This window comes from Cricetulus griseus, chromosome 7, assembly GCF_003668045.3.
Source record: "Cricetulus griseus strain 17A/GY chromosome 7, alternate assembly CriGri-PICRH-1.0, whole genome shotgun sequence".
In the NCBI taxonomy this organism is placed as follows: Eukaryota; Metazoa; Chordata; class Mammalia; order Rodentia; family Cricetidae; genus Cricetulus; species Cricetulus griseus.
The window spans coordinates 99,715,903-99,859,611 of record NC_048600.1 but is presented as its reverse complement, the minus strand read 5'-3'; the positions used below and the strand labels follow the sequence as shown (position 1 = coordinate 99,859,611).

At 41.2% G+C, this 143,709-nt stretch overlaps 3 protein-coding genes, 2 long non-coding RNA genes, 1 other non-coding gene and 1 further gene across 13 annotated transcripts; 3 read left to right on the top strand and 4 right to left on the bottom strand.

Annotated features, from left to right (window-relative positions):
- The first annotated feature begins 31,547 nt into the window (after positions 1-31,547).
- On the top strand, positions 31,548-31,639 carry Mir21 (microRNA mir-21). Its single transcript, NR_045131.1, has one exon. The product of NR_045131.1 is annotated as a microRNA mir-21 (primary transcript).
- A 4,967-nt stretch (positions 31,640-36,606) lies between these two features.
- LOC113836770 lies at positions 36,607-45,419 on the bottom strand. The gene is made up of 3 exons (XR_004770748.1): positions 43,889-45,419; positions 38,837-38,942; positions 36,607-38,591 (listed from the first exon to the last, which is right to left on the bottom strand). It is a non-coding gene; the product is annotated as an uncharacterized LOC113836770 (long non-coding RNA).
- Positions 45,420-47,694: 2,275 nt separating this feature from the next.
- On the bottom strand, positions 47,695-66,061 carry Tubd1 (tubulin delta 1). 3 transcript variants are annotated; one of them, XM_027426365.2, is made up of 9 exons: positions 65,918-66,061; positions 63,798-64,017; positions 63,382-63,529; positions 61,222-61,438; positions 58,886-59,117; positions 56,733-56,897; positions 52,122-52,262; positions 49,592-49,775; positions 47,695-48,066 (listed from the first exon to the last, which is right to left on the bottom strand). In XM_027426365.2, exons 2-9 carry the CDS (start codon positions 63,967-63,969, stop codon positions 47,958-47,960), a joined length of 1,368 nt encoding a protein of 455 aa, XP_027282166.1. In that variant the 5' UTR covers positions 63,970-64,017; positions 65,918-66,061; the 3' UTR covers positions 47,695-47,957. The 3 variants fall into 3 exon arrangements, with proteins under 3 accessions (XP_027282166.1, XP_027282165.1, XP_027282164.1); XM_027426364.2 differs by lacking the exon at positions 65,918-66,061 and adding an exon at positions 65,755-65,903; XM_027426363.2 differs by lacking the exon at positions 65,918-66,061 and adding an exon at positions 65,648-65,816.
- A 105-nt stretch (positions 66,062-66,166) lies between these two features.
- On the top strand, positions 66,167-106,671 carry Rps6kb1 (ribosomal protein S6 kinase B1). Of its 5 annotated transcripts, none has more exons than XM_027426362.2 (15): positions 66,181-66,417; positions 76,169-76,218; positions 77,513-77,633; positions 78,700-78,768; positions 88,531-88,678; positions 90,861-90,918; positions 92,316-92,416; positions 95,640-95,730; positions 95,888-95,978; positions 97,353-97,460; positions 98,412-98,474; positions 98,634-98,711; positions 102,085-102,192; positions 104,472-104,584; positions 105,730-105,865. In XM_027426362.2, exons 1-15 carry the CDS (start codon positions 66,277-66,279, stop codon positions 105,743-105,745), a joined length of 1,356 nt encoding a protein of 451 aa, XP_027282163.1. In that variant the 5' UTR covers positions 66,181-66,276; the 3' UTR covers positions 105,746-105,865. The 5 variants fall into 5 exon arrangements, 4 of the variants coding, with proteins under 4 accessions (XP_035303482.1, XP_027282163.1, XP_027282160.1 ...); XM_027426359.2 differs by having other exon boundaries at positions 66,182-66,417; positions 105,748-106,671; XM_027426360.2 differs by lacking the exon at positions 66,181-66,417 and adding an exon at positions 67,022-67,042 and having other exon boundaries at positions 105,748-106,671.
- A 6,790-nt stretch (positions 106,672-113,461) lies between these two features.
- Positions 113,462-123,627, bottom strand: Rnft1 (ring finger protein, transmembrane 1). Its single transcript, XM_027426366.2, has 9 exons — positions 123,489-123,627; positions 121,689-122,136; positions 121,433-121,509; positions 119,259-119,359; positions 117,698-117,851; positions 116,709-116,867; positions 115,748-115,813; positions 114,796-114,897; positions 113,462-114,278 (listed from the first exon to the last, which is right to left on the bottom strand). Exons 2-9 carry the CDS (start codon positions 122,083-122,085, stop codon positions 114,144-114,146), a joined length of 1,191 nt encoding a protein of 396 aa, XP_027282167.1. The 5' UTR covers positions 122,086-122,136; positions 123,489-123,627; the 3' UTR covers positions 113,462-114,143.
- Positions 120,184-120,316, bottom strand: LOC113836842. Its single transcript, XR_003487364.1, has one exon.
- A 121-nt stretch (positions 123,628-123,748) lies between the features above and the next one.
- Positions 123,749-136,668, top strand: LOC107977968. The gene is made up of 4 exons (XR_003487242.2): positions 123,749-123,922; positions 125,924-126,021; positions 129,111-129,250; positions 136,445-136,668. It is a non-coding gene; the product is annotated as an uncharacterized LOC107977968 (long non-coding RNA).
- The last annotated feature ends 7,041 nt before the right edge of the window (positions 136,669-143,709 follow it).

Genomic DNA, 143,709 nt, shown 5'->3' with positions numbered 1-143,709 from the left:
AACATCTGAGCCATCTCTCCAGCCTTTCAGGGCCCATTTAAAACATGAAATCTCGGCCTGTGCCAGGCATGGTGGTGCACATCTTTAATCACAAGACAGAGACAAATGGATGTCTGTGAGTTTGAAACCAGCCTGGGTCTACATTGCATAGAGTTATAGGACAATCAGGGTTACATATTGAGATCCTGTCTCAAAAAAACCAATAAAACAAACAAAACAAAAAGGGTATTAAGTTAGAGTAAACTGGGCATGGTAGTAAATGCCTGTAATCCAAACACTTAGAAAAGTGATACATGAGGATCAAGAGTTCAAGACAAGCTTGGGTTGTGTAGTAAGACCCTGTCTAAATAACAGTAATAGTACTTGTGGAGTAATATTTAGTTTAACAAGGGTATTCATAATTATCTCAAACTGACAATAACCTAAGTGTTATACTAGAAGTAGAATAAATTGTGCTATATCCATACAATAGAATAACATCAATTTTAACAAATTGGTTAATCCACATGAACAGCATGGAAGAAGCAAACTAGGTGTAATATTGAGCTAAAGAAACCAGACCTGCAAAAGGACATACTGTAATAATCCTGTTTATATAAAGCTCAAAAATAGGAAGAGCTAAGTCTGCAGCACTAAATGGTAAGGAGGGTGATTATTCTGGTGAAAGGGGTGATTTCTAGGAGTAGTGTACTGTCCCCACTCAGTGGAAGTTAACATTAATGTATTTTTATGAAATCCACCAAAATACATATTTTTAGTTTGCGTTGTGTGTTTGTTGTAACTTAGTTTTAAAAAGAAATTTTCTGTGAGCCAGGCATGGAATCACACACAATGAATCCTATTACTCAGAAGGCAGAGGCAGGCAGATCTCTGCGATTTTTGAGGCCACTGCGGACTTCCTAGATTCAAGACAGGTTACATTGAAAGACCCTGTCTTAAAAAAATGTTTTGTATGTGTGTGGTATAGACGTGTGTGGACAGGTGCATATACATACCCCTGTGTATGTGTTGGGGCTGGACTCTGTCACTCTCAGCCCTATTCCTTTTAGACAGCATCTCTCCCCAAACAGCAATGTTAGTGTCAAAGATTAGCCTTTTGAAGGCTGGTTATAATCAGCCCTGTAGTTTCTCTTCTATTGTCCTAAATCCCTTTTCTTAGAGAGAAGAAACACAGAGCAGCAGTGATCTGGGGTGTTGTAATTTAACGTTTTGTCTCCTTTTCTCTATTCTTGAAGCCTCTGGTGATAGATATGAAGCCCTTTTTTTTTTTTTCCTTTGTTTTCTTGCATCATTGGAGAATGTGTGGCTCACATCTTTAGCTGTTTCAAAAGTGCAATTGGATAGATGCATTGTCACTATGGGTGAGGCTGGGAAATTAAACTTTCCTTATATTTGGCTTATAAGTAAGAAACCCAGAAAATGGTACATAGTACTAATTGTGAATGTATATTACTTATTTAAGTAGAGCCACAGTATGAGCATGCCTCTCATTGTGAAATAGATAAAGGTTGTGGAATGTGAGTACAAAGAAATGAGATTATAAAAAGGAATTTGTTTTTGTTGTACAGATTATTTTTATAAAATGACAAATGACAAAGAAGCAATCAAATTGGACTCTTCACATTGTTCCCATAAATATTACAAGATTATTAAAACAAAATGTTAATTTCCTTTTGTATTTAAATGGAACATTGAATGCCTAATATGCAAGTTTCTTTGATAATCTTCATCTTTTTTGTTTTTAAAATATTATTGGTACATATTTTCATTTGACTTATTTGTCCTACTTGATGTAAAAGACAACAACTTTTGTTGAAAATGTTTAGGAACTGTTTTAAAGCTCTAGGAACTGAGGAGTTTCCTGGTGGTGTTAGATGGCATTTCTGAGTTTTTACAGTGAAATAATTGCTAAATAATATACATAGAGTAAAGGCAAGTTAAAATACATGGACAGTGTTACTCTAAAATCAACATGTCACATTATACAAACAATACTTTCCAGCTAGGGGAGGCACCTGGTACCTCAAAGAACCAAAGTATTTTTTATTTTGTTCCTCAATAACTTCTCATAGATTCTGCTCCAGAGGGAAAACTGAAATCTTCCCTAGTCCCCTTTGTTAGTTATAATCCTTGTGTTGATTTGATTTCTTTTTCAGGGTTTGTGATTAAACAAAAAAAAATATGTTTCCTGCTGGGAGTCCATGTCTATAATCCTGGCTGTTTAGGAAGCTAATGCAGAAGGATCAGGAGTTCCAGACCAGCCTGGGGAGCGTAGAAGGACCCCGTCCCTTACTTCAAAAAAAAAAAAAAAAAAACTTCTTCAAACTTGTATAGTCTTCAATATGCTTTTGTAGAAGGCGTTAGATATGATAGGCCAAAATGAACATATTAAGTATCTATAATGTTTAACCTTTGATTCTTTATGTAAACTCCATCATTACATCACTTTCCCAGTTAACGTTTGTTTGGTTTTTTGTTGTTTTGTTTGTTTGTTTGTTTGTTTTTCAAGACAGGGTTTCTTTATATTACCCTGGCTGCCCTAGAACGTGCTCTGTAGACCAGACTGGCCTCAAACTCACAGAGATCTGCCTGTTTCTGTCTCCCGAGTACGGGGATTAAAGGTGCGTGCCACCACTGCCTAGCTAGTTTAAATTTGTTGATGTTTTCTAAATCACATGGTACAAAAATTAATTTTGTATAATCTTATGAATTGTATTATGTAAGTGCCATGATAAAATTGAATGAACCTAGGTTTCTATTGATATAAAAAGAACATTTGATGTGTGTGTATGATGGAAAATTGCTCAGCCATAGAAAAGGATGTAATTCTAGGTTTTGAGGCAATATGAATGGAACTGGGAGACATTATATGTTAAGTGAAATAATTCAGGGACAGAAGCCAGTCAGTGTTACTGGAGTTTCTTCCCAGCCTGGTCCTGCCTATCTTTCCGTTTAGCCCCCAAAAACCACAGACACTATATTAATTATAAAACTGTTGGCTGATGCCTAGGGCTTCTTATTGGCTAGCTCTGTCTTAATTATTAACCCATTTCTATTAATCTATGTATTTCCATGTGGTCTTATCTTACCAGAGAAGTGTCCACCCTGGTACTCCTTCCTCCACTACACGGCATCTCCTCGAAGTCTCTCTCTGCCTACCTTTCCCAGAATTCTCCTTGTCTCCAAGTCCTGCCTATCTTCCTGCCTCTATTGACCAAACAGTGTTTTATTCATCAACCAATAAGAGAAACATATATATACAGAAGGACATCCCCCATCAAGCCAACAATGGCACATACCTTTAATTCCATTACTCGGGAGGCAGAGGCTGGAGAATCTCTGAGTTCCAGGACAGCCAAGGCTACCCAATAATTCTGTCTCAAATAACAACAAAAATTAAGCAACAGAAAGATAAATACCCCTTATTTTCATGTATACATGAAAATTAAAATGTTGATCTAAGAGAAGGCAGAAGAATAGTGACTACATTATTCTTTTGGGCATGGGGAGTGAGGGATGAAGAGAAAATGGGTAACAGACACAAAGGTACAGTAGGGTAAGAGGAATACCTTTCAGAATTCTGTAGCATGGTAGGATTGATGGTGACAACAAGTATTTCAAAATGGTTAGTTTAGGCCTAGATGTCTTCATTGTCTTGAAAAATTCTGGTTTTCTACAATGCTGTTATTTGGCAATTAAGTCTGTCAGGTGATAAGAGGGAAATAAAAAGATAATGTAAACTAGGGTTTCTAACAGAAGAATTGGCCCATGTGGTTTACAATATTTTGTCCATCTCTAGAACATCCAGAGAGAACCCCAGAGATACAGCGATACATTCTTAAATATGGGGAAAACTTTGTGTGAAACTTTGTGAAGACTTGTTTGTGTGTTTTCCCATGAAACCTGCTACTCCTTGAATGAATCAGTATGAGCCAAATGTGGTGGTATATACAATTTTAGTCCTAGCACTCAGGAGTAGAGACAGGAGGATCATAAATTCAAGGCCAGACTACACTACAAAGCAAGAATCTGTATACAAACAAATACGAATTGATGCTGTCAGACTGGAGAGATGGCTCAGAGGTTAAGAGCACTGACTGTTCTTCCAGAGGTCATGAGTTCAATTCCCAGCAACCACATTGTGGTTCACAACCATCTGTAATGAGATTTGATGCCCTCTTCTGGCATGCAGGCATACATGGAGGCAGAATGTTGTATACATAATAAATAAATAAAATCTTAAAAAATAAAAAAAGAAGAATTGATGCTATCAGATTGTAAGATACCTAATACAAAAGAGAGTTGTCTTTTGCAGCAGCAAGATGCCTCTGCGGCTAAAGACACTTGTCCCCAATCCTAATGACTAAGTTCAATCCCCAGAACCTATGTGGTAGAAGCAAAGAACCATCTCCGTGTGTGTGTGTGTGTGTGTGTGTGTGTGTGTGTGTGTGTGTGTGTGTGTGTGTGTGTGTGTACAATCACAAATAAATGAATATTTTCAAAATCTTTGTTTTTACAGGACTTTGCATCACGAGCGAAACTGGCAGTTCAAAACCTTGTACAGAAAGTTGGATTTTTTGGAATTTTGGCCTGTGCTTCTGTAAGTAGATTATATTTGAAGTTATAAATTTTACTAAATGGTATGGGTATATCTTAATCAATTTGTTTTTTATGTATATGAGTGTTTTGTGTTCTTGTACGTATGTACATGTACCACATTCATGCGTGGTACCTGCAAAGGTCAGAAAAGGGTCAGATCCTATGGAACTGGAATAACAGATGGTTGTGAGCCACACCTCCAGCACCTCAGTTTGTTTCTAAAGAGATACTCCTTAATGAACAAAAATGTTATTTGTGGGATTTGGGTTTTTGGCTTTTTTGTTTGTTTGGTTTTGGGGTTTTTTGTTGTTTGTTTTTGGTTGTGGAATTTTGTTTTGTTTTGGTTGGGGGAAGGGTGTTGATACGGGGTCATATAATGTAGCCCTGGCTGGAACTCACAGAAATCATCCGCCTGCCTCTACCTACTAAAGCTTGTATTAAAGCTGTGCCCAACTACACCCAGCTGCTCTCACTTTTGGTGAGTATAAATTTTGTGAATCATTCATGTTATTAATTGAGCTTATTTGCATTGGATAGATTCACAATCTTATCTATTCAAGTATTTCATCACACAATAATGACTTCAGATCTGAAAGGCTTGATTCAACAAGAACAAAAGAAATAAAATCCATTATTTCTACAAAGAATTAATAATGAAATGAATTAGATAAGTCTTTTTAGAGAGTTTCAAGTATTAGCAGGAAGATTCATATAAAACCTGACAGGTTGGTGGATCTCTGAGTTCCAATATAGCAGGGGCTACACAAAGAAACCCCATCTTTTTTTTTTTTTTTTTTTTTTTTTTTTTTTTCCCCAAGACAGAGTTTCCCTGTGGCTTTGGAGGCTGTCCTGGAACTAGCTCTTGTAGACCAGGCTGATCTCGAACTTACAGAGATCCGCCTGCCTCTGCCTCCCGAGTGCTGGGATTAAAGGCGTGCGCCACCACCGCCCGGCTGAAACCCCATCTTGAGAAACAAAAACAAATAAAAAAAAAAAAAAACTTAAAAAAAAAAACTGACTTCTGACTTCAGACATATTAGTTGTGCCTTGGAAACATGAGGAATTCAGTTGGGATTCTCAGGATCATAAAAAGCCAAGGTAGTGGTATGTGCCTATAATCTCAGCAATGGCAAGATAGGAGATGGAGACAGACAGATCCCTGATACACGTAGATGCTCACACACTCACACTTAACCCAAAATGTCCATGTGTGGAAAATACTGTTGTTGATCCTGGACACACTAGAAGTTTTCATAGTGTACTCCTTTCAGATAGTGTACTCCTCTATCACAATGGTGTAACAAAGGCTGATAAAATTAAAAACCAGACAGCTATAAAATTAAAAACAGCTATAGCCCAGCGCTGAGGAGTGGAGACAGGAGGATCAGAAGTTCAGGGTCTTCCCTGGTGACATAGCAGGCTTGAGGGTTTGAGACCAGCCTAGGATACACAAGGCAGCTTGTGAATTGGTGAGATGGTTGAGTACATGAAGGTACTTGTGGCTGAGCTTAACCCCCAGAATCCAAGTAAAGGTGAAGAGGATAACTGGTGTGCTAAAGTTTTCCTGACACTCACCTGTAAATGTGTGTGCAAACATACACACAGACATTTCTTCAGTAGCCAGTATAGTACCTTGCACATAAATGCTCATTTATTTTTAATGTAATTTTTATCAGCTGTTATCAACTACTACACCTTAGGAGTAAGTAAGTGAAAGGTGGTGATAGCACACACATGCAATCTCAACACTTGGGAGTCTGAGGCAGGAGGATAAGTAAAAGACCACTCTGAGTGAGACCGAGGCCAGTATGGTCTACATAGTAAGTTCCAGAATAGCCAGGGCTACATAGAAAGACTCACAATCAAAAACAAAACAAAACAATAGCAACAAAAAAACAAGGAAGTAAATGTTACCCTTGAGTGTGTACTTGCATGGTAGAGTGTTCACATAGCACAAGCCAACAATTAAAGGATGAGAAGAAGGAGGGATGTGAGAGGTGTTTGCTATCTCAAAGATCCAGAAGACTGAGGAGAGACAGTTGAAATACAGTGTTAAAAATGGGGCGTGTGGATCTCTGTGAGTTTGAAGCCAGCCTGGTCTACAGAGCGAGTTCCATGACAAGCTCCCAAGGTACACAGAGAAACCCTGTCTCGAAAAAACAAACAAACAAACAAACAAACAAAAAACGGGGGTGTTTTGGGAAGCAAAGGAAGGCAAATCTCTGTGAGTTTGAGACTAGCCTAGTCTATATAATGAGTTCCAGGATAGCTGGAGCTATATAGAAAGACCCTGTCTCAGAAAAATTAATAAAATAAATATTTAGAAGTTCAGTCTGGGCTGGTGATACACACTTTTAGCCCTGGCTCTTGAAGCAAACACAGGTGAATATGAATTCAAGGCTAAATTGGTCTATAGAGTGAATTCCAGGACAGACAAAGCTACACAGAGAAACCCTGTCTGGGGATAGGGAGTAGTTACAGTGTTAAGTGAAAAGTACTGTAGATAAGCTGAGGAGCATATTGGATAATAACCTTTTGTTTTGTTTGGTTTTTTTTTTGGGGGGGGGGTTCGAGACAGGGTTTCTCTGTGGCTTTTGGAGGCTGTCTGTCCTGGAACTAGCTCTTGTAGACCAGGCTAGTCTGGAACTCACAGAGATCCACCTGCCTCTGCCTCCCGAGTGCTGGGATCATGCTGGGATTAAAGGCGTGCGCCACCAATGCCCGGCGATAATAATCTTCTTAATGTGAGGCCAAGAGAACAAGCTGAGAGCCATATTGTCTGGGTTCAGATCTTCAAAGGAGAAATGCCTTAATCTGTCTAACCATTTTTCTCTAAAAAATAAGCATGATACATTCATGTAGCTTGTGGAGTTGGGTGTTTTGGTGAAGCAAACCCCTTAGAACAACCTAACTAGCCAGAGCACTCCTTAAAAGTTGTCTCAATATTCCTTTAATTTACTGAGCAAATATATATAGATATAGATATATAGAGATATTCATTGTCACTCATTTGTGCCTGTGTGTTAGAAGTTCACTGTCCATTCTAGGCTTTAAAGATGAGTTTAGCTGTCTAGGAATTTTTTTTTCTAAGATGTGTTTAATTAAGGTTAAAGGGGCACTTATTAGTTATTTGATGTCAATATTTAAACTAAGAAAATTCCTAGGTGAAAGTAACTTTTAAAGCAATCCTGTAGGGTTTTTTGTTTCTTTGTTTGTTTATATTGTGTTGTTTTAATTACATGGGTGTTCTGCCTGCATGCATGTCAGTAACTGGTGCCTACAGGGGCAAGAACAGGGTATTGGATCCACTGGGACTAGTGTGACAGATGGTTGTTAGCCACCATGTGGGTGGGAACTGAAGAGCAGCCTCTGAGCTGTCTCTCCGGTCCTGCAACCAGATAGTTTAATTCTAATTGTCCTCTTGAAGTGAAACGTGGCCTCTGAACACTATAGCAGGAGAAGAGGCTTGCACTAGGAATCTGAATGTAGGGTCCAAGCACCACTGAGGGAGGAACACTTGGCAATCTTTTTTTAGACATCTGGGTGATTCTTTCAGAATTCAAAAGTAAAAATTATATAAATTAAGTGACTTATAAATGGCCCAGCCAACAGTCACAAGGGCACAGTACTTCTGTGGGAGAAAAATAAATGAAAGGCTCAAAACCAGTTATGGTTTCTTCACATTTTTACTTGAAATTGTTTTGACGTGGGAATGTTTAGAAAGGTATTTATTGTGAATCACTTCTTTGTCTAGGACAAAGAATTCAAAACAACTGGATCCATGTGCTTTCATCTTTCCATCCTTGATCTTCTTGTTAAAATATGCCATGTGGCCCTGCACTCAGGCTTTCTTAAAATGAAATGCAAATAATGAATTATTTTTTGAGACAGGATCTTATTTATTTAGCCCACATGCTACAATTACCAGCATGTAGCACCAGCAGCTAATAATGAGTTTTTAAATGTGAAAAAAAAATTATCAATAAATGTAATTATGGATTTAACATAATGTTCACTGAAGCTATGGGCACTTCTAGATCATTGTTTAGGGTAAGAATTTACTTATAATGCCTCCAATAATCTTAAGACTTCATTCATACTTTACCATAGAAAACAGCCACCAACTGAGTAAAAGTCTACTAAAAGGAATTGAATTTCTGCAGATCCATGGATTTATCCATTTCTCATGAGCTAACAACTGTGTATAGGGTGCAGCTTAGTTTGCTGTCATTATAGAATGACAATCTGTGATGAATATGAGACCCAGCTTAGGGACTCATGTTAGAATTCCTACCTAGTCTTCTGAACGAAAGTTTTCCTTGAATTCCGTATGAAATTTTTTTCCCCTTTCTTGATAGATTCCAAATCCCCTGTTTGACCTGGCTGGAATAACATGTGGACACTTCCTCGTACCGTTTTGGACCTTCTTTGGTGCAACCCTGATTGGAAAAGCAATCATTAAAATGCATATCCAGGTAATTATAGCTGAATCACTGCCTAATGACCTTGATGGAACCGAGGCACTTGCTTGTTTGTTTTTCTTCCTCCCCCTCCCCCTCTTCTTTCTCCTTCCTTCTTTATTCTTTGTTCCATGAAACTATCAAAAACTTATAAAATTAGTGTTGCCATGTAAGAAAACGCATATCATTTTTATATACACAGTCGAGAAAACCTGTAGTTTGCTTACTGACCATCACATGAAAGATACCACCTTTCACTGTTTATTTTCTTTCATATACTCTGCACAGCACTTCCTCTCAGCACCAATGTCCTTTACCAAAAACCTGGCAGATGTTAGTGGGGGGAAGAGCAGGTAGCTGAGGAGACAAGGAAATGCTGGTTGTGTAGTTAGAGAAGTGAGACTCTTCTATCCCCCAAAGCCACTCTTAGCATCATCTTTAAGACACACACAAATTTAAAAAAAAAAAAAAAAAAAAAACTAAGAGCCTAAGTGAGAGAGATGGCTTTGTCTTGGACTATGAAGTCTCCCATCTAAGGGCAATTCTCACTGATAAAAATTAACCTAGAAAGAATGTGTTTTTTGATCAGTGTGGTTTGCAGCAACTAAGTATTTACTAAAAGAAAGTTATCCCCAGTGATTCTTCCTCACACCTCCTTGGCTCTGGTTTCTAAAGGGGAGGATATGGGCTGGAGAGATGGCTCAGTAGTTAAGAGCACTGACTGCTCTTACAGCACCCACAAGGTTTCTGATAACCATGTAGAGCTCTAATCCCAGGGGATCTGACATCTTCTGGCCTCTGTGGGCACTGCATGCACATGGTACACGTACATACATGCAGGCAAAACACCCATAGGCAAATAAGTAAATCTTTTAAAAAGAGGTAGGGGTGCCAGGCATGCTGGTCCATTGACTGTGAGTTCACTGACTGTGAGTTATTGTAAAATTTTGATGCTAAGCACCTTTCTATAGCTATGTATGCATAGTTTTTCAGACATTCCATTTCAGAAAATCAAAATTGGTAGATTTTTACGAAGGTTTTCTTCCAAGATACACCAATTCATATTTTCTTTTAATGTTGTACCTCATACTTTAAACTCCTGAGTGGAATTCTGGGATAAAGGAAGTACTCTGAGTGCAATTGTCATATTTAGAGTGGCTATTAAGTAACACATGTCCATCAGAATGCTTACCGTTAGGTGCTGGACAGATTGGCTCAGAGGTTAAGAGCACTGACTGCTCTTCCAGAGGTCCTGAGTTCAATTCCCAGCAACCACATGGTGGCTCACAACCATCCGTTATGAGATCTGGTGCCCTCTTCCGGCCTGCAGGCATACATGCAGTCAGGACATTGTACACATAATAAATTTTTAAAAAATCTTTAAAAAATAAAGAAAGAAAGAATGTTTACAGCTGGAATTTGAACCCAGGTCACACTGGGTATCCTTTCCAGTGTTCTTTCTTTTGCCTTGTCTTAACAAAGTTATTGATATAACTAAGGAAAGTGAATAGTTTACTGCCTGCTTTTTATAAGGACCAGTGGAGTTATGAGGTAGTTTTACAGGTTTCAAAGAGAACAAACTTATGTTTAGAAGGAAAAAGGATTGCCTTAAGACTTGAAATTCAAAACAAGCTCTAGAAGTTGAAGTTTGTTCTCTGCCTACTATGTAGAAACAAAAGAAAGAAAATCCATTTGTGTTTCTGAAAGGCAGAATCGGGGTTCCTTTACTGAATGTGGGATATGTTTACTGTGCTCCATTGTACGCAGTAACATGCTTATAAAGGCATGCCACTTGATGGGCATCCAGATGTAGCTTAGGAGAATAAGCCTTCCTCATTCCTTGAGCAGCCACTATTAATGAGTAATGTAAACATTCTGGCCAGTTCCAAAGTCCAGGGAGACACCCCCACACACATTTCTATGCTCCACTCAACATATCTTCTTATTTGCTTTTCTTTCATCTTCTTTTCTCTCAGCTTTACATTAGACATCCTTCCAATACATTATTTTTATTAATGTCTGCCTGTCAACCTTCCTTGAAAAAGTTCCCATCATCTGCCTAGAGGGGATCCTTACAAGCATTGTCTTGCTACCAAATGATGAAGAAAATTAACATGATTATCTGTGTTCATCTTACTTAACATGACTATTGTTTTGTTGTTGTTGTTGGTTTTGTTTGGTTTGGTTTTTTTGCCTGTCTGCATGCCCCAGAAATATTTCTTCCTTGGATCACTGAGGGTTTTTGTTTTGTTTTGTTTTGTTGGTTTTTTTGGGAGAGGGTTTTTCTGTGTAGCCCAGGCTGTCTTGGAACTCACTCCATAGACCAGGCTGGCCTCGAACTCATAGTGATCTACCTGCCTCTGCCTCCAGAATGCTAGGATTAAAGGTGTGCGCCACCATGGCCTGGCTTTCACTGGGGTTTTCTAATGCTGGTTGTAGCCTCTATGTAGTAGGTACACACTAACAGTTTGATAGCTGGGTCAGTTTAACCTTTTGGCCACTGAGGGCACTTTAAGCTCATGGTCTCTTCTTTGTTCACTCTGGCACCATTAGTTTCCTCTGTTCACAGCCTTTACCCCTCATAGCCCTTTCCCTTGTCTCTTGTATCAACATGAGTGGGAAAGATGTTCAAGAGTCTGTGCCTTGTATTTGTCTGTTAGAATCGGCACTCAGACCTCCATCCTTGAAGACTGAGACGTGTGTTCTTAAATGGCTGACACATTTTATGTCCTACCCAGCACAGTGAATTTTTAAGCTGTTGCATAGAAAAAGGAAATTTTGTTTTGTTTCTCAAGCAATGAAGTTGTGTAATTATTGGGCACTGGCTGATTTTGCATTGTTAAGCAATGATGGAAAGCTTATGGTGTTGAAATCACTGAAAGTCACACCATTATTTCTGTTGATGAGTGAAAGTCTTAAGGCTCCAAATAACAGGGTTTTGGTGTAGACCCCTGTACTAGTGCTTTTCCCTCTAAATTTACTCTAATAGTTGTCTTATTAGGCTAAATGTCCTTCTACCATTTCTATAACCCTGATGTGTTGCTCTTCCTGAACGCTCTGCCTCACAGTTATTGTGAGTAGATAAAAGAAGACTGTTGTTATTTAGTTTATTCCCACCCTTGCCCTTTGGTTACATTGGCTAATCACTTAACAAACAAAACAGCACTAAAGAGCTTGTCAGGAATTTGGAGAAACTCCAGGAATCCAGTTTTATTCATATTTAGTTGAGAATTATTGTGCATCCTTTTAAGCTAAAGTTAAAGAGAAGCTGTTGAATCTCTAATCAATCATACACTTAAATGTGACCTTTCCTTCCCCTCCACTTCCATGTCACATTGTCGACTTCTTTTTACTGTGAGAGGAAGTTTTTATTTCTGTGCTTACCAGCTTTCTACCATTTGTGAAAAGTCAGGAAAACGCTTCAAGATTTTGAAGAAGTATTCTCAGCTTTTTGTTTCCTAAAAACCCTTAATATCGCCTAATGTTATTCATAATAAGTACTTTATGCTCACTACATGTTGAATCAAGCTGAGAATATTTGCTACCATTTAGCCCTAAAGGTATTTTAATGTCAGGTATCCATATCTTTAATTAATTTAATTCAATTAATAGAGTACTTCATATTCATCAGACTAAAAACTTGGAAAGTCTGGTGAAGGCTCTTTAGCCCTAAGCCTGGAAGGTTAGACTTGTTCAAGTTCTGGGAATTTCTATTTTGTTGCAGTAAAACTTTCCTAAAACAGTAGGCAGTCTTCCTAAATTCTGAAGTAGATTTAGGCCAGACTCCTATTGTTAGAGTAATCTAATCAGCTTTGAGTCCATGGTGGGAGCTATATGGGAACCCATGGCTTCTGCATCTCCACTATTTCCTTCCAGTCTCAGGTTTCATGACTCACGTTTTCTCTGAGACACAGTCCTGTATCCTAGTAAAGACCACAGCTGTGCTTAAGGAAAAGCATCTTTAAAATACCAACTACTGTCTGAATTAAATGATCTCTTATTTTAAAAGAAATATTGAAATTACCATTAGGGGCAGCACATCGATTCTTTTTTCTTTTTAGACAATTATACTTTAGAATTTACAGGTAGTTCTTTTAAATGACTATTTTAACTGCCGTTTTCTTTACAGAAAATCTTTGTTATAATAACTTTCAGCAAGCACATCGTAGAACAGATGGTGGCTTTCATTGGGTGAGTAATTCCTTTAAGACTAATATTAATATTGTGCTTTTAGTGAAATAAGTGTCTGTGGAAGAGTAAATTAGGATAAAAAAATTTTAAAACAGCTCTGTTTTTAAGAACAAAAAGTGTTTGCCCTATTGTTAGTTATTGAAAAGACATTCTTACCCAACTGAAGGGAAGAATGAAGCTCGATTTTTTCCGTTTCCTTGGAAACGTAAATGTGTATCTTGATTTAAAAGAGCTATGGGGTTAGAGTCTCTTTGTAGACAAGGCATGTGTGTGTCATTACAATGTAATAGAGCTTTAGCCAACTACACAGTCACATGTTAAGTTAAATATAAATCTTACATAGAGTTTTATTATTTCACTAAAGGGAATGCAATCATATGTTATCATATTCTCAAAATTTTATCAAATAGGAAGCTGCAACTTTACTAACGTAAAATTAGGCCAATTAAAGGCCTATCCAAAGCTTTTATTTGTTTGTTACTTATTTCTTGAAATTTTAACATACAATTCAAATGATAATGTTATAAAATCGTAGGCTACAGTTCAACAAATTATTAATACAATTGTTTATACAATATTTTAACATATAATTCTAAAGAGCTCACAAAATTGTCTGGCTACCGGTCTCAAACAGTAAAGAAATACCATTTTGATTAATTTTCAGCTGGAATATGAACAGAGTCAGGTGCTAGAAATGAAACCAAGAATTGTTGAGTTTTTAGCTTACTTCATATAAAAGCTTACATTTTATACATTTTTTGCAAGAGAGAATTTTCAGTTTGTGGTTGAGTGCTACCATGATGGAAACAAATTAAGTTGGAGTATACTTTGCTTATTCTTTTTTGTTTTAATCTTTTTTTTTTTTTTTTACATTTTATTTATTATGCATACAACATTCTGCTTCCATGTATATCTGCACGCCAGAAGAGGGCACCAGATCTTATAACAGATTTCTGGGAATTGAACTCAGAACCTCTGGAAGAGCAGTTAGTGCTCTTAACCTCTAAGTCATCTCTCCAGCCCATACTTTGCTTATTCTTAATGTAAATCTTCATCTTAAAAGTCACACAACCAAATATTTGTGAAAATCTTTACTATTTAAAATGAACTGTTACTTGATGGTAAATTTCTGTTGGTTTATTATTCTTTAAACCATGTACTGTATAACATAGTTACTCTTATTGATTGTTTTATACTAAAATTGCCTTTATAATATTTTATATCTTATCTCTACTAGAATAATTAAGGAAAAATAACATTCTTGAGACTATACTAAATAGAACCAAGTATTGGTTTATTAATTTCTAAATTTCTGATTATTAATGTGGAATATAACTTATACACGAAATTATAACCTCTCTGGTTTTTGTGCTGCCTGAGTCTGTATAAACAAAGTGCTTCATATGTCACTTTCAAAGCAAAAGAAGGGGAGGTGGGCCTCCTGGTCCAGGCCTGTCATCCCAGTACTGAGGGAGGCTAAGGTCGGATGCAGAGTTTGAGGCCATCCTGAGGTATGTCTTGCATTGGGTAGGGGGAGCTGGATATTCCTGTCTCCTGTTTTTGAAATACAAGGAAAATATTCTCCCATTCTTAGGTGGATTGCTCCACCTTCCTCGAGAAAATTCTGGAAGAATGGACACATCTTTAGCTGTTATACATGCCTCCACATTTAGAATGGCAGTGTGCGTGGCACCCATGTCTTCATTTCTCCTTTCTTCAGACTGAAGATTGGTAGCAGTAATACCTTCAGCTATTTTACACCCTTACCGCCGTCATGTTTCTCCAGCCTTTGCAGTCTCTAGAGCTCATATTACAGAGCTGCCTTTCTCATCAACTCAGACTGTTTCTGTCCTTCCCGATCTGTTACGCCGTACCTCTGTCAGTAACCTTTTCAAATTTTTAATCTGGGCATATACCAACAATATCCTTAATCCTCTACTCTATTTTGCTCAACATTCTCATTGGTTTTCCTTTTGTTCTTAAAACAAAACTAAAACTCCTTAAGAAGGCTTATAGAGTTCTGAGTGTCTGTCTCCTGCCCAAACAGTGTCAGAGATGCTTGTGCTTCTATTCATCTTTGAGCCTGCTCTTCCCTTTGCCTGCCTTAGCATGCCTTAACCTTTGCAATTTTGATGTTTTAGGTCAAATAATTCTTTGTTATGTCCCATGTATTGTTAAGACAGCTAGTGGTGTCCTTGTCCGCTACACATTATATGCTCTTAGCAACACCTAGTCTAACAAGTCATTCCGGGGACTAAAGCAATCGCTCAGCAGAATACCAGCAGCTTGTTGAGGCCCTGGGATCAATCTCTGGAAGTGCAAGTAACAATTATCATCTCATAGGCACTGGTTGCTCGGTTGTGGAGTATAAGACTCACATGTAGAATGTCCCAGATGTGCTCCTGAGCACCACAAAAAGTGTGTGTGTCTTCCACACTTGTCCAAATGTTGTATGGAGGATAAACTGATCCATCTTCCACAGTCAGAATGTCCATTATATTTCAGCTTTGATCCTCAGGAAACTTCCTGTGATTTGGTCAGATATTTCTGAGCTAGGGACCGCTCTGCACAACAACATATACTACATGAACTTACACTTTTATTTTCTGGTAGTTGTATGTAGCTCAGGCGACCTCAAATGTTATGTAGTTGAGGCTGGCCTCAAACTTCTGATCCTCTTGCCTCCACCTCCCAGGTGCTGGCATTATAGACATTCCCCACAAGGCTTAGTTTATGTGGCTCTGAGGATCAAATGGGAGACTATATGTGCTGGGCAAGCACTCTACTAACTCAGCAACCTCCCTAACCCTAATTACCATCTGTTTTCTACCAACCCACAGAAATCCACGTGTCTCGATGAAAGGCATGTGCCCCCATGTCTAGCATCTATGAGCTTCCTAATACCAGAGGGCATGTATTACTCTTCACTGGCCTGAGCACCTGACCCTTTGACTGACACATAGCAGATACTTAGGAATTAGGCACGTGCTATCCAGATAGAGAAGTCAGCAGGTCATTTGCATAGCCCATATTCTTCTATTTGTTTCCTCGGATTTTGGAGTTTCTTTTTTTTGAAGAAGAAGAAGAAGAGCATCTTTATTTTTTGTTTTGTTTTTTGTTTTTTCGCGACAGGGTTTCTCGGTGGCTTTGGAGGCTGTCCTGGAACTAGCTCTTATAGACCAGGCTGGTCTCGAACTCACAGAGATCCGCCTGCCTCTGCCTCCCAAGTGCTGGGATTAAAGGCGTGAGCCACCAATACCTGGCTTCTTTATTTTTTTAAAAGATTTTATTTATCATGTAAACAACATTCTGCTTCCATGTATATCTGCACACCAGAAGAGGGGACCAGATCTCATAACGGATGGTTGTGAGCCACCATGTGGTTGCTGGGAATTGAACTCAGGACCTCTGGAAGAGCAGTCGTGCTCTTAACTTCTGAACCATCTCTCCAGCCCAGATTTTGGAGTTTCTAAGAAGTTCTGCCATTTCTCTATAGTATATAGGAGTTGAAGCACCTTTGCTATTTGGACACCTTAGTTAAAGTGTAGTATATTCTGTTTTTCAAAGTCCCCAATTCCTTTCTTTTAAACTGCACTAGCCTGGTCCCTCAAAGAATCCCAGTGAGGTGCTAGACAGATAGCTCTGCTTATAGCACTTCTAGTGAACCCAAGTTTGGTTTCCAGCACCCACATTGATGGCTCACAACCATGTGCAACTCCAGCTCCAAAGGATCCCAGTCCTCTGGCCTCCAAGGGCAACTTTACTAGTGCATATACCTACATGCAGACACAAATACATACACATCATCAAAATTATACATAAGCCAGGCAGTGGTGGCACATGCCTTTAATCCCAGCACTCAAAAGGCAGGGACAGGTCATATCTTTGAGTTTGGGGCCAGCCTAGTCTACAGAGTGAGTTCCAGGACAGCCAGGGCTACACAGAGAAAACCTGTCCCAAAAAAAAAAAAACAAAGTAATAATATTAATCAAAATAAAACAAAAAATAACAATAAAAGATTCTTTTTCTCTAAAAGATAGAAAGCCTGAGAATGTAGTTTAAGTGTTTGACTAGATTGCACAAAGCCCTGGATTTAGTTCCCAACACCACATGAAACAGGTGTGGTATCACATGCATATCCCAGCACGAAGGAGGTACAGGCAGGAGGGGTGGGAATTTAAGGTCACCTTCAGTTACACAGAGAGTAAGGCCAGAATGGCTGCAAGAGACTGTCTTAAAGAAAGAAAGAAAGAAAGAAAGAAAGAAAGAGAGAGAGAGAGAGAGAGAGAGAGAGAGAGAGAGGGAGGGAGAGAGGAGGGAGGAGAAGGGGGGAGGGAGGGAGGGAAGGAAAGAGAGGATGATTTTCATTCTAATACAGATAGGTATTGTTCGTTTTCAAAATTATTTTCAGACATGATAGAATTCCCTGATATCTTTGTCTTTTTCCCAGAACTAGCTGCAAGAATGACCTCAGCTTCTAGATTAGGTATTAAATCATATAAGTATGGTGCAGGATCGATGGCTCAGTGGTCAAGTAAACATCTTTAAATATCTTTAAATATTGTAAGTTAATTAGATTTGGCCAGGACTGTTACACGGAGAAACCCTGTCTCAAAAATCCACCACCATCAACAGCAACAACAAAAGAATAGCAATCCATAGGGGCTGAAGAGGAGGCTCAATGGTTACAAAAATTGGCTGCTCTTTCAGAGGATCCATCGGGCTTGGTTTCCAGCACACAGCCTGGATGGCTTACAACCACCTGTAACTCCAGCTCCAAGGATTCTGACACTCCTGCCTCCACTGGTGCTCAAACACATGTGGAATTTACTCACAAAGACATATACACATACACATAATTAAAAATAGGGCTGACTCGGGCGTTGGTGGTGCATGCCTTTAATCCCAGCACTCGGGAGGCAGAGGCAGGCGGATCTCTGTGAGTTCGAGGCCAGCCTGGTCTCCAGAGCGAGTGCCAGGATAGGTTCCAAAGCTACACAGAGAAACCCTGTCTCGAAAAAATAAATAAATAAATAAATAAATAAATAAATAAATAAATAAATAAATAAATAAAGTTTCGGGGCTGGAGACATGGCTCAGCGGTTAAGAGCACTGACTGCTCTTCCAGAGGTCCTGAGTTCAATTCCCAGCAACCACATGATGGCTCACAACCATCGGTTATAAGATCTGGTGTGCAGATATACATGGAAGCAGAATGTTGTATACATAATAAATAAATAAAATCTTTAAAAAAAATAGGGCTGACTATAATAAAGTAATTTCAGCCAGGTGCAGTGATATACTCCTTTGATCCCAGTGGTTAGGAAACAGTCACAGGTGAATCTCTATGAGTTCTGGGCCAACCTGGTACATTGTGAGTTCCAGGCCAACCATGATGCAAAGTTGAAAGCTTGGAGGGAGAGGGAGAGGAGAGAGGAAGAAAATGTTCAAGACTTTCTCAGCTACATAGCTAATACCAGACAAACCTGAGCTAATGAGCCCATGCCTTTATTCTTGGTTTAGTGGGATATTTATTTTTGTGCAGTGATGACACACACACAGTTTTGTTTGTTTATTTTTTAAGAGAGGGTTTCTCTGTAGACCAGGTGGCCTCCAACTCAGGAGCCACCTGCCTATGCCTCCCAAGTACTGGGATTAAAGGCAAGCGCCACCATCACCCAACTGAACTGCTATTCTTAATGTAAATATGGAGTAGCCTAGCTAAATATGATACCCTAATTTAAAAAGTGCCTATCTTTCAATTATAATTAACAGATTTATTTCTAGGACAATTCTAGAAAGTAGTTGCCGGAATCACTAGGTTTAAGGGAAAGAGTCCTTATTAATCAGATGTATTGGATCACTTACATATTCTGAAAGATGAGGATGTAGATGACAGCTTTCTGATTTAAGGTTTGTTTAGCAGGTGGATAGAGACAGAATTCCATGGTTGTTTTTAAAGATGTCCTTGTATGTTGTTTTGCACTCTTTGAAGTAAGTCAGAGGAAAGAATCAAAGCACCAGGAAACATGAGAGCTTGAAAGGCATTGTTATATTTCTTGCAGCCTGATTAATATTATGATGACATAAAACTGATTTTTATTTAATTGTAGACTTTCTCCATTGTGAGAACTGAACATATTTCTTAAAGTGCAGAACCAAATGATAAAAATTGTATTTAGAAAATGACATGTTCCAGAATTCTCACCAAGTAGAGGTTAAGAATTCCCAGAAAATAACATTAAGCCTGTGACTCGCAACAAGCCATATGCAGAACATTGGCTTGCTGTCAGCTTGCCAGGGTCTTATTGGAAGACAAAGTCCCCAGTTTTACCACACAAGAGATTTTTCCATAACTCAGTCATTGAACTCTAGGGCTGGGGGATGGGCTTGGCTGGAACAGGGACTTTTCACCAGATACAGAATGTTCCATGCTCTTCTCTGCTGTCTCCTATTTTTGAGTTAGCTTGGTGTTTGACCTCAGAGTCAGGCTTGCCTGTGGCAAGGGAGATCACTTGAACCGGTTAGTAATTAAGTGCTGAAATCGGAATGTTGTTTCTTGTTCCTCCCTCTAAGGAAAGTAGTTAGAATAAGCTGTGTCAGTCTAGACCATGGGAGGAAAACTCAACCCTTTCTTTTTGTTGTTTCTGTTTGGGTTTGTTGTTGTAGTTTAATGTCTTGTTATTGAGAAAGGGTCTCACTGTGTGGCCTGGGCTGGCCTGGAACTTAAGTTCTGCCTGGGATTAAAGGCATGGGCCACTTTGCCTGGCTATCTTTTCAATATAAAATAGAAACTAGTTCATTTCTCTGATTCTCTTTGACACTGATAATTATGAAATAATTTTCTTTAAAGGTTATACAAGTGTGGGCTGGAGAGGTGGCTCAGAGGTTAAGAGCACTAGCTGCTCTTCCAGAGGACCTAAGTTCAATTCCCAGCAACCACATGGTGACTCACAACCATCTATAATGAGATCTGGCACCCATGCCAGGCATACATGCAGATAGAACACTGTATACATAATAAATAAGTAAATAAATCTTTAAAAAAAAAAGGTTATAGAAGTGTGGACCACGGGCACTTATGTCTATGATCTGGGAAAGGATAAATAGAGCTTAGGCACAGCTTGCGGGACCCAGTTCTACACACTGCTTTTAAAGTGACCTCCCTCTGCAGGTGATAAGAGCAGCCCTTCGCATGTCTGTGGTGGTCTCTAGAAACCCTTCAGCATTTCTGTCATAGATACTGGGGTGCAGCATAGACAGACTGCTAATGAGAAGCAGGTGTCGGCATTTCAGTGGAACAGTAACGCTAAAATCCATTATGTTAGATGATGTAGCGTTTCAGAGTAAAGGAAAGGGCAAGCCAAAGGCATTCCTGACATGTTTTACTTACCCTATAAATACTTCTTAGATACATAAACCTAATTCTTTTATTAATATGAGGAACCACTATATGGTTCTGGATGAGGGAAATACTAGCAAAAAAAAAAAAACTAGAGAGAAAATACAAATTACAAGGCAGGAGAAATGGCTCAGTGATTAATAGCACTTGCTGCTTTTCTAGTGGATCCAGCACTCATATTGGGCAAGGCACAGCTGCCTGTAACTATCTTCATGGGATCCAGTGCCCTTTTCTGGCCTTGGTAGGCACCTGTACATACATACATACATTTGGGCGCACACACATACATATTTTTTTAAAAGCACGCTCACACTTTAAGGAAAAAGAAAATACAAATTACAACTGAGTGTGGTGGTGTACACCTTAGGAAAAGAAGAAGAAATTAAAAGCAGCTGTGAAAAAAAGAAACAATAAAAGTATAAAAGCTAGCTGGGCATAGTACTTTAATCCCAACACTCTGGAGGCAAAGGCAGGTAGATCTCTGTGAGTTTGAGGCCAGCCTGGTCTCCATAACAAGTTCCAGAATATCCAGAGCAACATAAAGAGAAAATATCAATGGAAATAGATCAGAATTCTTGCCTGGTGGTTCATCCCTGTAATCTTAGCACTTGGGAAGCTGAGGCAGGAGGATTACCATGATTTCCAGGTCAGCCTGAGCTACAGAATATTACTCTGTCTCCAGTACATACAACCTGATGCATTAATTAGCCTCTGTTCTTTGAAAACTGGGATAAAGGTGTATTTCCAAGGTGTGCTGAGGCAGTACTGGAGAAGGCAGTGTTCTGTCCCTCCGTCTTGGAAGGTAGAAGTTTGCAGTTAAGGGCCAGCCAGTCTCAATCAGCTGTTTGAATAGAGGCAGAGGGTTCTTTTTATCCCATTTCAGCAGCCCACTCCTTAAGTTCCTGCTTGGTCTGCTTTTGTCCCCCATGCTCTGCTCTTGGTTCTGAGGGAAGTGCTCTTCAGTGAGAACAACCCTCAGAGAGGAGCAGTATGGAGAGGTCTCAGTGGTGTTTGGGTCCCTACAGGAAGCAGTCCCAGTCGTTCAAAAGCAAGGACACTTACAAAATCATGTGTTCTAGAAACTCACTGAGGCAGCAGCGGCCAAACTCGGTTTCTGGATGCAGCAGAGTAGTCTGTCTTCCACCAAGCCTGGAAGAAAGCATTGATATCATGTGTGTAAATAATACCACTGGGTACACAGTGAGCTAAGTTGAATACAAAAGAGTTTTAATTATTTCAGAGGGGCACAAATGCAAATGAAATTTAAGATGTTTTTATCCCAAGCCCTGAGGTTGAATCACAGTGAATTTTAGAAGGTGCCAGAAACTGAGTCCAAACAAGCCCATATAAGAAGCCCTAGATTTTTCCGTGTAGTATGTAATTCTCACTCTGGGTTTATTTTATGTTGGAGTACTCTTCCAAAACCCTAGTGTCTAAAGAAACCACAGATCAGGTCCAAAAGGAAATTAAATATACAAGTCACCAATTTCCCCTTACAATATCAACCTCGTAGATTATATTCTGTGTTCAATTAAATGGTAATGGTAATAGCACTTTCATTCCAGGTACTAGATCTTATTTTTACTAGGTTAAAAATGCTGATTTTTCTCTGGGCAGTAGTGTCACTCAGGAGGCAGATCTCTGTGAGTTCAAGGCCAGCGTGGTCTACAGAGTTCCAGGACAGCCAGGGCTACACAGAGAAACCATATCTTGAAAAACAAACAGTGCTGATTTGCAGTCAGTGCCCGTCCACTTTCTTACTCCTGCATTTTTAGGTAGCAATTGAGTCTTCTGATTATTCCCTTTAATACCTAAGTGTAAATATTAATGCAGGCCTAGGAGATAGCCTTGGGCTTCTTCAGAAAGCTTCTTGATAAATTCCCCCACCCTTTCTAAGGAGTCCACCTTCTGAAGAGGGTGTCGGGTAATCTGTCATTGTTGAATCATGCCAGGAGTCTGAGGTCGTTTGAGTCACTATGAATAGAACTCTAGTATTGGTTGGTCCCCAGGGAAACTGGTGGTTAAATACTGTGAGAATCTTTATCAGACAGGAAATGACAACTCATTAAAATACTAACCGTTAAGCCTGTTTAGATCACTCACTGTCTGGAGGAGGGGGGATGTTAACCCTACAGCATTTGACTAGAGTGTACATATTTCTAAAAACAGAATTAGTTACAAGTCTCATACCAAGAAAGAGAATTATCTCCTCTTTGTATAGAAGACAGGTCTGCATATGATGGAAGTAAACTGGGAAGGGGCTTCTATTTTATCTCCAAAGTACATCCCACTGTTCCCCTAAATGCCCAGTTCATTGTCTTGAGAAGACTGCTGGCTTCTGCGGGAAGACAACAATTCTAACCAAGAATGTGAGTGTGTGCTTGTGATCCCAGCGCTCTGCAGACTGAGTCCTCCATATGGAGAGCCTGCCTACCACCCATCACCCCTGCAAAAGAAAAGGGTGATCGCTCTCTACTTGGGGCTCTATTCCTATGCTTCTGGACTGCATCCCAAATGTATCTTAAATGATAGAATTCTCCAGGAAAGTCTGGTACACACTAATAACCTCAGCATTTGAGAGGCCCCGAAGGAGGATGTGAGTTCAAGGCCCACCTGGACTGCATTTTGAGACCCTGTCTCAAAAGCAAAACAAACAAAAAATGCAAGAAAGAATTCTCTGAAGCCAGAGGATAAATTTTATTTACTAATGAAATTTACTAATTGAATCCAGAAAATTCTTAAGACAAAAAGTCTTCTCTCCAGACACAGATTTTTAAGCACAGTTTTGGCTGTCCAGAGTCCTAAAAGACTCTCCATAGCTGTCCATTAGAAAGACAAGAAAATGCTGGACCCCATGGCACAGGTCTGTGATCCCAGCACTCTGGAGGCAGGGCCAGGCATATCTCTGTGAGATCCAATAGGACAGCCAAGGCTATGGAGATGGGGGGAGGGTTGATTTTGTAGAAATAGCTTGCTCTCCTCCTGGGCATTTAACTAATCTGCTAACTAAGCCTTAAGATGGATTTTAGAAGGCAGATGTGGCACATTCTTTTAATCCTAGCACTTGAGATATATAGGCAAGAGGATCACAAGTTCAAGATCATTTTTAGCTAAGTTCCAGGCCAGCCTGAGCTCCATGAAACCATGTATCAAACAAATAAAACAGTGCCAACAAAATGGCTCAGAGTGTAAGAGAACTTGCTGCCAAGTGTGACAGCCCAAGTTCTGTCCCTGAAACCTATTTGTGAGTTTTCGATGACCCCCCTGTTCATACCTTGAGATGATTACTGTCTGATAATCACCAGAGGGTGCTAAATTACTTAGCCTCAGAGTGCTGCACAGAGAGTCAAAAGGTGTAAACACAGACAGGCGGTGGTGCACTCAGGAGGCAGAGGCAGGCGCATCTCTGAGTTGGAGGTGAGCCTGGTCTACAAAGCTATACAGAGAAACCCTGTTTCGAAAAATCAAAAAAAAAAAAAAAAAGAAAGAAAGAAAACATAATTCCCTTATGTCAGCCCCATGTCAGTGTGCATGTTCCTATTGGTACTGAGATCCCGGGAAAAGTGATTAAGAGAGAAGCAAAAGCTTGGGTTCAGTTTAAAGTATAGTTCATTCATGCCCCTGCAGTAGTCAGAGGAGTTTCTACAGATTAACAAACAAAACAGTACATTTTTATTAGTTTGGTTTTGGGGTTTTTTGGTGAGCACAGGTTGAGACAGACAGACTGTCCCTCTTTGTAGCTCTGGCTGACCTGGAGCACGCTATGTAGAGTAGCCTGGCCTCTGCCTCCCAAGTGCTGACAGTAAAGGCATATGCTACAATGCCCAGCATTGCTGTTTGAATTTGATTCATGTATGTTATCGTGTGTGTGTGTGTGTGTGTGTGTGTGTGTGTGTGTGTGTGTGTGTGTGTGTGTGTGTGTGTGTGTGTAAGACAATTTATAGGAGTCGGTTTTCTTTCCACCTTGGATCAGACATGGGCTGTCAGGCTTGTGAAGAAGCACCTTACCCACTGAGCAGCCTTGATGACCAGGACAGCCTCCAAATCCACAGCCTTGAAAACCACCCCCCCCCAAAAAAAAAAAAAGAGAATTTACTAACAAACTGATCAGGGCTCTTACTTTACTCAAATGTTATTTTGAGGGTATTTGTTTGTTGATTTAGTTGCTTTTTATTTTTGTTTGTTTTGCTTGAGATAGGGTCTTACACTGTTGTCCAGGCTGTGCCCATTGTGACCTCAAATTTGCAGCATTTCTCTTGCCTCATCTTGTTAGGTATTGTAATTATAGGTGTGAGCCACTACCTACAGCTGGTGGTTTTTTTTTTGTGTGTGTGTGTGGGTTTTTTTTTCTTTTTTGTTTTTTTTTTCTTTCTTTTCTTTAAAATGATAATTAACTGTTTGCCAAGAAGTTTGTCTTCTGTCTGTACTAACATATACTTAGGTACAAAACCATGGGAAACGTCAAACTCAGTAAGTTTGAGTTCTGAGCTTTAGTTTCATGGGGATTTTCCTTTAAGAGTTTATGATTGCTTTTTGTTTCATAGTTTTGGTTTCCCCCCCCCCCCCCCCCCCCGTTCTAAAAGTCAGCAACAAGAAACATCCTACCATCCAACAAAAAAAAAGGATTATTTGTTGGGGGGGGTATTTATTTTCAGGACAGGGTTTCTCTGTGCAGCCCTCACTGTCCTGAAACTCATGTTGTCGACCAGGCTGGTCTCTAACTCAGAGATCCCTATGTCGCTGCCTCCCAAGTTATCCACGGAATTTTTCTCCCTGTTGTTTAAAAAAAAGTAAATGACACCGCCTTCCTTCTTTTAATGATTTCTTATGAAAACAAATAACTATTTATGAAGTTAATTTAAGTACATTTTAATCTAATAAATAGTACTACAAAATAATTCTAATTGTGTTTGTTCTCTATATCATAAAACTAGTTCTTTGACCTTACTCAGTACCTAATGGCACGTGGAGGACTTCACACACTCTTGAGGGGTGACATAAAAGTTGTTAGCTGTGTGCTCTGAAATTATTGCTTTCAGCATGAAAATTGTAATGAAAACTGTAAATTGACACTGAACTGTAATATAAGTTCACACACATTCTTGTAGGCATCCGTGCCTGCAAGAACACTATTGTGTGTCAGAACAGAGTCTTGCTTCTGGTTGCCTGCTCACACATAACTTGAGGAATGAATTTATGAGCTGTTATAGTTTATCTGAAATGTGTGTTAAGAGTGGCAGCTGTGGCTGAGGATGTGGCTCAGTTAGTAGGGTGTTTTTCCAGCAGCATACAGCTATGAATTCAACCCCAGCCCTGAATCAACTGGGTGTGGTGGCGCAGGCCTATAATCCCAGCGCTCTGGAGGTGGAGGCAGGAGGATCATGAGTTCTTGGCAAGTCTAGGTTATATAACAAGTTCTACCCAGCCTGAGCTGCTTGAGTCCCTGTCTGAAAAAAAGGGGGTGGGGAGTTAAGTGGTTAAAAGCACTTGTTGCAGTAGTGCTCTTTTTTTTTTTTTTTTTTTCAAAAACTCTGGTATAGGAACCCTTTGTGGGGACCTGTGAGATGTCTCAGCAGGTTGAGGTGCCTAACAACCTAAGTTAGATTGATAGGACCCCCATGGTAGAAGGAAAGAACAGAGAGTTTTCCTTTGCTGGCCATAGTGGTGCCTGCCTGGTTAATCCCAGCACTCAGAAAGCAGTAGTCAGGGCTCTGAGTTTCAGGCCATCCAGGGCTCTTAGGAAAGTTTTATCTAACTAAGGAGGGAGAAAGGACTGGTGAGACTGCTCAGTGCTTAGGAGCCCTGTTGGCCATGCTACATGGTGACTCACAACCATCTGTATCCCCAGTTCCAGGGGATCCAACACCCTCTTCTGGTCTCCTTGGCACCTCACACACATGCAAATATATGCATGCAGGTAAAACACTCATTTACAATAAATAAATCTAAACAAGTTATCCTCTGACCTACATGTACATGCACACATACACACAATGGATAAGCAAAAATAAAGTTTTTTAAAGAATGCTCTGTGTGGGGCTGGAGAGATGGCTCAGAAGTTAAGAGCACTGACTGCTCTTATAGAGATCCTGAGTTCAATTCCCAGCAACCACGTGGTGGCTCACAACCTTCTGTAATGAGATCTGGTGCCCTCTTCTGGTGTGCAGATATACATGGAAGCAGAATGTTGTATACATAATATAATTAAAACCATTTAAAAAAATAAAACTATACCTAGATTTCAAATGTGTTATGATTTAGATTTATTCAGATCCCTTATTTGCTCATAATAGTTTGTTTATAGTTTCTAAAATATTTTTATATAAAGAATTTTAAACTTTTTTTGGTTTTGGTTTTTTGAGACAGGGTTTCTCTGTGTAACAGCCCTGGCTGTCCTGGAACTCACTCTGTAGACCAGGCTGGCCTCAAATTCAGAGATCCGCCTGCCTCTACCTCCCGAGGGCTGGGATTAAAGGCATGCACCACCAATGCCTGACTTCTTCAAACTGTGAGGGTATTCTGGAATGGCTTCTGCCAGGCCCTTCCTCGCTGCCTGCAAGAAGAAATTTAAAATCCTATCTTCTTACTGTGTTAATTCTTGTGGCCCTTGGTGGTTTGGGTGCTGGTGTTAAGGCTGAGTGAACTGACCTATGGGGGTTCTCACAGTTTTTGTGCACCTGCTTCATGTAAAGCCAGTGTATCTGTCCACATATTTTGTTAGAATTTTTTGCTATTTAGATCTCTTATTTCTAGTGTAAATAGAGGGACTGTTTGCATTCCTGCTTATATTGTATAAGGAAAGGTTACTTGAACTACTAAAGAAATGCTTCTTTTCTTTAAAAAAAAAAAAGTCTGTCCTGTTTTGTTCTTTCATAGTTAGAACCATTACTGATGCACAATAACACAGCTGTGATCTACCTCACTAGTATAAGACCACTTAGGAATCATTGAGATCTGGTTTACACTTACAGTCTAGCACTTTGGACAGATTGTAGTCCCTAATCCTGGGGCTCATGGTGGGAGGGCTCTCTGGGTCCCAGAGAGAAAGAATGCTGCAGGGAGACAGGGACTGCAACTGCGCTGTCCCTCTGTTTGGTGCTACTGTGGCAGCTGGTGTCTGTTCAGGCCTTAATCTTTTAAGTAGTGTCTGCGGTTCCTCATCCCTCCTTTCTCCTCCAGTTCTTTCAGCATGAATCTTCTACACTGAACAGCATTGTAACATTCTTCCAGCTCTCTTTTCTTTCTTCCGTCTTTTCTTTCTTTCTTTTTTTTTTGTTTTGTTTGTTTGTTTGTTTGTTTGTTTTGTTTTCTGGGTTTTTTGTTGGTTTGAAGCAAGTCTGGCCTCCAACTCACAGAGATCCACCTGCCTCTGCCTCCTGGGTGCTGGGACTGCATGAGTGAAAACTCACCCAGGTGCTCTTTGTTTTGTTTTTATGTGGCATGGACACAAAGCAAGGGCTCCTTTAAATGTTAAGTGATTGATAGGATGAAAGAAAAGGAATGGCCAGCATTTTGGAAGTTGTTACTATCTGGCAAATACAACAGCAAAAGAAGAGTCTTCTTTTATTCTTCTGCTTTTGTAAGCAGCAACTTAATTGTTCCAGAAAAAAAAGATAGAGTTCACTGGAGTAGGCACACTTTGCAGTGTGGGCACTGCACACATGCGCCTTCCATAGGTTTGCTGGCCCTAGGAAAAGAACAGGCAAATAAGACAGATGAGAAGAGAAAGGGTACAGGAAATAAGGATGTTTACTTTTCACAGCTGCCCCACAGTACCGTTTTAAAAAGCCTGTTAGCTACCAAAAGGAAAAAGAAACCCTGGTAGCTTCAGTTGCCAGACCGGTTTTACAACCCTGGCTCCACAAACTGGGGAGCTTGCTTAGTCCAGAGCCTTATCAGAGTGCGCTATCCAGACATCTTGGAACAAGCTGTTTAGTAATGTTCAGGAGTTTCTGTGCAAACATCCATCATAAGCCATGAAATGATTCAAGGTCCGGAGTTCCTTCTTTGTTCCTTTGTTAATCACTGACTTCTGGGGAGGGGGAGGTGCCTCCCGAATGTGCTAATGCATTCTTTTTGGATAAGGATGACGCAGGGATTGTCCTAATAAGGACTTAGATTGAGAAAGCACCTCCCACCCCCCCACAACCCCCCCTGAGAAGATGGGACAGTCAGAGAGAGGGAGGGCAGTTTCTTTTTTAACTAGAGATGACACAAGCATAAGTCATTTCCTTATTAATCGGTTTAAACCAGTTCTTACAGGAACTAGTGGTGATAAATGTGGGACTTCTCAGAAGTCATTCATTTTATTCTTTGTGCCATACCAGTGTGCAGTGTCAGCTGCGCTGGCCTCACTCTCCTGTGATAGCAGTGACTCTGGGCTCACATTCCCAGTTTCTCCCAAATATATTAATGGTGGAGATGCTATACTTTAAGGAGTTGCTTGAAGGAGGAATTTTTATCCGCTAACCAAGTTTCACAGGACTGCTCAGCTTTGATTGTTGTGTTTTGTTCTTTTTATGCAGTCCTGCCTTTTTTTTTTTTTTTTTTTTTTTAAGTCAGAAGGGTAAGTAGATTAACATTTCTCTTGCTTTTCTTCCCAAATGTGTCTTTGCTCGCGCTCTGGTACTGGCTTCCAGTGCTGTCCCCGGCATAGGTCCGTCTCTGCAGAAGCCTTTTCAGGAGTACCTGGAGGCTCAGCGGCAGAAGCTCCACCACCACAGCAAAGTGGGCACCCCGCAGGTGAGGACCCTCTGGCTTCAGCCTCAAATGAGATTCACTTCTCTCCCGATTTCTAGATGGAATGAATGGGGTTGTTTACCAGTCTCTAAGCAGAAGTTGAGGCACTGTGTATTCTCCACTGGGGAATTCGTCTTTGTGTCTATCGGGTGTTTTCAGAAACAAGGATAGGGAAATAGAAGACGGCATTTCTGTTGTGTGCAGTGTTGTCTTGATCTTGAATGAGATCAAGTATATTACATACATTACATACACTTCCAGACTAGATTAAAAGCTAACATTTATACCATCACCAATCGCTAGGTAACATGAACATGAGTATCCTTTTTCATTTCTGCTGTGGGAAAGCCACCATCTGCTTTCTGCTTTTTTTTCTGTTTTAAATAAAACAAGGCTCCTACCACAGCTGAACTTCTAACTTGAATAAACTAAGCCTGGCCATTCTGTCAGCAGTTGTGAGGCAAAGAATAAAAAAGCAGCAGGGATGAGTGAGCAGCAGCCTGAACCAAGAAGCCTGGACTCTTCATGTATCCCTTTGCTGCTGTCAGTAGCCCAAAGTGACTGACATTTATGTTCTAAGAACAGCTCCAACACTGAAACAAAGCTTAAGTTTTCTTCCCCTTCCCAGCAAGAGCTGCAAAGCAGCTGTAGAGAGTAGACCACTATTCCTAGTCTAAGAGAATAGCCACCTCCATCCCTTCCTATGCATTCAGCAGAGTGAACTCCAGTGGCTAAGTGTGAATTTCAGGGTGCCTAGAGACTGTTTTTTTTTTTCATTGTTTGGGTTGTCTAGGCAAGCCTCACCTTCTCGTCGTCGTTTCCCTTGTTGCTTTGTTGATCTGAGGAAAGCCTTTTTCTTGAATTGTTCTGCCTTCTTTCCTGCAGGGAGAAAACTGGTTGTCCTGGATGTTTGAGAAGCTGGTCGTTGTAATGGTGTGTTACTTTATCCTGTCTATCATTAACTCCATGGCACAGAGTTACGCCAAACGAATCCAGCAGCGCTTGAACTCAGAGGAGAAAACTAAATAAGCAGAGAAAGTTTTTATCTGCAGAAGTTAGCATGGAGGGTTCCTGCCTTACACTGGGAGGGCTCTAACCAGGAAGGAAGATCCCCTTTTCCATCCTGTATTATTTTTAAAACACTCTTCCTGAAGCAGTTTAGTCCGTATTTGACACTGGCACACTTTTCCTTTATGTGTTAAGGTAAGGTCTCCACCCTCCGCTCGACCACATGTATTTTGTTAGGGTGGATGTGATATTCTGCTGCAGACTCAACAAAAATTGGCCTTCTGTTACTTTCAAAGGGCCCACATGGTACAATTGGAGAACCCCTGCCACACAAAACGCTCTAAAGTATGTTAAATATGACAGGCTTTTTAGGCTTGTCACAAATGATTGTTTTTTCTAAGTCATCAAATGTATATAAGTTATTATATATTGGATACCAGTCTTGCATGTCTATCATGGAACAATTTAATATGCCTTCCTTTCCCACCCTCAAAAAGGCCATTTTATGATGCATTGCACACCCTCTGGGGAAATTGATCTTTAAATTTTGAGACAGTATAAGGAAAATCTGGTTGGTGTCTCACAAATGAGCACACCATTTTTTATTCTGTATATTTAGAATGAAGTCGTGAAAAACTTTATAAAGACATCTTTGATCATTCCGAAGTTGTGTCTGTTTTCTTTAGTGCTGTGGGTTTTCTTCTTTTTCACTTCTGCCGAGTGAGTGGCAGCCTTGTTACAACCAAATATACTTACAACCTAAGCTGTAATTTATTGCCTCAAAGAGCCACCACCAAGGGTGAGAGAGGTTCGCCTAGCATGGGAATCTCTTGCTTTATATATGAAAAAAAAAAAAAGAACTAGTGATATATAAATCAAAGGACAGTGGCAAGAAACACTTTTTCGTGTTCATGTTAGTCTTAGCAGATGGAAGTTTACTTCTGTTTGTTTCTGTGTTTTATTCTTAATGTGATTTTCCTTTGACATTTTTCTGATTGACCCTGTTCATTTTGTTTTACTTGGTAGGAGAATAAACAACTTTCTTTCCTAGAATTGGCGTTAAGCCTCCGCAGGCCAGAGACGCTTGCTTTGCTTTAAATCCTGCCTGGGCACCTCTTGCTTGCCAACCGTCGTGACATCTGCATGGCTGTACCACCTTGTCGGGTAGCTTATCAGACTGATGTTGACTGTTGAATCTCATGGCAACAGCAGTCGATGGGCTGTCTGACATTTTGGTATCTTTCATCTGACCATCCACATCAAATGTTTTCATTCAAACATAACCCAGCATCATGGTTTACAGTCCTTACATACTGCAGCAGTATCGAGAGGAGACTTCCTAGGAAACTGGGGTAGTGATAATCATAGCTAAATAAATAAAAATTAAAATTATCTTGCCTCATGAATTTTGGAAAGGTTGTTACTTAACTTTGTTTTGTTTTTGGCTGGTTGGTCTTTATTTTTGTTTTGTTTTTATTTTTTGCTTTTTTCTTTTTCAGGAACTAACAGTTTGTTACCTGACCATACTTGAAAAGTAGTGCCCAGATTAACATATGAATTATGCATTAATTTATTTATTTGTTTGTTTGAGATAGGTACTAGTGTGGACTAGGCTAGTCTTAGACTCTCAAGTGCTGAGCTTAGACCAATATAATTTACATAGTCTTAGCTAGCAAACATCAGAATTCCCATGCTAGGTTCCCATTGTTTCATCTCCTTCCTTTACCTTTTATTTTGTGTTTACTTGAAAAAAGAGGGGGTTAAGTATGAATTATACTTATATTAAATCTGGGATTTATTTATATACTTGATTTAGGGTAGAATATTGGAGAAAACTATTTTCTAAGCTAAACGTCTAGGAGACTAATCAAATTCCAAATGAACCCTGTTCATGTGTCTTAGATCCCAGCTGGAATAAACCTCCTGTCCGGTGGTTGCCTGGTTCCATTAACCACTAATATAGATATAGTTACATGCCTCCAAAGATACTACTGCTTAATTCCACCCAGTTGGAGCCCAGAAAACTTGCAAGTGTAATGATTCGATATTCCCGAAACTCAAGAGAGCTTGGACATTCCAACTCCAACTTTACATAAGTCTCATTTTGTTCCTTACCACATCCCAGCTAAATGACACCCCCCCCCAGCAGTTTTTACCTCAAGCTCTACTGTGAGAATGGGAGTCAGGCCTGCTTCCATGGCTTTCTGGAATGTGCATGTATGCATCACGGGGATTGCAGCGCTCTGGAGAAGAATGTTTTCATTGATTTGGATAGTGGGCACCTAATCCAGTGGTTCTCAACCTGTGGCTCATTACCCCTTTGACAAACCTTTATCTCCAAAAATATTTACGTTATAATTCATAACAGAAGCAAAATTACAGTTATGAAGTAGCAACAAAAATAATTTTGTGGTTGGGGGTCACCACAACATGAGGAAATGTATTAAAGGTTGCAGCATTAGGAAGGTTGAGAACCACTGCCCAGTCCCACAGGCTGCTAACAATGTAGAGAAAGTTAAGAATGCATGTTTATGTATACAGTATGGAAGTACATCCTGTAGTAAGTGCTCCCAATCTCAGCCTATGTCCCCAGCATGCTCTGCGGTGTGCAGCATAAAAGACAGAGAACCCTGTTCACCAAATACAAGCACTGCATTAAGCTAAATAAGTCGCCTGCAGTAAATGTCCCTGTAACTCCAGTTTTTGTTTTGCTTGTCTGTTTGAGGCAGGGTTTCTCTGTGTAGTCCTGACTGTCCTAGAACTGCCTGTGTAGACCAGGCTGGCCTCAAACTCAAACATCCCACTTTCCTCACCCTCTCAAGTGCTGGAGCTAAAGGTGTGTGCCACCACACCTGGCCTTAACTCCAGACTTTTAGACTAATATGTGCCTTATCAATAAGATTTTACTATTTTTAATTACATGTATCTCTGCACATGTATTCCAGTATCAGAAGAGGGCAGGCATTACATGCCCTGGACCTGGAATCACAGGTGATTATGAGCCACTCCTTGGGGTGTTAGAAGCTAAACCCCAGGCCTCTACACGAACAGTATATGCTCTTAACTGCTGAGCCATCTTTCCAGGCCTTGTTTTCAGTTTTTAAATCATCAAAGATTATCTTATACATATGCAGAAATGTCATAATGTAGTCACTCCACCAGAAACCTGTTTGCAGGTTCTCTGAGTTAAAACCTAGGCTTCCTATCACTGCTCAGCACACATACACCACTGCTCAGCTGTATCCCTATTTTCACATGCTCTCTTGGAACCTGTATCATCTTGGACATGCTTTTGTAGTAAGTGAAAAAGAATATTTGACCAAACATTTTTTTTACTTTATTTTGAGGGGTGATTTACACATGTCACAGTGAGTCAGTTGTCCTTCCTACCATGTGAGTCTCTGGAGTCAAGCTCGGCTCTTTAGTCTTAGTGCCAGGCACCTCTGCCACAGAGCCTTTCACCAGGCCCAGAAAAAGCACTTTTAAAAGTTTTTGGTTTTTTGAGACAGGATTTCTCTGTGGCTTTGGAGCTGTCCTGGAACTAGCTCTTGTAGACCAGGCTGGTCTTGAACTCACAGAGATCCACCTGCCTCTGCCTCCTGAGTGCTGGGATTAAAGGCGTGCACCACCGCCCAGAATTGGCTTTATCTTTTTTAATAGACACAAAAGGCTATTTATGTTCTTCATAAATAACTTGGTTTAATGTACATGTGCTGGAGATAGTGTAGCATAGGAGACTGGTCTGCTTTGGCCTCTGGAGTATTCAACTTATAGACACAGTACCAGGCTGGACTTGTTACCTTTAATATGCAACTAAGAATTAATATAGTAAGAATTTAGGAATACTTTTTAAAGCCAGCCTCCTCTGGCAGTCTGCTATACTTTATGGCAAATATGGCAAATGATATGCTACACAGAAGTACTGCATCTGAAGATGTCCTTGGTTAACAGGGGCTTGGGTTTCAGTCCCTTCCCTGCAAGGCCAAAGTTCACCTGAGGTAATGTGTTTGCCTTGGAGGTGAGACCTTGAATTGTAGCAAATAACCTACCAAAATGCATTTGCATATTTAAGCTGTTCTGGGAAGAGATCTTACAAAAGCCTGTGATACAGAGCTGCTTATTCAGGCCTTTAGAATTGCATGGTGCTGTGATAGGCAGGTGCCAACTGTTCTTGCTCTTTGACCTCTGGAGTCTCAGAGATTTCTGTGTGGGTGTTAATACTAAATTAAAAGGGAGGTTGTTTTAGATGGCCCTTGCTCTCCGCCAGGATTCACTTCAGGAGACTGACCCAAATCCAGTGAGAGTGAGTCAGTTGCAAGTGGCTGGCTGGATCTGGGAACAGATCCACAGCTAGTGACTCTTGAAACCATTGGACACAGAGTCCTCTCAAAGTAGCATTTTTCACATGCACAGAGTTGATTCCTTGAGTCTGTAGTAGTTGCTCTATCTTTGCCTTGTGCCAGTTTAGGACACAGGAGTCTTTAGAGTACATTTCTGTCCTGATCTCAATTGCTTCGGGAAGGAAGAGAATTTTACAGTACAGGGTTTATGGGGAAATTCCCTTCTCCATCTGAGGCCAGGTGTCCAACCTATTTGTTAACCATTTCCAAATGACTCAAAGGACAGACAGGAAGTGCTTGGACACGTTCCAGCACCATTTCTACAAACCAGCCCTTATTTACATTGGAAAACACATTCCAGAATTCTGAAGGGCTCCAGCCTCCTGGGACCCCTGAGCCACCTATACCAACTGACAGTCGGGATCTTCAGGCATTTCTGACCTCTTGGATGATCTTCTCTCTAAAACCTTCTTAATCCTGGAGGTCTCTGTAACCGTTCTTCCCTCCCTGGCTATCCTAAATGTGGCATTTCCCTGTTGCCATCTGTGCCTTTCGCAGGAGAGAAAATGAGCAATCCTTTCCTTGGGGCATCTTTGGACTGACCCAGCTGAACAGCATTGCTTAATTGTGTTCTAGACTATTTCAGATCAAAAAGGAAAAGTGCCATGGGGTAGTGAGGCCAGTTAGGCCTTTGAGAAAGGGGGCGGTTGTTGCCTTTCCCTGGAGGTCAGACGGTTGTTGCTGTCCTCCAGCTCCTCTCCATGTGTGGAGACCACAGCACAGTTACTCCTCATGCCTGGCCATGTTCCCAAAGAATGGTGCTCTGCTCAACGCAATCACTTTGTTGTTGTTGTTTTGACATAGGGTTTCTTTGTGTACCCTTGGCTATCCTAGATCTCATACTATAGACCAGGCTAGCCTTGAACTCAGAGATCCACCTGCCTCTGCCTCCCAAGTGCTGGGACTAAAAGGTGTTCTCCACTACTGCCTGGCCCAGTCACTTTTCAAGAAGACCAAAAATAAAGTGAGAAAGCCTCTAGCTGCAGCCCTTTTCCACCCAGCTGGAGAGCAAGTCCTAGACCAGTAGCAGAGTCACCCACTCTGTGTGGCCATGCTCTCAATGCTCGCCCATTGCCCCAGCCCCTTGCCCCTTCCAGGCCACTGTGGCACTTCACACTCAGCAGCGCAGCGCTGACAGCTCCCAGGGACCTCTCTGATATGCCCTGAACCAGGAAGCACAGTGAGCTGCTGTAACGGATAATGGTTGTTTGCTCTCTAGTGGACACTGTTCTCAGTGTCATTGCACTTAATCGTTTAATCCCAACTGCAACCCCAGGGGGGTATTAAGAGTGGGAGGTTCAGCACTTGGTGGGTGGTGAGGGCACGGACAAGGAAGTAGACATGCAGGCCTTGGCCCTGCAGCTCTTACGCACTCTGTTATGTAGAAATCAGTGCAAAAGTTCAAGTTGCATCTTGTGATCGCTGAGTTGGTGGAGAAAGGAAGACAGCAGAAAGCCAAGGCCACCGCCTCACAAGTCAGGCAACTTTTCCACCTCCCTGGCCATCCTGTGAGGTCAGGTTCCCAGGGTGCTCTCGGTGGTAACAATGATTACTAAATGATTCATATTTGTATGGGTCTTTTTCTTTTCAACTTTGGGACAAGGTCTCACTTTGTAGCCCTGGCCGGCTGGAAACTCACCAAGATCTGCTTACCTTACCTCTGAGTCCTGGGATTAAAGCTGTACACCTCTCTTCATGTTCAGAGTGCTTTCACATCTTGAGTTGTTTGTTTTAATCTTCCTAACAACTATGGCATGGCACTAACCACACTTTAAAGAAAAAAAAAAAAAAAAAAAGTGTGGGGGCAGAATATGTTCTCAGCGCTTGGGAAGCAGAGGTAGGGGATCTCAAGTTTGAAGCCACCCTGGGCTACATGGTGAGACCTTGTGAAAACAACTTTTTTTAAGATAAAGAATTTAAAAGAGGGAGAAAATTCCTGATTGAGAATGAAGAAATGTTTTCCTCAGACTGGTGTTAGAGCTGAAAAACAGCTATGGGGAAAGAGAAGGCACATTAATGGGAAAACACTCAGCAAGTGATACCAAGAGCAGGAGGATCCAAGCGTGCTGGCACAGCCTGTGCTCCCAGCACTCGGGAGGCGAAGGCAGGAGGACCAGGAGCTGAAGGCCGCCCTAGGCTGGATGAAACCCGACTTGAGAGAAACGAGAACAGAAGGGGACTGGGGCCGGGGTGTAGAAGATGCAGGATCAGCTGATGAACCAACTGGGGATAGTCTACCCAAGTCTTCTATTCCTTACTATAGTCTGTTTTCTTGAAGGTGCTTTGGACCTGTGACACAGTTCATAGTAGCTTGCACAAAGCCATAGATTCAATTTCTAGTGCCACCGACAAAAGAAGAGTACTTAATTTACAAGTCATTTGTCCCTTTCTTGTGTTTGGTCTGTTGCCCCTAGAACATTATCTCTTAAGGATCCATTGTGTGCCTAGCCAACAGCGTGTGTTGAATGCTGTGGTCGGATTAGGAGCTCCTCTCCAGATAGAGGCTGGGGTATGGGGCCGGGCTGGAGTAAAAGAGGCGCCAGAAGTGAGGAAGGCTAGGGAGGCGACTCAGTGCTTGCCACAAAAGCATGAGGCCCTGAGTGGATTCCCCAGCATCCACATCAGCACCCCAGCACAGGGAGGTTGGGGGGGTGGGTGGAGCAGAAACCAGAGGGTCCCCAGAGTGGCCATTAACTAAGAGTTCCATGAGAGTCCTTGCCTCAAAAAGTGTCAATGACAAGGGACATCTGACATCAACCTCTGTTCTCCACATGCATACACCATACAACAGATAGAAAGAGTAGAACATGGCCACTCTCTAGGAAAGAGGTGTGAGGAAGATTCCACTCTGACTTGCGGCTCCCCACCCTGTTCTGCTGGCACACACACTGGAGACGTCACAGTCACAGGACCTTGAGCAAATGCCCTCTGAGCTTTCCCATAAGTGATAGGAGCCTTCGCTTGTGTAGCATTTGCTGAAAAGATGCCACTGTCTGTGACTAAAGCTTTGAGTCACAGGAAATTAAAACTTCCCCTCTCTGCCTGTGTCCCTGGCTCCTCCCTGTGAGGCTGGAGAGTGGTGGAGGTTCCTGGATAGATGGTCTTTCTATATAAGGAGAAAAGTTGGTACCGGGTGTTGCTGTCTTCCTCTGGATGACAGCAGCAGTCAGGAGCCCAGATGTGTTTCCAAGGCAGAGTGAGGGATTTCCCCAACCATCTCTGCCAAACCCGAAGGCAGCCTGGTGACTGGTGCGTCCTGGGAAGTGTGTGGTGAAGGCAGTTTTCCACTTAGCTGCTTCGGTGCTGAGGTTGTTCACATGTTTTGGTAAATGAGTTGTTGCTTATTGAAGTTGGCTGTATACTCATTGAAAATAAGGGGCATGTGACCACAATGACAGCGCTCTGCAGCAGCATCAGCGACCAGCAAGAGAAGTTTAACTTGTGTATGTGTTCTCCTGTGGTGGAGAATGGGTGAGAGCAAATTCCACTCGCAGTTTCCTTTATCATCTTCAAAGACCAGGAGGATTGGGGTGTCACTGTTCTAGGGTTCTCAGGGAATCGGGCATAACTAGCTGTTGATCCTGTGAAGATGTGGACAGGAATTTCTGAAGAGGGATGCTGTGTGGTCCTTTCAGAGCATAGCGGTCAATTCTCAGATGTTCTCCATTTACTTGAGAAGTGAAGGAATCCAGAGATGGAGGTACAGCTCTCCTCTTAAGAGAACCTGCTGCTCTTCCAGAAGATCCAGTGCCCTCTTCCGACCTCTGGACACTGGGCATGCACATGGTACACCTACATGCAAACAAAACACTTGTAAAAAAGACTCCATGAAGGGCTGGGGATGTAGCGTGGGTGGTAGTTTGCCTGGCATGCATGAAGCCCTGGGCTCCTTGTCCTGCACTGCCTGAACTGGGCATGGTGGTGCTGGCCGGGAATCCCAGGACTGAGATGATCACAAACTTAAGGCTGCACCTTGGGAGATGGCTCAGCATTAACACTTGCTGCCCTTCAGAGGCCCCTCATTTGTTTGACCGCACCTGTGTTGGTAGCCTCAGTTCCAGGGCATCCCCTCCCCTCTTCTGGTTTCCACAGGCTCCTGTGCACCCATGGCATACCCTTACGTCCAGCACCTAACCGTAGTCCCTGCAAAAGGAAGTAAAAAGTCCTTTCAGGTATACATTTTCCTAATTAACTCTTTCCACCCTTTGTTACAGTTTCTGAGTCACTAGGCTTCAGTCTCTATTCTTCAAACTGTTTCCATGTGGGTGTTAACATCCTTTAATAAATTATTTGCTTTAGACACAGTGTTGGGTGCCTGACATCTCAGCTACTTGGGAGGCTGAGACAGAAAGAAGCATATCTTGAGCCAGAAGTTCAGAGCAATACAGAGAAAACAAGGATGTCAGGCATGATGGCATAGACATTCAACTCCAACTAGGTGGATCTTTGTGAGTTTGAGGCCAGCCAGGTTTCCATAGCAAGTTCTAGAGCTACACAGTTAAGACTCTGTCTCCAAAACAAACAAAAAGGGAGTGGGGCAAGGCAAGGGGTCAGGGATATAGCTCAATTGTTAAGAGTATTTGCCTAGCAAGCAGGAAGCCTTGGGCTCCCTAACACCACATAGACTAGACAAGGCAGTGCACACCTGTGATCCCAGTTGGTTAAGGGCTTTATGTGTAGGTGTTTTGTCCTCGTGTGTCTGTGCAACGTGTGAGTACCTGATGCCCAAGGAGGCCAGAAAGCATAAGATCCCTTGGGTCTACAGAAGGTTGTAAGCCAACATGTGTGTTCTGGAACTCCAATTCCAGTCCACTGCAAGAGTAGCCAGTAGACTTAAATGCTGAGCCAAAGACTCTGTCTTAAACAAACAAACAAACAAAACACACACACACACACACCTGGGTGTAATGCTGTACCCTTGTCTCCAAACCAAAAAGAAAAAAAAAAAAACAGAGGGGAGGGAGGATGGCTAAGTAGGAAAAGGTGCTTGCTGCAGAAGACTGACTACATAGGTTCAATCCCCATGACCCACATGGTGGAAAGAAAGAACCAACTCCCATAAAATGTCCTCTGACCTCCACACACAAACAGCCCTCTGTGTGGCCCTGGCTGTCCTGGAACTAGCTCTGTAGAACAGGCTGGCCTCTGCCTCCTGAGTGCTGGGATTAGAGGCATATGCCATCACTTCTGGCTGAATTCCTCATGTTTGAAAACCTGACTTCAATTTCATGCTTGTGTGTGTGTGTGTGTGTGTATGTATACATATATGCATGCATAAAATGGCCCCAGAGACATTATTAATTTTTGTTTTAATTTTTTAAAATACATGTGTGTGTTTTGCCTGCATGATGTCTGAGTCCACAGAGGAAGTTTCAGATGCCCTGGGACTGGAGTTACAGAAGGGAATGAGCCACTACTAAGAATGGAAACAGGATCCTTTGGAAGAAGAGCCAGTACGCTTAATCGCTAAACTATCTCTCCAGCTCTACACTTTGTTTTTTAATTATATGTATTACTTATTATTTGTGAAAGCCAAAGAACAGTTTACAGGGTTATTTCTCTCCTTCCACCCTGTGGGTTGGAAATTGAGCTCAGGTCATGAGGCTTGGTGGCAATGACTTTACCTGCTGAATTACATTGCTGGTCTGTTTTGTTTTTTGAGACATGATCTCATGTGTCCCAGCCTGGCCTGGAAGACAGCCAAGGATGACCTTGAACTTCTGATCCTCCTGCCTCTACTTCCAGAGTGCTGGCATTACAGGCATACTGTGCCCATTTTATGTAGTGCTGGGTGTTGGACTAGGACTCCAAGCATGGTGGGCAGGTGCTCTGCTGTCTTAGCCACTGTCCCAGCCCTAGGGTTTGGTTTGGTGCTATTGTTTGACAAAAGGCTTCATGTAGCCCAGGTTGGACTTGAACTTGCTATATAGCTTAAGCTAGTCTTGTATTTCTGTTCCTTCTGCCTGCCTTTCCCAAGTGCTGGGATTACAGACATGCACCACCAACCCAGAGTGATTTTTAATTCTATGTGTGAGGCTGGAGAGAGCTCAGCAGTTGGGAGCACCTGCTGCACAAGCCTGAGGCTTCCCTGTGTCCCTGTCATTTGACAGCTGTGCATTTCTTCTGGAGTTAGAGGCCTGAATTCATCTGTCTGGTAAGCAGTGAGTCGGGCATATGCTTGACAGCACAGAATGTACCAAGTGGTGAGCATCTTCCTGGCAGGGCCCAGGTTAGACTCATTTCTGTACCACCCTCTCAGCAGGCCTTCCTCGCAGGTGTTCAGTGGATGTTTGTTGAATTCAGCTCACATCCTGCTCCTGCAAACTGATCTCATAAGTCCAGCCTAAGCAAGAGACCTCTTTCCAAAAAGTAAACTGTACCTTTTGCTTTATGTCTGTCTTTCTTTTTCTTTTTTCTTTTTTTTTTGTAAACAAGGTTTCTCTGTGTAGTCCTGCCTGTCCTGGAGCTCACTCTGTAGACCAGGCTGGCCTTGAACTCACAGAGAGGTTTACCTCTGCCTCCTGAGTGCTACCATTAAAGGCGTGCACCTGGCTTGTGTTTCTTACTATCTTGTTCCCATGCCCTCTCTCCTAATAAGTATAAGGAAGTTTTGTTCACACTTTTACAATTCCCTGAACTTTGCTCTTGAACTATCTAGAACAACTCAGTCCCACATATCTCATTTAAAATCTAATTTGAAAGCATTTGTCTAACTTTAAATCTTAAGAAAAGCGGTAAAGTTAATATTACTAGCCTAATATCCATAAAATTACAATAATTAAAATATTAATATTTTGGACTGGAGAGATAGCTCAGTGGTTAAGAGCACTGACTGTTCTTCCAGAGGATCTGGGTTCAATCCCAACATCCACATGACAGCTCACAACTGTCTGTAACTCCAGTTCTGGGGAATCCTAAACCCTCACACAGACATACAGGCAGGCAAGCCATCAATGTACATAAAAAAAATCATTAAAAAGTGTTAAAAATATTACTATTTCATATTCTTTTATCCATGTAGTCTTTTTTTTTTTCTTGTAGCATTGGAGGCAAACCCTGGGCCTTGCACACATCAGCCAAGTGCTTGACCACTGGGCAACACTCCCACTACCACATTGTCTCAGAAGTCTGGTGTGTAATTCTACATTCACAAAGATAATGGACAACATGGGTCCAGTATCTTTGAATTTTTTGTACCACTTAAATACTTAGATTCAAGTAGAACAAGAAAGCCAGAGAAACATCTGTTACAATGACTTCACTGGCAAAAGAGGAACTATGACAAAGCAGAATTACTTGCTAAGTGGTACATACATCACTTGAATCTTTTAAATATTTTAAAATAATTTCTTGGTTTTTGTTTTGTAGACAAGGTCTTAACATAGAGCCAGGCTTCCTCTTAATTCCCTGTGTTCCTGCCCCTCCTCTCCCAAGGGCCTCAACACTCAGGCTCTTCTTAAACTATTCTTCTTACCTAGTCATAGGTTTTGCGGTTAGGTAAAGACAGTAATTGAAAAGCCAAGCACAGCCAGGCAGTGGTGCACACCTTTAGTCCCAGCTTTTTCGAGGCAGAGGCAGGCGGATCTCTATGAATTCGAGACCAGCCTGGTCTACAAGAGCTAGTTCCAGGACAGCCTCCAAAGCCACAGAGAAACCCTATCTCGAAAAACCAAAAAAAAAAAAATAAATAAAAAAAATAAAGAAAGAAAGAAAAAGCCAGGCACACTTGGGATCCCAGCACTTGGTAAGCAGAGACAAGTGGATCTCAGTGATTTTGAGGCTAGTCTGAGCTACTTAGTAAGGTGCCGTCTTAAAAACAAACAAAAACCAATTATTTTTGAAATGCTTAAAAGCTGCATGTTGGGGTACATCCCCTCCCCCTCTTTTTTGTTCCCATAGCTTGAATTCCTATTTTCTCCTACCCTGAACAGACAGTTTCCCAGAAACTGGAAGCATTTGCATAGTTTATCTTAGCCCCCTGTGTATGCATTCCTGCTTGTAGAAGTGGAGTTCAGTCTGCTACTCCGGTTGACCTCATATCTTCCAAGACATTTCAGGGTGTAGTAGCAGGAAATTACTAAATAAGAAATACAGGGGTTGGGGATTTAGCTCAGTGGGACAGCACTTGTCTCGAAAGTGCAAGGCCCTGGGTTTGGTCCTCAACTCTAGGAAAAAACAAACAAACAAGAAATACAGACCCTGTCTTTTTCAGTTCACATTCCTACACTCCCCCCCCTATAAAAAATATTTTTGATTGATGAGGGATGAGACGGTGTCTTTTAAGTTAGTTACTCACCGAGAATGACAAGTCGGCTGATAAAACCATATTTGGTAAGAGGATGGCAGCAGAAGAAAGGGTGGACTGCCAAAAGTGGGCTCATGGGGAGGGAACAGTGGAGAGAGACATATGGAGCGTGTTTTAAAACAAAACGTTGGACGAGCATTCGAGTGTGATAAACATGGTGGTCAGAAGAGGAATCGCTGGTATGCATGCTGCAAAGTTGTCCCGAGCCAGAAGAGACATTGCAACATTCAAAGCCCAGGCCAACATTCCCCATTTGCTGTTCTTTTGGAACTACATTCTTTCCCATAAAAAAAAAAAAAAAAAAAAAAAAAAAAAAAAAAAAAAAAAAAAAAGTTGAGCATATACACAGTCAAAAGCAATAATTAGGAAGCCAGAATCGTAGCTTCATACAGCAAAGGAAACCCTGCATTTGTGAGCTCTTCCACCCGACTCTGTGCTGATCCAGCATCCATGACACGTCTGCAGATGCCTACTGAGCACCAAAGACATCGCTGAATGAATGAATGAGCTGGCTGAGCAAGCAGGGCTTTCTAAGGAATGGCTCCAAGTGATGAAATGAAAGACAAGACTTTACATTGGTGGGGGTTTGGGGGGAGCCCAGAGCCGGGAGGGAAGCGGAGAGGGAAAGAGGATGGGTTCTGCAACTTACAGTAAAAGGCTCTGAGGAGACAAAGGGATGGAAAGACCTGAAAGGAAGCCATCTTTGCTCACACCATACCCACTGCCCATAGGGCGCCCCCTCACTCGGGGTTAATAGCATTTCTGTGTGGGCCACCCTCCTAACCTGAGCGTCCTGAAGACTCTAAGTCAGGATTACAGGTGTGGGCCACCATGCTTGGCTTCAAGACTTCATTTCAGATGCGTCCTTATTCCACCCGGGAGCTCCTTCCTGCCTGTTTTCTCGCTGTTTGGTGCATCTCTGGTGCCACCCTAGATTCCAAAGCTTTGACTTAAGCTTCCTCATGGATCGTGTTTGTTTGGTTCTGTTTGGTTGAGGCAGGAGCATCTCAACATATTGCCAGGGTTGACCTCAGTCCTGGGCTCGATTGGTCCCCCTTCCTCAGCCTCCCTCACAGCAGAGGCTATAAGCAAATGCCACCACACGTGGCCTCTAGTGTGAATTTTTGTTAAAATTGCAACTCTTTATTTAAAAAAAAAAGTCATTACAAATTCTTTTGAAAACAATATTTTCCATGTAAATGTTTAAAACAAGCTTGGAGAACTTGAAAAAAATGTTCACACACACGGCTGGGTCCTGAGTGCTTATAGGAATTTCCTTCTAACATGTGCCTGCTTTTGATTACATGGGTTTCAAATAAAATACCTTTGCCCTGTGTGTACCTCATCAACTCCTGTCTCAAATATCAAGTGATTTCAGCTTCTGACTTCTCTCATGCATTCCTTTCAGCAAGATCCCTGAGTCAACTCTCCACCCCCACCCCCAGCTCATGCAACCACAGGTCTTCATTAACACTGGTCTCCTCTGGGAAGTTAAGTCCCTGGATGTGTCCAGAGCTGAAGAATTCTGCCTTGTGAGAATTATGATCTAATTATTTCTCAAGTATATTTGAGTTTTAACAAAATGTAGCCAGTGGGGTGTGCCTTCTAGCAGCTAAGCAGACCACTTTCGGCATTCCTTGGAAATAAGATATAGTCCAGTATTTTACACCATAGCAACAGTAGATAAGAAAAACAGCAAAAAGGTAATTATTTCCATATGGATAGAAAAGCAAGAAAGCAGCAAAGCTGGGAACTGTTGTTTTTCCGTGCACAGTAAGTCACTACTGGTAGATGGGGTAGAAACAGCCAGTGCTCCTATTTTGTACCCATTTAGATTTGTTGATACACCACGTGTGATGTATTTCACTGAGACACAATGTTTCCTTCAAACATATTCACAAATGTTTTGTGTGTGAGGATCTTCAGAGTGCAACCAACATCCCCGTATGTTAGTTTTATCTAGTACTGTATTGCCTTTGTGATAATTTTCTCAAACTAACAAAACATATGGGTGATATTTTTACTGCAGGACTGACAAAAATGGCTCACCTGGTAAAGGTACCTGTCACCAGGCTTTATGACCCGAGGGTGATCCTCTGGACACAGAACCCACTGAATAAAGTCAGTGTCTCCTCTGACGTTCTACGGTCCACAACCCAATCTGACCCAATTCATTCATTCTCAGAGAGTTGAAGAAGTAAAGCAAACAATTAGCACATTTACCTGTTTACTAAAAAAAAACAAAAACAAAAAAAATGCCTGCCAAGTCTTTAATTCCAGCACTCAGGAGGCAGAAGCAGTTGGATCTCTGTGAGTTCAAGGCCAGCCAGGGCTGCACAGTAAGACCCTGTCTCAGAATAAATATTTAATATGTGTGGGTGCGTGCACATCCATGGCACATAGGTTCTCTTCTGTCGTGTAGATCAGTTGTCAGACTAGGCAGCAAGTGCCTTCACCTGCTGAGCCGTCTCTCCAAGCCCTGGCTTTGATTTGGAGACAAGGTCTTGCTGTGTACATAGTCCTGTCTGGCTGGGATTTGATATGTGCTCAAACTGCCATTGACTCCTGAGCCTCTTGCCTCCATCTCACAAGTTGTTAGGATTACAACTGTTTGCAACAGTGTTCAAACTTTTTTTTTGTCCAGGCTCATCTTGAACTCCTGACTGAACAGCTCCTCCTGCCCCAGTCACCTGAGTGCTGGAAGTGTAGGGCACACAGCTGCACCTGGCCCAAGGTTAATTTTTAAATAGCCTTGTAAAGTAGCTCGTTGTATTAGGAATCAATGGTCACACTGTAGCATTTGACAACATCTCCCTCTTGTGGTTCAAAGCATTCATTATCACAGAATTGTACCTCTCAGACTGAAAGCTGAAGCCAGACTGGACAATCATAGCAAGCTCCAGACCATCCTGGGCTACAGAGGCCCTGCCTCAAAAACAAACAAACCAACCAAACCCATGCTGGGGCTGGAGAGATGGCGGGTGGGTTAAGAGTGCTAGTTACTGCATTTGCAGAAAACCTGAGTTCAGTTCCCAGAACCAACACCTGTATCTCCAGCTCCACAGAATATAACGTCTCCTTCTGGCCTCCATGGGTACCTTCTTACATGTGCACAGCCACACGCATGCCTGCGCGCGCGTGCACACACACACACACACACACACACACACACACACACACACACACCTTTTCTTAAAAGCCCACATGCATCCTCACATTTTTCAGCTTCCATCTGAACTGTGAAAGTGTAGATCACATTTAGTAAATCTTTTTGAGTAATGAGGGAAGATTTAGAAACATGGAGACAAACAAAACATTTCCTTTTCTTGGATTCTTTTGTTTTGTTTGTTTGAGATAGGGTTTCTCTGTATGATAGTCCTGGCTGTCCTGGAGCTCACTCTGGAGACCAGGCTGGCCTCAAACTCACAGAGATCCACCTGCTTCTGCCTCCTGAGTGCTGGGATTAAATGTGTGCGCCACCATGGCTGGCCCTTCCATTGGATTCTTAACAGTTATGTGGCTGTCAAGTGTTTGTGGAATTCTTTTAAAGTAAACTCCAAGGCGCACACAGCTTCCTCTGGAGGCTGGAGCAGAGGGTTCTCTTGAGCCCAACAGTATGAGATCCTGGCCTAATGAAATGATGTTCTTTATAGAAACATTGCTTTTTTTCTTATAAATGAATTATCAAATACATGTCTGCAGCAGTTTTTCTTTTGGGCCACTAACCAGCTCCCAAATCATAGCACAGAGACGTATTATTAGTTATGAATAATTATTAGTTATGAATAAGATAATGCTCAGCCTTATCTTATGCTTATCCCACTAGCTCTAATAATTTAACCTTCTTTTCATCTATGTTTTGCCTCAGGGCTGTTTGTCTTTCTTTCATTCTATATGTCTTATTTTTCTGTTTTCTCCCTATCAGAGTGGCTGGCAGCTGCCTGGATGACTGGTCCCAGGGTCCGTCTCCCTTATTCTCTCCTCTCTCTCTCTTTCTCTCTCTCCCTCTCCCTCTCTCTCTTTTCTAGATTCTTCCTCCTACTTATTCTCTCTGCATACCTGTTGTCAGGACAACTTTTTGTTAGATCTATCAGGTTCCTTAGGCAGACAAGGTAAGACAGCAACACATCTTTACATAATTAAACAAATGCAGCATAAACAAGTGTAACACACCTTTACATAGAGTAATATTCCACAACACATGTTTTCCCTGAAAATACAATACACTCGACCTGAAGTGTTTTCTTCATGTCTGTGGACAGAGTACATAAACTAGAATTAGCATTCTATTTTTTCCAATTTGTAAGTATTTTATTCATCACTGAAGAAAACACAGCAAGTTCTGTGTTGGCTTCAATAAGACCAAATGGTTATTCTGCTACAGCCACTACACTCCAAATTGAAGTCAACACAGTCATCACTATAAATTACTTGTTGAAATAATCTATCCAGAAGAAGGAAAATTAGGAAAAAGAATTTAAACAATTCCTCCAAATCACTCATTTATAAATATTGTCATAGTTAAAAATGCTTGAAAGACATGAATTAGTGGAAAAGCAGTTTTCTTTTAGCAACAGGACTCAGCAACAGTTTACCAAATTCAGCATTCTATTTTATTACTTTAACAGATTGAACTTTAGAGCAAGCATTTGTATTTATTTGTCTGTTCTGAGACAGGGTCTCGTAGCCCAGGTTGGCTCAGAACTCTTGATGTAGCCAAGGATGACCTTGACCTCCTGATTCTCCTGTTTCTACTTCCAGGATGCTGGGATCACACGTGACCTCCACTGTGCATGGCTCAATTTTGAAAATATTTTAGTCCGAAAGTCCTGTGAGGTGTTTTTCCTCTTAGTTTAGGGTCCGAGGCTACCGTAACTGGCCACAACTTGTTCTAACAATGTAAAACTGTCCAAAAAGTCTTCTTCCTCCATTCCAAATCTTGTGTACTGATGAATGTAGGCTCTGGTGAAAAGCAGAAACCGTCAAATCAACAAATCAAGGCAAAGGAGAAGCTTAAACAATAAATAGACTTTTCCTGGCTTGTGAGCGTTCAAAGCTTACAGAACCTCTCAAGGACCTTACTTATGTGTGGGTCACATTTTACTCAGAATCAGTAAATAACCTTAGCAGAATTTCAGCTTATGTCACACTCCCTCTGCCTTTACTGTCCAAGATGGCTCAGGGGAAGGCGCATGTCTGACTCTGTATTCCTGGCAAATGGGCTCAGTACACTACAGGGGGTGACTGCCTCCACATCAATTCTAAAAAGGAGCCCAGAAGATTCACTTAAGGTTTGACATTAGAAATGAATCCAGGGGCTGGGCGGTGGTGGCACATGCCTTTAATCCCAGCACTTGGGAGGCAGAGGCAGGTGGATCTCTGTAAGTTCGAGACCAGCCTGGTCTACAAGAGCTTCCAGGTCAGCCTCCAAAGCCACAGAGAAACCCTGTCTTGAAACAAACAAACAAACAAACAAACAAACAAACAAATAGAAATGAATCCAGGGTTCTGTCTTGGTGGTTTTCTCAGACCCTTCCAACCCAAATGTTCTGGGTCAGGAGAAACCCAGCTCCCAGAAGAACAGAGAGTGTAGACATGAGATAAACTGATGTCATAGCAACAGTAAGAGAGCTTGAACCTAAAGAGGACTTGGGATCCAGGTGAGGAGGAGACCGACTATGGACCAGCCTGGGCAGGGTGAGTAGGCCTGGGAAATCCTAACCCTGTTTAGTCACCTGGAGAATTGTATTCTGTCTGTGGGAAGAGGCCAAGAAGTTGCTAAGGCTTCCCTCAAATACATTGCTATTACTGAGGAAGACCAGAGTCTTGTCTACTCCCCAGGACTTTTTCTGTTCTCTTACCAGTGTTAGGGACAGAACACAGGCCCTCACACATGCTGGGCAAGTGCTCTTCTCCCAAGCAACATCTCTCGTGCCAGGGATCTTTTTTTTTTTTTTTTTAACTATCTTATTATGAAATTTTGAATCTTGCCTAGAAACTATTCATTTGGTAAACAAGTCCTATATATTAAAAGTAGTATAGGCGACATGCTGGAGAGATAGCTTAGTGGTTAAGAGCACTGGGTGTTCTTCTAGAAGACCCAAGTTCTACTCCCAGTGCCTACACACTCACAACCATCTGTAACTCTAGTTCCAGGTGGTCCAACACCTTCTTCTGGCCTCCCACAGCTCTAGGCATGTCTGTGGCATACAGACATACACATAAGCAAAATACCCACACACATAAAATAAAAGTAACAGCACAGAACAATTACTGACCACTTTGTTAGCCAAGTGGTATAGCAGGTGTTTTGCATGATTACCTCATTGGATCCTTGCTGCCTGGATGAGGGGTAGCCTTTAAGTTATATGCCCAAAGCCTCACAGCCACATGGTGGCAGCCAGGCTTGCTACACAGCACACCTCATGCCTTACCTTGGCATTGTCTGGCTGAGGTGAGCAAGTCTGGAGACCTCTCCTGTACTTACTTGGAAGCAAACATATTCCATGCCTTGCCCACGAGCATGTCAAGTGGCTTCACTAAGAGCTGGCTATTGCTAACCAGGGCTGCAGACTTCTCATACTTGTCAAAGGCTCTCGGGGTTTTCCACATGCTAAAAGCATGAACAGGCTCCAACCAGGAAGTGTAGAGAGCTGGGTCTTTAAATCCCTCTAGAATTAGAAACACCACACAAATGAGCAAAGTCCCTTCTGCACACCTGAGGATGTTATAACGAGGGCTGACAGGATGGCTCAGGGAGTAAAAGTGTTTGCTGCCAAGCCCAATGACCTGAGTTCAATTCCTGGGTCCCACATGGTGAAGGAAAGAACTGACACTCCTGCAAGTAGTCCTCTGATCTCCACATGTTTGCTGTGGCATGTTATGTCAAGCACACATGTACACCAACACATACACACAAATGTTAAAAAAAAAACAACAGCTATTAATTCTGAAGGAAGGATACAAAGACAGGAAAAATTAAGGGGAGAGAAGAAGGCAAGGAGCCCTCAATCTAGACTCCACTTAAAGTCTCTGGGACTGGAAGGATGGTCCAGTGCTTAAAAAGTTGAGAGCACTGGCTGGTCTTCCAGAGGACCCAGGTTCAATTCCCAGCACCCACAGAGGCATTCACAACTGGTAGTCCCAGGGGCTCTGACATCCTCTTCTGGCATCTTTAGGCACCATGCATGCATGTGACACGTAGAAATACATGCAAGCAAAACATAGACATAAATGAAATAAAATAAAATAAAAAATCATAGTACAATTTACAAGGTTTGCTATGAAGATTGTCTGCAAAGAGCTATCTCAACTATGAATGTTAAACTAGCAATGAAGCATGCTTGAGGCCTAAGTGCCTCTGGCTCTCCTTAGGTGTGTTTCTCAGATGTGAACCTGCAATCTGGGAATCTCACAAGCCAGACTGTACTCGCTGTGTACAGTAAAAGCATGTCTTAACTCCATGGCCTTGGATTTGTCATGGCTCAGTCTGAGGAGACCACTAGGTAAATCGGATCCTTGGTTCTGTGGGGGAAAAGAATTTCAGAATGAGCCAGCAGGAAGCAGAGCAGGCTTTATTGAATGATGGTTTTATATAAAGCTTAAGTACAGGGATCAGCAGAATGAGGTCCTCCGGAAGAAAGTACAAGGACAGGACAGGCAGAGACCCACAGAGCAGACAGACAACCAACAAATTGTTTCTCACCACACACATTCGAGATATTTGTACCCCAATACACCACACACACACACACACACACACACACACACACACACACACACACACTAAACTTCTCTTCCTAAGGTGAGAGGATGTGGCTCAGTCTGCATGAACATCTGAGTTCCATCCCAGAGACCAAGTCGAGGAAGTTGGGTGTGGTGGGTGTGATCCCATCACTGGGCAGTGTAGACCCTGGGGTTCACTGGCACACATAATCCTAGCACTTGGAAAGTGGAGGTAGGACGATCAGGAGTTCAAAGCCACCCACAGCTACATAGTAAGTTTGGGGACTACAGGAAAGACACACCTTTAATCCCAGCACTCAGGAAGTAGAGGCAGGTGCTTGATCTCTGTGAGTTTAAGGCTATCCTGATCTACAGAGTGAATTCTAGGACAGCCAGGGCTACACAGAAAATCCCTGTCTCGAAAAAACAGAAATTAAAACAAAAAACAAAGAATAAAATCCCAAGGTCAATGACACCAGAGAAAGGACACATATTAGCTTCTGACCTCTACAGCACACATACACACCTAACCCACACCACACAAACACAGAGGACACATACACAAAACTCTCTCTCTCTCTCTCTCTCTCTCTCTCTCTCTCTCTCTCTCTCTCTCTCTCTCTCACTCTCCCCCTTCCTCCCTCCCTCCTTCCCTCCCTCCCTCTCAACTCTTCCTATTGAAGTTAAGAATACTGGCTTGGCTGGAAAGATGGCTCAGCGGGTTATCTATTCCAACTGCTAAATTGGGTTGTTTTGTTTGTTTTTTGAAACAGAGTCTCATTATATAGCATTGGCTAGCCTGGAACTTACTATGTAGACCAGGCTGCCCTCAAACTCACAGAGATCTGCCTGCTTCTGTCTCCTAAACTGAGATTAAAGGTAATTAAGGCCAGGTGGTGGAGGCACATGCCTTTAATTCCAGCACTCAAGGGAGGCAGAGGCAGGTGGATCTCTGTGAGTTCAAGGCCATCCTGGTCTACAGAATGAGTTCCAGGACAGGCTCCAGAGCTACACAGAGAAACCCTGTCTCGAAAACCCAAAATAAATGAAAATAAAAAGGTGATTAAATGCCTAGATAAAATTAATGCAATTTGTATTTAGTTGGTATGGAGGTTGGAGGCTATCTCTGTGGGGTCGGCTCCCTTACCGACCTTTACATGAGTTCCAGGTGACAGGTTGTCCCGGCTTATGAGGTAAGTGCCTCTCCCCACTGCACCATCCCAGAAGTTGTTTTTAAAACACCCACATGTTCCAAAATATATGCCTCAACTTTTACCTGCATTTATGCTTACCCACGTCTGCACTCTGCACGTCTTTCCCACGGAGAATGACCAAGTTAGCAATAGAGGTGTTAAAATGAAGATCCTTGTGGACAGACATTTTGCCAAGAGGTGGAAGGCCTGAGAAAGGAGGCCGCACCTGCCAGTCGATACCTAGCACACAAGAAAAGCTAGAGTTTATAAGCGTCTTTGAAGAACAAGAGAAAAATATAGATGTTTAGGATGGGTGTGGTAGCACGTGCCTGAAATCCCAGCACTTGGGAGGTAAAGCATGCAGGAGAATTGGCAATCAGGAGTCAAAGGCCCTTGGATAATCCACCCCACATTGAGGTATATGTTTGTTTGGTTGCTTGTTTGTTTTTGAGGCAGGTTCACACTCTGTAGCCTAGAACTCACAATGTAGGCCAGGCTGGTCTGGAACTTCTGCTTTGGTTTCTGAAGTGCCAAGGTTTCGGGGATTACAGGTATTAGCCACCATGTCCACTTTGTTTGGATGGAGTCTTACTACTAGAGTAAGTAAGTAGCCCTAGAGTAGCCTTAAACTCACAATCCTCCTGCCTCATGCTGAGATTACAAGGGTGCTCAATCATGTTAAATGACACTGTCACCTCTCTCTGCCTCTGTCTGTACTCGATTGTGTCTCTCTGCCCCACTTCCTCCCCAGGGTCTACCTATTAAGTAGCCCCGACTATCCTAGAACTTGCTATGTAGACCAGACTGACCTCGAACTCACAGAGAAATGCCTGCCCCTGCCTCCAATAACATGAACAGTTATATAACTAGATCCCTCACTTTGGTTTGTGCCATAAATATGTTTACCTAAATCCTTAGTCGTATATTCAAAAAACGGAAAACATTCAGGGCTGGCTATATAGCTCAATGGTAGTACACTAGCCTAGTATACATAAACTCTAAATTCAATCCCTGCATTACAATCCCCCCCCCCCAGACAGGGTTTCTCTGTATTGCTTTGGAGGGTGTCCTGGAACTCACTCTGTAGACCAGGCTGGCCTGGAACTCACAGAGATCCACCTGCCTCTGCCTCCAAGTGCTGGGATTAAAGGCGTGCGCACCCAATGCCCAACTACAAAAATTTTTTAAATAATTTATTTATTCTTATTTTATGTACATTATTTTATGTATGTTTATTTTATGTACATTTTTTTTTTTTGCCTGCATGTATGTCTATGTGAGAGTGTAAGATCTTGGAGTTAAGGCTGGGCGTTGGTGGTGCATGCCTTTAACCCCAGCACTCGGGAGGCAGAGACAGGAGGATCTCTGTGAGTTTGAGGCCAGCCTGGTCTCCAGAGCAAGTGCCAGGATAGGCTCCAAAGCTACACAGAGAAACCCTGTCTCGAAAAAACAAAAAACCAAAACAAAACAAAAGAAAGATCTTGGAGTTATAGAAAGTTGTGAACTGCCATGCGGGTGGTGGGAATTGAACCCAGATCCTCTGGAAGAGCAGTCAGTGCTCTCAACTGCTGGGCCTTCTCTCTAGCTCCCCCCCTTTTTGTATGCTTGAACTTTGTAACAAACTGCAAAAACAAAACAACAAAACAAACATAGACACCCTACAGTTCCATTTGGGAAAATGACTAAGCAAACTGCACATTATTGACCTGAGAGAGCTTGGTGCAAGATGCCTCACCCTCCCTTGAAGATCACTGTGCTTCATAAGGTATTTGCAGGTATTGCTAGAACAAGCCAAAAAAGTGGTGGTGGTGGGGGGTTCTACCTGTTATTTTACACTTTTCTTTCTTCTTTTCTTTCTTTTCTTTTCTTTTTTTTTTTTTTTGGTTTTTTGAGACAGGGTTTCTCTGTGTAGCTTTGGAGCCTATCCTGGCACTCGCTCTGGAGACCAGGCTGGCCTCGAACTCACAGAGATCCGCCTGCCTCTGCCTCCCGAGTGCTGGGGTTAAAGGCATGTGCCACCAATGCCAGGCTTATTTTACACTTTTCTATAATACTTGCTACTAAATAACATCCAGTGATTTCTAGTTAAACATAAAGGACCACACATACACTGGTGTGCTACCTCTCTCCTGCTCCCATTAAGATAACAAAGTATGTCTTAACAGGAAGAAAAGCAACAGATGTGAATACAGTTACTGACTGAGCAACCAGGACAATGGAAACTCTGCTCTCCTGTTGTGGAAGTCCTGGGAACAAGACAGACATTTCTAACAGCAGAGGGAACGGGCGGGAGTGGGGCGGGGTAGGGGGTTCCCCTCTGAAAAAGCTAAACTGTTGATGCCAGCTTCGGTAATGAAGAGACTCTAATAGGAAACTGAGTAGAAGCTCTGCCTATCCCCAACTTTGAGAAGACTGGTGCCTGGACAGCGATTTGAACCCAAGGCCTTGTGTCTGCTTCATAAGTGCTCCACACCAAACTACAGCCTGAGCCTTGATGCTGCCTTCGGCCATCAGGAAGCCTTGAGCCTCCTCTCTGCTCCTTTTGTGAGGCGTCTCATCAACACAGTGGACGTACTACAAGGGCGGGGAAGTTTTTCCTGTGATGTATGTGGTAGGTAGTGTGTGTCCGTGTATGCCCAGGTGAGCATTTGAGGGGAGGCCACAGGGAGCATCTGGTGTCCTCCTGCATCACTCTCAGTCTGTTCCCCCAGCAATTCTCTGGTCTCTGCTCCCCTCAGAGCTGGAGTTAGAGGCATGAATAGGAGGGCCAACTCATCACATGCTCTCCAGGATCTAAACTCTGGTCCTCAGGACTGCATAGCAAGCCCTTTAACCACTGAGAATAGCGCCAGTCTGGTTTTGTTTGTTTGTTTTGTTTGAGACAGAGATCTGCCAAGCCCTTTTAAGGGTTTTTTTCCTTTCTTTCTTCTCTTTAAATAAGAGCTTTATGAAGTATATAAAATGATATCTGAATTTCTTGATGTATTAAGCAGTTTACTAGCTTGTGGCAATATTACTTGTCAATGTTATTCCTTGCCAAGGAAGCAATCTTTCAAGTTCTGTCCCTAGGGCCATAGTTAAAAAAATAAATGAGACTTCTTAACAGTAAGCAGCACTATAGAAAGTGAAGTTGTGCCGGTGTCGGTGGTGAACACTTTTAATCCCAGCACTCGGGAGGCAGAGGCAGGTGGATCTCTGTCTATCTGAGGCCAGCCTGGTCTACAAAGCTAGTTCTAGGACAGCCAGGGCTACACAGAAAAACCCTGTCTCAAAAACCAAACAAACAAAAAAATGAAGACCTTGGAGTAAATGAAAAGCAAACAAAAGCAAATTAAAACTTTTAAAAAGTGAGGAAAAGAGGAAGGGAATAGGCAATCGTTAAGGCAGGAGACAAAATTAAATCAGGGTCAAATATTTAGAAATAGGGACATAAATTTCAGAAGAAGCGACTGAAAGCATTGAAGTGGTTTTTATCTGAGTGAGGGAAGCGGAGGGCAGACACTGCTGTGGTCTCCTTACAAACAGCTCTTCACTGCACTGCTGACATACAGTGCGCCTACCGAGAAACACTAGGATCAAAGACAGGACCTCTCACTTATCTATTCCCAGCATCCAAATGGTGGCACACAACCGTCTGTAACTCTAGTTCTGGGAAATCTAAGGCCCTCTTCTGGCCTCTACAGGTACCAAGTATGCATGTTGTACACAGATATACATGTAGACAAAACAAGTATACTTATAAAATAAATAAAAATTTTAAAAATTGTGTGCACTACCACTGGGCTATACCCCAATCCTTAAGTGAATTTTAATTACTTGAATACTTGATTTTTTTTTTTTTGTTGTTGTTGTTCTCAAGACAGGGTTTCTCTGTGTGGCACTGGCTGTCCTGGAACTCACTCTGTACACCAGGATGGCCTTGAACTCACAGAGAACCACCTGCTTCTTTGTACCGAGTGCTGGGATTAAAGGTGTGGACTACCACCACCCGACTATCACTTAATTTTTAAAAACAATTCAATTTATTTACTTGCTTGTATGTGTAGGCATGTGCTCATATGTGCTCATATGTGCCATAGTGCATGTGTGGAGGTCAGAGGATGACTTGTAGGACCTGGTTCTTTCCTTCCACCATTTGGGGTCCAAGGATTCAATTCAGGTTATCAGCTTGGATGTAAGCACCTTTACCCACGGAGCTATCTCACTGATACATGACTTTTTCTTTTGAGGCAGGGTCTGATATACCCTAAGCTGACCTGAAACTTGCTATGGAGGGGGGCGGGGAGAGGGGTTCGAGACAGGGTTTCTCTGTGGCTTTGGAGGCTGCCCTGGAACTAGCTCTTGTAGACTAGGCTGGTCTTGAACTCATAGAGATCCACCTACCTCTGCCTCCCGAGTGCTGGGATTAAAGGTATGTGCCACCACCGCCGAGCTAACTACTTCATTTTAAAAGCTACATTCATACATTACTTTGATTAAAATAAAATAAAGGTTTGAAATAACATGGCACTTGTCTTAAATATCCTTTTGAAATGAAACTGTACAGCCATCAAGAAGCCCTCTGTGATATCCCAGCGAGTTTCTAAAGGAGCCTCTTTGGCTAGAAGAAGGGGCCTTTATTTCAACCAGCCTGAGTCAGTTTATACTCAGGGTTCCCAGACAGGCGCCTTCCCAGTATGTGGGTTGTCTATTTTTAAAATATCCCGTTACCTTCTTCCATTTTTGCACCAGAAATAAGCATCTGTCTCAAATGCTTGAGAAGGCCAGGCCAGGTGAACGTGCTGTATGCCAGAAAGTTCTCAGACATCTGTGGGATGTTACGGACACCCAGCATTTTAAATTCAGGGTGGGGAACTAAATGCTCCATTAAGTCTCCTGTAAGGGAAAAAAAGAAATGTGAACTAAATTTACTTCATCCACAATTGTGCATTGTTTTTACACAACCGTGACTTGATGTTCTGAGTCAAATATGTTTTCTCCGTTTCCAGAATTGCTTAGATAATACAATAGTGAATTTTCAGACAGTGTCTGATACAGACTACATTTTTCTTTTTATCATCATCATCATCATCATCATCAACACAGGGCCTCACTGTGTGGCCCTGACTGATCTGGAACTCTCTTTGTAGACCAGGATGGTCTTGAACTCACAGAGATCCATCTGCCTTTGCTTCTGGAGTGCGGGATTAAAGGCGTGTACTATCATGCCTGGATCTTTGCTTCACTTTAGCATAGCTGAAAAAGCATACTTTTGATGGGTATGGTGGCTCACACTTGTAATCCCAGCACTTAGGAGGCAGGGGCAGGAGGACCGTCCACAAATTCCAGGCCAGCCCAAGGGCTTACAAAAGACTCTGGCTAAAAAAGAAACAGATATCCAGGCATATTTGTACACCTTTAATTCCAGCACTTGGGAGCAGTGCACTCTATTAAGTTACCCCACTAGGCCTCTCTGCCAGCTCTCTGACTCTACCTCAGCCTAGCAATCCTTGGACTTGATTGAGATCCTTATCCACTGACTTCCTCCCTTCTCAGACACTCTGTCTTCCTCTTTCTGGCCACTCCCAAACTTGGGCCAACTCTACTCTCCACTTTTCCTATATAGCACCCGGCAGCCTGGAGTCTCTCTGAACTGTTTTTCTCCTCATCCACATCTTCCTGCTCTTCCTCCCCACTGCCTTCATTACTGTAAAGCAGCAAGGGAGCTTTATCAAACAAAATGATAGAAAAGCTCAGAGAACACTGTCAAGAGTGGCAGCAAACCCTCTTCTGAGTTTTCAATGCTTAAACAGAAGGCCAATTTACATTACAAACCCACATCCATTCTTTTTTGTTTGTTTGTTTTTCGAGACAGAGTTTCTCTGTGTAGCTTTTGGGGCCTGTACTGGCATTCGCTCTGTAGACTAGGCTGGCCTTGAACTCACAGACATCTACCTGCCTCTGCCTCTGCCTCCCATTTTTTTTTTTTTTTTAAGATTTACTTATTTTATATCATATATATGGATGTTTTGCCTGAATGTACATATGTACACTATGTGCATGCCCGGTGCCCCCAGGGGTTAGAAGAAGGAGCCAGATCTTCATGACCTGGAGTTATAGATGGTTGTGAACCACTAGAGGTGCTGGGAACAGAACCTGGGTCTTCTGCAAGAACAACAAGTGCTCTTAACCACTCAGCCATCTCTCCAGCCCAACCCCATTATCTCTGTGAACCCCATATTTATATACCTTTTATCTGCTGGTGGTAGCTCAGGGGGTTACCACTTGCTTAGTGTGTGTAATACCTTAGGTTCCACCCCCAACTGTACGAAACACGTGCATTGCCACCTAACGACTATTTTATCAAGTGCTCACTATTTGTCTTGCCCTATTTTCGGTCCTGGGGGAACAGTGGCTCCACAAATGATGTAGTCAGTGGGGGAGGATCTAGTTCAGTGGTCCTCAACCTTCCTGGTGCTGAGACCCTTTAATACATTTCCTCATGTTGTGGTGACTGCCAACTGTAAAGTTATTTGTGTTGCTACATCATAATCATATTTTTGCTACTGTTGTGAATGGTAATGTAAATATCTGCATTTTCTGATGGTCTTAGATGACCCCTGTGAAAGGGCCATTCAACCTCCATAGGGATCTTGACCTACAGGTTGAGACCCACTGATCTAGATACTCACATTGTATACTTTTGAGAAACTTAGTAACTTCTTGAGATCTTCAGTAAGACAGTTCAGAGATGAAGGTGTTCTGTCGGCAGATTTGGGGTATATCTTGACAGTATCTCCAGGTAAAGGGGAGGAGACAATGAAAATAACTTTGGGGCTTTCAGAACATACGTCTTTTCTAAAAATAATAGAGGGGCTCAGTACCTAGTGGATCCCTGCGGTAGTGAGATGAGCCGTCCTCAGAGTATGTAGGCTGGAACACGTTCCCCAGCTGATGGGCAAGAACCTGATTTAAATCTCTGAAGGAGATCTGTTTGATGTTCATCTGTTTGGCACAGATCTTGTGGACAGCATCATTTTCATGAATGAGGAGGGCATCTGAAGACCGGTACAAGTGAGAGAGAGTCAAGATGGAGTTATAATTCTGCACGATAACCTGGAGAGAAAAGGGTCAAAGACAGGAAAGGAGAGATGAGTGATGAAGTGTGGAGATTCCTGCTGTGAGTGGTGGTGCATACCTTTAGTCCCAGCACTCGGGAGGCAGAGGCAGAGGCAGAGGCAGAGGCAGAGGCAGAGGCAGAGGCAGAGGCAGAGGCAGAGGCAGAGGCAGAGGCAGATAGATCTCTTGAGTTTGAACAGCCAGAGCTACAAAGTCTCAAAACAAAAATGAAAACAAATACAATAAGTCATTGCTACAACACTTCCTTCCCGAATCATTTCCTACATTTGATCTTTCAATTAGGAAATTGGTATGCATAAAACTTTCTTTTCTTAATCCCAGCACTCGGGAGGTAGAGGCAGGTCGATCTCTGTGAGTTTGAGGCCAGCCTGGTCTACAGAGGGAGTTCCAGGACAGGCTCCAAAACAATACAGAGAAACCCTGTCTCAGGGAAAAAAACCAAACCAACCAAACAAACAAACAAAAAAAACCCAACAAACCACACACACACACACACACAGACACACAGACACACAGACACACAGACACACACACACACACACACACACACACACAGAAAACCAAAAAACAAACACAAAATTCTCAGTAGAAAGACTTAAGATTGTTTGAAGCCTAGCCACAATACCATGGACCCCGATATGAGGGCAAGGTCCCTCTTTGCAGTACCTGAAGGACCAACCCAAAAAAACGGGCTCCTGAGAGATGTGCAGTTGACTTTGAAATTCCTTGTTGTTATTCTTACTGCCATCTGGTACTGGGGACAGAACCCAGGGATATAAACAAGGTAAGCCCATGCTGTAATGAGGTACATCCCTGGCCATCACCTTTGGAAATTTGCTTTTTTTTTTTTTTTGAGACAGGACTCTTTGCTTTGTAGCTCTGGCTGTCCTGGAGCTCTATATGTAGGCCAGGCTAGCCTTGAACTCAGAGAGATCCACCTGTCTCTGCCTCCTAAGAACTGGGATTAAAGGTATGAACCATCATGACTGGCTTAATTAAAAAAAAAACAAAAAACACCTCAGCTATACATGGTGGCACATGCCTGTTGCTGGATTGGGTAGATGTGTCTTGAGTTGGAGGTCAGTCTGGACGGCATAGTAAGACTGTCTCAAAAAAACAAAACAAAACAAAACAAAACCCCTAAGACCAAAATGAATCAAAAAGACTTAAAAACAAAGAATACTTCATATATTTGGGAAAAATGTAACCAAAATTAAATGAATTATTAATATAAATATCACACTCGATTCTGAACTCAACAGTCCTAAAAAACTGAGATCCATTATTTATTCCTGTTCACTTTAAGAATGAAGAATATAGCCGGGTGTTGGTGGCGCATGGCTTTAATCTCAGCAGTCGGGAGGCAGAGGCAGGTGGATCTCTGTGAGTTCGAGGCCAGCCTGGTCTACAGAGCGAGTGCCAGGATAGGCTCTAAGGCTACACAGAAACCCTGTCTCAAAAAACCAAAAAAAAAAGAATATAACAAAAATTAAATGGCTCAGTGGTCAAAGCACTGGATTCTCCTCCAGAGAACCAAGACTTGATTCCCAGCATGCACATGGTAGCTCACAGCTGCATAACTCAGTCCCAGGGCATGTGACACCACATGGTGCATTCAGGCAAACACTATATATATATATATATATATATATATATATGTATGTATGTATGTATATATATATATTAAAAAATATATATATATATATTAAAAAAGAAAACTTAGTATGATCTAATTTCTACTATTGAGTATTTACCAAAGAGAAATTGCATATGGCCATACCAGACTCTTACTTGGGCCTAAACTGATTTAAAAAAAAAAAAAGAACATATAACATAAAACTTTTGATTAGGGGCTGGAGAGATGGCTCAGTGATTAGGAGCACTAGCTGATCTTCCAAAGGACCTGGGTTTGGTTCCCAGCACCTACATCATGGCTCATAACTCATCATGACTCCAATACCAGAAATCTCATGCCCTCTTCCAGCCTTCTTGAAAACTAGGCATGCATGTGTTTACATACATACAAACAAACAAAACACTCATAAAATAAATACATAACTTCTAATTAACATGTTCATACCTCACCAGTTCTGTAAGGCCATATAATCTGATTCATTTTCAATGAACTGGAGTACTGATCTTGTAACTTCTGTGTAACGAAGGCTCCCAGCCCGGATCCTGTCCCCCCAGCCATACTCATTATGATGAAAAATCCACTCAAAGAGTCGCATTTTTCCACCTCCTTTTGGATTAAGTTCATTATAGATTCTTCATGCTTCGGTCCATGCACAGAGTAACTATGCCACAGCAGAAGAAACAAACATGACACCTGTCAGTTTAACCAGAGGGATGTGGTACAAAGGGGAAGGACATTTAGGAGACAGAGGTCTTTTCAAAGCCATGGGAGTAGCTCTCATGTAAGTACAGGTGCCCTGATTGACAACATTTAATAGAGACAGGTTAAATATATGTTACAGGTAAATAATGTTTTTCAAGACAGGTTTTCTCTGTATAGCAGCCCTGGTTGTCTAGGAACTCACTCTATAGACCAGACTGGCCTTAAAAATACAGAGATCCACCTGCCTCTGCCTCCCAAGTGCTACAATTAAAGGTGTGCGCCACCGCCCCACTAAAAAGGTTCTTTTTAAAATGAGAACAATGCAATTATTTTACTTGTTGTATCATCATATGTATGGTGTGTGTGTGTGTGTGTGTGTGTGTGTGTGAGAGAGAGAGAGAGAGAGAGAGAGAAAGAGAGAGAGAGAGAGAGAGGGCCATGCTGCATGTGTGGAGGGCAGAAGTCACATTCTATGGAATATGTCTGTCCTTCTACCATGTCTGAACTCAGGTCCTCAGAATTGGCAGCAACTGCCTTTCCCTACTGAGTCATCTCCTCTCTGGCCTCATATATTTTGTGAGAGCAGCCCAGGAACTCCTGATCCTGCTTCAGCCTCCCAAGAGCTGGGATTACCTGGAAATTCTATAGCACAGCAAAACTTGGGAACTACTGCCTTGTAAAAACAGTCCTTAGAGCCGGATGCTTCTGAGGTAAGGTTACTGTGCTGATACAAAGTGTGCAGAGGGATAATGAAGAGGTTGCACCAATGGCCTTTACCTGAGCACAGGCACAAGGAGAATGAGAGGTTTTGGAATGATATCAAATTCTGAATATTTATTTACTGGTGGTAATGGAAGTTGATCCTAGTGCCTCAACAACACTGGGCAAGGGCTGTACTGCAGAGCTATATGCTTGGCCCCTTTGTTTATATACTTGTAATTTTGAGACAGGGGTTTGCTAAATTGCCCAGGATGACCTTGAACTTACTCTATAGCTCTGGCAGACACTGACCTTGAGATTCTCTTGTCTCTGCTTTCAGAGTAGTTCGGATTATAGGCTTGCATCACCAAGCCTGACACATTCTAAATTGTAATTTTTTATTTCATATTTTCGGGAGGGCATGCACATATGTGGACATTAGGAGTCAGGTCTCTCTTTATACTATATGGGTTCTGGGAACTGAACTGAGTTCATAAGGTTTGGCTCTACCCTGAGTCATCTCCGTGGCCCAAATTCTTAATTTTATTTTAGTTTTCTTTGAGGCAAGATTTGACTAAGTAGCTTTGGATGGCCTGTGTGGTGGTTTGAATAAGAATGGCCTCCATAGGCTCATAGATTTGAATGACTGGTCATCAGGGAGCAGCACTGTTTGAGAAGGATTAGGAGGTGTGGCCTTGTTGGAGGAAGTGTGTCTGTAGGTGGGCTTTGGGATTTCAAAAGCCCCAGCAAGGCCCTGTGTCTCTATCTTCCTGCTACCTATGGACTCAGATGTAGATCTCTCAGCTACTTCTTCAGCACCCTATCTGCCTGCTTGCTCTCATGCTCCCCACTATGATGAAAGTCAACTAAACCTCTGAAACTGTAAGCCAGCCCAATTAAATGCTTTCTTTTATAAGAGTTGCTTTGGTCAGGGTGCCTCTTCACAGCAACAAAACACTGAGTAAGACAGCCTGGAACTCACTACGTAGACTAGGCTGGCCTGAATTCACAGAGTTCTGCCTGCCTCTACCTCTTCAGTGCTGGCATGAAAGACTGTGCCACCACACCAGACCCCAAATTCTAAATTTTAACAGAGCACTTCCAAGATTTTGAGCTTGTTGTGTCAACTATACAACTATCACGGTATGAATACTTAACTGTATAGCTTTAAATTCACTGAAAGTCATGAGGAGTTGTTCTTACCCATATGCCCAGTTGTTCCCAGACCCTTGTCTCTGACAAAAGCATGCATGCTGACCGTATTTCCATCGGCCAGACTGGCCAGCTTTTGATAGCGTTTGATTGATAACTTTAGGTTCCATGTCAACAAGAACAGCCCGGGCAACTGGAACTAGAGTAAGGAAAAGAAAAACAAATAATACATTTTATGTCAGTACCACAGAGCGAGCATAAACTTCTAAGTCCCTGAACCATATTGCCAGCCCTAGATTCAGTTTTTTATGTTTTTGTTTTAATTCATGGGTTGGAGATAAGACTAAACCCCAGCATGGGGTAGGGAAAGAAAAGCAAAGGCCCTCCCTAGTGCAATGGAAGGGATGAGCTAAACACTTTGAAGACATTCACATGAAAGTAAGGAGAGGATTGTTGACCACACCTACCTCCATTTTCTTCCTCTCTGAAAAATCTTTCTTTGCAAGATGCTTGATAAGCCTCATTTTCTCTCTTAGAGCAGAGTCCAGGGGAACATTGAGTGTCCCTAAATAAAGCATCAAACACTTCAAAGCCAATCTGGTTGCCACACTGCCCAAGTTGCACTGTTACTATTGACATGCCAAGCCACAAGCTAGGCCTAGTCTAAAACACAAGGGAATGGATGACCTATAAAAAAAGACACAGACATGAGAAACCACCACATTACTAATAAGAGCAAACAATATGCCATGTGTTCATTATGTAGACGAAAAGTGTTGGAGAGATGGCTCAATGGTTAAAGCACTTGCTCTTCTTTCAGAAGACGTTTGGGTCTCCTCACTGCTGCCACTAATTCCAGTTCTAGGGGATCCAATGCCCTCTGCTGGCCTTCCCAGGCATTGCATGCACACGGTGCACATACAGATGTGCTGGTATTTACATACAACATAAAAATAAATAAAATTTTTAGAAAATTAAACATATTTGTACATGAAGCTGGAGAGACGGCTCAAAGGTTGAGAGCTCTGGCTGCTCTTTCAGGGGTCGTGAATTCAATTCCCAGCAACCACATGGTGGTTCATATCTATAATGAGATCTGGTGCCCCCTTCTGGCCTGAAGCCATACGTGTAGGCAAAACCCTGTACACAATAAATACGTAAGTCAGCTGTCTTTAATTCCAGCATTTGGAAGGCAGAAGTAGGTGAATCTCTGAGTTCGAGGCCAGCCTGGTCTACAGAGCGAGTTCTAGGACAGCCAGGGCTACACAGAGAAACCATGTCTCACCCCCCCCAAAAAAAAAACCTTAAAAAATATATATGTACACTAATGAAAAGTAACTATTTGTCTGGGCATGTAAGCATGTATCTTTAATTCTAGCACTCAGGAGGCAGAGGCTGGCCTCAAACGCACAAAGTTCCTCCTGCCTTTGCCACCTGAGAGCTGAGATCAAAGGCATGTGCCACCACTGCACCACCTCGAAGAGTGAATTTATTCTTTATTTATTTATTTATTTTTTCTGAGACAGGGTTTCTCTGTGTAGCTTTGGAGCCTAACCTGGCACTCGCTCTGTAGACCAGGCTGGCCTCGAACTCCCAAATATCTGCCTTCCTCTGCCTTCCTAATGCTGGGACTAAAGGGTGGGGCACCACCACCACCCAGCTAATTGAAGGAATTCTTCGTATTCACTTCTTGTCACATAGATACCAGAAGTTAGCTTATTAACAGAACATTCATCTAACATTAATTTTCTGTCTTTCAAGAAAATGACTTATTCTTTTTCTACTAAGCAGCTTCTGGCCAGGTAAATACAATAAAGATCAATAAGAAATGTTTTATGCTTAGTTCCAGTATTAAAACAAAGTTAGGGCTGGGGCATGGTGGCACATGCCCTTAATCCCAGCACTTGGGAAGCACAGGCAGGCAGATCTCCATGAGTTCAAGGCCAGCTAGGTCTACATAGTAAGTTCCAGGACAGCCCGGGCTACATAGTAAGGCCCTTTTCTTAGAAAGAAAAGAAAGAAAAACAAAGTTGGAGCTCAGGGAAAGGCCAGATAAAGTATTAAAACAAATCTTTATTATTCGTCTGAGCTGGCTTCAAACACGTAATCCTTCTACCTCCGACCTCCTGAGAGCCGGGATTATAGGCGTGGGCCACCATGCGGGCTAAAAAGAGAATTTTGATACATGCATCATCACATCAAGTCTGTGTAGCCCTGGAAATGAGCAGAAGCTAGCGAACCAGATTTTCAACTTAACGTCTAAGCCTGCAATGTAGGTAATACTATTCTCATTTTACAGATAAGGAAATTGAGTTACCGAAGGGTTATGAAACTTCCCAAAGCCACTGAATTAGCAAACAGCAAGGCCAAGACTCTTCTCTTGGCCCTTCTGCCCTATCGGCTCCCCGTTAGCCCCACACTCACTGACAGCTCTCCGACCCGCAGTTGCAGTTCGGTTCAAACTTCAGACAAACCCTCTCATTATGCGCATGCTCACTTTCAATACTTCTTTTAAAAACTACGGACAACGAACGAATGCGCATGCTCCTTAGACGGAGACCTCGTTGAAGTTTTTTTTTTTCCTCACCTCTTCCCTTTCCTCCTCTTCTATTTAGAAAGGTTAATCACGCATGTTCAAATTTAATTTATCAACTTCAGATATGGTACGCATGCTCAGTGTCCAGGAAAACGCCTTAGACAGTGACGCGCATGCTCTACTTTCCCGGCTTGGCTTCGGTTGGTATTCTGCGCATGTTCCTGCCAGTACCTGGCGCCGGGAGCTAGTGCTACGCATGTCCGCTGCCCACTGTTGGCTTCACGGAACCTTGTACGCATGCTCCGGGGCTGAACTTGAGCAGCCAGTCTGGGGCCTAGGCGCAGACGCATTGAGCTTAAGCAGCCGGTGATGGCGGCAGCAGCAGTGAAGTCTGCGGCGGGTCCGGGCCCATGAGGCGACGACGGAGGCGGGACGGCTTTTACCCAGCGCCTGACTTCCGAGACAGGGAAGCTGAGGACATGGCAGGAGTGTTTGACATAGACCTGGACCAGCCAGAGGACGCAGGCTCTGAGGATGAGCTGGAGGAGGGGGTGAGGCCCGGGGTCCCGGGGGATGGGGTGGGGGGGACGAGGTGACAGGGCCGGGGTGGCGGCGTGGGCTCAGGGAGCCTGGTGTGTCCTGGGGCGCGGAGGCCCGGGGGGACGCAGGCGGTCTCCGGGAGGAGCTGAGGCGCGGCGCGGCCGAGCGGGGGAGCGGGCGGGGCGGACCTGGCCCTAGGTGTGAGGCCTCTGCGGGGCGCGCAGGTGCAGGTCTCGCCCTCATCCCCAGAGCAGCGCAGCCCGGAGCGATGGGTTTGTGGAACGCTGAGGAGCCGAGGCGCGCGTTCGGCTTCTGGAGCTGTGGTCCTGAATGTGGCCCGGGTGGCGCGAGCGTGTGCTGGGGGTGGGGGCGCTGATCTTGCTGGGTGTCCCCTAAGTGCAGTTGTGAGGCGAGGCGCGGAAGGGTTTCCCTTTGGAGTGTTTTAAGAGTGCAAGTCTTGAATCTTCAGAATCCCCACAACCACCTCTCTTCTCGGCCTGTCGCTTCTCTCCTAGGAAGCGCTCAGCTGTTAGAAGTGACAGCTGAAAACTTCTGTCGGGAGTAGCACTGCCGCTGCTGTTACAGCCACCAGGAGTTTTATTTCGGGAGCAAGGGGGCTCTGCTGCATCTTCCAGGGTTTGTTTGTTTGCCTTTTATTTTTAACCCCCCTTCCGTGTGACATTTTAAAGGAAAAAAAAACATTCATAATGACACACGGCATGTGTAAGTTAATGCCCCTCAAGTTGAAGATGTCTCTATTTTTTTTTCGGAATAATTTATTTAATTGTAGGGTGGGGGAAGAAACATCGTTGACAGCTGTGATTTGTCTCGCCAAAAATAAATTGCTTGAACAGAGACTTGTGAATAGTGGTGTGAGGGTTTTCCTTGCTGAAGTTTAAATTTAGAATCGCTTTTCCTACTGCATATCTTGGTTTTTACCTTTGCTGCCCTAGTAGTTTGTTATTTATGGACTATCACCTTTTCTAAAGTAATATTTATTGAAGTATACACATATTACACCGAAGGTTTAAAAAAAATGAGATGTCAAACTAATGAACCAATTCAGGACAGATGTCCTCAGTAATAACCTCATGGTGATTTAAAGCCATCTTCTTTAACAAGAATATAGGTTTAGGGCTGATCTTAGATATTTATTGTATTTGCATAGGGGCTCTTTCCCTTCTCACCCCCAGTTTTCCTTCTTTAGTAAATAAATTGTGCCCTTCTGGCAAAAAATTGAAATAAGGACTTTATGAAATTAAGTGGGCCAACAAAGTATTACTCTTTTCATAATCAAATGACTCTCAGAATTACACAGTTCCAAATGTGGGTTTTGAGACACACACTTTTTAAATGTGGAATTTCACTTAGCCTTTTAATCAAACATGGTGAATACTAAATTTGAAACAAATACAGGATTACTTTAATTATAAATATGATACACTGTTGAGTTATATTGGTTCCATATGGCAGTGGGGCTAGAGAGTAAATTGCTGAGGAGTGTGGCTTTATGTGAATACTGTCATTAGTTACTGGTGGAGTTTTCGGTCTATGGGTCTATTGTCTTTTGAAGATTCAGTATTATGATTCTTGGGATGGACTGGGGCCTTGTTTGTTTTTCTTTCACTTTCTGAGTGTGCTTCAGGAGCAGTTAGGTGTTCCAGGTTTGGCCTACTGTTGGGATAGGAAAAGTGTATGAGAGAATGAAATGTGACCACTGCCTTAGGGAAATGGAATTAGGAGGAAGAGTAGAAGTAATTGAGGGGGATTTTGAAGAGGAATGCTTTTAGAGTTGAAATGTTTCTCTTTAGTGCATTCTTTAAAAATCAAAACCAAAAATACAATGTGTCACTGTGTAGCCAGGTGGCCTCAAACTCAAAGTTCTCCTGCATCAGGCTTCTGAGTGCCAGGAATACAGGTGGCAGTGTACCACTAGGCCTTCACTGAGTGTGTTAAAAGAGGTGTCTCAACGTCCCAAGGTGGATAAAGGGAAAGAGATGGTATGGTGTTGGGTCAGCTACCTAAAGAGAATCAGTCCAGATTACTCTGGAAAAAAAAGTTTTAAAATTTTGAAGTGTGGTAACAGTTTAGATCCTTAGAAAATCTTATGCTTCCTATAGTGAATGTACAACTTTTAGTTTGTTGTGTAAATCTTTCTTTTTTAACATTAGTGGCATGTCAGAGCAGTCTCACTTCTTTGTGTTATAATAAGGAAACTTTGGCATAGGCCAAAGAAGTGATTGCCCACAACTAGAGTCTTTTGACTCAATTCAGCAGATTATACTGAATAGATTTAAATATCTTGGAAGCAGACAGATGGCCCAGTGGGTAAAAAGCACTTGCTACCAGAAGTTTCAAGCTTGAAGACTTGAGTTTGATAAATTTGATTGACACGGGCTTATTGTGTAGCTATACTGGCCTTCAACTTGTGGTTCTCCTTCATCCTCCTGACCCTCTCTCCTGTGTGCTGGGGTTGTAGGTTTGCACCCCCAAATCCAGTTTGCACACTGACTCTCTCTTTCACATTTATTTGTTTGTTTCAGTTTTTCCAGACAGGGTTTCTCTGTGTAACAGCCCTTGCTGTCCTGGAACTCACTCTGTAGACCTGGCTGACCTTCAGCTCACAGAGATCAGCCTGCCTCTGCCTCCCCAGTGCTGGGATTAAAGATGTGTACCACCCTGCCCAGCCACATTTATTTATTATGATGAGGAAGGTATGAAATAGTATGTGTTGGGGGTTGTCAGAGGACAGCTTGGGAGAGTCAGTTCTCTCTTTCCATCATGTGGGGAATCTGAGGATTAAACTTGGGTCCTCAGACTTGGCAGCAAGGGCCTTTAGCAGCTGAGCCATTTCATTGGCTCCTGCGTAGATGCTTTTTCAAATTATTACTGCATTGTGTGTGTGTCCCTCACTCACATTATGCCATAGTGCACAGGGTGGATAAGATGACAACTTGTGGGAGTTGGTTCTCTCTTTCCATAGTATGTGAGTTCAGGGGAGTGTACTCAGGTCATCAGGCTTGATGACCAGCACCTTTACCCACAGGACCATCTCAGCCCTCCAGAGTCCTGATTGCATTTGTTAGCCTCATTCACAGTGTGCCTATTTGTATGTCGAGTTGAATTCAGTTTAAAAAAAAAAAAAGGTATACAGATGTCTTTGGCCATACTATGGGATTGAGAGTAAACTGGTATTTTTTTCTCTTTGTGAAGTGAGGGTTCAATGAAATAAAATGTAAAGTTTTCTCAAGATACCCTGGCTTACTGGACAGTTTGTTGTTTCATGAACTGTAGCTTGTCAGCGGCCAGCCTTCATTGCTGAGTTTACCGTCAGCTGTTCATAGCCACTCAGTAACAAATGCAAGTAACCCAGAGCTGGCATGTTTTTTAGAACTATAGTTTTTTTGTTTGTTTGTTTTTTATTGTGTATACACTGTTTTGTCTGCATGTGTGTCTGCAGGCCAGAAGAGGGCGCCAGATCTTATTACAGATGGTTGTAAGCCACCATGTGGTTGCTGGGAATTGAACTCAGGACCTCTGAAAGAACAGCCACTGCTCTTAATCTCTGAGCCATCTCTCCAGCCCCGAACTATAATATTTTTTTTAAATAATTGATCACACAGATAACAACTTTGTAGGTTTTGTATTGGGTGAATCTATATTAGTAAGTGTAGGCATTTATGTAGTTAATTCTTCAGACAGTAAATGATGAAACTAAATTAACAATTTATAGATAGAGTTGAGTGGCTACTATGTAATTAAAAAAAAAAAAAACAGAATGAAAGCCTTAAAGGTGTAAAGTAATGGATAATCACACTAATGAGCAAGAGGATTTTGATGATGAGGTGGTTTTTTTCTTCCTGTTGTTTGTCTATTTCTGTGGTAATCAGTTGAAACTAAGGCAAAGTTTTCCTCTGGAGAATTTTGTTAGATTAAGAAAATGTCAAATGCTTCTTTGCTTTTTCTGCCAGTTAAAAATTTAAAACAATTGCCGAGATATTATACAAGATTTAGAATGAGATAGTAGATTATAAAAGTTTTTTACTGCCAGGTGTGGTGGCGCATGCATTTAATCCTAATAGTTGGTAGATCTCTGAATTCAAGGCCAGCCTGTCTGTATAGCAAGTTATAACTAAGGGTATATAAAATGACTTAGTTTCAAAAGAAAATTTTTGTTTTGTTTTGGTTTTTAAGACAGGGTTTCTCTGTGTAGCCCTGGCTGTGCTGGAACTCTCTCTGTAGACAGGGCTGGCCTCCAACTCACAAAGATCCACCTGTTGTTCTTCTGTAAAAGTTTAAAAATTAGAAAAATAGAGGCCTCAAGATGGGGCTGGTGCCGGCGCAATGGAACACGAATTATAGAGAGCATAAAGAGTATATTAATCACAGAGTTTATTATGGCAGGAAATCTAGAGGGGGAGAGAGAAAGAAATGGAAGAACAGAACAGGGCAGAGAGTAAGAGAGAAGAATTAGTGGTCTACCACTGGAAAGAGAGAGGGAAACGAAGGGAGAGAGAGAATGTGGAGGTACACCCTTAAAAGGGGAAGCTTGCATGTCCTTATGAAGAAGCCCGGTAACTCGTGCTGTGATGAAGCCATGTCTTGGCTATGCAACACAGGGCCCTTAGGAGCTGCCTAAGTATCTGCCTGAATGCACATAGTCATATCCCACCCATTGTCAGGGGGCGGGGTCAGCATACCAGGTTCCAACACCACCTGTCTCCAGTGCTGGGATTAAAGGCATATGCCAACACTGCTGGACTCAAAAGAAAAAAATTTTTTAAGTTTTTTTTTTTAGGGCTCTGCTGGACAGCTCAGTAGATAAAGGAGCTTGCTGCTACACTGACAACCTAAGTTTGGAACCCACATGATGGGAAGAGAGAACTGACCTCCACAAGTTGACCCCTAATCTCCACATGTGTACAATGGCACGAGACTGAGCGCTTGTTCTCAAGTACACACTCTCAAGTGTGTGTGCAAACATACACAGACACATTCATTATTCAGTTTTGTTTTTAATAGGATCTATGGGGTGGTGATGGCTCACACCTTTAATCCCAGCACTGGGGAGGCAGAGGTAGGCAGATCTCTGTGAGTTTGAGGCCAGCCTGTTACACAGAGAAACCCTGTCTTGAAAAACAAAAACAAAAACAAAACAAAAAAAATGTGTGTCTTACTATGTAGCCCTGGATGGAACTGACAAAGTCTTTTCTGTCTCTCAAGGTGTGAGCCACCACACTTAGCCTATTTACTATTTTTGAGATAGGATAGCATGTAGCCTGGACTGCTCCTCCCTTCTCCAAGAGCCAGGAATACAGGTATGCCCTACGGTGCCCATACTGTGCCCCACTTTGTGTTTTGAAACAAGGTCTCACTGAGTAATCCATCGTGGCCCCAAACTCTGAACCTATTGCCCTAACATCCCAAAAGTGCAATGTCATATGCTACCATGTGGCTTAGAAATTTGTCTTAGTTCATGTCTGGATTGAGGATAAATTTTTCCCATTGGGGAACAATTCATTTAAATTTTTATGACATGTTCACTTTCATTGAGACTTCATGCTAATTAATTAGAGTTTAGATAGATTTAGAATTTTTTGTTAATTATAACTATATTTTTCCCTTCCCTTTTCTTCCTCCAACTCCTTCTATATACCCCTTCCTGCCCTCCTTCAAATTCATGGCTTCTTTTTTGTTAATTATTATTACATATATGTATATGTCTATACATATATATTTCTTTACATATATACATATATGTATTTGTATATATATATTGTTTTTTCAAGGCAGGGTTTCTCTGTGTAACAACCCTGACTGTCCTGGAACTCTCTTTGTAGATCAGGTTAGCCTCAAACTCAGAGATCCACCTGCCTCTGCCTCCGAAGTGCTGGGATTAAAGGCATGTGCCACCACTGCCCAAGAAGTTTTTTTTTTTTTTTCCACCTTGTGTATGTGGGTGTTTTGTCTGCAAGCATGTCTGCACACCAGAAGAGGGCATGGGATCCCATGGGACTGCAGTTATATATGGTGTTGGGACTTGAACCCAGACATCTGGAAGAGCAGCCAGTGCTCTTAACCATCTCTCCAGCCTCCACACAGGTGAATGTTAAAGCAGCAAGAGAAAAATTCTGAATGAAAAATTAACTTTGAAAGAATATTGTCAATGTGTATTTCAGTGTTTACCTACATCCCTTGGTGAGAGATTTTTTGTAAAGGTATGGCGAGTGGCAGAAAAGAGTTGTGCCTCTGATGTCTCTGTTCTAGAAAGTAACGGTAGGAAGTTAGTGCAGGTGCAAGTGGTAGAGCAGGCTCCAGAAATGAGCCACAGCCTGGGGGCATGTCTGCTGAGGTGGCTTCAAAGGAAGCTCCCTGTTAACTATCCTGTGGTCTTTAATTTAGAATTAAGTAAAGCCAACATTAAAGATAAAGACAATTATGTAACACTAGTTTTATCACATCTGAGAGAAGTTAGTCATTGTCTTTAAAGTGCAGCCATGATTGTCTGGAGGACAGAAACTAAAAACCTGGTTTATTGGTGGATTTTTTGTTTGTTTTTGTGTAGAAGGTCTTACTCTGTAGCATTGTCTAGCCTGACCTGGAACTCACAGAGATCTGTCCACCTCTACCTTCCAAGTGTTGGGATTAAAGTGTTCTCACTCATGTCCCACTTTTTTTATGTTTATTTTTATGCATATGAATGTTTGCCTGCACACTACATGTGTGTAGTGCCTGCCCTTGGAGGCCAGAAGAAGGCATTGTATCCCCTGGGACTGGAATTATTGATACTTAGTAACCTGCCATGTGGATGCTGGGAATTGAATCCTGGTCCTCTGGAAGAGCAGCCGTGGTGCTCTTAGTTGCTGAGCCATCTCTCCAGCTCTGACCAGCTGTGTTTAACCTATTTGTTTGTTTAAGATAGGGTCTCCCTGTGTTTAAGATAAGGTCTCCCTATCTCCCTATGTAGACCAGGCTGACTTTTAACTCACAGATATCCTTCTGCCTCTGCTTCTAGAGTGCTGGGATAAAAGGTGTGCCACTATGCCCAGCCTATGTTTAACTCCTTTTTTTTTTTTTTTTTTCTTTTTTGGAGGGGGAGGAGGCAGGGCAGTTTTCGAGACAAGGTTTCTCTATGTAACAGTCCTAGCCATCCTGGAACTCACTGTGTAGACCAGGCTGGCCTAGAACTCACTGAGATCCACCTGCTTCTGCCTCCCAAGTGCTGGGATTGAAGGTGTGCACCACCAATGCCCAGCCTCTTTTTTTGTTTTGTTTTTGTGTTTTTGTTTTTTTTGTTTGTTTGTTTTTTGTTTTTGTTTTTGTTTTCAAGACAGGTTTTCTCTGTGGCTTTGGAGGCTGTCCTGGAACTTGCTCTTGTAGACCAGGCTGGTCTCGAACTCACAGAGATCTGCCTGCCTCTGCCTCGAGTGCTGGACTAAAGGTGTGCGCCACCACCACCTGGCTCTGTTTAACTTTTTAAAAAAGTATTTTAAGCGTAGGTGTGCTTTGTCTGCATGTATGTCTATGTGCTACTTGCATGTAAGAGGCCAGAAGATGTCAGATTCCCTGAACTAGAATTGTAGGCATTTGTGAGCCATTATGTGGATGCTAGAAATTTAACTTAAGTTCTCTGGAAGAGCAGCCAGAGCTGAGCCATCTGTCCAGTCAGACTATGTTGAACTTCTTAAGAGAGAGCCAAACTATTTTCTGAAGTACTTACACCATTTTACATTCACACTAGCAGTGTATGACGGATTCTTCTCTCTCCCTTTCCTCCCTTGTCTGCAGTCCTAGTGAATGGGAAGATATGGGAATTAGCTGATTATGTTTCTATGCATCTTTCTTCTAGTACCAATGCTGAATATCTTTTTGTGTGGTTATTGTTCATTTTATGTCTTCTTTGGAAAACACCTATTCAGAGCCTAACTTGTTTTTCAAAATTACTATCTTTTTATCACTTTTTCATATAGGGGAGTGGAGTGGAGAGGCTATACATGCTAGGAATCAAACCCAGGACTTTGCACATTCCAGTCCAGTGCTCTAACTCTGAGATATATCCCAAAACTTTTTGATATGAGGTCTTACCAAGTTGTTCAGGATGGCTGTGAACATACTCTATGGCAGGTCTTGAATTTATGATCTCAGTCTCTTAGTCAAGCGGTTAGAATTGATTACAGGTCTGTTATACCAGGCTTGGCTTTTTCTCTTTCTTTCTCTTTCTTCCTTCCTTCCTTCCTTCCTTCCTTTCTTCCTTTCTTCCTTCCATTCATTCATATATGTAGATCTTGCTGCTTCACCCTGGTTGGCCTGGAACTCACTGTTTAAGCATTTCTCCTTCCTGCATCGCTCAAATACTGATATTACAGGCATACAGTACCATGTCTGACATCTAAGATGTACTTAAAAATATATAGAGAAATATATATTTTATTTTAAATTTGTGTGTGTATGTGTGTATATGGGCAGTGATGGTGCCACATACCTTTAATCCCAGCACTCAGGAGGCAGAGACAGGCAGATATCTGTGAGTTCAAGACTAGCCTGATCTACAGAGCGAGTTCCAGGACAGCCTCCAAAGCTACAGAGAAACTATATCTGGAAAAACCAAAAAATAAATGTGTGTGTGTGTATGTGTATGTGTATGTGTGTATTTCTGTATGTCTGTGTACACCACTGGGGGTTCTTGAGGAGGACAGAAAAGGGTTTCAAATTTTCCCCCAATCCTGCCCATGCTGCATTACAAACTGTTGTGAGCTGCTTGTTGTGGGTCCTGGGAACTGACATTGGGATCTCTGTAAGAGCAGTACATTCATTCTCTCAACTCCTGAGCCATCTCTCCAACCCCATATCTAAGTTGTTGGATTTATTTATTTATTTATTTATTTATTTATTTATTTATTTAATTTGCCATTGTTTGTTTTACACAGGGTCTCATGTGTAGACCAGGCTGGCTTTGAATTCACAGAGAAATGTCTACCTTGGTCTCCCAAGTGTTAGTATCAAAGGCATCTGCCACCATACCTGGCCATCTAAGCTATTTTACAGATTCTGTTGGGAGTAGCATTTTCTAAATTTAATTTTGGGGTTCATTGCCAATATGCAATAGGTTAATTACAATTTTCACTTACACTATGACTTAATCATTAGATTGGCTGGTGAATTAGTTTGCTTTGATTAGCCATGTTACACATTATATATCTTGGACTAGTTGGGGTTTCCTTAGGCTGAGTTCATGACATGTTGGTCTACCCAACAGAAGCATATAATTTGACTTAGTATCTTAGAATGTAATGCCTTTAGCTTCAGAATAATAATCATATTTTTAATAGCTGATAAATGTAATTACTGAAGGAAAACTTTGTTGGTTTTGTTTTAGGTTCTGAATGAATAGCTGCTGTAGTTAGTGGTATAAAATGAAAAAAATTAGCTAGGTGGTGGTGCATGCCTTTAATCCCAGTGTTCTGGAGACAGAGGCAGGTGGATCTCTGAATTTAAGGCCAGCCTTTTCTATAGATCTGAGTTCCAGGACAGCCTAAGCTATATAGGGAGACCCTATCTCAAAACAAAAAAGAAAAAAATTGAAAGTGCAGTCTCCATAGTATTGTGTACTTTATTTTGTTCACCACCATGTTTGTTTGGTAGTGAAGTAGAAATTTTAAGATGGTTTATTTCATTCTCTCTGAATTGTGGGATAAAATATTGAACATCTTAGATTTTAAATTTCTGGTGTTATTTATTTCTAAAACTTAAAATATTTTTCAGGGTCAGTTAAATGAAAGCATGGACCATGGGGGAGTTGGACCATATGAACTGTAAGTGTATATTAAAAGACTTCCATTTTTTCCTACAGTGCTTTCAAGTAGGTTGTATCTGTCCATAGCCTCAAGGGATTCTAGCTAATAATCTGCTTTTAAACATGACTCATATTTACAAAGTTGTTTGTTGAGTTGCTGTATATAACAGGAGAATTCTAATAGTCTGTGTGTAAAAAAAAAAAGATGAAAATTCGGAGTACATTAAATATAAGTTCAAGTTGGTTAGGAATTTTTTTTTTTTTTTTTTTTTTTTTTCCTTCAAGAGAGGGTTTGTCTGTGTAGCCCTGGGTGTCCTGAATCTCACTATGTAGACCAGGCTGGTCTGGAACTCAGAGATTCATCTGCCTCTGCCTCTGCCTCTGCCTCCCAAGTGCTGGGATTAAAGGTGTGTGCCACCACTACCTGGTGAATTTTTACTCATTTAATACAGAAAACTGTATTTGTAACTTTTTCTTATTGAAAAATTTACACCAACCCCAAAATACTGAATACATCATTCAGATAGAGAGAGTAATGAAATTTTAAGTCATATTGAACATATTCTGTTAGGTGAGTATGTGATTAATGTGCTCCTTACCCCACCCTTCAGTAAAGAGCACGACAAGAGGTAGAGAAGACAAGACTACTCACATAAGAAGCATGTATGTGATCTACACAGTTGCCACTCCTTTTTTGGAGACTTTAAGCTAGTAAGCTGGAAAAGCCAGACATGGGAAGAAATGCAGATATATTTTATTATCAAGAATTTTTAAATAAAACAGACCTCAGTGTGGTAATGCCTATAATCCTTGCGCTCAGGAGGATGACTTTGAGGCCAGCCTGGGTTGCCTAATTTGTTTGAGATAAGCCTGGGCTGTGTAACAACAGATTGAGTCGTTTGTGAAAGATCCCAGGTTTTCTGCTAAAGTTGCTGAATCATGTTGGGTAATGAGTGACCTCGTGGACATTTTGAATGAATTAAATTTGAATAACTAGAAGGCTTGTTTACTTCATCAGCTTAGTAAACATGTTCTAATTTTCTTAGTTTAGGGGTGCTTCATATTTAAGAAAATAAATAATAATAGCATGTTCTGTGAGCAAGCAGATAAAGTAACCAGTCCACTCTGAGCTTGACCCTGCCATGTCATTGACTCAGTCATCAGTTAACATAGATCACAGATACTAAATTTGCTGTTGTGTGCTTTTTTTCTTTTATCTAATTGGAATCTATTTCTTTTTCTCCTTTTTAACAATGTGTTGGATATAATTGAACTTTTTGCAAATTTACTTCTGGTTTTGCTTTTCTTCCCAGTGGCATGGAACATTGTGAGAAATTTGAAATCTCAGAAACTAGTGTGAACAGAGGGCCAGAAAAAATCAGACCAGAATGTTTTGAGCTACTTCGGGTACTTGGTAAAGGGGGCTATGGAAAGGTAGGAAGTATTTTTGAAATAGCTGTCTTTGACTTGGGTAGTTTGGTTCCATTCATCAGTGTAGGATCTATCCCTGATTTGTATAATTTGAGGGTTTGAGTTCAGTTTTCTCCCTTTCCTACCACTGTGCACAGACATAATGTAGGCCCTTAGTATTTGCTGAGTAAGTGAACCACTAATGTGCTAGTCAGCTTTGCTGTGCTCCTGTTTGCCTAATGGCACCTTGTATAGGATTTCCCTGTAAACACAGCAGACCACTCCTCACTTCATGCACATTGAATTATGTGTTACTGAGGCTTGAATTTGAATGGATTCTCTTTGACTTACAGTATCTAAGAAATAGTTAGGAAAGACAAAAGAATGTAAGAAAGGGGTTTCTTAGTTTTGCCCTAGGCTTTCTAATTTAAGACCTCACCTTTATATGTTCTGCCCAAGACACCTTATACCCCAGACATTCCCTTTTAAGAAAGCGTAACAACTTGATTAGATCAAGAAATATCTATACTGTTTTAATGTTAGTGTTTAGAAGTGTGACATTTTTAGTTTATTTTTAAGGTTAAGGGCACACTGGAATATGTTGTAATCATCCTGAATATGTAACACTTTGAATCATACATATGTTGTTAATTAAAAGTGTTGGGTAAGTAGACATTTTAATGGAGTGATGAAAATCTGTCAGTTATTACTAGCATTGTATGAAATAATAACAGTTGTATCCCTGGAATAAATTCATTTAAAAAACTGAGAAATTTGCTTTTTAAGTTTGGGAACACACGTAGTTTGTGCTAAATGAACTAGGATTTTGTGAGTGCTATTTAGTTGGGTATTTCCCAACACTGCCATCAGGTGGCAGAAAACCACAGAAAGTCCCACATTTAACAGCTTTCTCTAGTAAATCCTAAAATGTGGCCTCTTCTAATGGATCCTTTTTGTGCATAGTCCTTTGTAACCCTCTTTTTACAGTATGAACAGCAGTATCACATGTTTCTTATGATTGGGTATTATGGAAGATGGTCTTCACAGTTTGGCTTTTGATAACATTGCAAACATTCATTTCTTTGTCCAGGTTTTTCAAGTACGAAAAGTAACAGGAGCTAATACTGGGAAGATATTTGCCATGAAGGTGCTTAAAAAGGTGACTCCTTTCTTCCTTTTCACTCTCTACGCTATATTTTAATTGCTATAAAATTTCCAGTTGGAAAAATGTGTCTGTAGGCACTGTTTTTAACTCCGTGGTAGAGTGCATGTTCAGTGTACATGACACCCTGGGTCTAATCTGCAGCACCTCCTCCCCCATACGAGTGATATTGTGATGTCTATTTTGTTTTATACTTGTATTTCTGATGAGGGTAGAAAAGAGAGCACTATGAGTTCTCTGAGGGACACTGAGCTTCTTCTGGTCTCCATGATTTTAAGTAGTGGGCATATTATTACTCTTTTTTTTGTTTTGTTTTGTTTTTTTGAGACAAGGTTTCCTTGTGTAGCCTCTGGAGGCTGTCCTGGAAGTAGTTCTTGTAGACCAGGCTGGTCTCAAACTCACAGAGAACCATCTGCCTGCCTCTGCCTCCCAAGTGCTGGGATTAAAGGTATGCGCCACCACTGCCTGGCTAGGATTATAATTTCTTTAACTACTGACTTACCTTTTTTCTATCTTGCCCTTTTAGTTCATTTTCATTGACTCTACTGTTGTGTTCTCTAGTTTTTTTTTTTTTTGTTGTTGTTGTTGTTTTGGTTTTTTGGTTTTTTTTGAGACCGGGTCTCATGCAGCCAAGACTGACTTTGAACTTCTGTCCCTCCTGTCTTCATTGTCTGAGATTACAGGTGTGCACTACTATGCCTAGCTTCCTTAGGGGACTGTTCCAGTCTGTACTGTTAGCTCTCTAGACATGTCTTTCATTAAGACTTTAGTATCAGCTCTTCAATATTCCATTCTGCTTTTTGCACGTTATGGCTTTATATTTCTTTATTTGTACCCTATTTTCTTGTTGGAGTGACCATCTTGCCTTGAGAAAAAGTTCTTGAAGATTTTTGCTTATAACTATTTTTTGTTGTTGTTGTTGGTGGTGAGACAGGCTCACTATATAGTTCAGGCTGGCCTTGAACTCATGATTCTGTTGCTTCAGCCTTCTAAATTTCAGCCATAATTTGCAAGTATGCATCACCATGCTAGGCATGTTACTTCTTTCATAGCTGAGTTCATATAGCTGATAACCAAATATCAAGCAGATTGTTGAATAGAAAGTTTGGAGCATGGGGGGGGGAAGTCCAGCGGGAGATTGGATTCAGGAGCTAGTGGTCCTGCTGTGACTGGTAAACACACCAGAGTCTCCTCTAGGGAGGAGCTCTGAGCCCTAACTAACTAACTTATTACTGTTTCCTGGAACTACACTAATGTCATTAGGACAGATTTGATTCATATATGACATTTTTATTTGTTTTCAATCTTTGTGTGTGTACATGTGTGTGTATGTGTGTGAGTACGGGTATTCGTGTGTATATGAAGGTCAGACGGAGATGTTGGTCCTCACTTTCAACCTATTCAAGGGAAGGTGAGGTTATTCTCCACTATATGCACCAGACTAGCTGATCCACTTGTGAGTTTCTCCTGTCCTCTGCCTCCCATCTTTGATGCAGAGCACTGGGATTACAGACATGGTTCTGGGGAGTCCAGCTTAGGTCCTCATACCACTGAGCCTTCTCCCCGGCCACAACTCATACTGTTGCACTGTACCACTGAGCCATAGACCTACCTTTTGTTTGTTTTTTATACAGGGACTCACTATAGCCTGAAACTCATTATATAGACCAGGCTGGCCTTAGATTCATAAAGTTGCTTACCTCTGCTTCAAGATTTCTCTCCAGTATGGTCCTGCTCTCCCTTTATTTACTTGAGACAGGATCTCCTTATTAGCCCTGACTGGCCTGGAACTCTGCAATTTTTAATCAAAGAATATTGTCATCCATTGTCCATATCCTTTTTAATGATTTGCCATTTTTAGTGATGTGAATTTATTGTCAGAATCTGGCACAACCTTAAGATGAAGGGTAGAAATAAGCACAAATAATCCTGTCACTATACTGTATCTCCCCTTAAGAAATACTCCTGGAAGGGGGGCAATGGGGCCGGAGAGGTGGCTCAGCGGTTGAGAGCACTGACTGCTCTTCCAGAGGACCTGTATAGATGCCTAGCACCTACATGGTAGCTCACAACCATCTGTAACTCCAGTTCCAGGGAATCTGATGCCCTTTCCTGGCCTCTGTGGGGACCAGGCATTCATGTGGTGTGTATCTTCAGACAAAGAACCTGTACATGTAAAATATATTTGAAAAAATTTAATTAAATAAGAGGGGACAGTGCTAGTTTCTTTCTTCCTCCTTCTTTTCTTTTTTTTATCTTATTTTATTTTTTTTCAGACAAGGTCTTTCTACATAGCCCTGGTTGGCTCGGAACTCTCTATATAGACCAAGTTGGTCTTGAACTTAAAGATCTGTTTAAGTTCTGCCTTAAGTTCTCCTTTGGCTGAGTGCTGATTAAAGGTGTGTGGGCACTATGCCTGTCCTTTTCTTTTGTTTTGGAGACAGGGTATCACTCTGTAGCCCAAGCTGGCCTAGAACATCTAAGCTTAAAATAACTGATGCCTAATCTGTTGTCCAATGAACCCATTCTTCTTTCATGTGGCCTCTTTTATCCCCTCCTGAATTATAAATATGCTAGTGACAACTTTGAAGTTTTCCTGAGATCTTTAGTATCTAATTCTTCAGGAGTTTATTCAGGATCACTTTTCCCACTTCCTCTTAATATGAATGGATTCAGAATTTAGATCATATCCATCCAAAAGCAAGGTAAAAGAGACTAGTAGGTTTCACATAGTTACAATTTTTAAATTACATTTATTTGTGTGGGGTGGGAGGGTGGGTCAGGACAACTTGCAGGAGTCAGTTTTCTCCTTTTACCACGTGGGTCCCAGGGATCACAGTCAGGTTGTTAGGTTAGGCAGCATACCTTTAGCCTGTTGAGTTATCTTTCCAGCCAGGATCTTTCGCATTCTGTTAATCATTTCCTCTGACAGAAGAAACGGTCCTGTGAGTAAAACACAACCACAGTAACTGTCTGGGGTGTCCAGCAAAGTGTGACTATTTGAGAGGCTATATGGGGAAGACCTTAGCTGTTCTTAACTGACATACTCCAGCAATTCATAGGAGTTTTCTTGTGTGAGTTCTTTGACAGTTCCCTATCCGCTATCCTGCCCTAATGGAATTGCAATTAGTTTTAGTTGGATCCTGGGCTGATATCTGATTTTCTTAGCTTCCATTATTCATTTCCTTTTTTGTTTGTTTACTTTCTTTTACGGGTGTTTTTAAAAATGGCTTTACTTGCTGAGCCATCTCACCTGCCCTCATGCCCTCTCTCAGTGCACATATGCCTTGCATAATATCCAAATCAGGTTAAGCATACTTCTTCATTCCTAAACCCCTAAATGAGATGTTAGTAGGCTCCTTTACAGTGTTTTTCTTCTGATTTTCTTGGACCATGGAGGCAGAGTATCAATCTACTAGACCTAAATGTGTGATGAAAGAATTCTTTCACAGACTGACAAATGAAATCAGGGGAGAGTGAGGTATCTCATTATTTTAAGTGAGTTGTTCACATCTGCAAATCCTGTTGGGTTTATCAGACTTTACTTTTTATGGAAATGGTCTCATTTAGTTATTTACTTAGAATATTGAAGAAAAGACTAACAGTAACCGTCTTTGGAAGCAAGGTACTCTGTTCTTGCTAGAGCCTTTGGCCAAAGTTTTGTTACTCACAAGGTTGCCTGTGCCTGTCTTCCACCTTTTATTAAACTAGTGTGGAGATACTGGTGCTAATGCTCTTCATTTAGGTGGGATGTACTCTCTGTTTCTAAGTGACTTGATTTGTCATTCATGGGAAGAATGAATAAGCTTATTTTAAAATTACTCAGCCACCCTGTTTTCCATGAAGGTTTAAACCTATTTCTTGGTAGGTAAATAGTATTATATACATACATACATACATACATACATACATACATACATAAGTACCTAGTTTCTTTATCTTTTTCTTCAACTTAATATCTACTTCAGTCTCTTTCCTCTTGTGTCCAGGTCTTGTTATTCTGGGTATCTCATTGCCTTCTCATCACATAACTGATTAACAATTTGGCCTTTAATTCAACTCCATCAGTTTCCACTTCCATTCCATGTCAAGGTCTTTGTGTACTTTTTACTTTATTTTAATCTGAGACCATCCTATAATTAACATAGCCTGCCACCACCTGATTTATCGTAAAAGGCTAATCTGACTCTGCTTGTTTCTCACTACTCTTGGGTTCCTCTATCAGTTGCTAAGCATTTTCTGCAGAAATTGTATGAATCTGTAGATTACTTGTGGGAAAAACTCATGAACTCCAACTCCATTTTATGGCTTTCTAGATCCTGAGTATCCGGATACTATTTGACATCTTCTTGTACAAATCTTTCCATTCTGTGGCTGTTCAGAGCTTTTACTCTCTGCCCTTTTTTTGTTCAGCCAGCACCATCCACTCTGTTCCTTCCTGTGAGACAGTCAGCAGTCCATCCTGGTCCCTATTCCAGCATTGTCTTACCTGAATTTATTACTTAGTGAAATGTGTTCTTTTCTGGAGCTAACTGCTCTGTTTTAGATCCTATTCTTTTCTACCTGTTTGGATACTTTACTCTGTTATTTAATCATTCTTGTTCTGTCCTCTGTCCTGGCTTTCTTTTTTTATTCTAAAAAAAAAAAATTTATTATTTGTGTTTGAGTGGGCACATGCATGGCACCACAATATGTAAATGTCAGAGGACAACTTTTGGGAGTTCTCTCTTTTCATATTGGTTCTACCACAGTGAATAATCTAGGCTAGCTAGCCTACATGATTCCAGTCAGTTCTCCTATTTCTACCTCCCATCTTGAAGTGGGAATGCTAGAATTGCAAATGTACACTGCCACAGTTGGCTTTTTTTACTTGGGTTCCAGGGATTGAAACAAGTCAAGATTTCATTGCAAGCACTTTACCTGCTGAGCCAGCACGAGGGCCCTGGACTTCTCTGTATGTCAAGAGTTTGTTAAATTGGTCTGGCTGGCATCAAACCTGTGACCCTCTTACCTTAGTCTCCTCAGTTCTGCGATTACAGGCATATGTCACCATGCCCAGCTTCCCATGATTTTTCCTTCTTTAAATATATTATGTCTGTTACATGTTTAAGCAAAACCTTTCACTCAAAATCTCCTTTTGAATCTTTAGAACTTGAGAAGTAGGGTGTAGGGGAAACTACTATAGTAGGGTCCACATTACCACCTCTATTTTTTCTTCTTTTTCTCATTTATTTGTTGTGTGTGTGTGCATGTGCATGTACATACGTATGTGTGCATTCCATGGAGTGTGTGGAGCTCAGAGGACAATTTGTAGGCGTTGGCTCTCCCCACCGTTTGGGTTCCAGGGATCAATTCAGGTCAGCAGGCTTTACAGCAAGTGCTTTTAACTGCTGAGCCATCTTCCAGATCCACCTCTGCTTTTTCAAGGTTTGTTTTTTGTTTGTTTGTTAGTTTTCATTTATAATATTTTGGCTTGTGACTTTACTATATCAATGATATTCTTGTCCCTAAGTCATCACTGGCTTCCCAGTTGCTAGTCTTTATTTAGTTATACTTAATTTACATCTCTATACTCTGAAGAAGTTAACCACAGCTCTTTTTTTTTTTTTAAGATTTATTTGTATTTTACATGTATAAATATTTGCCTATATATATATGTTTTGTGCACAACATGCATTCCTGGTTCCTGTGGAAGCCAGAAGAGAACACTGTATCCTGTGGAGTTCCAAATGGCTGTTAGCTGCCATGTGAGTGCTGGGAGCCAAACATTTGTGAGACAGGGTCTCACTATGTAGCTCTGTCGCCCTGGAACTCTCTATGTAGACCAGGCTGGCCTCACATTAGAAGAAATCCATCTGTTTCTACCTCCTGAGTGCTGGAATTTAAGGCATGTACCACCAGGCCCAGTGACACAGTGTCTTCTGTCATTCCCTGTCTTACTGTCCTGAGATCTGTTATGGGTTCTCACTTAACTAGTCCGTGGTTTCCTACAAGGCTGGCAGGGCAGTAAGCTCTTGGGATCCACCTGTCTCTGCTTCTCAGTGCCCTGGTTTTTATGTGGGTGCTGAGAATTTCAACTCAGGCCCTCAGGTTCTCATGCTTGCAGAGCTATTGCTGTTCAGAATCATTTCCCCGTACCAATTGTGACATTTTGCTATAATTTGTCTGTTTACTCTCTATTTTTCTCTGCTGTCACATATGTATAATAATATTTGACCCCTAAATTCTGATGTCTATATAGTTTTTAAGAGGAATTGTTCTACTTTTTAAAGAAAAATTATTATTTTATTTGTGGGATGTTTTGCTTGCATGTATGTGCAAGCTTGATGCCCATGGAGGCCAGAAGAGAGTGTCAGATCCCCTAGAACTGGAGTGATCTACCATATGGGTGCTATGAATTGAACCTGGGTCCTCTTAACTGCTTAGCCATCTCTCCAGCCCTGAATTGTTCAATTTTTGAGTTGATCTATTTTTAATTTTTATTTAAAAGTGATTTCTTTAATTTATGTGTATGATGTTTTGCTTGCATGTATGTCTGTGCACCACATGTGTGACTGATTGTCCAAGAGGCTAAAAGAAGACATCGATCCCCTGGAACTGAAGTTACAGAGGATTGATTATGAGCTGCCTTGTGGGTGCTGGTAACTGAACTCAGGTCTTCTGCATGAGCAACAAGTGCTTTTAACTGTTGAGCGTCTCTTCAGCCCTAGCCATTCAATTTTTTTTATTTTCCCCCAAGACAGGGTTTCTTTGTGTAACAGTTCTGGCTGTCCTGGAACTCATTTCTCATTCAAATTTTTAATTTCAGCTTTTGCCATGTAATTGGAGAGTTACTTGTGGACTCTATAATACTTCACCCTAAATTCTGTTAAGAATAAGAATGTTTTTATACTCCAATATAACTGCAGTATAATTATTGTACTTGGAAATGTTAACATTAATGTGCAATACTGTTTCCTAATATACAGTCTATGTTCAAACTCTTCCAGTTGTTCCTTTTTGCAAAGCAGGGTCTCAAATAGCCCAAGCTGGCCTCTAACTCACTATACTATAACTTGAGTATAGACCTGTGTTTCTCTGTTTTCTATTTCTATTATGATTCACTGTAGTTTTCAAATACTGCTAATGAGAATTCTGTTTTGTTTCTTAAATTAATTTGTTTTTGTTTTGTATTTGAAATACCAGCTCCTACTTTTTGCTTAGGGTTGCCTAGAGCTCACTGTATGTAGCCCAGACTGGACTCAAACTTCTGGCACTCCTTCTGCCTTAGCCCCTTATGTGCTGGATTATAGACTTACACCACCACTCCTGGTTATGTGGTGCTGGGCAGGGAATGAAGCCAGGACTTCATTCCTGCTAGAAAAGAACTCCACCAACTGGCCACATCTCCAGCCCAAAAATGTACAGTTTAAAGTTACTGAGCCCTTTCTTTTCTCCTTCTGTGGTAAAATTATCAACATTGTATTCTGTTAAATTTGGGGGTTTTGTTTGTTTGCTTGTTTTTTTTGAGACGGGATCTCTTTATGAAATCCTAGCTGACCTGGAGCTTACTATGAAGACCAGGCTGGCCTTGAATTCAAAGATCCATTTGCCTCTGGATTAATTAAAAAGGTGTGCATCACTATGAATGGCCAAATTTATGTATTTCTGTTGTGCTTAGTTTTCTTTTATATTTCTGTCCTTGATTTCATTTTATTCTTAGAATGTGTAAAATTATCAACATTCAGAAATCAAAATTTCTGTAATTGCAGTCAGTGGTGGTTTACACCTTTAGTCCCAGCACTGGGGAGGCAGTGTCAGGTGGACCTCTCTAAGTTTGAGGCCAGTCTGATCTACAAATCGAGTTCTAGAGAACAACCAGGCCAAGCTAGAGATATGGCTCAGCAGCTAAGAGCATAGACTGCTCTCCCGAAAGACCTGGGTTCAATTCCCAGCACTCTCATGGCAGTTCACAACTTTCTGTAACTCCAAGATCTTATACCTTCACACAGAAATACATGCATGTAAAATACTAATGTACATAATATAAGTAATTGAAAAGAAATAACTAGCCCAGAACAGCCAGGCCTACACAGAGAAACCCTGCTTGAAAAAAACAAAAACAAAACAAATAAAAATTTCTATAATTGAAGTAACTAATTTAAGCAAGATGGCAAATGACAAAGCCTTTGAGATTTTACTCAGAAAATATACTCAAAAGTCTTATTTCTTACCATTTTTTTTTTCTGTTAGCTTTGAGGCTTTCTTAGTTGTATTTAATTTTATAGATACAAATAACATGTATTTGCTCAAATGTTTGTATTTTCTGAGCCAGGGTCTTACTGTGTTGCTCTTCTGGCTCAGCATAGACTGACCTTAAACTTAGGTCCTTCTGCCTCAGCTTTTGAGTACTGGAATTCTAGGTCTTTTCCATCACACCCAGCTTATATCTGTACTCTTTCTTCATTCTTTCACAAAATATAGCATATACTATATATACTATAAATGATACAGTACTTTGTATGTTCTTATCATCTCACCTTCATAGAAATGTTTCTCATTCCTTTTATGGCTATGTATATGTAGATTATGTAGGCTTCCAGCCAATATTCTGCATATGGACATTGTTTGTTTCTAGTGTTTTCACTTTTGTAGATATTGTTATAACTAATAATGTTGTTGTGTTTGCATCCAATATTACTAGGGGTGTACCTTTGGAATAATTTCCTAGTACTTAAGCTTAGTGTGTCCAAAACTACATAATTTTTCCAAAACTTTTTATTATTATTTGTTATCCTTATTACTGGACACAAGATCTTACGTAGTTTAGGCTGGTCTTAAACTCAATAACCATAACTGGCCCTGAACTCCTGATTTTCCTGCCTCTGTCTCTCCCAAATGCTGAAATGATAGAAATGTGTCTTCAGACCCATCTTTCATTATCTCTTAAAACTAAGGCTACAAGCACCAATGACAGACCTTTAACCTTTCTTATTTTTATTTATCTTCATTGTCTTAGTTGCAAGGCATTTTTCTTGGTTTCTGGTTCTGGCTACCTGCTCTGTGTCATTTCTTCCCTAGACACAGTTCTACTAAAAGCTGAGGGTTATTCATTACACACATCTCAGCATTTCTCCTTTGCCTCTAAGATTTCAACACCTCTGCCTGGATGCACAACCTTCCATTTCCTGGCTCTTGTCTCCTTCTCCAGCGGAATCTCTAAGCACTCATTAGCATTCTGACCTTGGGGTTCTCTGGACACATCCTGTTCAGTCATGCCTCTTTTCCACTAGAATGCTTTTTAATCTTCCATATTTCACCTTAACTTTACAGTTTTACTGTGATCATACCCAGGAAGGCTTCTTGGCAGAATGAGTGCAGCTAGCTCCCCTGCTTACCTATACTGTTCTGTGCTTGCCCCCATTGATACCTTTTCTCCTGGTGCTCTGGCTCCAAGGACAGGATTCCTTATGTTAGTTCTGTTCTCTTGGTTTAAAGCTGGGAGCACACTGAGCCCTGAACTGTAAGTGAATATATGCATAAACTTGATCTGTTTACAGATTCCTAAACAAATGCATCTAGGTTTTCATTTACATGTTTACTACAAAACCCTAACAAGTTTAGATATTTATAAGCAGTGAGTAGCTTCCATTACCCCATCTGAGTTTCTAGTAGGAACTATTCTGTATTGGCCAGAAAAGCATAAAATAGATTTTTCCAGTTACCATGGGATAAAAATGTTCACTATTTTGTTCTTATAGATCATCTCTTTTCCTTTAGGCAATGATAGTAAGAAATGCTAAAGATACAGCTCATACAAAAGCAGAGCGGAATATTCTGGAGGAAGTAAAGCATCCCTTCATTGTGGATTTAATTTATGCCTTTCAGACCGGTGGAAAACTCTACCTCATCCTTGAGTATCTCAGTGGTTAGTACATAGTTCATGTAATTGTTTACCTTTGCTCCAGAAACTGGGTTCAGACATTACTTTCCAGTGAAAAATGCTTTTTCTCATTGTGAACAAGTTTTAAAATTGAAGGATACATTGAATAAGGAAATTCACATGTAAACAAATCGTTCTATTAACAGACAAATACAAAAGAAACTTGGAAGGTATTTTCCTGTCCGTAAAATTTTATGTAAATCTCTTTGTAATCAATTATTTAACACATTAATAAGCTGGGGTAGTTACTGTAATGCACATATTCCATTAAATAGTCCTTTCTAAATTGAAATGGGGATGTTTACTGAGATTATTAGGAGATACTGAATGTTTTTGAGTCACATTTTCAAGGGCCTGCTCCCTGCTGGGAACTTAGCACCCCTACACCTTTTTCTTTTTTTGAGACATGTCTTACTCTGCAAACCAGGCTGACTGGAGCTCACTAGGTAGCTCATGTTGCCTTTTAGCTTCTGGCAGTGCTGCTGCAGCCTCCTCTTCCCATATGATATCTAAAAATCACCGATACGCACGAGTCTTCAGCAAACACACCTAGAATTAGAATTATTATAATTTTTTTTTAAAGACAGGATTTCTTTTTATAGCTCTGGTTGTCCTAGAACTAACTATGTAGACCAGGCTGGCCTCAAACTTAGAGATGGGCCTGGGTACTGACCTAAAGGCATGTGCCACCAGGCCTGGCATACCTGTGATTTTTTTTTTTTTTTTTTGAGACAGGGCTTCTCTGTGTAGCTTTAGAGCCTATCCTGGCACTGGCTCTGGAGACCAGGCTGGCCTCGTACTCACAGAGATCCACCTGCCTCTGCCTCCCCGAGTGCTGGGATTAAAGGCGTGCACCACCAATGCCCAGCCATACCTGTGATTTTTAAGAAACAGGTTTTGTCATAGCTCTCAACATGGACCTGAAAGATGCAGAATTTCACACCTTTTCTGTCAATGCTACTTACATTGTGACTTATTTCATAATTTCAAATTTATATAGAAGACTTTAGGAGTTGTACAAGGGTTCTGTGGAGCTTCCGCACCCCTTACCTAGATCTCCCGCACTCTGTCATCTCATGTGCTTGTCCTCCCCTTCATGCACACGCATGTGTGTACATACGTAGGCACACGTATGCAGTCAACATTTTTTTATGCTATTCAAAGATTTTTACAACTCAAATGCTAGCATTTACTTCCTAAACTCAAGGACATTTTCTTATGTAACTAGAATTATAAAATAATTTGGAAATTAATATTAATATAATGTCTTTTAGTTTTCTTTACTTTGGAGCAGTTCTTAAATCTCTCTGTCATTATGCTGACATTTTTAAAAAGAATATATCCCAGTTTCTATAGAATGCCTTCAATTTGGGTTTATTTGATATTTCTTTGGGAGTAGATTCAGGTTATGCATTTTTGATGGGACTGTCCAAGCGACATTGTATTCCTTCTTAGCAGTTCAGAACAGGAGGTACATGGTATTGAGATCTTTGTCCCACTGCTGTTGATGTTTGTTGTGGTCACATGTGTAAGGTGGTGTCTGTCAGGTTTCCCCTCTGGAATTAATAAGCATCTCCTGAGGAGATGCTTTGGGATTACTTGAGTATCTCATCTCATCAGGCTTTTCAGGTCCAGTTTTGGCATCCATTGATTCTTGACTGCAACAGTTAATGTGGTGTTTGCCAAGTGATTTTTCTTACTCCATCATGCCACTTTTACTTATACAGAGCTTTTCTTTCTCCATTGAAAACTTTATCTGTTCATTTATTTTTATCATTATAGGTTCCTGGATTTTAAGATAACTCAGGACAGTATAAACCTTTATTATAATTTACTTTGATACTCAAATTATGCCACTGTCAGGTTCATTCAGTTTATATAAAGGTTCTGATAATGGGGAACAGTTACATTCACTAAAATTTGGGTGAATTAATTATGTACTTTTTTTTTTTTTTTTTTTTACATATCCAAAAGGTGCTAGAAAGACTTCAGTCAAGACTTTTAAACCTTAGGTCTGAAATCTGTATGTATTTTGAAGTTTGCATGTATAAAAACTGGAATTACAAGCCAGTTTTTAAGGAGTTAATCTTATATGTAGAAGAAAGTACAAACTCATTAGAAGAGGGTTGAAGTAAAGATATTTATTACTAATACTTTTCCTTTATAGGAGGAGAACTATTTATGCAGTTAGAAAGAGAGGGAATATTCATGGAAGACACAGCTTGGTAAGTAAAATTTTTGTGGTTGTATGGATTCAGGTAATGTTTCATATAATTAAAAGCAAAACTACATTCCCACTGTGGGCAGCCACACTATTCAATAAGTTGATCTGGAGCCAGTCAGTCACTCAGAAGTCAAGGGGGAACTTTGGGACTGGGCAGCTATTGGAGGTCACGTGATTCCTTTGCCCCCAGGCCTTGGGTGGACCGCTCTTCACTGCAGAATTTCCTTGAATTGGTAAGCTGCTTGTCTTGGTTGTGGGTGAGTGTGGTTTTCCAGTGAAATCTTGTATGTGGAGCAATGGAAAGTATCAGAAATCATCTCCTCTTTTTTTTAGACTTTCCAGTTCCCAAGGTGCAGTCTTAGGGAGGTGATAAACCTGAATACACATCTGTGGATTGATTTTATAGCCAGGATGGGATCTGCCCTCCTATTCGTAAGATGGCATCTACTTCAAATTAAAAATATACACATCCTTTTGTGAAGTGACCGTATTGGGTAACAGTAAATCAGTTTGACATACACATTAATTGAATAGAAAACACTTAAATGTTTTTTCTATCTTAATTACCAAACTGCATTCCATTGTTTAATTTCAGGCCTTTTCTAACACAGAAGCTGCATTTAAGAGCCTTAGGGATGAAGTGCCCTTTTTTGGAGAAGGCTCTCTGAGCCCTGTTGGAGGCTGTGGTCCTGCTGGCTGTGAAACTGCCTCAGTCCTCTAGGACACACCCTCTCCATCCTGGAGTAATCTGCAGGATTGCAACATTGTTACACAGCCAGTATTGCAGTGCTTTGTGCTTTTCGAATCCAGACAGGGGTGATTCAGCCCTTTATTCTTTTGAGGTAGATAAATTTGAGTGTCACACAGTTTATATATAGTTGTGGGCTGGCTGGCAAGAGGGTGGGCAGATACTGTGGGCGTTGCTGTCTATAAATACACAGCTATATTATGTAAGGGATGAGTGGGCTTCCACAGGTCAGGCTATATGGATCAAGACTTGATTTCTGAGAATAAGAAAGTCCCTATTTCCTGTGGAATCTTAAAGTTGGGGGAGGGTGGGAGGAATTTGTTTGATCTGAATGACTGTTGGCCTAATTCCTACACACAGAGAGCAGAACCTAATCAATAATAGTTAGAATAGACAGGACAATTTGCAATTTTAGCAGTATGTTCTAATGGAAAAATAAAACATGGTATAGTTTGACTAAAATGAGTGACAAATGTCCCTCGGCATTGTAGCATCATCCTGTGCCATCTTTTTTTTCCCAGTACATTCTTCCACCCCCACTAATTTGGTCTTTGGTGCATGTCTGTTTCTTTCAAGGAATTTTATTCCATACATAAACTGCTTTGGATAGATTGCTTTTTAAATTTTTATTAAATCACTTCTGTTTCCAGCTTTTACTTGGCTGAAATCTCCATGGCTTTGGGGCATTTACATCAAAAGGGGATCATCTACAGAGACCTGAAGCCGGAGAACATCATGCTCAATCACCAAGGTGGAGCTTTGCCATGAACAGTTCCATAGTAAATAATCTGCTGTCAGTCAGTCCACACAGGTCATGGCCCTTTGCAAGCCTCCTCCCCCCCCCCCTCTGTTGCATATTTCTTCCTCAGAATATGTAACATCGTAAGACTTACTCGTACTTAAAAGTATTTGGTATTTATAACTGAGCCTAAAGAGAGTTAAAGATATTAGCTATTCTTTACAACTTGAAAAAAAAATCTTATATAAAATGTTGTGTCACCAAAGCCAATTCAGATGTTAATTTTGATTTATGCTTTTTTTTTTTGGTTTTTCGAGACAGGGTTTCTCTGTGTAGCTTTGGAGCCTATCCTGGCACTCGCTCTGGAGACCAGGCTGGCCTCGAACTCGCAGAGATCTGCCTGCCTCTACCTCCCGAGTGCTGGGTCTAAAGGCATGCGCCACCAACACCTGGCTTATGCCATTGATTTTTAAAGACAAAAAATGCATAAGTAGTAGAAGCAAAATTTTTTTGTTTTAGACATGGTCTTGCTGTATAGCTGACTGGCACTGAACTTAGGTAGGGTCTTCCTGCTTCAATGTCCCAAGTGTTGGGATTATACATATATGCCACCACCATGCATGTGAAAACAAATTTTTTTATAGTTTTACCTAATGTTTGAGGAAGAAAAAGACTAAAATTGAACCAGATTATTTGATACAGCCCTAGTACAAAATTGTTAATAGGCATAGGTTAATCAGAGAAACTAATATGTTGTACAGTTGCAAAGTGAGTGTTGGCAGCAGCTGCATGTGCTTGCAGCTCCATTTCTGCTGCTGTAGTCTGAACTGGGAAGATTGCAGTTTACTCAAGGAACAAACTAGAAGACGAAGGCATCTTCAAGCTGTGAACAGTTAAGGATCCTTCGCTCTTGATAGAATGACCCTAATTGTCATGAGATAATTAACCAATGTAAACACTTAGGCAGAAAATGGTGGGGCTTATATAAATGTTCTAAATAGTACTTAAAAAAAAAAATGTTTGTAGGGCTGCAGAGATGGCTCAGAGGTTAAGAGCACTGGCTGCTCTTCCAGAGGTTCTGAGTTCAATTGCCAGGAACCACTTGGTGGTTCACAACCATCTGTAATGAGATCTGGTGCCCTCTTCTGGCCTGCAGGGATACATGCAGACAGAACACTGTATACATAACAAATAAATAAATCTTAAAAAAAAAAAAAAAAAAAAAAAGGTTTGTGAGGGACCAGAGAGATGGCTTAGTGGTTAAGAGCATTTGCTGTTCTTGCAAAGTATCTGGGTTTAATTCCCAGTAACCACATGGTGGCTTATAATGTCTGTCCGTGGATTCTGGAACTGGTTTTTACTGGCACCAGGCACATGTGTAGTGTATATATATATACATGTAGGCAAAACATTCATACATTTGAAATTAAAGAAAAAACAAAACTTGTTTTTTTAATGGAAAAATGATAAAATTGACAAAGTACATTATGGGAACCATGTCTGTATTTGTACCTTCCTATCCCAAACTCTAAGATTCTGATTCTGAACTCCTTGTTATTGATTTTGAGGTATTCCTTTAAAATTATTTTTCTGTTCTGGGAGCTGAACCCTTTGTGCATGCTACCACCAAGCTATGGCCCCAACACTTCTGATTCTCAGTTCTAAGTCAAAGGATGGAATAAAGGAATGGTAGAATAGTAAAATAACTTTTTTAATCCATAAATTTGTATATACCATTTTGTTCTATAAGAATAAAGGCTATGTGGCTGGAGAGATGGCTTGAAGGTTAAGAGCACTGACTGTTCTTCCAGAAGTCCTGAGTTCAATCCCCAGCAACCACATGGTGGCTCACAACCATCTGTAATGAGATATGGTGCCCTCTTCTGGCATGCAAGTATATATGGAGGCAGAATGTTGTATACATAATAAATAAATAAATCTTAAAAAAAAAAAAAGAATAAAGGCTATGGTCAGGTGTAATGGCACACATCTATAATTCCAGCACTGCAGAGTCTAAATAAAGAGAATCAAATTCAAGGGTTGACTGGGTAGGTTATTTAGTTAAAGGCCAGGTGGGCTACCAATCAAGATTCTGTCCCAAAAGGGTCCTGAGAGGCTAGAAAAGAAATGGCTCAGTGGTTAAGAGCATGTGTTGTGCTACAGAAGAAAGACCTGGGTTCCCAGCATCACATATTGGCTCACAACCATTGGAAACTCCAGTTTTCAGGGTTCCTGAGCCCTTTTACGACTTACTTAGGCACCAGGCCCACATATTGCACTTGCATATATGCAGGCAAAATTACTCATACACATAAAATTTTAAACATGAGAAAATAAAAGATTAAATATAGCCCTGTTTCTTTTTTGAATCAGATTGTAGATATTCACAGTTGAATAAATGAGCCTTTTTTTTTTTTTTTTTTTTTTTTTTTTTTTGTCTGAAAGGAACCTTGAATAATAGGGCCCTTAGTGTTGTTGAGCCACTTGATTAATTGAATGACAGCCGGGAGAAACTTACCTGAAATGACCTTTGTGTAAGGTTTTAGTTCTTTCCCTTCACTGGCAGCTTTTAGCAGTAAATAATTTAATTCGTTCTGATAACTGTATTTGGCATAGTAAGCAATATAGTAACTTTCTGAGACTAAATTTAGTACACTGTGAAGAAACAATACAGTTGAAGTATGCCATGATTTTTGTTTAAATACAGAATGTTTATTAGGGGTATATATATTGCTTAAACCAGACTTTCAAAGAGACTTTCTTGTCGGGCAGTGATGGCACACACCTTTAATCCCAGCACTTGGGAGGCAGAGGCAGGCAGATCTCTGTGAGTTCAAGACCAGCCTGGAATACAAGAGCTAGTTCCAGGACAGCCTCCAAAGCCACAGAGAAAACCTGTCTCGAAAAACCAAAAGAGAGGGGGGAGAGAGGAGAGAGAGAGAGAGAGAGAGAGAGAGAGAGACCGACCGATTCGGCATATAGATAAAGCCAGAGCTTTTAGACATCTTCATTATTTTCTATACTTTCTTCTTACTGCATTGATTATATCACTGGCACTGCCCTGTCTTTAAGTAGTTACTACCCCATAGTAGACAAGGCACCTAGTTCTGGACATCTTCAAGAAAAGTCTTAGAAAGGAAAAGCTAAATGGAAGGAGGAATTATTGGTTTGCTATGTTCAAATACTACATATTCTTGAATTCTCAGAATAATCATGCTATAATCTTTCATTGTAGGTCATGTGAAACTAACAGACTTTGGACTATGCAAAGAATCTATTCATGATGGAACAGTCACACACACATTTTGTGGAACAATAGAATACATGTGAGAGCTGCATGTTAAAAGAAATATAACTGGTTTGGGGGTAATATCTAACTTTTACCTGGTTTAAAATAGTGTCTTAGTTTTCTTAGTTTAATGATTTTATTCAGATGATATAAAAGTGGGTAAATTTTAAGGCATGTTATTTTTCTCATTTTAGGGCCCCTGAAATCTTGATGAGAAGTGGCCACAATCGTGCTGTGGATTGGTGGAGTTTGGGAGCGTTAATGTACGACATGCTGACTGGAGCAGTAGGTGCACATTAAAAGCTGCATGTTTTATGGTTTGTGCTGAATAGTTATTAAGACATTTTAGTAAGAGAATTTTGCTGTGCTTTCAGAACACGTTCCTAGTAGAGTTATTTTCAAAACCTAAAGATTTGCTATCAGTATTTTGTTTTTTGTTTTGTTTTTGTTTTTGAGTCAGTATTTCTCTGTGTAGCCCTAGCTATCCTGGAACTCACTCTAGACTAGACTAGCCTCCAACTCTCAAAGAGATCTGCCTGCCTCTGCCTCCAGGCTGTTATCAGTAGTTCAACATTAATGTGAGCTTATGATTTAGTGGGATTCATACTTTTTAAAGATTTATTTTTCTTTTATATGCATTTGTGTTTTGCCTGCATGTTTGTCTGTGTGGGGTTGTCAGATCCCTTGGAACTGGGGTTATAGACATTTGTGAGACACCATATGGGTCTGGAAATTGAACCCAGTTCCTATGGAAGAGTAGCCAGTGCTCTAAACTGCTGAGCTATTTCTCTAGCCCTGGGATTCCATACTTTCAAAAAATGTTTTTTATTTAAATGACCTATGTAGGGCCCAGACAGATGACTCAGTGGTTGAAGAGTGAGGTTTGCCCTAGTTTAGTTCACAGCATCACATTAGGTGTCTCAGAGCCTCCTGTTAACTAGTTCTAAGGGATCTGATGTCTCTGGTGTCCATGGACATGTACACATGTGGACAGAGTTTCTGTTCCTCCAAAGCCAAAGCCATTTGGTCCCAAATAAATATACAGAGACGTATATTAATTATAAGTTTGGCCCATGGCTCAGGCTTCTTATAATTACTAAACCATTTCTATTAATCTAAGTATTTCCACTTGGTCTTATTTTACCAGAGAATGTACATAAAGATATCGCCCATCACACACACATACACAAACCCACATACACCATGTGTACACATACTTTAAAAAAATTTTTAAAAATTGACTGGCTTATGTCATGGCAATCTAATGAAATACAGAGGGAGAAATGGGAGCCTAAAATGAGATGTCTCACTGGCTACACAAGACCTCCTGGGCATTGCTATCATGTATCACTGCTCAAAGCCAAGGGTCTCTGTGTTAACCATTTCTGAACATACTTCCCCCTTCCCCTCCCCCTCCCATGGTTTCTCTCAGGACAGCCCTGACTGTCCTGAAACTTTCTGTAGTTCAGGCTGGCCTTGAACTCATGTAGCTCAGTCTACCTCTGGAGCTGGGACTAAAGATATGAGCCACCAATCCTGGCTCTGAACATGTTTTCTTATCTCAATGTGTAACTGTCCAATTCAGGAACTAGATAATATTGTTACTTAAAATTTGTTTTTATATGCTAATTTTCTGCTTGTTTTTTTTCCTACCCTTAGCCTCCATTCACTGGAGAGAACAGAAAGAAAACAATTGACAAAATCCTCAAATGTAAACTTAATTTGCCTCCCTACCTCACACAAGAAGCTCGAGATCTGCTTAAAAAGGTAGGGTTCTTAAATGGTAACCTCATCAGCAAGGCTTCATGAGATAAAATTTGGTATACACGCATAGACGTGGGGACACACACACACACACCCCTGTTTTGTTTGTTTGGGTCTTTTGTTTTGTTTTGGTTTTTGAGACTCACTGTCTCACTATGTAGACCAGGCTGGACTCAAACTTGGAGATCTGCCTGTTTCTGTCTCCTGAATCGTGGAATTAAAGATGTGACCACTACACCAAGCTCATATGTAATATTTTTTATTTATTTGAGAATTTTATGTGTATATATAGTTTTACCTCCATCCTTCAATTTCCTCTAATGACCCCAACGCTTACCCCTCCCAACTTCATGCTTGCTTTTTTTTTTTAATAACCTATGCAGTCCAGTTAGTATTGCCTGTATAACTATGAGTGTGGAGTCATCTACTTCAGCATGGGCATTATACCAGTGGCCAAAACGGTAGAAAAATGACTGTCCTTCGCCCAGTAGCTATCAACTGCCAATACCTCCTTCATGAAAGGTGGAGCTTCATAAGCCCCTCCCCATCCAAGAATTTAATGTATATTTTTATTAGAGCCATACATATATACTAAACAGAAAAGACGTCCAAGTTTTTTTTTCAAGACAGGGTTTCTATGTTTAACAGTCCTGGTGTCCTGGAACTGAATTTGTAGAACAGGCTAGCCTTGAACTCATTGAGATCCACCTGTCTCTGCCTTCTGAGTGCTGGGATTAAAGTCATGAACCACCATTGCCTGGCAACCTGCAAATTTTTTACATCAAAGTACATGTTTAAAACATTTTCTTTTATTCTCAAACAAGTCTTTTCTGTTTAGAATCTATGTATGGCTCTAATCAAAATTATATTGTCTTGAACACAAATAGGGACCACATTCTGTAAAGGAAAAATAATCAGCTTGAATAATTCACGATTTTCTTTTCTTCCCTAAAGCTGCTGAAAAGAAATGCTGCTTCTCGTCTTGGAGCTGGTCCTGGGGATGCTGGAGAAGTCCAAGTAGGAATTGAGATGTTTGGGGTTTGGGGAAATATAATGCTGATTTTGCTTATTTGTGATGGTTATATTTGTGTATCCATATTTGTTTAGCTTGTTTTGTGATTTGTAACTTCAAAAAAGTGGGTTGTTATTTCACCCATCCACCTTGACTTTTTCTAGGCACATCCATTTTTCAGACACATTAACTGGGAAGAACTTCTAGCTCGGAAGGTGGAGCCTCCCTTTAAGCCTCTGTTGGTATGTATATACAGAAGCACATAAAATGGGAGATCAATAACCCTTGTTTTCTAGTGCTGGGGGGTTGAACCTAGGAACTCCCACATGCCAGGCAAGTGCTTTACATTGACACCTCAGTGCTGGTAATTTTTTAAAATAAGAAAAATCTCAGAAACCAGGTATAGTACTCCTGTATGATAGTGTTTTATTAATGAAATCTGCAATGACCCGTTCCAAATAAGATAACTTTTTGAGGAACCAGAGATTTGAATGTGAGGGCTAGGGAATATAGTTCATTCTATAAAAATGCTTTAGCTTTAAATGCTAAATAACTTAGTGTTTATTTAGCTTCTGCCTCAGAACCTGAGAAAATATACTTTCTCCATTTCTTGGGATATGATGGAGGAAGAGGACAATGAGGCTGATTACTGTTTGGTCACAGAGCATAAAATGTCCTGCTTTAATGTCAACATACATGGAGCTGGAGAGATGGCCTCAGAGGACCCAAGTTTTAGCCCCTACACCCATATAGTAGCTCACAATCATCCTTAACTCCACTCCCAGGGGATCTGACATCTTCTTTCCACCTCCATGGGCACTAGGACATGCACATAGTACACAGCCATTCTTGCACAAACCCTTCATGTCTGCAAATACAACTATAAGGAGAATAATTAAGTCAGATACCTACCACCCAACTTCAGAAATGACCAGGTCATCTTGTATAAATATAAACACAACCACTAAGCCATCATCACACCTAAAAGGTTTACCAGTTTTCATTTTTTTCCTATTTCTCCATTCTTTTTCAGTAAGGATTCATATTCTATGCATAGTTTAGGTGCTCTCTTATTATATACAGGTATCTCCTCTTTATACCTTCTGGAGATTTATTGAAGAAACTGGTCCATCTATCCTGTAGAATTCCTCAGATTTAAAAAAAAAAAAGATGTGTTTTGTTTTCATTTTTATGTGTATGAGTATTTTGCTACATACATTTGATATGCAGTATGTATGTGTGTGTATATGCCTGTGCTGTGAAGATCAGAAGAGGGCACTGGATGCCATAGAATTGGAGTTATGGATGGTTGTGAGCCACCAAGTGGATGGAGGAATTCAATCCAGGTCTTTTGGAACAGTAGACAGTGCTCCTGATGACTGACCCATTTTTCTATCCCCAAATTTCTTACATCTTAATTTTAATAAGTTTATCCCCATGGTGTTATTTCCTATGTTCATCTGTTTCCAAAAACTGGGTAACCAAGGGACTTGATACAGATGGAACTCTTGATGCTGTGTGCTTTAACAGAGGCCTAATTTACAATAGAGTTTTATTTCTTTTAGGCTGTTAGTAGTCATTGATGAATGCCTCTGAGTCAATAGTTCTTAACCTGGGACCTAGAAACATTTTGGGTGTGTTGCAGGAGGGTCCTGCTACAAGTACCTACAGCACACACAGCAGCTGCTTATAATAAAGACTTATCAAAACAGAAGCTAGAAAGATGGCTCATCAGTTAAAATGAGCACTGGCTGTTCCTTCAGAAGATCTAGGTTCAATTCCCAGCACTAATATGGAATATGTGACTCACAATTGTCTGTAACTCCAGTTTTAGGGGCTCCTACACCCTCTTATGGCCTCTGCAGGCACGAGGCATGCATGTGATACACAGACACAGGTGCAAGCAAACACATAGACACATAAAATAAAAAATTAAAAGAATTAAATCAAATCCAAAATGTCAGTGGTGCTGAGGTGAGAAACTCTAGTCCAGTTCCTGTTCTCATTCAGGGTTTACACAATGGCCTCCATTGTCTTATTCTTTGGTTTTTCGAGACAGGTTTTCTCTGTAGCTTTGGAGCCTCTCCTGGCACCAGGCTGGCCTTGACTTCACAGAGATCCTCCTGCCTCTGCCTCCCAAGTGCTAGGACTAAAGGCGAGCGCCACCACCACCTGGCTCTCTTATTCATTCTTTATTACCAGAATTTTTCCATAAAGCAAATTTATCAACTGTTTGGTTACCCTCTGTATAGTTGATACCAAGAAGGTGGGCTAAGTGAAATAGTTCCTTAGTATCTTCCAAATTAAACAATAAATTATATGATTTTTTTTTAGTGTCATGAACTCAGGTGTTTTAATATACTAATATTTTCATTCTAGCAACATTTTTCTGATTTTGCTTGTTTTGAGACAGGGTTTCTCTGTGTAGGCATGGCTGTCCTGGAACTTACTCTGTAAACCAGGCTGGCCTCTGCTTCCCAAGTGCTGCAATTAGTGTGTGCTGCTGCTGCTGCTGCTTCTTTTTCTTCTTCCTCCTCTTCCTCCTCCTCCTCCTCCTCCTCTTCCTCCTCCTCCTTCTTTTTTTTTTTTTTTTTAAAAAAAAAAAAAAAAGGACATGGTTTTACTATGTAGCCCTGGCTGGCCTGGAACTCATGGTGATCCTCTTGTCCCTACCTCCTGAGTTCAGGGATCACAGGTGTATACTACCATACTCAACATAATCCCATTTTTTGATATTTGTTATATTTGTCCCATAAATCTGACTAGACACATCATTAAAGAGAAGAAATTAATCTGATCATTAGAACTTAGATGATACTATTTTTTAACAAAAAAAAAAACAAACCACTTCTTTAGAAGTCTAAGAGGTGAAATAATCCCCAAGAAGAATTTCAGGACACTTTGTGATTAGGAAGGGTTTGGTGCTGAGCTTTTGCATCCAGGAGTTGCATATGCCCAGGCAAGTGCTTTACCATTCAGCTACATCCCAAGCTGCTGCTGACTGCATCATCCATTCTCTGTGATTTGTGTGAACTCTTTGTCAGTAGTTATCCAGACTTACTGTAGACATAGAATGACCACAGAACAAATTATTTCTAGAAATTTATTGACTGCACTAGACATACTAAAGTGTTATGAGGGGGAAATTGATATTCAGAGTTTTAGTAAGAATAGCTATATATTTAAATCTATGTTAACTCATATATAAAATTTGAAGATGTAGGTTTTGGCTCACTGGTAGAGTAATTTGCTTAGCAAGTATAAAGCCCTAAGTATGAACTCAGGAACCAAACACACAAAAAGATGATGTGGGGCTGGAGAGATTCCCAGCATCTTACAACCATCTGTAACTACAGTTCTAGGGGATCCAACACCCTCTTCTGGCCTCTGTGAGTACCAGGCATACATGTGATGTGCAGACATACATACATACAGAATGCCTGTATACATAAACACTAAAAATAAAAAATGATTGGCACTCTTTCTACCTGTATTTTTTTCCTTGTCTGTGGTTGCTAAAATTATTCTGTGCATAGTATAGGGCTTGTGGCACCTTTGATTGGTAGGAATAATATAGACGGTTCACCATTTTCTAATAATTTTGTTCTTATGAAGCAATCTGAAGAGGATGTGAGTCAGTTTGATTCAAAGTTTACACGTCAGACACCTGTTGACAGCCCCGATGACTCAACTCTCAGTGAAAGTGCCAACCAGGTCTTTTTGGTAAGTGAAAGAGTTTCCAAGTAGACATAAAAAATTTAAGTATGAGGCTGATCAATGAGAAGTTCATGTGTGAAACCTAGGTGACTTTGCTTTTAAGCTATTTCCTTGATAACTTACTGGTTCCTATAAAATGACTTTCATAATCTAACATTCTGTTTTAGAAATTACAGTAAGAACATTTGATTCTTTGGATTAATTCATGTTTGGTTGAGAGCTAGTGACTTTTGGCTTAGCATCACAAACAAAAACTAGTCAAAACTATTTCATTCCCAAAACAGTTACCATAAACTATGGATACTATCATTGAGTGCTGGTGGCCCAGGCCTTTAATTCCAGCATTCCTGAGGCAGAAGCAGGCTGATCTCTGAGTTCAAGGCCAGCCTGCCTGGTCTACAGAGTGAGTTCCAGAACAGAGCTACTAAGAAAAAACCTGTTTCAAACAAAACAAAACAAAAATAGTTATCCTTACTATCAACCTGATTCTGCATGGGATTTGTAATATTAATTACTAATATTTGATAGCATAACATTGTTTTATCTTTGATAATAAATGTATTAATTTTCATTGAAGAGGTGTCTGCGTGCTATATCTCTAGTCCGAGGTCTCTTTAGAAAATGATCTAAAAATAGTGATGGGCATAGCCAGCATGTAGCCTAGAATTTAGTTTCCAGAACAGCCCCTACCCCCCAATAAATAAATAAACCATTAAGGTCCCACTTACCTGTATATTTCAGTTCTAACAAGCTCAAGTTTAACAAATATTTACTCTACTCATTAAAATTAATGGAAATTTTAAAATTGAATTTAAATTTGAAATTTAAAATTGAATAAAATCCATTTTTGTCTGCCCACCAGAACATACAGAACAATGGCCTCTGAAATCGCAAGTTTACAATGCAGAACTACCTTCCTCTTGGGCTCCACCCAGAGCCTGCCGAGTCTTGTTTCTTGTGATACATAACACTCACTCAGCTAATAATGAGCAGGAAAGCAGGTAGGCAGTAGGACCAATGGCTGACAAAGGAACATGCAGCAAGAAATGAGAGCCAGGAGTCTAATAGCAAGATTCAAGACTGAAACGGACACAACAGCATTTGTGCCCTGTACAGGAGGATTTTCATAATGTTGACACAAGTCACCAAAAACAAAACAAACAAACAAAAAAACTCATATGATTAATAGTGTGTCACACTCAGAGGAACAGAGTTTAGCTCTCAACGCCTATGTTGGGTGGCTGACACTGCATGTAATACCTCTTGTCCTCAAGCATCTGTACTCATTCACAGACCTGCACATAGATATACACACATATACAAAATTTTAAAGTTAATTCTATACAGTTACTGGTGTGAAAGTGGAAAGGTCAAATATGCTAAGTCAGAGAATTCTAGTTTTAACTTGGCTTAGTTATGAGCAACTGTTCTCAAAGTATTAATCCTAGCAGATTTTATAACTACAGGTATGTACATATGAATATGTAAGTAATAAATGCATATAAACAGTGTGTGGCTGAGAATGCACCAATTTATGTTTATCTTTTATAGTCAGCATTTTAATGTGCAAGCTACAATTTTCCTATTGGATCCCCCCCACACACACTTTTTGTTTTGTTTTTTGAGATGGGGCTTCTCTGTATAACAGCTTTGGCTGTGCTGGCACTCACTCTTTAGACCATGCTGGCCTCAAACTTACAGAGATACACCTGCCTCTGCCTCCCAAGTGCTGGGATTAAAGGCAAACGACACTACCACCCAGCTTCCCCCTATTTCTAACAATTGGATAAAATTTTGTTAGCTAGCATATGAGGCTTTAAAAAGTATAAAAATGCTGGATGTGATGGTGCGCACCTTTAATCCCAGCACTCAGGAGGCAGAGGCCAGTGGATCTCTGTGAGTTTGAAGCAGTCTGGCCTACAATAGTGAGTTCCAGGTCAACCAGTGGTACATAGAGAGACCCAGTCTTACAAAAATCAGAAGGTACAGAAGTGAGATTAAGGATATGGAAGAATATATACATTGTTGATTTTAGTTGTACATCATTTTGCTGTCATGTCAGACAGCAAACCTTTTTTGTTTTTTTTAGACAGGCTGTCCTGGAACTCACTTTGTAGACCAAGCTGGCCTCAAACTTGCAGAGATCCACCTCACCTGCCTCTGCCTTCCAAGTGCTGGGACTAAAGGCAAGCGCTGCTGCTGCCACCATTACCTGGCTAAAAAGCCATTTTCTTGATGTGTATGACAAAAATGTCATCCTGTAGTGTGGTGTTGCTGTTTTTCAGGGTTTTACATATGTGGCTCCATCTGTACTTGAAAGTGTGAAAGAAAAGTTTTCCTTTGAACCAAAAATCCGATCACCTCGAAGATTTATTGGTAGCCCACGAACGCCTGTCAGGTATTTCCGACTCTCTTACTCTTTGCTTATGTACTTGTATGCATGTTCATATGTATGCAATTGCAGGTGCATACAGAGGACAGCCTTGGGTGGTGTTCCTCAGGCAGTTTCCACCTCTCTCACTGGCCTGGGAACTTGTCTAGTATGTTAGGCTGGTTAGCCAGGGAGGGCCAAGAAACCTGTCAGTCTCCTCCTTGGTGCTGGGATTACAACCATATACCACAACACTCACTTTTTTTCATACATGGGTTCTGGGTATTAAATTAAATTCATGTCCTTGTGCGTGCAAGGAAAATATTTTTTAAGCCTAGAAGAACATAGTTTAAGAAATGCATGTAAGTTACATAAATAAAATGTCATATATTGCCTAATGTAAGCACATCTTTATTTTCTATTTAAAGGACTGATCCTCTCATACATTATAGTTTGCCCATAATAAATGTCCTTTTGTTGCACTTATCATTTTATATATGCTGCATGTTTGATTATATATAATTCAGAATTGTTCCTTTCTGTTGAATCAAGCAAGGATCAGAATAAACCAAGATAGAAATATACACAAATGTATGTATCTACCAAGTGCCGCGTGCATCTGCATGTATGTGCGCACATTAAAGAAAAGGTGGCAATGGAAAGGAAAGAAAAATGAGGAGGCTTCCATTAATTGTGGTCAGCATAGCCTCCCTGGTGAAGTAACTTCTAGGAATAAGGAGAAAGCTAGCCATGCAAATAAATGAAGTTAGAGAAGTATTGCAGGCAGAAGAGCAGCCAGTACAAAAGTCCCTGGGTGGGGGGAACATGCCTTTTCTTGGAAATAAGAAGTGGGAATTCCTGGAATGTGGTAAATGAGGAAAATGGCAGAGGTTTGGGAAAGTATTTTATTTTAAATGCAATGGGAAGCTGTTTTAAATGGGAGAGTAAAATGACTTAACAGTATGTCATTGAAGGCTTTAGGGATCAAGTGCAGAGGCAAAGAGGTTTGTTTGGACACACTAGCTACTTGTCTAGAGGAAAGAGGGCACAATCTTTGCCTTTGTGACAGTCCACATGAAAATAGTTAGAAAAATAAAGTCACATCGATGCTCTCTTTAAACATGAGGGAACTATTTCTTGTTAAGATGGTCCTTGAGACAAATGAATGATAGCTCTCCTTTGTCTTAAAGCCCGGTCAAATTCTCTCCTGGGGATTTCTGGGGACGAGGTGCTTCAGCCAGCACGGCAAATCCTCAGACACCTGTGGAATACCCAATGGAAACAAGTGGAATAGAGCAGATGGATGTGACAATGAGCGGGGAGGCATCAGCCCCACTTCCAATCCGACAGCCGAACTCTGGGCCATACAAAAAACAAGCTTTTCCTATGATCTCCAAACGGCCGGAGCATCTGCGTATGAATCTATGACGAAACAATGCTTTTATTGATGCAAAAAGAAAACAGAAATCGGGGGAGGGGATGTGTGAGCATCCTGCAAGATAAAATGAGAATCAAAGTGGCAGTCTTAAAGAGTCAGTGCCGTTACCTAGAATGCTTTGGATGGAGGAAAATGGATTTTTTTAAAAAAAATCAATCAATGGTGCAAAAAAAAAAAAACAAACCCACAAAAAAACTCAAGCAAAATAGTATTGTATAACCCACAGACACAGCGACTGACTGGTTCCTATCTAGTGACATCTCAACATTAGCAAGGGTTTTCATGTTGATGGCTCCAAACTGACAGTATTAAGGGTAGGATGTTGTTTCTGAATCACCGTTGAAGCCTGAAGATGTCAAAGAAGGGTTATCCTTTCATAGGCAAAGTATGAGATGTTGTAATACTTGCAACTAAGGACAAATTAGCATGCAAGCTTCGTCAAACTTTTTCCAGCAACACGGAATCAAAGACAAAAGAAACTTATTGATTGATGTTTTATGTGCAAACAACCTGAATCTTTTTTTTATATAAATATATATTTTTCAAATAGATTTTTGATTCAGCTCATTATGGAAAACATCCCAAACTTTAAAATGCAAAATTATTGGTTGGTATGAAGAAAGCCAGCTTCTGTTTCTTCTCTTGATGAAATAAAATGCAAATGAATCATTGTTAACCACAGCTGTGGCTCTTGTGAGGGCTTGGGGTGGACCTGGGGTGTTTTTTTGTTTTTTGTTTTTTGTTTTTTGTTTTAGTAACCTAGCTGCAATACCTGTCTGTAATACTAGAAGAAAAAAGTCTGTTTAATCATTTCTAATTGCAGTACTGCAGTGTGCTAGGCTTAACTGCAAGCCTTGGGACAGGTAGAGGTTATATGTTCTACATTGCATCCTTGTCCTGGGCCTGCACTACACTGGAGAAAAATCATCACTTGTTCTTATACCAGTATTTGGGTCAAGCCCATGGCCAAGGAAGGACAGAAGAGAGTCAGGCTAAAGTGCATAACTAGGGCAGTAAGCAGGGGAGATAGAGACCTGCAGGGAAGAGGGTAGCCATGGTCTACTCTCAGTCTGTCTCTTCTCAGCATATTGGTAAGGTTTTCAGTTTTACTTGGTACTGTTTTTTGCTGTTTACCTTCCTTAACATTTTTTTCCCTCAAGAGTTTAAAAAAGAAAAAAAAATGGTGGTTTTTCCCTCCTATACTGGGGCTACATTTTTTAATTGTAAAAATAACTGATGGCCTTTTGATGAATGTCTTCCATAGTGAATAAGAAAACTTAGTGACTTAATTTAGGAAACATGTTAACAAGACTGTTTTTGAAATTGTAACAAAATCTACATAAGTGATTTACAGGTACAAAGAATAAAAATAAAGGTAACTTTACTTTTCTTAAATACTTCCTGCCTTAAGGAGCATTTCCATGACTAGCTGGTGAGAGGGTGTTAATATCTGCAGAGCTTTATAAAATATACTTCAGTGCATACTGGTTTAGGTAGATGGTCACACTGCGAGTCTTGTCACTTCCCTTTGTTGGTCTTATATGTCTCCAGTCTGTGCAGCTCATTTGGTATAGTTGCAGCCCTAGGGTTTCTTTACGCAGATGCTCTTGCTGTGTTCTTCATAGGATCCAAGCCATAAAATTCCTTATGCACGTCAGAGTCAGTCAGGAGAGACAAAGATCTTGCTTCTTTAAATTGCAATTGAAGTGAGATGGGAGGAAATTTTAAGGGAGCAAAAATAGAACCTTGAAGTGCTGGAGAGATGGCTCAGCAGTTAAGAACACTGGCTCCTCTTCCAGAGGTCCCAAGTTCAATTCCCAGCACCCACATGGTGGCTCACAACTGTCTATTAGGGAGTCCCATGGGATCAGATGCCCTCTTCTGGTGTGCATAACATTTGGACAAAATACCCACCCACATACATGAAATACATATAAATCTTAAGAAAAAAAAAAGCCATGATAGATGATTGGAAGTACAGCCTTTCAATTGTGGCAGTAAATGAAAGAATTGAGAAAGGTCCATCTTTGGACAGAGAAGTTTTTTATCATCTAAATCTTCTGGATCTCTGACTATAGCTGCCTTTTGAGAACTTTGTAATTGCAGCAGTAAATAAAGAGCTGCAGTGTGATTACAGGCAGAAACTGTAAAGTTCTTTGATAGTTTGCAGTATCTTTAAAAATAGACCCCCCCCAAGAAAAAACAACCTATGGTGATGCACCTAGGAATCATTTCAGACTGCAAATGGCTTGTGCTACTCTGATATCTGTTTCCAAATGTGTTTACTAACTATAGCGTTGACTGCCTGGCCAAATTCCAGTAAAACTTTTACACCAAACAATTCTTCCTCAGCCCTAGTTGTTAGTAATATGTGCACTGTGACCACCCTGTAGTTAAACTGTTTCGTATTAGTACTGCCAGCAATAGTGGCAAATACTGCAACTTTTTTGCATAGAAAGCATTATAATACACCTTTCATCTACACAAGTATATAGCTTTTCTATCACAACATTTATTAAGTGAAATTGATTTCTCAAATTGCTGTGGCAAGTTCATTGAGAAATTGTTTCATAAATGGATATTCCTACTATGACTGTGAAAACATGTCAGGTGTCACATGAGTGTCACAGACGAAAGCACACGCCTATGCAATATGGCCTACTCTATTTATTTGTAAAAACTGAAGCATAATTTAAAGTATATGTCGATATTAGTTTGACTTTCTAAAAGAGGTGTTCATGCTTGTATCAGGTAAGTAAAAAAAGATGAAGTACTTTTTCTTTCATTACTTGATTTTCTTTAAAAATCGGTATTTTTTTATTTTCTACATGCTGTTTTTTTAATTAAGATGTACTCACTGAACTGAAGTTTACTAAATTTGTTTTATAAAGATTTGTAGTGTTACAGAATAACTAAACTGGGATTTATAAACCAGCTGTGATTAACAGTGTGTTAATTATTGAACTTGAACCAGACCTTTAGGAAAATTGATTTTTTTTTCCCCCTTTTATGATCTTCAAGGATTTTTTTTTTTCCCCATACTGTTTTTGAGCTAGAAGATAGTCTGGGATTTGGGGAAAGGAGGATGCATGTGTGAGACTCCATAAATTCAACATTCTATACTATAGGTAACAACCATAAGCAAAACATATCTTAGTATTAATATCTTGAGCTTTGGATATCATAATTAATATAGGACCTGTTAAAAACTATTCAGTCAGTTGTATATTTCCTAGCTTACAAGGGCTAGATCGAAGATTTTTTCCATGAGAAATGTTGAATTTATGAAGAATGAATTTTGAGGCTTTGAAAATGGTTAGTATCTCAAAAGATTCAATACGCAAATATCTGCATTTGTTGTAGGAACAGATACTAGTTAGCTGGACAAAACAGTCATAATGATATTTGTCACCCAGGACTTGTGGTCTGTTGCTGATTAATACAGTACCTTTCTCATGTGACTCTTAACACTACAGCACAAGTATTATTTCCCTGGATTCTCTGGAGAAGCACCTAAAAGATGGGTTTCTGACAGTGTTTGCTGGCTTTGCGTCTATTGAATAAGTTCTTCAGCTGCCTTATTAAGAGTGATATGAGGGCAACACCTTTTCTGCTTTTCACCTTGTTTCAGTTTACTGTATTAAGATATTTGATTTCAGATTGAATGAATGTAAATAGAAATTAAATGCAAATTTGAATGAACATAAAATAGAAGTGATTTTTTTTTATTACCTGAGAGAAAAAAATTAGTATACATATTTACTATAGTATACATACCAGATGTACCATTTTTTCAATAACATGTTAGATATGCTCATGTTCTCATATTTAATAAACTACTTTTGTATGAAACAATTACAGTTATAAAACTTTCTCCTAAGAAATTAGAGCAGTTTAAATGTATAACAAATTTTAGTGTTGACTTTATGTAGTAAATGTTAAACATCTTTGCTATTTTGAATATACTTGAATTGTTTGCTTTTAAAAATATGCAATAAGCTATGTGGAATCTAGCTTCACATAAAAATTGTTGGAATACTTTCTTGTATATTAATAATCAACAATTTGCTTATATCACACTTGCTAATTCTCCAGCTGAAGTTAACCTTTAAAAAAAAAAAGTAATTACACATAGGGTGTGGGCTTGCACAGGCCCCTGCATGCATGTGAAGGCCAGAATACAATATGTAAGAGTCAGTTCTGTCCTTCTACCATGTAGGTCCCAGACAATGAAAACAGTTCATTGGGTTTGATGGCAAGCACCTCTATCTACTAAGCTACCTTGCCAACCCAGAAGTTACCAGTTTATAAAATATGGTAATATCTCTCACTCTCTCTTTAGTTGGGGGGGGAGGTAGTAGCTAAGACAGCTAATGGAAAGATGGCTCCACTGTTAAAAGGCACTTGCTGTGCCTTGCAGAGATCAGGGGTTTGATTTCTAGTACCCACATGGTAGCTGTTCATCACAACCATCATAAATCTCAAAAGCTCTTTCTGGGTACAGTGGTGCATGCCTTTATTCCCAGCATTTGGGAGCAGAGGCAGGCAACTCTTCTTGAGTTTGAGGCCAGCCTAGTCTATAGAGTGAGTTCCAGGACAGCCAGGGTTACACAAGAAACCCCTGTCTCTAAAAAACAAAGAAAAAGACCCTCTAGCACAGAGCCAATCCCTGATGGACCTCTATCTTTTTTTTTTTTTTATGTGTATGAGTGTTTTGCCTGCATATATGTCTGCATCATGTATGCAATGTCCAAAGAGGCCAGAAGAGAGCATCACATCCCCTGCAACTGGAGTTAAAGATGGTTGTTGGCTGCCATATGAGTGCTGGGAATCAAACCCAGGTCCTCTGGAAGAGTAGTTAGTGTTCTTTACTGCTGAGCCATTGCTCTAGCCCCTAGCAGCATTTCTTAATGCTGGTACAATAATTGTTTAGAGGGTATGATCTGAATTCAGAATTAATAATTCCTTCCTTTGAGGTGAAAGCAAATTATTCAGACAGAAGAGAAATGTTTCGAATCGTTATTGATGAGTGCCATAACCTTATTACATTTTCTGGTTTTCATTTTGAGACAAGATTCCTTATGTAGTCTGGGTTGTCTGGAACTTACTATGCAGAGCAGGCTAGCCTTGAACTCAGAACTGCCTGCCCCTGCATCCTGAGTCCTGCTAAAGTATGTCACTGCATCTAGAACCTTATTTATTTATTTATTTATTTATTTATTTGTTTTTCGAGACAGGGTTTCTCTGTGTAGCTTTGTAGACCAGGCTGGCCTCAAACTCACAGAGATGTGCCTGCCTCTGCCTCCTGAGTGCTGGGATTAAAGGCGTCAGTCACCACCACCTGGCTCTAGAGCCATATTTAAATATTTTTCAATTTAAAAGAGTCTATCATGCATGTACATGCATCACTACATGTGTGTGGAGGTCAGAAGACAACTTGCAGGAGTTGGTGTGCTTTCTAGGGACCAAATCCAGGTCATTAGGCTTGGCAACAAGTACCTTTTACCCACTGCCATAGCCCCCTCCCACCTAGACAGGGTTTCTCTGTGTAACCCTGGCTGCCCTGGATTTTGTTCTATAAACCAGGTGGACCTGGAACTCAGATCTGTCTGCCTTTGTCTCCTGAATGCTGGGATTAAAGTATTTGCTACCATGTCCAGCTCATTTTCTAAATCACTGACTTCTCAAAAAACACACTCCAGTCTTCTATAAACTTCCTTTGTTATTTAATCATATTACAAGACAAAGCTGCCATAACAGCTATTAAATAGTGTTGTAAGAGGGCTGAATTTCAGTTTCCAATAGGAAGTCATTTCAGCTAAATTTCATAGCCAAATTTTAATCACAAATTGCTTTCTCTCATCCATCCCTATGTATTATGACTAAGCTCCACCACAAAACCAGGAAAATTATTTAATGCCAAGTAAATATGTTCAAGTACTTGGCAGTGATTCTCAATAGGTAAGGTTATATACATTGTAACTGTATACTCAAAAAAATTGTTAGGATGTGGCATTTACCTGGTGGGAGTGGACTGCATTTTTCTTGTACCTTTTCAATACAGGTACTAGCTGTGCAGGCACAAGTTCATCTGTAGCACTTGGTCACGCTCCCTGGAGCTACAGCTACGCTGTAGGCAGTTGTGAGGCACCTGGTGTGGGTCTGGGAGCTGAACTCTGATCCTATAGAAGGGCAGTACATGTGCTTAACTTCTGAGAACTACCCCAGTTTAACCTGTCTTTTTTGTTGTTTTGGGACAGGATTTCTCTGTGTAGCCATGGCTGTCCTGGAACTCTCTGTAGACTATGCTGGCCTTGAACTCATTAAAGGTGTGTACTACCACCACCCAGCTATGAATTATATCTTAAATAATTTATATTGCTCTACTATCCTCAAGTGAAAATCTTTGGTACTTTAGAATCAATCCATAATAGTTAGCATCTATTAATATGTCTTTATTAGGTTGTGCACTGCATAGTTTATCGTGTCATTACGCATTATAAAAATGGTGCATATAAATGCTTGGACATCCTACACTAGAGGAAGAAACTGATGTGTTTCCACCAACAGAAATTCAAACCGGGTTTGTTGCTCATTCCTGTAATCCCAGCATTTGGAAGGTTGAGGCCAGAGGATTGTGTAAAGTTCAAGGCCTATCTGAGTTTTGGGGCATGGTAGACTACAGAGTGAGACCCTGTTGACAGAGGGAAGGAGAGAAAGGTATCCAATGCCTCTAGGGTAGCTACACTTGTAGAAAAGTCACTGAGCATAAGAACCCTACTTCAGATACTGTGTTCAGATGAAACATGAATTTGTATTAGGATCTTATATAAGTTTACCATCTATGCTAATTTCCAATGTTGCAGCTTTGCTTATAGTATCTTTTTTTTTTTTTTTAAGATTTTATTTATTATGTATACAACCTTCTGCCCCCATGTATATCTGCACACCAGAAGAGGGCACCAGATCACATTATGGATGGTGTGAGCCACCATGCGGTTGCTGGGAATTGGACTCAGGACCTCTGGAAGAGTAGCCAGTGCTCTTATCCTCTGAACCATCTCTCCAGCCCTGCTTATAGTATCTTGACCTGTGGCCTAGTGCACCTCCCACAGGCTTACTATGAGAACTACACCGTACCAGACTGGGCTTTTGCCTGTCTTAATAATGCAAGTTTGTTTTCTTCCTTTTCCCAACTTCTTCCCACTTTCATTTCCTTGTTACTGATGACAAATGGATAGAAGAAGCCTTAACTTAGCAGTAGCAGCCCTTTAAACCTGTTAGATTTCAGATTCTTCAGAAGAAACATGAGGAAAGAGAAAGTGCCTCATTCCCTCTTTTACCATGTAGAATTCAGCTGGAGACAACTAGCCATGCTTCGCTTGAGTGCAGGCTCCTGTTTTCCCCTTTCTCAGTGTAGAATTCAGCCAGGACATAGTGCACACCGAGCAGCCCTACCACACCCCTTGAGTGCAAATCATTTTAATAGTTGTTTCAAGTTATTACATGGTACTATACAAGACTGTGAACAGTACAGCTGATGGCAAAGGACATTATGAGGTCCACAAAGTGAATGAATCTAAATCATTTATTCTCACTGATTACTAGTCATAGAGCATAATACAGTATTAAAATATATAATCCTCAATAAATCTTCACTTAAAAAATGTAATTGTTATAGGTAAAATATAGCATTTAGAACTTTCATTTAAAAATACAATTTTGTGAAAAATTTAAACATTTTTAGAATGGGAATTATAAAAGTCTGATGAAAATTGTTTCAGATACTATATATCTTAAAATATTATGCAAAATCTTTATTCTGAAAACCATGTCAGGAACTGTACCCCTTTAAAATGGCTAGTTCTAGTTTCTAATTGCTGTTTTGGTTTTACTGACAAGAAAACCCATTTCCAGTTTAACACTGCAATTATCTGTCAAATAAGTGGAATAAATGTTGCATACTTATTAAGTTTAATATATACTTTAAAAATACTGGGCTCCTGCACTTAAATCTTTGAGAAACTTAACTACAAACATGTCGTGTGATACCCTAAGACCATTTTGAAACATTTTTTTCTACTGGAAATCAATTAATACCTTTTTTCAATAAAATTAGTGTTTTGTGGCCTTAATAGTTTGTACAACTTAGTACATCTGAAGGTGTGATGAAGTGGCTCCATCTTTCCATTTGTTTATATGATCTGAAATCACAGTTCTGCACAGTGGACATGTTTTCTCTCGGTTAAACCACAAGGTAATGCATTCTTCACAGAATATATGCTGTAAGGGAATGAAGAACCAGATCTTATATATCACACTCTAGAGGATCCCATTCTTTAAAATTATAAAAGATTTTAGAAAGCATCAGTCTCAGTAGTTTCCACATGACAAAAATGACTGTTTTAATGGTAGAACCACTGAGTGTTCTGACTTTTAAATATTCTACCAGGCACTGCCTTTTAAGTATGATAACCTACCTGCTAGTAGTTAATGGTAACTTACTACCAGTTATGAAATATATCTAGCAAGACTAGTATCCAGTTAGACTAGTATCCAGTTAGAAATGTTTGCCAATTGCTCTGGTTTCTAAGTTGCTGACCAAATTACTCCCCTGATCCCTTTCATATGCTCCTCTGCACAAAAAGCAGTACATAAGGGGCATGATTTAGACAATCTACCACATCCCTCCATCTGGAATACAACCTTCCACTAAATATTACTTTCCCTTTCCATATAACAAACATAATTTTTACAAGTCACAGGAAAATGCTATATGTAGTTTGCTTAGAAGTCTTACCTGACAAATGAGAAGAACTGGCTTCTGAAATTCAGCTTGACATATTGAACAAATACCATCAGCATCTGAACACTGTCTCTTGCTGGCAGACACTCCATAACTCTATGAAGACAAATTTCATTAGAAATAGTTCCTGTGCAGAGTTTGGTTTTTGAAAGACGTAACTGGCTGGGGTATGGCTCATTGGTAGTGCATGTGCAAGGCCCAGGGCTCAATCTCCAGTACTATGCCAATAAAAAATAAGTTGGTGTTCCACACTGGAGATTGATTTAATAGGCCCAGACATCAGACATACTAAATAGAATTTATTATCAAGTCCTAAAAAGAGTTTGAATTCTTTAAGATCTTTGCTTTTTTACTGAAGTCAGCAGGGTTTAATCATAACCATACATGACACTTATGAACAGTGAAAGACCTGTAGATATGAAAGGGAAAGGTGATGATTAATATTAGTGCTGTCATGGATATAGCAAGATGGGTCCTAGTTATGATGGGCTAACAAAATCAAAAACTCAAGGACAAAATTATTTATGAAGTTTGAAACTGATAATATAGATTTCAGAATCAAGTTAGGATACTGATTACATGGTCTTGATACCAATTTCCTTTCAAAAAAGTGCTATTTAGAAGAATACACTTGGGCTGAAAGTTTTTAGAATATCATTTTTGGAAAGTAGATGGTGGTTGTGGTGGTGCATAGCTTTAATCTCAACACTCAGGAGGCAGAGGCAGGCAGATCTCTGTGAGTTCGAGACCAGCCTGGTCTACTAGAGCTAGTTCCAGGACAGCCTCCAAAGCCACAGAGAAACCCTGTCTCAAAAAACCAAAAAAAAAAAAAAAAAAAATCTAAATCACTACTGCTCCAAGTGGATTTCTATTTGTAAGAGTACTAAAGGAAGTGAGAGTGAAACAGGGTAGAAATATTTTCCTTAACCAATTAAAAAGTACTTACCGGTCGTGTAAAAAATACTCGCAAAACTTTTCTGAAAGTTCTCAAATGTCCAAAAAAGTCCAAAAGCTAAAAGAGAAAGAGACAGTTTATTAATTCAAAACCTCTATATGCTAGATCTAAAGACCAAAGGTGATGAAATTCAGTTCCCACATAACCTAATATTCAGTGTATGCCATAGCTTGTCATCCAATTATAAATCATTTAACTTTTTAAAATAAACTAGTGCTTAGAACTGAGCCACCTCTTAACCTAGAGCTACAACTTAATTAAGACAAACCTATGTCAAAGACACTGCAGGGGCTAGCAGTTAAAAACTCTTCCATTCCATCTCCAGCTCTCAGATAGAGGCTCTCAACCATCTGTAACTCCAGGCCCAGGAGATGTAGCCCTCTTTAGCACTCTGAAGGCACTGCACTCATGTGATGCACACATGAAAGGAATAAAGGAGAGGGCATCAACTTCATTTAATTCAAATACCCTTGGCATTTAGAGTTGAAAATTTCACTATGCAGTGGTGGTGCATACCTTTAATCCCAGCACTTGGGAGGCAGAGGTAGGATCTTTCAGTTCAAGGCCAGCCTGGTCTACAGAGTGAGTTCTAGGACAGCCAAAGCTACACAGAGAAACCCTGTGTCAAACCAAAAAGTTTCATTGGTCTACATGAATTCCAGGACAGCCAGAGGGGTAGGTACATAATGATATCCCATCACACCTCAACCTCCCCAACACACACAATTAAAAAGTTTCATAGGGCTACACAGAGAAACCTTGTCTTGAAATATGACAAAAAAAAAAAAAAAAAAAAAAAAAGACTGATAAAATATAAGTTGAAGAGATCGGGCACAAAAGGAGAAGGGCAGGCTTTAGAACTATGTGTATCATAAATGGTACTGTGAGAGTTTGTGTGTTTTCTACTCATCTCCTTTAGATATCACTCTGTCAGTATTATAGTGTTACTCACTTTTAGTATGAGGTAGAGTAAAGCCAGCAATATCCCAAGACTCCATCTAGTTACATTACCAAACTCCCCATAGCTTATAAGGTACCGAAACCAAACTGGTATGGGGACAAAAATTCGGTAATACTGACACAATTCTTCTAAAAGCATATACCAATAACCCTAAAAAAAAAAAAAAGAGCAAGGAAAAATAAATACAAGTACTCTAGGTATTAAAACGCATAATAGACATTTAATATTGGAAGGAGAACATCATGAGTATATAATACATTAATCACATGAAACTATATTTCAGAATTATGATTGACTAACGCTGACAAATTCAAATTGACTATCACATACCATTGTCATCACATGGCTTGCTTTCAAAGTATTTCCAAAAAAAAAAACTCAGTGTTGGGCCAGTGACCCACAAGGTAGAGAGCCCCACAAATATGAAAGCAAACATTTTAATCTATAAGTTGGGTATGGTGACTCACATTTGTAACCTCAGCATTTGAGAGGCTGAGGTAGCAGGATGCAGTGAGGTCCAGGTTAGCTCAGTACATGGAATGAAACCTTGTCTCTAATAGTAACAGTAAGTCACTGAGTGACTGCTTATGTACTCATTTTATCAATAGGCAATGCCTTGGAGCAAAAGAGAAGTACAAATCTAGAATTTTCCCATATATGTGAAGATTGAGTTTTCATTTATTCCAGAAGCAAATGTGATCCTGATTTTAGCCAATTAAGTTAGTATTTTCAGTTCAAGTATTTGAGCAAACTGTTGTCAGGCAGAAGTAATAAAGGTAGTTAAAATTAGGTTATTTATGTATTGGCTCTGCAGTTAAGGGCACTTCTTGCTCTTTATTCCCAACACACACATTAGGCAGCTCAAATTCTAACTCCAGCCCCAACTTCTGGCCCTCTTCTGGCCTCTAAACTAAGAGACATTTAAATGAAGACTAACTGGCATTAGGTTTTGCTCTAATAAGCATTAGTTAGTTTCTTACCTTTGATTTAAAAGGCATGATGAAAGAAGGCACCAGTAAAACTAGGCATTTTAAACCCATGAAGAAGAATTTCAGAATAAAGTCTGTAATTCCAACAATCCAAAGAACTTCCCAAAAGCTCAACTGATCCAGTGTAGGATTTAAGAAAATTAAGCTACCAAGAGAAAAGCATAAACATTTATGAAAACAACATACAAATGTGAAGCATTGATAAAGGTTTTAAGTTTGCTGCAGCATTTTACATATTTTATATAATAGTTAAGTGCTCTACCACTGAATGATATCCCTAATCTGTTCTTTCAGGCATCTAACAATACACTTCTACAGTGGTTCTAAGTCAGAGATGGAGCTTGCTTCCTTTCATGTCTGGGGCTGGGACCTCTTCTCCATCTAAACTTTCTTTGGTTGGTTTTATACAGGTCTGTGAGCCCCTTTTGTGTGTTCTTTCAGACAGGGTATCACTATGTCAGCTTAGGCAGGCCTCACTGGAGGTATGCCCAGCCAGTCTTGTGATTTTAAAGTACTAAACATATTCTGGAAACCCTAGATTTAAAGGTGTGTGTTGTGGGGATGGACTGTGCATGTCTGAGTGCAGGTGCTTATGGAGTCAGCAGAGGGCATCAGATCACTCAGAGCCCCTGAACCCAAGATTCCTCTGGAAAAGCAGCAGGTGCTCTTAACATGGAGCTGTCTTTCCAGTCCCAGAGGTCATTCTTTTTTTGGTTTTTTCAAGACAGGGTTTCTCTGTGGCTTTGGAGCCTATCCTGGAACTAGCTCTTGTAGACCAGGCTGGTTTCGAACTCACAGAGATCCACCTTCCTCTGCCTCCTGAGTGCTGGGACTAAAGGCGTGAGTCACCACCACCCGGCTCAGAAGTCATTCTTGTTTCACACTTTCTCTACCACTCATAACAGCCCAAATCTGTCCATATCAATTACACTGAATCTAGGCCTTCTAATTATCTGATTCAAGCTGAAAATTCAGAATATCTGACATAAAAATGCATCTTAACATGTGTTTTAATGACTCATCTTTAGAAACGAAAGGTTGATAATAACCACCTAATGGCACTAAATAAACACTGATTAAAACTGTATGAATGGCATATACCTGTATTTCCAGCATTCAAGAGGCTGAGGCAGTAGGACTGCAAGTTGGAGGGTACCCTGGACTACACAGTGAGACCGTTTCAAAAACAGAAAACAAAAAAACTGATCAAATAGAAATCCACTTATCAAAAAGTATTTACTGGCCGGATGGTGGTGGTGGTAGTGCACACCTTTAATTCCAGCACATGGGAGGCAGAGACAGTCAGATCTCTGTGAGTTCGAGGCCAGCCTGGTCTACAAAGTGTATTCCAAAGAAACCCTGTTTTGAAAAACCAAAAAAGAAAAAAAAAAAATTTACTGAGCACATGCTATGTGCCAAGGTACTGAGGATACAAGTCTTTAAGTCACACCTGTCAATCATGAAAGGAGACAAGTGAAAACTAAACTATAACAAACATGTTCAAGTAAGATATAGTCCGAGTGCCATGGAATAAATGAGAAACAACAATTACCTGTAATAAAGTGATTGAGAATGAAAGGTGTAATATAAAAGAACAGAAGAACCTGCTAGGAACACCAATAACCAAGCACACTGAATCTTTGATGACCGTTCCTGAAAAAGAAACAATTCTGTAATTTATTTGTGTTGGGCAAGAATTATTAGTACTATTAAATATCATTTTAACTTGATGACCAATGTATTACCTTAGAATGTTTTTTAGATTATTCTTAATAAAATAAAGACTACCTGCTTAATTGTTCATTATCATGACTTTTTTTTTTTTTTTAATTAGTCCTTAGCAAAACAGACCTCTAAACAAAATTTCAAAATACAAGCTGGTCGTAGTGGCACATGCCTTTTATCAATCCCAGCACTTGAAGGCAGATGTCTGTGAGTTTAAGGCCTACACAGTTTGAAGTCTACCCAGAGTTCCAGGACAGCCAAGACCACGTAGAGAGATCCTGTTTCAAACCATCACTCCCACAAAGAATCTAAAAACACAAGACCTAGAAGGCAAAGAAGCAAATCTCCACACCGACATAAAGGACCTACCCAAAGCAATCCTCACCTCTGCTGCTATTTTTTTTCTCTTCCACATAACAGAAAATTTTTAAAAATGCATGTAAGTAAATCAGTTCATAAATGTGCAGTAATTTTGATCTTTGAAATTCAAGTTTTACTAGTTTAATTCAGAGTTTTGCAGTTGAGCATCCTAATCCAAAAACTGGACAACTTTTTAAGCACTAACATGATGTATATATACATCTTTTTCTTTGTTTTTTTGAGACAGTCTGTAACCCTGGCTGTCCTGGAACTTGCTTTGCAGACCAGACTGGCCTTGAACTCAGATTCACCTGCCTCTGCCTCCTAAGTGCTAGGACTAAAAGTGTGTGCCACCATGACCAACCTTGTACTAATATTTTTTAAAATTTACTTATGTATGGAGCCACCACACAGAAAATCTGATAACTATACAGACTCTGACGACAGGAACCAACTGTTTTGATGTATATGACTGTCTGGTTGCACTGTACAACTAACAAATGCAATCAATACCAGAACAGTCACATTTGTACTAATATTTTTGCTATTTGTTTGTTTTCTTTTCTAAAGACAGGGTCTCACTTTGTAGCACAGGCTGAACTGGAACTCACTACATAATCCAGACTGACTCTGAATTCATGGCACTCCTCCTGCCTCAGCTTCTCCAGTGCTGGGGTTACATGCACACACCACCATGCCCAGAATTAACCCATGCTAGTTTTAAACTATACACTAAATTTTTGTTAATAGGTTATACTATCGATTCCCAGATATGAGCCGGGTGTTGGTGGCACAAGCCTTTAGTCCTAGCACTTTAGGAGGCAGAGGCAGATGGCTCTCTGAGTTCCAGGCCAGTCTGGACTACAGAGCTAGTACCAGGACAGCAAGGGCTGTTACACAGAGAAACCCTATGGGGGGCGGGGGCACACAAAACAAATGAACAAACAAACAAACAAAAAATCCCAGATATGGCCACTTCTTAGAAAGTGCTCTTAAGGTGAAATTGTATAGACTCTTGGATTTTTTCTAATGATTTACATGATTAAAACTTTTATATTACTAGAAAAATTAAGGTTTTTGTTTTAAATAAGAGACACCTGACGTTCATGGTAGGACATGCATTTAATCCCAGCACTTAGGAGGCAGAGGCAGGTGGATCTCTGAGTTTGAGGCCATCCTGGTCTACACAGTAAGTTCCAGGACAGCCAGAGCTACATAGTGAGACCCTGTCTCAGACAGACACCTAAAACACCCAATGCCCATTTATTCAATGCTCCACTTTGAGTCTTATGGTGCATCAACTAAAGTTTTTGATAATATTACACTACTTAATATGTTCCAATTAACTCATAAAGTACAAAGGCCCTTGCCAAACTAGATCAATTAATGTGGTCTAAGTCTTTTAATCCTCTTGTTTGTGTTTTCTTTATTAGGAAAGAAACAACAAAAGGAGAGGTAACTAAGCATCAGGTCAGGTAACTTATTCCAAGTCATTTAGAAAACAAAATGAAGCATATGGTGGATATCACAACTTATCATGTTGCTTTCTAGTCCTCTTGAAAGTTATTTCTATTTCTCTCAAAGTTATCTCTAATTCTGTAGAGAGAAACAGTTAATAATTTAGTTGCTTGTTATACTTACTCTTAGAAAAACCTGATTTACAATGCTTTTGTTTGCATACATAAAAGTTGTTAGCAGCCCAATTCCAAGAGAAATTCCTGTTAGAAAATAAGTTCTAGTTAATTGAAAGAAAAGAAAAAAAAACAAGATTATATATGCTAATAATATAAATTAAAACATAAATTTAAAAGCTAGCAACCAAAATACATAGGTTAAAATTATCAGTAAAAAGAGAAACTGAATTCAGTAATTTAGTCAATGTTTTATCATTTCCTACCTGTTATATGCTGCATAACAAGTTTAATACCCAGAATCAAAATATAAGGAAGACTTTTCTGCAACCACTTGAAGAGATAGCGGAATTCTGAGAAGGAGCCATTTCCATGATCTCCAGACTCTGTGGCAAAGTCATCAGGTGGCCTTGCTTCACTGTAGGAGTGACTCCGGAAATGACTGTGTGCACACCCGTGGGCACAGCTACAGACACCTGACCTTGTATTTCTAGAGCTCGGATTTTCAGGATGGTCTTTAGGTCCAGAGTTTATTTGGATATGTACATCTCCAGGATGAAAACCTTCTGTCACTCTTGATGGGTGAACACACTGGGAGCCTGAGGCATCACCATCACTTGAAGTGCCTGGAGGATCATGCAGTTGGTTACAGCTGGCTTGCATGGCCCTTAAATATTTTCTCTCTTAGATGTCTTTGCTTCAGGACTCTTTCTCCTTAAAAATAAAATTGAAGAGCAGGAAGCATTCTAAGTTAACAGTTAATCACAAGCAGTGTATTATTGTTCATTAGATGTCCTTTATTCACTAAAGGAATATCTGATAGTCACAGATGGACATTCAGGTCTGATATCATACCACTCCTTCAATCTCTGCTGTCAAGGCTATGCTGCCCCTACCCAAAGTCAGTAAGTTTTTTTTAACTTATTTAGGGGTTACTTAAAATACAAAGGATACTTAATGGACATCTGCTTTTGAACTGCAGATGTCTTGACTTCTCTAATACCAAAAGACATCAGCAAACAGTCAAAGAATGGGTGCCCAACAGATAACCACTATGAGTAGCAGCACTCATACTGAATAATGTAGGCACATGTACTCTGAGGTAGAGTCCACATTAAGAAGTTTGCTAAGGGTAGGTGGGATGGGTCAGAGAGGAAAGGTACCTCCAGCCTAGTCAAGCCTGCTGATCTGAGTTAAACCTATATGATAAAAGGAACGAAGCGACTTCCACAAGTTGTCCTCTGACACACACACACACACACACCCTAAATAAATGTAATGAATTTTTAAAAGATTAGAAGGAAATGCTTAGAAGGAAAAAATCAGTGCCTTATTAAGCATCAAAAGATAAACATTTCATTTGGGTGACCTACACATTCATTTTATGCTGAAAAAAGACTCCGCAAAGCCACGAAGGTTTTCGGTAATTAATAGTGTTGTTACTCCCCCCAGAAGAATGTTACTCAAATACCTTTGAAATGGGGTCCTTAGGGGGAGTCACCTAATTGCTAAGCGATGCTTTAGCCTGAGTAAGGAGTTAGCTTCTCCAATAAAAATGCCACCTTGGGCGGTGTGTGGCGGGGGAAGGGGCGTCAGAAGGGAGGCTGTGGGCAGGGCAAGATCCCTACGTGATCCAGGGAGGATCTCGGACGAGGGTGCCAGAGTCGCACTCTCGCCTGACGCAGAGCCCACATCGCCGGGCCTCTCCCGTTTCCCCCAGCGAGGGAGCAAGCTGCAGCCGGGGCTTGCTCGGGAGCCGTGCAGTTACTGTGTGACGTTTCGGCGAGGCTCCGAAGCCTCGCCTCGGCGGCTGTATCTCCTCACCCTATGAAGAACGACTTGGGACAGGGCAGCTAAAAGCTTTCAAAAAAACAAACAAACAAAAAAAAAAAAACCAACTGCCTTCCTGCCCTCCTTCATACATAAACAAGAGAAGGGAAAAGGAAGAAAGAAAAGTAAACGCCAACTCTTCCGGAATCTGCGAAGACCGAGTTCTCCACCCACGTCCGAACCTCGGCTCTTCTCCCCAGAAACCCTCCGCCTCACCGCCCTTCCTCAGGCCTGACCTCTCATGACCAGGAGCGGGTGGCCTCGGCAGCCACGATACCAACGGCCCGACACGCCGCCGCAAGCCCTTCTCGCCAAGCCTGGAGCCTCGGACGCCACCAGCAGCAGCGGCGCTCGGCCTGGCCCGGCGGCGACGGCGCGCGCGCTCCCCAGACGTCGTCGTGCGCGGCCCGCCTCCGCCAAGCCACGCCCTCGCCTGGCGGAGGAGGGCGCCCTTAAGCCCCGCCCCGCGCTCATTCTGGCCCCGCCTCCACCCGGAGGCTGAGTAGGAGGGAGGGCGGCGCCTCTGAACCCAACCGTGTTGCTGCGGTTCTCCGAGTGGCCCAGCGGCAGATGTATGCCCTAAATTAAGTCTGCGTGGCCGTCACGTCTTGCGTGCATTTGTAATCGGTCACACGCTTCAGAGTCCCGCAGGATTTGAGGTTGAGAATGAGTAGGTTCGGGAGCCGGCTGCGGCGGCGGGGCTGCAGTCGGGTCTGTCGAGATGCCCGGGCTTCCGGCTACGTGTTGCCAGCCTCTGCGGGCCCACCGGGCTGGCTGGGCGACAGGTTGTGAGTGACCTGGATTCGGGTTCCAACCCTGATGTTGGGCAGTGCGCACTAGTTCGTGCCAGAACCGGAGGAGTTGCGAGGCGGTGGAAGTAGATTTAGAAAACCCCTTGTTGGAGAGCAGGACACTCGACTTCTAACATAAAGGCTACCAACGGGGAAAGTTACAGGGGCGGTGGTGGCGCACGCCTTTAATCCCAGCACTGAGGAGGCAGAGGCAGGTGGATCTCTGTGAGTTCGAGGCCATCCTGGTCTACAGCGCGAGTTCCGGGACAGCTAGGACTGTTACACAGTGAAACCCTGTCTCGAAAAAAACCCAACAAAGTAAAGCAAACAAACAAAAAAAAAAGGTGTGTGGGGGGGCGGGGGGGTATAACAGAAAAAAAAAGTCCTTCTGGAAAATCTAACACATCAAGTAAATAGCAGAATTCCTATGATTCCTTACATGAAGTGTGTGAGGGACCTGGACGACACCTTGCGAGTTAAGTGTCCGGTGATAATTTGTCTTTTCGTCTGTCACTACCTAATTTAAACCTTTCAAATACATTGCCAAAGTCTCGGGTATGATTCCTTAGCCGTGAATTAAATCTTTCTTTCGTAACAGTATGACTGAATCCACTGTTTTCAGCCCCAATCGTACAAAAAAGACTGTACTTAAATTTCTCTCAAGCACTTAGAAAAAAATCTCAAACCTGTTTTGGTCTGCTCACTGTGATCATTGGCTTTCTTTTTTCTTAAAGACATAGTCTTAATATAGAACTGACTTTGTAATGGAAGGTGGCCTTGCCCCTGCCTCACTTTATTCAGTGCTGGGATTGCAGGCGTGTGACTTCATGCCTGGCTCTTCATTTTTGAATCTAAGGCTTTGTGCTTCAAGCTTTTTCAGTAATTACATTACTGGGTGAGTAAGATTGAGGAGAATGCTCCAGACTGCAAATGAATTTTCTGAGAACTTTGCATATATTCTACCATTCCAACTACATGAATGTTTTATTATTAATTTTGTTATTATCTGTGCCTATGTGTGATGATGGTGGTAGTCCCACGAGTGTGGTTCAGAGGACAACTTGGTGGGGTTCTTTTTCTCTCCTACCTTTACTAGGGCTCCAGGGATCCAACTAAGATTGCCAGGTTTGTGTAAAACATGATACTATATGAATATTTTTTATTTCAAACTAAAATGCTTGTAAGCTAAACTTGATGGCTCAAGATTGTAATCCCAGAATTGTGGAGGCCAAGGCAGGAAGATTGCTGGGAGTTCCAGGCCACTCTGGGGTACTGAATAAGACCCTGTCTCAAAAAGAACAGACACACATAAATCCAAGTTTAGGAAGAAGGAAAATCATGAAATCACATAATCCAGCCCAACTACAATATAAAAAAAGCTTTTTTAAAATGTCTGTAAATTTAATATACCTAATGTCTGAATTCTCATTTTAACTTATAACACATTGAAGGCATATCAGTACATAATGGAAGTTTATTAGTATATTTTTTTCAAATAACTTGACTGAAAGGTCACATGTTTGAAGAAGAGCATTAAATTCAGATTTGATTTCTGTGATAAGATTTCTTTCCACTTGAATCTGGAATATCAAAAAGGGCATTTAATTAATTATGTAAAAAAAAAGCAAGCAAGGTTAGTGCCAGGCAAGATGTGCCCACTGATACAATAATGTCAGGAAAGTTGTGGGAAAAACTAACTGCTTTGGGAGTGGATTTGAGGCCTATTCCACAGGAGGGAATTCCAGTCTGGTACTGTCAACCTTGTCAAAAGCCCATGGCTCAGGAAGGCATGTGCCCTAGGGAGGAGTCTACTGTTGTTGTTCTGTTAGGGACATGTTGTCAGACTACCTTCTGAATGATGCTTATGCTTATATCCATAGATTCATGTTGCTTTCAGTCTGGGCCAGAGACACTTGTGTTTGCAGCAGTCAGCAGTTAATGCAGAGACTCATAACTGGTGGAGAGCTGAGAATGTCTGGTGAGTGCTCTGTCCCATCTGGGCCATCTGTATCTGTCCTCCCTCCCTGCAAGAAGGGAAGGAGGTAAAAGCCAGAGAATAGGGAGAAGCCCATGAGATTCTGTTTGGGGGACATGACATGGTCCTTGCATCTGGGAACTCACTGCAGCTATGATCAAGATCAAATTAAACAGAGTAATTAACATTCTAATAGGCAGCACTAATTGGACTCAATGGGTTACTAATAGTAACAAAAAAGAGAGGACCTGAAGACGGACATGCTGGAGGTGCCTGGGGAGAGCAGGAAGGAGTTGGGGCTTCTTGTGGAGATGGATATATTTGAACAAGGTGCACTGTTTACACGTATAAAGTTGTCAAATAATAAGGTAGTTTACTAAAAACAGCAACAACAACAAGGTGTGAACTCAAGCCTGTAATCCCAGTACTGGGAGGTGGGGTTCAAAGCCAGCCATGTCTCAAACCAACCAACCAACCAACAAAAAAGCATTTATTTAATATTTACTCTAAAGAATGGTCCTAAGGGCTGGGTGGTCGTGGCTCCTGCCTTTAATCCCAGCACTCAGGAGGCAGAGGCAGGAGGGTTCTCTGTGAGTTCCAGGCCAGCCTAGTCTGCAGAGTTCTAGGACAGCCAGGACTATTATATAGAGAAACCTTGTCTCAAGAAACAAAACAAAACAAAAATTTAAAAAAAGAAAGAGAATTGTCCTAGGTACTAGAGAGAGAGAGAAAAAAAAAACAAAAACAAACAAACAAAAAAATGATACAGACCACTGGGTGGTGGTGGTTCATGCCTTTAGTCCCAGCACTGGGGAGACAGAGGCAGGAGGATCTCTGTGAGTCAGGACCAGCCTGGTCTACAAGAGCTAGTTCCAGGACAGCCTCCAAAGCCACAGAGAAACCCTGTCTCGAAAAACCTAAATAAATAAATAAAATAAATAATATAGTTCAAATCCCACAGGGAAGTAACTGGTTACACAGGCCTGCAAACAAATAATTGCAGTATCCTGGAGTAAACACTGTAATTTAGGGTTGTTTTTATTGCTGTGGAAGAGGTAGGAGCCTTTATTTTGTAAGGAAAGAAATACTTCATTACAGTTGTGACATTGGAGATGAAGGCTGAAGAAGGCAGTTTGCACATAGAAACATTTGGTGGGAAAGCATGGTACTGAATGACCCACTATGGCGCTTTAAAGACTTAGTTTTTCATTTTTGGAACAGCAGTAAGCATAGGAGTCAGCACAAAGAGAATTCACAGAATAGGGGCTAGAAGTAACTAGGGTCCTCACTCAGGAGTCTGGAGGTCATTCTTTGTTGTTGTCCTTTCAAAAATTATTTAATGATTTATTTTTAGTTAATGTGCATTGGTGTTTGGGTGTACATGTATGTGTATGGGTGTGGGTGTGGGTGTTGGATCCCTTAGAACTCGTGTTACAGACAGTTGTGAGTTGCCATGTGGGTGCTGGGAATTGAACTTGGGTCTTCTGGAAGGACAGAAGTTACCTCTGAGCCAACTCTCCAGCGCCTTATAGTTTATTCTAATGGTCCATGAGGAGCTGCTGAGTTTTAAGTATCAGTTCTGTGACCAGAGTTGTGTTTCCAGAAAATTCTCATTCTGGTAGGACACAATGCAGGGTGAATTAAAAGACTCAGTGCTTTAGGTAGGATATAAGAAGGTCTTGAATTTGTTAGTGTAGTGGCATTCCAGAGGAAGAGTGAGAATAGAGAAATCATAAAAGAAAATTCCTAGGTTTCAGGTGGCAGCAGTCATAACCCGCTTCCCTCCCTCATTGCACACCTTTTTTATGCTCTCCTGTAGCAATATCCTCATTTGGCCTTCTCCTCATCTTTATAGTCAGGCTTTTAAATGAGCAGAACTGGTAGAATGAATCTCCATATGGAATTTGTTAGGCTGTCCTACAGGATGTGGCCTAGGTAGTCCAATGATGCTGGCCTCATTCACGCTGGAGAGGCTAAGTCCAACAGTGACTCAGTCCACCAGGCTGCGTGTCCCAAATGTCCCAGTACTGAAGACAGGGAGGATCACCAGAGAACTGCTGCTCTTCTTTCTGTCTTTGGACTTCTGCAGTTGGAAGCCCAAAGAAAGTTGGTTCTAATATCGATGAAGGAATGTCGAAGCAACAGGGTAGATGAACTTGCCATCAAGGACAAAGGCAAGCAGGCTTTAAAAAGCAAAATTCCCTTTTTCCGAGTCTTTGTCTGGACCCCACCAGAATGTGCCACCCATGTTTAGGATGGGCCTTCCTACTTTAAATAGTCTGGTCAAGAAAGGAGTGCCCAGCCATTGTGCTTCAGTTGACTCCAGGTGCAGTCAAATTGACAACAAAGATACACTGGTCTTTGGTATAATAGCAGTTATGCTAATAGAAAACTTCTTGGATATTGGAACAAAAACTTAGTGTTTGCAACCATGTGATCCAATGAAGGCTAGATTCTTAGACAAGGGACCACCTAGAGAAAGTCATGGTTTGTTCTGACTGCCTCTCTTAGCTTCCTCCTAGGGGCTCTAAACATGTGTAAGGCTACCTACCCTTGACTCAGATCCAACCGAGGTCATTCAGACCAGAAAGATCAACCAGTCAATATTCGTATGAGAAGAAATAAAGACCATTTATTTTAAGCCTGCAGTTTGGAGAGCTCCAGCTTTCTTTCCTAATAGTACTTAGCCGGTACATAAGTGACCGATTAGATGTGGGGTGGGAAAGAAAGAGTCATCACTTGGGTGGCTAGAGAAATTAACATTCGAAAACTCTGCATATTGAAATAAATGAATAACTGATATTGAGTGGAGTAGAGTGTGGATGGGCAAGTGCCATCCGGCGTAAGTGCTGGAACCAAACTCCGGTCCTTTGGAAGAGCAACCACGGCTCTTAAATGCTTAGCCATCTCTCAGGCCCCATCTTTAAAAAAAAAAAAAGCTTTTTTATTTATGTGTGTGCGTGTGTGTGGACATACATGTGAGGTCAAAGGACAACTTGTGGAAATCCATTTTCTCCTTTCACTGTGTGAGTTCCTTGGTGTGCTGGTTAGGTTTTTTGGTTTTTGTTTTTATTTTTGTCAATGTGATACAGCCTAGATCTGGGAAGAGGGAACCTCAGCTGAAGAAATTGCCAAGTCAGCTCCACATACAGCCGTGTCTGTCTGTAAGAAATTGCCTTTCCTGATGACTGATGGAGGAGGACCCAACCCACTGTTGTGACATTCTCCCTGGGTAGGTGGGCCTGGGTTGAATAAAAAAGCTAGCTGAGGGCTGGAGAGATGGCTCAGTGGTTAAGAGCACTGGCTGCCCTTCCAAAGGACCCAGGTCCAATTCCCAGCAACCACATGGCAGCTCACAACCATCTGTAACTCCAGTTCCAGGGGATCTGACACCCTCACACAGACATGTATGCAGACAAAACACCAATTCACAAAAAATAAGAATTAATTATATGTTTAAAAAAAAAAAATGAGCATGAGCCAAAGGGAAAGCCAGTAGGCAATGCTTTTTCCATGACGTCTAACTCAGTTCCTGCTTGCGTTCCCTCTCTGACTTCTCTCGTGATGGACTTTGACCTACAAGTGTAGCCAAATAAATCCTTTCCTCTCCAAAGTTGCTTTTAGTTCGAGAGTTTGATCATAGCAACAGAACAGCAAACTAGAGCAGGGATAGAAATCAGGTCATCTGGCTTGGTGGCAGGTGCTTGTACCCACTGAGCCATCTCACAGGCCCCATTTAAAACTGTTGATTACATTTATTTAGTGTGTGTGCCACACCCACCTTGCGTGGGCACTTGAGAATGCTGCAGAGATCATTGAGTGTGAAAGACAGCTTGAGGGAGCCCGTCTTTTCCTTCTATTATGTGGTCCTGGGGCCGAGCTCAGGTTGTCAGGCTTTGTGACAGGTGCCCTACTTGCTGAGCCATTCCACTGGCCCTTTCATTTCTCTCTCTCTCTCTCTCTCCCTCCCTCCCTTCCTTTGTTCTTTTTTTTTTTTTTTTTTTTTTTCCCAAGCAGGGTTTCTCTGTGTAGTCCTGGCTGTCCTGGAACTCACCAGGCTAGCTTCAAACTCACAGAGATCCACCTGCTTCTGCTTCCCCAGTGCTGAATTAAATAAAGTCTTATCCACCCCCGCCCAGCTGGTCCCTTGTCTTTTAAGACCAAGTTTCACGTTGTAGCTCTGACTAGCCTAAAACTCTTCATAGAAAACCATTGGACTCCAATTTGTAGCGATTGGCCTGCTGTAGTCTCCTGCGTCCTGGCTTGCAGTCATGTGCCCACAGTAAGTGCCCAGGATTTGCTTTTGTGTGTGTAACACAGGGAATAACATGCCTGTAATCTGAGCATCCAGGAAGCCGAGGCAAGAGACTCTTGAGTTTGAAGCCAGGCCGGGTTACATGGTGAGACCTTGACTTAAAAAAACAAGCTGGGCACGGTGGCTCATGCCTGCAATCCCAGCACTTGAGAGACTGAGGCAGGAGGATCACCACCAGTACAAGTCTAATCCAGGCTGCTACATACTCGATTCTAGGGCAGCCTGGGCTGCAAAATGAGGTTCTGCCCCTAGAAACCATCGAAAGAACAACAACGGTGTGAGCAGGTGGGGAAATAAAAATTCAGCTTCAGAAATAAGGTTGAGGAGGCCGAGGAGACAGCTGGGTGTGTAAAATGCTGGCTGGTTTCGGATTCCCCACACCCAAATAAAAGAGAACCTGTAATCCCAGTATCGGGGAGCAGAGTGACTGATTCCTGGGGCTTGCTGCTCAGCCAGTCTATGGGAGTCAGTGAGTTAGCTCCAGGTTCACTGGGAGACTCACTCAGAAAAAGAAGCAGTAGGCCCACGGACTCCTCTGTGATGTTTGACGTTTCTTGAGGAGCTGAGCAGACTAGTAGCTGCCATGCTGCAGCACAGTAAGTGGGGACATGCCATAACCTGTTGGGTGACTGTGGAAGGCTGCACCCAGATAGAGAAAGTCGAGGTAGGAAATTACAGTTTGTGTTGGGTTGACACAAACTACAGGTCAAGTGGTGGCCCTGGAGAAATCAGACTCGAAGGTGAAAAGGAAGGAGGCATACCCAGTATGCAGTCGGGGACACTTTCTATTGAAAGAGCAGAAGCATCCAAATGTATACAGTCTTCAAGATGTGCTCACATACGATTCCAGGTGATAGCTGGTTTGGATTCGTTTCCATGGATCTCAAGAAGACCCTGCTGCGAATGCATTCACAGATCAGTCTTGCTAAAAGTCATTTGTACCAAAACCTTCAGGGGACTGTGTTCTGTCACTCCAGAATAATTCTTTTTTTTTAATTAAATTTATTTTATATGTGCATTGGTGTGAAGGTGTCAGATCTTGAGTTACAGACAGTTGTGAGCTGCCATGTGGGTGCTGGGAATCAAACCTGGGTCCTCTGGAAGAGCAGCTAGTGCTCTTAGCCACTGAGCTTTCTCTCCAGCTCCCAGAATATTTCTTTACAGAGACTTAAAGACCTCAAAATCTATTGACGATGACAAAGGAAAAATCAGACCATCTGATTTGGGCTTTGGCAGAGCTCTTAGAACACACGCACTAGGAACGATCTGGAATAGGCCCCCAGAAACTATTCTACTCCGGATGGCATTGGAGGACAGACACCATGGTGTTCAAAGAACTGGTAACAGAGGAACCATTTCCATGAGGAATGAGAACTTGACCAGCTCTTTGGCATTTCAGAGCTCTGAGCACTCCTAATAACAAAGTACAGCCTGAAGCAGAGTTTTTACGGGTCTAAGGATCCGTGTCCCCATGGAAACCAGGAACATCCCATCTGAACATTTGGGTGAAAATGGCTTCTTTCCCTCAAGACTGCTAGTCGCTCATCCTGCTTGGCTTATCAAATATGTTCAATATACTTTTAAAGTGCATAATCCTCCTGCCTCATCTTCAGAATCCTGGAACTGCAGGCAGGCATCACTTTGACAAGCTGAATACATTTATTACTTATTTATCATTTATGGTTTTTTGAGTCAGGGTCTCTCTGTCTAACCCTGGCTGTCTGTCCTGGAACTTACTATGTAAACCAGGCTGGCCTCAAACTCACCGAGATCCACCTGCCTCTGCCTTCCAATTGCCCAGCCTTTGAACACATCTTTTTAAATGTGTTTGTATGTGATCCTAGACTCACCCACTTGAGGACTGAAGAAAAATTTAGGGTGCTAAAATTAGTCATTCAATTTGAAAAGTTTTGTTATATGTCAGGAGAGTTCAAAACAGAACTTAGTTGTTTTATTTTACAGCCCGTCCCGCCTTCCCCCCCCCCCCCCCCCCCGTGTGTGTGTGTGTGTGTGTGTGTGTGTGTGTGTGTGTGTGTGTGTGTGTGTTCCAGAACTCTGTATCCACCTGACTGTTAGGATTAGTCATATACCACCATACCCAGGCAAGACACCCCTTTCCTAGAACACTACAATAGCTTTAGGATTTAGGCAGATGTATCCTATATGGAGAAGTACTTGGCAAACAGATGGAGGACTGGCGTGTCTGTTCAGAGTTCTCAGAGCTTCTCATAGAGGAATTGTCAGTGCAGGCTGAGCTCCTGTAGGTTCAGCCAGGGAATTGCTTTGACCTTGCCGTGTCTCCATTTCCAAATCTTCATGAACTGGTGATGAACTTTGGTGTATTTAGATCATTGTGGGGATGCACAACTTTGCACTCACCCTCCTGCAGAGCACCTAGGCCAGCCTGTGGACATGGTAAGCACGTTTTATCAACGTTTACAGAGCGACTGTAATGCCACCCCCAAATACTTGCTGGCTCCATATCTTTCCTCGTGAGAGAATATTCAAATGCATTTTAAATATTCATATCATAATTCAGTACATTTTTTTCTTGACCTTAAAATGAGCTTTTTTGCTCAAGAAAAGAAACTCCCTATTTGTTCAGATCCAGAAAGGATAGGGCAATTTGAAAACTCCTTAAAAATTGTAGCTATCCAGACCACACAGTATTTGCTAACAGGGGCTGCAGGAGGCAGGGCTACTAAGAGAAATGAATTGATTAATGCAGCCACTGCATTTTTTTCCACCCTCAATTTGATTTAAATTTAATATCCTCCCACAATGGAAAATGATTTACAATGAGAAGATGAGCTGGAAGGAATAAGAAAATGGAAACAAGATATGCCGTCTCGTTTTACCATCCAACAGATTTACCATGCCGTTCAAAACAGTGTCTGGCCATTTACAGTAAATGAAACGAAATGTTTTTTAAAATAACAAAACCCCGCATTTTTACTAGTGGACTCTCACTCCCCTGCAAACGCATTCATCCCACTGAGCTCTGCTTTACATCTATGTTGTTTTTAGCTCATTTCCTTTTGTAAAAAAGCAATTGGTGAGTTGATTTCCCAGTTTAGCCCTTGTAATAAAACATAAAAGGCATTTCTGTTTGGGCAGCTCGTAGAGTGAGTCAAAATCTTCAAAAAGCAACAAATATAGGACAGCATAAAATTAGAAACTGCCGGTGTTTCTTGAGCAGCAGTCGCCGTGTGGCAGATGCTCCTCCCCCGACTTGCCACCAGCATGAGTCTGAAGGTCACCTCTATGTACCAGACTACAGAACCCCATGTGTGTGTCTTTAAATAACGGTTTATAATTCACATAGCATAACACGCATCTGGTGAAATACCCGTCTCCATGCGTTTTATTTTCACAGACTTGCACAACGAACACCATTACAAAGGTGGAACACTTTCTTCCTTTCACAGAAACTCCATGCTCATCAGTGGTCTGTCTCCATCTCCTCGTCCCCTGGCACTGGCAACTGCCACTTTGCTTTCTATGACTTGCCCATCCTAGACATTTGACATAGACAGTCACAAATAACCAGCTTAGTCACCAGCTTCTTTCAGTTGACGTAATGTTTTCAGGTTTTATAATGTTGACCCGTGTACCAGTACCTCTCTCATTTTTATTGTAAAATAATATTCCATCATATAGATATACCAGTATTGTTTATTCATACAGCCAGTGATGGGAATTGGGGTGTTTTGCTTGTTGATTATTGTTCTCTCTCTCTCTCTCTCTCTCTCTCTCTCTCTCTCTCTCTCTCCAGTTTCTGTGCAACAGCAACAGCTCTGGCTGGCCTGGAACTCCATCTGTAAACCATGCTGGCCTCCAACTCACAGAGATCCACTTGTCTCTGCATCCAGAGTGCTGAGATTAAAGGCGTACACCACCGAGTGGCTCGTTAATAATTGTTAACCATTTGTTTTGTTTTTATTTTGAGGCAGGGTTCCACTGGGTAGCCCAGGCTGGCTCCAAACTCATGATCCCCCCTGACAGATATTAAGATTGCAGGTGTGCACCATCAGACCTAGCCATGAGGACAAGTTTTTGTGAGGGTTCTAGTTTTTCTCACATTCTTGCCAGCATTTATTATCTGCCTCCCCACCCCAATATAGTACGCAGGCACTGTACACGTGTCTTTCATGGACCTGCATCCTCAGCCCAGAGAAGTCCCTGTTGTCGTGTTGCTAAGGGGTTAGTTGATAGGATGTCTTAGGCAGACAGTCAGAGGCTTTTCAGCCAGGCAACAGCCAGAGACTGTTGAAGAACACTTGAAATGATGAGGGGAACTGGGGAAGCCGGCTTAGGAAACACAGCGACCAAGTGGGGCTAGCAGTGGCAAACAGCATGTAGACCCTGGCTGCCATAGTCAGAACTGGATTCTGATGCCAGCTGTGGAATTAGGAACATGTCCCTAATTCCAGCATTTGAGGATCGAAGGCTGGAGGATCTCGAATTTGAAGTTAGTTGGGCTACAGAGAGAGACTCTGTCTCCAAAAGAAAAATACAATAAACAAAAATGTGCCTTTGGGAACCTCAGGACTTCAAGAGTGGGGGGTGGGATGGGGTCTGGCCAGACAAGCCCAGATCAGACCCTGTGTGTTTCCTTCCTGGGATGGAAGGAGTGATGGCACATGGAATGCTATAGATTTTTCTGAAAGACAGGATGTCCTGTAGCTCAGGCTGTGAGCTCCCTTTGTAGCTGAGAATGACTGTGAATTTCTGATCTCCTTGTCCCATCTTTCAAATGCAGACATTATGGGTATGCACCATCACTGCCAGCCAATGGCATAGATGTTCATAGTGGAAAGCAGTAACTTGATTCCCTGCCTTGAATGATCCCAAAAAGAAAGAGTGCCACAGGACAGCAACAAACAAACAAACAACAAAAACCAACCAAACAAAAGAACACACCACACCACCACACAACACCAACTACCACACACCACAACAACCATACCACACAATACCAACCACACACCAAGCCAGCCACACCACACAACATCACACCATGCCAACCACACATCACCCATACCACAACAACCACACCACAACAACCACACCACACAAACTATATCACACTAGTGACACTGCAATAACCACAGGAATGACATCACACCACCGACTGTTAGCCTTTGATTACTCAGAGCCATGATACATGTACTTGGACTATTCCTCATTCTGTACTGTTGGTCAAGATTATTGTTAGTGTGCTCACAAATCCTTACATACACTAAATCTGCTCTCCCACTTTCTCTTTATTTGTATCATTTGTATAATTACCAGCAACACAGTAACAAAAAGACAAAACACTCATTTCACATAATTTTAAAGGCACCACATGGAACTTACTTCATTACATAAAAAAGCCTGTTATTTTCTACTTATTCTTTTAACTCCTAATTCTAAAACATTTAAAGATATTTATTTTGCCATAGATCCTTAGGGAATTATTTTGTTATGTGTGTTTTTTCTTCAGTGTTGAGAACTGAACCCAGGGCCTTGAGTATGCCAGGCAGGCGAGATCTTTCTGAGCTGTACCCAATGCGTGATCTCTCCCTCTCTCTTTCCCCCTTAATCTCTTCCTCTCCTGGCCCTCTCCCTCTCTCTTCTCCTCCCCACTTTCCTATTTCCTTCTTTGCTGAGACAGGGCCTCAAGCTCACTGTGTCCCCCAGTAAGCCTCCTAGGAGCTAGAATTGCTAGGCTTCCTGGCCAGTTCTACTGCAGTTTGGAGAGACCTGAACTGCTATCTAAGAGTCAAGAAAAAGGACAATGTAAAATACCTCAGGATTAGCCAGGCAGTGGCACGCCTTTAATCCCAGCACTTGGGAGGCAGAGGTAGGAGGGTCTCTGTGAGTTCAAGACCTGCCTGGTCTACAGAGCTACACAGAGAAACCCTGTCTTGAAAAAAAAGAAAAAGAAAGAAAGAAAGAAAGAAAGAAAGAAAGAAAGAAAGAAAGAAAGAAAGAGAAAGAAAACCTCAGGATTTTACTGGCTACATGTTGCAAAGATATTTTAAGTAAATCAAGTTAAATAAAGTAACAATGTTAAAATTAGCTTGCTTTTAATTTGACCATTCTGAAAATGTTTAAATTTCACAGGTGGCTCCCATTGAAATTTCCACACAGCCCCTCTGTGAACTAGAGCTGAAGACCCCGACCTTACCAACAGCTGCATTGTAGGCAGGATATGGTAAAGTCGTTCATTTGTTTTTCCCTGTTAATTACATTAGAGGATTTTGCGGACTTATTTCTGTTTTATTGACATATCAAGGATCCTTTATTGTGAATCAAATTCTATAAATAAAATGTCTTAAAACATCAAATCTTTATTATTTCTCATAGTCCTAAGGGGCCACTGGTGAATTACTTACATGTGTTCTCAATGTGACAAAAGGCCTCACAGACGCGGCTAAGGAGGGAGGATTGGTTTTGGCTTACAGGGGAAGCACACACATGTACCAGCATTCATGAACCATACCACACATACACACCAACACAGATACACACACACACCCCAACAGATATACGCACACACCAACACAGACATACACACACACACACACACACACACACACACCGACACAGACATACACACACACACCAACAAACACACATACCAAAACAGACACATACATGTTGCTGGGGTTTCCTTTCAACCAGGTCCTGCTGTCGCTTCAGCCGCAAATAAACACATGGACACTATATTACTTATAAAACTGTTGGCCGATGTCTAGGGCTTCTTATTGGCTAGCTCTGTCTTAATTATTAACCCATTTCTATTAATCTACATATTTCCACATGGTCTTATCTTACCGGAGAAGGGTGCAGACCTCTTACTCCTTCCTCTGCTACATGGTGTCTCTCTGCCTCGCCTCTCTGCCTACCTTTCCCAGAATTCTCCTTGTCTCCTAGTCCTGCTTATCTTCCTGCCTCTATTGGCCAAACAGTGTTTTATTCATCAACCAATAAGAGAAACATATATACAGAAGAACATCCCCCACCCCTCTCTCTCTGTCTCTCTCTCTGTCTCTCTCTGTCTCTCTCTCTCTCTCTCTCTCTCTCTCTCTCTCTCTCTCTCTCTCACACACACACACACACACACACACACACACACCAAAACAGGTTAAGCATCACATTGGTAATGCTTAGGCCAGCACAGCTGGGACTGGAGAATGGCCTCACTGGTTAACTGGGACCTCAGCTGAGATGGTTGCGGTGGGAGCCCATCCACGTGGCCTCCTCAGGCTCCAGGACAGGATACTTCCCCTTATACAGGGATGGAAAGGCACTCTGAAACGAGTGAGTGTCAATACTCCCTATATTGAGCTTTCTAATTGTGCCACATTCGTGTTGACCTGTGAGCCTAAGAAAGTCAGATATTCAAGTCCAAGTGGATAGACAGACTCCATGACTTTTTGTGAGCAAGAGCAAATGTCACCACAAAAGAGTGTCATCCACGAGCTGGAGACGCAGGAAAGCTGCAGTGCAGTAAGGATATGTCTGCAGTGGGCAAGGTTCCCCTAAAATAACACCTCTGGCTGAAATACCTTCCAGGTTGGTTGTAGTGATTTCTGTTTCTCCCTGAGTGTAGCATTTCCTCTCCATACCTTTCCAGTACCAAGTACTGCTGTTATTCCTGTAATCTTTGCCAGTCTGTGAGAAGGCTGGTGCCGCCCTTGTTTGTTTTGTGTGTTTCCTGACTAGGAGTTGAGCATCTTACACTGAAGGCTGTACCAGGGCCTCACATGTCAGCAAGTGTGCCCACCATTCCTGCTAAATCACATGCTAAAGCCAGGGCCAATATGGAGCCTCCTCATCTCCTAGACCAGGCTGACCTTGAGCTCACTGTGCAGCCAGTGAAGACTTTGAATTTGTGATCGTCCTCCTAAACCTTCCAAGTGCTGGGATCACAGGCATGGGCCATTCACACCCAGTTTGTGCGGTGCTGGGGATGAAAACCAGGGCTTTATGGATGCTAAGCAAGCACCCTACCAACTGAGTCCCATCTCCATCCTCTTCATCTACCTTTGACACCTTACTTTTTTTTTTCCACAATAAAGCTGGGTATAATGGCACACACCTTTAGTTCCAGCACTCAAGAGGCAGAAGCAGACATAGGTCTGTGAGTTCAAGGCCAGCCTGGCATACTTAGGGAGTTACAGGCCAGCCAGGGCTGAACAGTGAGACCCTGTCTCAAAAGAAGAAAAAGAGAAAGAGGGGGAGGAGATGCATAGTAAGATCAAAATTAAGAAGGAGCATCATTAAACTTTAATGAGGTGGATGACCATAGCAGTGTGAGAACCTGGGAGTTTAAACCGGGTCATGGGGAAAACAGGGAATTTGGGGCCATGGAACTTTCCTTGGAAAAAGTAGAGGGTTCTGAATGGGTAAAGGGTAGCAGGAAGGGAAGCTTGGATGTTCAGGAGATAGGAAAGAATAAGCAGAAATCATGAAACAGGTTCTGTTCTCTTGTGGGAAGACAACAAAACCAGTATCCTGGGCCAGTAAGGTGGCTTAGCTTGTAGAGGCACCTGCAGCTGTGCCTGAGCACCTTGGTTGGATTCCCTGGGCCCACACGATGAAAAGAGGGAACCAACTCTCACAAGTTGTTCTCTGACCTCCACAGCAGTATGGCGTTTCTGAGTGTCACACACACACACACACACACACACACACACACACACACACACACACACTAAAACAAATTAAAAACAACATTCCCTTTTCCTTAGGGCCCCACGATCAGAGAGCCACTAAAACTCTCACCTGCTGCCCTCTTTTGACTCCTGAAGGTTGCTGGTGTCTGGTTTCGAATCTGTTGGAAGGTAAAAACTCTGGCTTCTGCCTACTGTGTTCTGGCTCAGCCAGTGTAGCCTGTCTGGCCTCTAGGCAGAACTGGTATCTCACCTGAGCATTCTCTCTTTTTAACTAAGTTCAGACTTTTCTTCAGGAGTCCTGAACTTTTCTTCAGGATCCTGTCTTCAAATTTTTCTTCCTGTCCGGAAATTTTTAAATAAAAAATCAGCAAAAGCCTAGATTCAGGGATTTTATACATACAAAGCAATCCATAAAATATATGCTGGGAGTCACCAAGGCTTCCCTCATAAACATTATGATGCTGCACTCCTCAAAGCCTGGGCTTTTACTCACTCTCAGGAGTGAGGCTGTCATTACTGGTTTACAGAAGGAAAAAGAAAATAAGTTGGTTTACTTTTTGGTTTTGTTTGTTTTTCTTTAGCAACTTGAGTCTGCCTGGTTTGACATTGCAATTTTGACACATGATAGAGCTGCAATAAATGTTGGATGAATTCCTTTATATATGAGTAGAGTTTTTAGACAATGACATTTTTTACAGTGTACAAAAGTATTATTTCACAGCACAGTTTATACAGCAAACTGCCAGTAGTAAGTTAAGGGCAGTCTCCTGCCCAGTTAACTAGCCAGGCCACAATGGAAGCAAACTCTGTATGGAGGTTGTTCAATGCCCATCACCCTTTCTAAAGTAGATTGGTGCTGCCAGGAGCAGATGTGTCTCACTGTCATGAAAATCATAACATTATTAAACATCTTAATTGCCACATTCTGTAGGTGTCTTTTGAAGCATTTGAAGCATTTGAAGATCACCTACCTATCTGAAATTTATCTGTGTAACCTTGAAAACATACGTAATAGGATTACAAGTCTGATTATTATAGATGACTAACTACTCACCTGCATTTTCTTAATTATACATTATATTTTTATATAAGCTGCATAAGCACAAGAGTAGGAAGATACATAAAGTGTAACAAAAGTAACATTAAATTGAGACAATGACTTTTTGTTGTTTTTTTGTTTGTTTTTTGTTTTTCGAGACAGGGTTTCTCTGTGTAGCTTTGGAGCCTATCTTGGCACTTGCTCTATAGACTAGGCTGGCCTCAAACTCAGAGATCCACCTGCCTCCTGAGTTCTGGGATTAAAGGTGAGCACCACCAACACCAGGTTTGAGACAATGACATTTTTATACAGTTAAAAGGAAAACAAGGTCCCTTCTGTTTATATCCAGTGTGGTCTTTGTGAGGAGGAAGAGCTGTTTATGATTTAAATAAATAAGTATTTTTGAAAAGGCTGTTAGAATTAGCCCGGGTGCTGTTACCAACCTCTCAAAAGGTTCCTTCAAGAGCTCAAGTATTATAAATAATGAGTTAGTTGACTGTTTTTCTTCCAGGAACAAGAATAAAATAACATTATAATAAAGTATATCCTAAAAAGGTCATCAAATACAATGTTTGATTGTTAGTAATGGTGACCTACACACTTGGGAAGCTGAGGCAAGAGAATTGTGAGTCTGACACCAGTTTGGGCTACCAAGTGACCAATATCCTCCTTACTGCCTCCTAGAAACCTTTCAGGGTACGGGAGAGATGTCTCTGGTTACGGGGACATACTGCTCTTGCAGAGGACCTGAGTTCAAGCCCCAGTACCATGTTAGTGGCTCACAACCACCTGTAACTCCATGGCTTCCACAGGCATCTGCACTCCCATTCATGTACACAGACACAGGCATGTGCACATGATTTGGGGAGATAGGTCAGTTTGGTAGAGTGCTTGCTTACCACGCACGAAGCCCTTGCTTAGAGCTTCACCACTGTAAAAACTAGACGTGATGGCACAGGCCTGTAATCACAATACTTGGGAGGTGGAGGTAAGAGGTCATCTTCAGGCAATATAGGGAGATCCAGGCTGGCCTGGCTCCACATGTCTCTGTCCCAAAAAACAACACAGACAAAATACATCCAAAAATAAAAAGCAAGCCTGATAGTTAACGTTAAATAAGAGTAACCACATTTTTTAGGGTTTACTTGAAATGATCACAAATGGGAAAACAGGGGATTAATGGTGGTGTTTCTGAGACTAGTAAAACATTACAGCAATGCTGGGTGTTGGTGGCGCATGCCTTTAACCCCAGCACTTGGGAGGTAGAGGCAGGCGGATCTCTGTGAGTTTGAGGCCAGCTTGGTCTACAGAGTTAGTTCCAGTACAACCTCCAAAGCAATACAGAGAAACCCTGCCTGGAAAAAAAAATTACAACAAAGGTACACATGGGGGCGCCATATTCGGCCAGAAACAGTATGTGTGAGCTGAACGATGTTTGTGAGATGTCAAAAGGCAGTGCTGAACTTTCACAGACAGAACATCAAGGTTTCAAAGGCTTGTGCGTCAACATACTCTGTTCTCAGAAAGTAAACTGGGCGCTGGCATTCCAAAAGAGTCTGTGCAATCCCCGGGTAAGGAATTTGTACTGGAGAATTTGACTGTTGTTTTGGCAAATCTTTATTTGAAACATTTACTGTTGGCCTGGAATATGTATGTAAATCTTGAATGAGTTTGTTAATAGCATTTATGAATGGCAAGAAGCAGCTGGGTGTAGAGTCCTTGCTTGGAATGAGTGGAACCCTAGGTTTGAATCCCAATATTACAAAAACAAAAACCGAACAAAATGTTTATTTTTTGTGACATTTCCTCTACAGTGTGAAATGTGAGTCATGTCTTTTGTGATTGACTCTGACCCCAAATGGCTTTCTCTGGGATCTGTAGCCTTTTTCTCATCTCTGGCATATAGCTAGTTTATTCCTTGACTCTCATGCAAATATAAAGCTACCAGACAGCCTATAGATTTGCTAGAAGAAGCCTGTAAATAGCCACAAAGATTTTATTACAGACAAGCCATGATGAGATTATAGAACACACATTATTTTTTCCAGACATCAATATGCATACGACTATTTGTTTTACAGGGAAAACTTCTTCAACTTAAGCACTGCCATTGTGAAAGGAATTGCTTTCTTACAACCAGTGAGTGTCCAATTCCACATTTCTGCACTTCCCCCTCCAAAAGATCTTTTTTATTATTTTTAATTATGTGTCTTTATGTGGGTCTGTGCACAGGAGTACCAGTGAGGCCAGAGGTAGCTGGGTTCCCCTGGAGCTGGAGTTATACGTGGCTATGAACCATGTGGGTTCTGAGACTTGAACTCACATTCTTTGCAAGAGTAGCATGTACTCTTAACTGCTGAGCTCTTTCCAGTCTCCTCCACCCCTTGCTTTCTTGCTCTTTAAAAAAATGATTTATTTTTAAGTCTCTCTCCCTGTGTGTAAGTGCGTACCCTCAGAGGGCACAAAGAGGGTGTTGGATCCCCTGGGCCTGGAGTTACAGACTGTTGTGACCCACCTTGTTGGTACTAGGAATTGAACCCAGGTCCTCTGCAAGAGCCCCCCACTTTTGCTTTTCAGGCATAATCTCATTATGTAGCCCTGGCTGTCCTGGTACTGGTTAGGTTATACAGACCAGGCTAGCCTCAAAGTGACAGAGAGCCACCAGCCTCTGTCACAGGTGTGTGCTATCAAACCTGGTTCATTTCTGCTTTTACTTAAAAAAAAAAATGTTTAGCTGGGTGGTGGTGGCGTACGCCTTTAATCCCAGCACTCGGGAGGCAGAGGCAGGTGGATCTCTGTGAGTTCGAGGCCAGCCTGGTCTACAAAGCAAATTCCAGGACAGACTCCAAAGCTACACAGAGAAACCCTGTCTCAAAAAACAAAACAAAACACAAAACATTACTAAGGGTATTTGAAAAAGCCATAAGGGATTATATTATTTTTTGTTTACCCCAAATTACATATAATATATCTAAGTAAACAAATATTGTTTAAATGAAGTTAAATCACTTAGGCTGACAATGCTCCTTCCAAGAGCTATAGACTATCTAATAAAAACCCCAGTACCATTGGCAGTGGTAGTACATGCCTTTAATCGCAGCACTTGGGAGGCAGAGGCAGGTGGATATCTGTGAGTTCAAGGCTAGCCTGGTCTACAGAGTTAGTTCCAGGATAGCTAGGGCTACAGAAGAAAACCCTGTCTCAAAAAACCAAAATCAAAAAGACAAAGTAAATGATGAAACTGAACAAAATCCAGCACTGGATACAAAATGTCTTTCTTTGAGGCTAGGTTATGGGAAGAGTAGTATATTATGAACTTTGTGTCTCCATTTATCCTTGCCAGCGCTTACATGTGTTTATGTCTCAGTTTAAACATGGCTGTGTAAATAAATTTACATTTTGTAAGTCAGAAATTAAGTCCTTTTCTATCCTGAAAAAGTACCTGACAGTCTTATAATAAAAAGCTCAGAGCTGGGTGTATTAGTAGACACCTTTAATCCCAGCACTCAGAAAGCAAAGGCAGGTGGATCTCTGAGTTCCAGGACAGCCTGGGCTGCATAGAGAGACCCTGTGTTGTAGGAGAAAAGATAGGTTGCTCAAAACATTAGAATAATTTTGGAATGGCTTTAGAATGTGAAAAAAAAAAAACCTGGTTTTGGAGTCCTCCC

What these genes read in the sequence shown, in the direction of transcription:
- Rnft1 (XM_027426366.2), bottom strand. Translation starts at nt 122,085, where the DNA reads ATGCAAGCCAGCTGTAACCAACTGCATGATCCTCCAGGCACTTCAAGT. An exon ending in TCTCAATCACTTTATTACAG is followed by an intron (nt 117,852 to 119,258) that starts GTAATTGTTGTT and finishes TTCTCTTGGTAG; the next exon opens with CTTAATTTTCTTAAATCCTA. An exon ending in GAGTATTTTTTACACGACCG is followed by an intron (nt 114,898 to 115,747) that starts GTAAGTACTTTT and finishes TTGTCTTCATAG; the next exon opens with AGTTATGGAGTGTCTGCCAG.
- Rps6kb1 (XM_027426359.2), top strand. Translation starts at nt 66,277, where the DNA reads ATGAGGCGACGACGGAGGCGGGACGGCTTTTACCCAGCGCCTGACTTC. An exon ending in TTCATGGAAGACACAGCTTG is followed by an intron (nt 90,919 to 92,315) that starts GTAAGTAAAATT and finishes TTCTGTTTCCAG; the next exon opens with CTTTTACTTGGCTGAAATCT. An exon ending in GGGATGCTGGAGAAGTCCAA is followed by an intron (nt 98,475 to 98,633) that starts GTAGGAATTGAG and finishes GACTTTTTCTAG; the next exon opens with GCACATCCATTTTTCAGACA.
- Tubd1 (XM_027426365.2), bottom strand. Translation starts at nt 63,969, where the DNA reads ATGTCAATAGTAACAGTGCAACTTGGGCAGTGTGGCAACCAGATTGGC. An exon ending in CAGAGAGGAAGAAAATGGAG is followed by an intron (nt 63,530 to 63,797) that starts GTAGGTGTGGTC and finishes TCCTTACTCTAG; the next exon opens with TTCCAGTTGCCCGGGCTGTT. An exon ending in CGTGCAGAGTGCAGACGTGG is followed by an intron (nt 49,776 to 52,121) that starts GTAAGCATAAAT and finishes TTCTAATTCTAG; the next exon opens with AGGGATTTAAAGACCCAGCT.